General features: G+C 43.4%; 5 protein-coding genes across 6 annotated transcripts in view; 3 read left to right on the top strand and 2 right to left on the bottom strand.

Moving 5' to 3' along the window:
* LOC138667046 (oocyte zinc finger protein XlCOF8.4-like) overlaps positions 1–3,715 on the top strand; it is a 13,603-nt gene extending 9,888 nt beyond the window's left edge. For both annotated transcript variants that reach the window (XM_069755301.1, XM_069755300.1), the window contains one exon: positions 3,512–3,715. In XM_069755301.1, coding sequence (XP_069611402.1) covers positions 3,512–3,714 — 203 coding nt within the window. In that variant the 3' untranslated portion in view covers position 3,715. The remainder of the gene's footprint in view (positions 1–3,511) is intronic.
* On the top strand, positions 3,715–4,665 carry LOC138667049 (zinc finger protein OZF-like; the record flags this gene model as incomplete). The annotated part of the gene is made up of 1 exon (XM_069755304.1): positions 3,715–4,665. A coding segment is annotated over one exon (951 nt), but the record flags the coding sequence as incomplete, so codon positions are not given.
* Positions 4,666–33,248: 28,583 nt separating this feature from the next.
* On the bottom strand, positions 33,249–45,482 carry LOC138666663 (zinc finger protein 547-like). Its single transcript, XM_069754852.1, has 8 exons — positions 45,297–45,482; positions 41,597–41,647; positions 41,223–41,372; positions 40,914–41,093; positions 40,708–40,831; positions 40,527–40,624; positions 38,953–39,040; positions 33,249–34,436 (listed from the first exon to the last, which is right to left on the bottom strand). The coding sequence occupies exons 1-8, from the start codon at positions 45,480–45,482 to the stop codon at positions 33,604–33,606; spliced, it is 1,710 nt and encodes a 569-aa protein (XP_069610953.1). The 3' UTR covers positions 33,249–33,603.
* A 6,564-nt stretch (positions 45,483–52,046) lies between these two features.
* Positions 52,047–64,811, bottom strand: LOC138666662 (zinc finger protein 260-like). Its single transcript, XM_069754851.1, has 2 exons — positions 64,661–64,811; positions 52,047–53,612 (listed from the first exon to the last, which is right to left on the bottom strand). The coding sequence occupies exons 1-2, from the start codon at positions 64,809–64,811 to the stop codon at positions 52,273–52,275; spliced, it is 1,491 nt and encodes a 496-aa protein (XP_069610952.1). The 3' UTR covers positions 52,047–52,272.
* A 13,086-nt stretch (positions 64,812–77,897) lies between these two features.
* LOC138667012 (oocyte zinc finger protein XlCOF22-like) lies at positions 77,898–125,773 on the top strand. The gene is made up of 7 exons (XM_069755242.1): positions 77,898–77,937; positions 99,459–99,603; positions 99,733–99,912; positions 99,998–100,121; positions 100,205–100,317; positions 101,645–101,723; positions 122,189–125,773. Exons 1-7 carry the CDS (start codon positions 77,918–77,920, stop codon positions 123,355–123,357), a joined length of 1,830 nt encoding a protein of 609 aa, XP_069611343.1. The 5' UTR covers positions 77,898–77,917; the 3' UTR covers positions 123,358–125,773.
* Positions 125,774–144,179: the final 18,406 nt, after the last annotated feature.

Raw genomic sequence — 144,179 nt, 5'->3', positions numbered from 1 at the left:
TGTTTTGTTTTGTTTTGTTTTTGTTTTTTTGTTTAACTCAATTTAGCTGCAAACTTTAAATGGCCAAAATTGAGATGGTTCTTTTTTTTATTTTCACACAGGTTGACCTCCATGCATTCTGTTCTAGCCGTATGAGCATGTAATTTCTGCAGCCAATCTCTGGTCACATGAGAGATGCATTAGTCATCGCTGCCCCCAGTGATTGACTGAAGCAGTTACATGGTTGGCTGGAAGAGAAAGCATGTAGATTAACGGGCCACCTGGGCAACATAGGGTGAGGAGCTTCAGATCAACTGTTTGCAAATTACTAAAAATAATATCTCCCACAAAATCCCATATCAACTTTATGATCAATTTATTTTTTATTCCCTTCCATTTTTTTCTTCTAATCTTCCAAGAGCCATGCCTTCTCTTTTCCCGCTTATTTTTGGGGGGGTTACCAGTGGTAGTTTTGAATATCAACATTAATTTTACTATAACAATGATGTCATGGGGTTACCGCGACTTGTGGAGCCAAAAGACCGCAGTAACTGATTGTTCCTACTCCGACACTGAGAAGAAGCGCTTTTCTTTCATTTTAATGGTGTTCATTCCTTCTGGCAGAACAGGAATTTCTGTGCTCGCAGCTGAGCTCGGTTAGGCACTGCTTTCCCCTTTATGATTTGGGCTCTGATACAAATCCTTGTCAGAGCTAGCATTTGCTACTGTGCACCGTAGTACACCAACCGGACAAACAAGGCAACACAAACAAGGGTTAACAGAAAACTCTAGGCATACAAATTATTCACTCATGTATAACAGAGGAATGCACTGGATGTGGAGGTAGGGGAATAAAATAGAGAAGGATAGGGAATTACCACACATTCAAACCAAGCAACAGTCACTGATAACTCCTCCAACTCTCCTTCTCATATGAACTCCTCTCCCTCTGGAAGCCATGCAGCAAATTCTAGCTCTGATGAGGATTTGTATAAGAGCCCAGATTATAAAGGGGAAATGAGTGGCTAAGCGAGCTCATCTGCGAGCACAGAGATTTCCAACATGGCACATGTTCTGCCAGAAGGAATAAAATAAAGGAGCAGTGCTTCTTCACAGCGCCGGAGTATGAGCAATCAGACGCTGTGGTCTTCTGGCTCCACACTGTCGCGGTAACCCTGTGACAATTTGTACCTGGAAAATATAAAAATGTGGTAAAAAAACGATTCTGGCATCATTTTTTGTGAGATAAAAATGACCTGACAACTTGATTTTTAGGGTTAGTTCAATCACAATGATACCAAACATACCGTACTTTTTTTTTGGTGTGTGGAGAAAAAAAATTGTTGTTTTTTTCCTTTATTTGGCTTGTTGCCATCTTTTTCTGAGAACCATAACTTTTTTTTCATCTATGAACCTGTGTGAGGGCCTAAGGCAATCTGACATTTTTACTCATTCCTTTTTTGGGTAAATGAAACATTTTCATCAATTTTTGTTGAAAATTTGCATGGATTTGCGGCAACCAAAAATAAATAATCAAATATTGTGTTACCTCTTTTTTTTCTACTTACAGCATTTACAATATGGGTTAATTACTTTAATATGTTGATGGATCAGACATTTACAGATATGGCGACACTAAATATGCTTATTTTTTATTTCTCCATTAAAAATGGGCAAAGAGGGGGCGATTTTTTACTTTTGTACTGTATGTTTTTGTTACATATTTTTAATAATTTTTTATATTTTTTAGTCCTATTAGTTCACTTGAACCTGCAAGCATTTGATCTCTTATTCTATGTGCTGCAATATAATAGTGTTGCAGTATATAGATGCTCTCATGACAGGTAAAACATAGGAGATCAAAGATGGCAGCCTTGGTTGTCATCAGCAGGCCCTGAGTCCCATGAAAAACCCATTGGCCACTGCAATTGCATTGTGGGGGTGTCAATAGAAGTTGTCACATACGAGGGGAGTTCATTAAAGATTTCACCTGACCCACTTCCTGTGGACTGAGAGCAATTAAACTTGGCACAGTTATTAGTCCTTCTCTACATAGGTGCCACTTAGGGACACACATTTCTCCCATCTCTTTAAGCAACACCTCGCTTGTAGAAGTCGATAGGTTGCTCCAAAAGCCATGTTGTGACTTTGGAAATCTAAGTCTCATCATCTGGAAAATGCTTGCTCTTCATAAACAACTTCATTGTTGGAAAGAGGTGGAAGTCCGATGGTGCAAGTTCGGGTGAATAAGGGAGATGCAATTGAATTTCAAAGCCATGGGAGTGTGCTTCCATTTGGGCAACATATGAGTTGTGAACAGGTGCATTGTATTGCAGAAGGCGGACAACTTTGATGAGCATGCCACTTCTTTTGGTTTTTATGGCCTCCGCAATATTCGCAGCAGTGAAGCATACTATGCCACAGTGATCATGTTACCTTTTGCTAGGAAATCCATCAATACTACTCCGTGCTAGTCCCAAAATACTGTGAGCATGACCTTGCCTGCCGAGGGTTGGGCACATGCCTTCCTTGGAGGCGGTGAGTCATGATGCTTCCATTGCATCGACTGGATCATAGCTTTCATCCTGTGTGATCAGTCTGTTGAACAAGTCCTCCTGGTTTCCATGGCACATTGTCAATAGAGCCTGAGGGCATTTGACTCATTCCTGCCTCTGGTAAGGTGTTAGCAGCTGTGGAATCCAGCGAGCCGATAACTAATGCATGTGAAGATGGTCTTGGAAGATTTTTTCATTGGACCCCATACTATTCTTGACATTTTTGGCTAGGTGGCGAATGGTTATGCGGCGATTTTCCAAAATTGCTGCCTTCATTTACAGAATGGTGCATTCATCAATAGCAAAGTGTAGTCGCCCTGGAATTGGAGCTGTTTGCACCAAAGTCCGACCACATTTGAATTGATGATGCAAGTTCTTGACTACATCATATGATAGGGAATCATCACCATAAAACCTCTTTCATCTCATCGAACGTCTCCTTTGGTGTGTGGCCTTTCAATTAAAGGAACTTGATAACTGATTTGTATTCCACTGGGTCCATTATCAAACCTCACATCACTTCAGTACCTGTAAAAGCAAGACCGCTCTCGGTTCTGAGTTGCAAATTGGCACGTAACCTATAGAGACATATTATTACACATGTTCAGTTTCAGCGTCCTGTGATAAATAGAAGTGGGTCAGGGGAAATCTTTAATGAACGCCCCTCGTGTGAGCATGTAGCTTTCATGAGGAAAGAGATGGACACCACCTAATAGCACTGACTTAGAGGGCCCTTTATGAATCTCTTCTGAATGTAAAGCTAGAAACGATTGATGATATTGACAGTGAAACAGGAGCTTACTAAAAAGTGAAAATTTTAAAACGCACAACCCTGCTTTGTGGTTTACTGGCTTATTCAGTTGATAAATGAATTGTATAACACTTTGTAGGAAAATGTTATTTAATATATAATAATATAAATATAATTTCAATGCAGTGTTATTAAAAAATAATCAAATCACTTTAATTCTTCGCAGATGACTGGACCAGGAGCTCAAACGGACATCTGGTAGTTTCACATATTGCAACAGATGATTATGGTATCACATCAGATATAAGTGAAGAACATGCCATTATGCTAGATACCCATCAAGTTCTCAGAAAAAGTCTGTCGTCTGATCCTTTACAACAAGTCCTATTATCAAAAAACAAAAGTCACATAAGGGTTGATAAACATTAAATAGCTTACATAAGAGAGAAAACATGTTCAGAATGTGGGAAATGTTTTACAAAGAAATCGCATCTTTTTACACATCAGAAAAGTCACACAGGGGAGAAGCCATTTTCATGCTCAGAATGCGGGAAATGCTTTAATCATAAACAAAATTTCGTCACACATCAAAGAATTCACACAGGACAAAAGCCATTTTCATGTTCAGAATGTGGGAAAAGCTTTAATCGTAAAACAAGTTTTGTTACACATCAAAAAAGTCACACAGGGGAGAAGCCATTTTCATGTTCAGAATGTGGGAAATGTTTTATAGAAAAATCATATCTTGCTAAACATCAGAAAATTCATATAGGGGAGAAACCATTTACATGTTCAGAATGTGGGAAATGCTTTTCAGAGAAATCTTATCTTGCTAAACATCAGAAAATTCACACAGGAGGGAAGTCATTTTCATGTTCAGAATGTGGAAAATGTTTTAATCGGAAAATAAATTATGTTACGCATCAGAGAATTCACACTGGGGAAAAGCCATTTTCATGTTCAGAATGTAAAAAATGTTTCATAGAGAAGTCATATCTTGTTAAACATCAGAAAATTCACACAGGAGAGAAGCCATTTTCATGTTCAGAATGTGGGAAATGTTTTAATCGGAAAACAAATTTCATTACACATCAGAAGATTCACACAGGGGAGAAGCCATTTTCATGTTCAGAATGTGGGAATCATTATAGTGAAAAATCCAAGCTTGTTAAACATCTGAGAATTCACACAGGGGAGAAGCCATTTTCATGTTCAGAATGCGGGAAATATTTTAGTCGAAAAACAAATCTTGTTAGACATCAGAGAATCCACACATTGAAAAGGTACTCTCATGTTGACAATGAGGGAAATGATTTACAGAGAAATCACACATTGATAGAAGTCATGGAACATGTACAAGAAAAAATGTCACATCCGTAATGATTATTAGAAAATGTATAACATTCCCAATGACCTTCTGGTTATTGAAAAGCAATTACTAGCCAAATAATGTCCCTAAATATATAAACAGTGCAAATAACATTTGTATATACTGCATAACTTCAACTTAAAAGGTCTGTTGTGTCCTGTTTGATATTGGCAATAAAGAGATGCTGCTATGATCAGTTTGTCTTGGTTAATAGAGTAATCTGTTAATTAGATGAGACCCGGGGCATGCCTAGAAAACATGGAGTTCCATAGAGAAAGTCCTAATTGTCCCCGACTCCCCCAAAAAACCCAAACTTATTTGGTGGGGTATTGGCATGTAGGTGCAGTAAAAAAAAGCATACTTCCCAATTTGTAAAGGTATGGAAGAGGGTATTGAATTTTAGCATATACACAGAAATCCTGCCCCTAGAATAACTCCCAGTACAGTTTATTTTCTGTAGCATCCAAAAAGTATGACTGCCCCTAATCCAGTAAGATGAATTCCCCCAAATATTTAGTATAGTACAACTTGCACAGTATGATGCCTGTTAGGCTACGTTCACATTTGCATTGTGCGCTGCTGTGTCGGCGACGCAACGCACAATGCAAACAAGAACGCATGCAAAACGCATAGTTTTGCGACGCATGCGTCCTTTTTTTGCCGGATTTTGGACGCAAAAAAAATGCATCTTGCTGCGTCCTCTGTGCCCTAACGCTTGCTGCAAAAAAGACGCATGCATCGCAAAACGCTTGCAAACGCATGTCCATGCGACCCCATGTTAAATATAGGGGCGCATGCGTCGCCGCAGCTGCGCCTGACGCAGCCCGGCAGAACGCAAATGTGAACGTAGCCTAACAGTGCATTTCTCCACAATATAATGTTCCCAGTTGAACAGTATGATGGATGCTTACACTGTTCTTCCCAAACACATAATAATCTGCCAACAGAAACTTTCAATGATGTTCCCAGAGTGCCCCCAATAAAGTATGATGCCTCCACAGTACTCTCAGTACAATATGATGCCACCATACTGCCCTTAATAGTGTGAGGCTGTCAAAGTGCCCCATACGGTATAATGCCCCCTTATGGTCCCTATACATTGTGCCACAGTACCACCAATGGAGTATGATGCCCCCCTAAATAAAACTTGATGACTTCATAGTACCTCCCAATACAGTTTGAGGCCATCAATGGGGCCTCTACATATTTTGATTCACCCACACAGTGCGCACAAATACAGTATGAGGATGCCACTGTGCCGCTCAGTACAGTATTATGCTGCCTAAGTGTCCCTGAATACAGTATAAGGCTCCCACAGTGCGCCTCAATACAGTAAGGTGCTCCTCATCTCCTCATAGAAAAATGCACTGACACAATATGAAAAATGCCCAACCCCATTCCCCCAATGTGTTGCTTTGATCTGTGCTGTATGTGGACTAAGGTTATAAATAGGAATCACAATCTAGTGACATAATTTTGGTTGCTGCATAAGAACTCGGATGCACTAGAAAATGTAACAATAGAGATGAGTGAACGTGCTTGGATAAGGTGTTATCCGAGCATACTTGTGTGCTTACCAATTGTCTTCGGCGTGCTTCAAAAATATGTACAACTCTCCCGGCTGCAAGTCTCGCAGCCTTTCGACAGCTGCAATACATGCAGGGATTGCCAAACAAACATGTAATCCCTGCATGTGTTGCGGCTGTCAAACAGCAGTGAGATATTCAGCCGTGGGGAATTGAACATATTTTTCGAGCACGCTGAATACACTGGGTTAGCACACGAGCATGATGTGATTACGCCTTATGCGAGGACGTTCGCTCATCACTATGTAACAGTGATCGTATGGCTTCGCTATTGTATTTATCTGCATCTGTGTCCTTAGAACACAGAAATCATTGAAATTGTGACACACCATACCTCGCCCTGGCTTACAGGCTCCATAATGGCCACATGGTATGCAAATGAATGGCAGTACACAACTATATGAGACAAGATAACAATCAAATAGCTGACTCTGCAACTAACCCTATTATGAACAGTAGTGTCTCTCAATGCCAAATGTGAGATCAAGTGGAAGATAAAGGCAGTAGACCATTCCTTTGAAACCTATTATCCCAATTCCTCACTAATATTAGTCTTCCCCACCTCAATTTAGAACAAATTACTCAGCTAAACTCTTACCACAGATTAAATAAATTCAACACTCCATAAATTAAAGGAAAATAAGTCACCGGGCCCAGATGGGTTACCTAATGAATATTGTAAGATACTTAGTCAACATCTCTCATCTCCATTAACTTCCATGTTCAACCACGCAGTCAAGGAGACTTCTTTTCCCAAAGAATCTCTCCAAACCACTATAGTTGTGATTCAAAAACAAGCCAGTGATCCATGATCAGTATCAAGCTACAGTACAGACCAAAAGGAGTTCCCAGAGATGCTTAGCACTTGTTGGCCCTTTTGCCTTCACTCTGCGGTCCAGCTCACCCCAAACCATCTCAATTGGGTTCAGTCCAGGTCATCTGGCATAGCACCCCATCACTCTTTTTCATGGTCAAATAGCCCTTATACAGCCTGCAGGTGTGTTTGGGGTCATTGTCCTGTTGAAAAATAAGTGATGGTCCAACTAAACGCAAACCGGATGGAATAGCATGCAAGATGCTGTGATAGCCATGCTGGTTCAGTATGCCTTCAATTTTGAATAAATCCCCAACAGTGTCACCAGCAAAGCACCCCCAAACCATCACACCTCCTCCTCTATGCTTCACGGTGGGAACCAGACATGTAGAGTCCATCCGTTCACCTTTTCTGCGTCGCACAAAGACACGGTGGTTGGAACAAAAGATCTCAAATTTGGACTCATCAGACCAAAGCACAGATTTCCACTGGTCTAATATCCATTCCTTGTGTTCTTTAGCCCAAACAAGTCTCTTCTGCTTGTTGCCTGTCCTTAGCAGTGGTTTCCTATCAACTATTTTACCATGAAGGCCTGCTGCACAGAGTCTCCTCTCAACAGTTGTTGTAGAGATGTGTCTGCTGCTAGAACTCTGTGTGGCATTGACCTGGTCTCTAATCTGAGCTGCTGTTAACCTGCGATTTCTGAGGCTGGTGACTCAGATAAACTTATCCTCAGAAGCAGAGGTGACTCTTGGTCTTCCTTTCCTGGGGCGGTCCTCATGTGAGCCAGTTTCTTTGTAGCACTTGATGGTTTTTGCCACTGCACTTGGGGACACTTTCAATGTTTTCCCAATTTTTCGGACTGTCTGACCTTAATTTCTTAAAGTAATGATGGCCACCCATTTTTCTTTACTTAGCTGCTTTTTTTTGCCATAATACAAATTCTAACAGTCTATTCAGTAAGATTATCAGCTGTGTATCCACCAGACTTCTGCACAACACAACTGATGGTCCCAACCCCATTTATAAGACAAGAAATCCCACTTATTAAACCTGACAGGGCACACCTGTGAAGTGAAAACCATTCCCGGTGACTACCTCTTGAAGCTCATCAAGAGAATGCCAAGAGTGTGCAAAGCAGTCATAAAAGCAAAAGATGACTACTTTGAAAAACCTAGAATATAAGACATAATTTCAGTTGTTTCACACTTTTTTGTTAAGTATATAATTCCACATGTGTTAATTCAGTTTTGATGCCTTCAGTGTGAATGTACAATTTTCATAGTCATGAAAATACAGAAAAATCTTTAAATGATAAGGTGTGTCCAAACCTTTGGTCTGTACTGTATAGGCCTATCTTATTGATAAATTCAAATATAAAGATCTATGCTAAAGTGATTGCCCAGAGACTGCTAAAAGTTTTCCCGCGACTTATATATTCAGACCAGGTTGGCTTTGTTAAAGAAAGGCTGGCTTTGATGGAACAAGAAAAATTTTGAATTTGCTATCATCCATAGAGGAGAGAAGAGCCCCCTCAATTCTATTATCACTGGATGTCGGAAAGGCCTTTGACCGTATAAACTGGAATTACACATTTGCAACCCTTGAAAAATGTGTGTTTTAAGGGCAAATTCTCGTTAAAGGGTCGACATTGACTGTTACGATTGCTACTTCCAATAGGTGGCACTAGAGTTCTAGTCCTCTTCCTCTCTGAAGAGACAATTTGCATATTTCCCAGAGGAGTATTGGGGCTTTAAGTCTCACCTTGACATGCTTATCATGTCACTCTCTGCAAGGAGAAACGATACTTCTTGGATCCAGGGCAAATTCTAAGAGCCATCTCTGCTTTATACTCCTTCCCATCTGCGAAAGTATCTGTTAACATTAATTTCTCTAATTACTTCTCCATATCTAACGGTACTCAGCAAGTGTGCCCACTATCCCCATTACTCTTTACCTTGATAATGGAACCTTTTGCTGAATCTATTAGGTTTAATGATTTAATAAGAGGTATTGTTGCAAATTCTAGATAGCATAAAATAGGACTCTTTGCAGATGATACACTAATTAAACTTTCAGATCCTATAAATTCATTACGAGCAGTTTCCTCAGTGATGAAGTCCTTTTCCTTGATATCTCATTATAAAATAAATATAAAGAAATAAAAAGTACTGGGCTTTTTCATAGATTCCAGCCTAAGGAAATTGCTGAAAAAGGAACCTCCTTACTCATGGGAGAAATTTTGTATTCATTATTTGGGGATAAAAATTACTAATCCAAGCTACAAAATCTTAGATGAAAATCTGCGTAATATTCAGAAATCCATACAAGATGACCTTGATAACTTTAATAAATCAAATCAAAGCTGATGACCTCCCTCAAAAAATTAGACCAGTTTCTTTACATATTTTTTTCTGTCATAAAAACTTGTTTTGCATCAAAGTGGAAATCAATGGATATTCCCTCCTATTTCAGACATAATTGATATTATGCTCTCTCATAACTCCTTTGAAATGTCCTTAGAGTTAAGGAATAACCCTCTGCCTAAATATAATTCCATAGCTCACAGGATTCCAAATAGTCCTCTTGGAACGTATTTTTTTCTCCAAGCAAGAAATGCCTATTTATGTGATGTCTTATTACTTTGCTAGAATACTTTTAATCAATCAATACTTTATTTTATGTTGTTTTTGCACTTGGTATGTTAATTGTTGTGGTGCAACTATGTTAAGATCATCTTCATTTCCCTTTATTTTCCTTCTCTCCTCTTCCTCCCTAACGCCTTTCCTCTTTTCCTTTTTTGGGTGCCTTCCTTTCCCTTCATTGCTTTCCTGACCTATTATCTCCTATACTGTAAAAATCACCTAATAAAAAGAATTTGGAGAGTAACTTATTATTAATCATTAGTAAACATCTGAATTGAAAACGTATAAAATCTTTGTGTTTGAATCTCTCTTTCTGTATAGATATTGCTTTACAATTTAAATTGAACCTGTCAGCAGTTTTGGCCAAAATAAGATGCGGCCATCGCCTTTCAGGGCCTATCTACAACATTCTATAATGCTGTAGGTAAGCCCCCAGTCCAACCTGAAAGATAAGAAAAATAAGCTTTATGATACTCACCCGGGGGGTGGTCCATTGTGGTCCGATGGGTGTTGCAGGTCTGGCGCCTCCCATTTTCTTGCGAAGCCGCCCTCCTGCTGCTTCATCGCTCCTCAGCATCGTGCCCCTGCGCAGGCGTACCTATCTGCCCTGTTGAGAGCAGACCAAAGTACTGCAGTGCGCAGGTGCTGGGAAAGATCAGAGAGGCCCAGCGCCTGCACACTGCACTACTTTACTCTGCCCTCAACAGGGCAGATAAGTATGCCTGTGCAGGAGCGTGATGCCGAGGAGCAATGAAGCAGCAGAGGAGTGGAATCACAAGAAGATGGGAGGCGCTGGACCCGGACCTGCGATACCCATCGGACTGGACCGCCCCTCGGGTGAGTACAATAAAATGTATTTTTCTTATCTTTCAGGTCGGATCGGGGGCTTATCTGCAGCATTATATAATGCTGTAGATAAGCCCTGAAAGGCGGTGGCCGTATCCAAAACTGTTGACAGGCTCCCTTTAAGGCATTGAGGCAGAGCTGGTAGGAATTTTGTCTAGAAATAATGGAGTAAGAATTAAATAGTACAGTTGAAAAGTGATAATTTATAATGACCATGTGTTTTCTTTGTACGGTCAGATGCAGAAGACTTGGAAAAATACTTCACCCTCTGAGATAATAGGATGGAAATTTTAATTGTCCGGGGCTCCACCCTTTTGTGTATTGTAAACTTTTATAAGTAGGCTAAGGATATTATAGAGAGGGAGCACTCATCTGTTGAACGGACTGTGAGAAAACAGATGTACATATATCTCACAAAAGTGATGGAAAAGACTGTGCTTCTAAATCCTTCTGTTGTCCTGTTCCATTATAGGAAAAGGTCAAAGTAAAGAGGCTAGAGACAGATTCAATACTAGACTTACACCAGCGGAACATGGCTGCTCCCCCTGACTACAATGAGCTCCATCAACTTTCTTTCAAGATTCCCATCATATTTCACACCTCGGTGCTTGTTCTTATAAGTTCACGACCATTGCTTAGCATTTTTCTCTGGCCTCAGACAGTCTCATAAGCTTTCCTTAATGCGTTGAGGCGGTAGGGCAATCTGAACGAATGAGTTTTTAGGGCACACTTAAAACAGTGGGGATTGGGGATTAATCGTATTAACCTAGGTAGTGCATTCCAAAGAATCGGCGCAGCACCTGTAAAGTCTTGGAGACGGGAGTGGGAGGTTCTGATTATTGAGGATTTGGAAAAAGGTAGGTGGCTTATAAAGTATGAGGGCAGTTTCATAAATTATGGCTAGAAGTTGAAGCTCCAGAAGCTGGCCTTCATAAAGATTTTCCACACCCTATTATAGGCGTTTTCAGTGTCAATACCAAGAAGGTCTTGTGGTATCTTAGATTTCTGTGCTAAGTGTATAGTGTTTAATAGGCACATAGAGCTGTCTTTGTCTTCTCTCCCATTCACAAAACTCCTACTGTTCATCTAAAGGTACCGTCACACTAGACGATATCGCTAGCGATCCGTGACGTTGCAGCGTCCTCACTAGCGATATCGTCCAGTGTGACAGGCAGCAGCGATCAGGCCCCTGCTGTGCTGTCGCTGGTCGGGGAAGAAAGTCCAGAACTTTATTTGGTCGCTGGACTCCCCGCAGACATCGCTGAATCGGCGTGTGTGACACCGATTCAGCGATGTCTTCACTGGTAACCAGGGTAAACATCGGGTAACTAAGCGCAGGGCCGCGCTTAGTAACCCGATGTTTACCCTGGTTACCATCCTAAAAGTAAAAAAAAAACAAACACTACATACTTACCTACAGCCGTCTGTCCTTCAGCGCTGTGCTCTGCACTCCTCCTGTACTGGCTGTGTGAGCGTCGGTCAGCCGGAAAGCAGAGCGGTGACGTCACCGCTCTGCTTTCCGGCCGCTGTGCTCACACAGCCAGTACAGGAGGAGTGCAGAGCACAGCACTGGAGGACAGACGGCTGTAGGTAAGTATGTAGTGTTTGTTTTTTTTTACTTTTAGGATGGTAACCAGGGTAAACATCGGGTTACTAAGCGCGGCCCTGCGCTTAGTTACCCGATGTTTACCCTGGTTACCAGCATCGTTGGTTGCTGGAGAGCGGTCTGTGAAACAGCTCTCCAGCGACCAAACTGCGACGCTGCAGCGATCCGGATCGTTGTCGGTATCGCTGCAGCGTCGCTAAGTGTGACGGTACCTTTAGACTAAAACAGGAATGATTGGGTAACATTTGAAATCCCACACCTGGAGGTCGAAATTTAAAAAGAATGTGACACATACCACTTAATTACATACAGCACACCATTCATGGCAGTGGGATTCTTATTAGCAATGCTCTCTTCAGCAGAACAATAGTCAGTCAGTTATGTTCTGAAGAAAATGACAAAGATCAAGGTGATAAGTTATCTCCAAAATTTCAATCCGATCGATCAATAGTGGGATGTTCTGGGAAAAAAGTACGATCCATGAAGGCCAAACTGAGCAACTTACCACAGTTGAAGGATATGCTGCTAACATCTTAGAGCCAGCTACTATAGGAATCTAGAGGCCATATGCACACGTTCAGTATGCGTTCAGTATTTTACCTCAGTATTTGTAAACCAATACCAGAAGTGGAACAATTCGAGGAAAAGTATAATAGAATCACGTCACCACTTATGTACTTTGCCCACTCCTGATTTTTGCTTACAAATACTAAGGTAAAAAACTCACAAAATACTGAGCGTGTGAATGTGGCCACATAGATCTGATGGTGTCACATACAAACTTATAATGCTTTTCTCGTCTAAAAAGAAAAAGCAGCAGTGGTTCTATGAGACTGCAAAATTGTTAAAGTGCGAATGGGATGAGGTCACTGTCTCAATTCTCCTGCATTCCCTGTGGGAGAGGGCAGTCATATATGTGATTTGCCAAGTACTTTCATCCATATACATTCTACACACACAAAGTGCACAGCTCCGCTCTATACATTTCCTACACACATAACATACAGATCTCCGCTCCGTACATATCCTACACACACAACATGCACAGCTCCGCTCCGTATATATCCTACACACACAACATACAGAGCTCTGCTCCGTTCAAATCCTACACACACAAGAGTACACAGTTCCGCATATATCCTACACACACAAGAAACACAGCTCCGCTCCGTATCCTACACACAAGATACACAGCTCCGCTCCGTATAGAACCTACACACACAAGATACACAGCTCCACGCCACATACTGTATATCCTACACATACAAGATACACAGCTCCGCACATATCCTATACACACACAAGATACACGGCTCCGCTCCGAGCATATCCTACACACACAAGATACACAGCTCCGCTCCGTATTGTGAAGGAGAGAATGGCTAATGAAATCAATTATTAAACCTTATATAAATCAGGTCAGATATGGTGTAGCAAGTTGGAGTCTTTCCTGATCAGCAGCACACTGGAAGGAATTTTTGGAATGTGACTGGACATTGGTCACTGGACTGAATACCATATATGGAAGTGAAGTTGGAAATGAAGTTGGAATGAACCAATCAGAGTGACACTAACTATTCAGAAGTTGTGCAACCCCCCATTTGCTGCTTGTAGTATCTTCCTTTGTTCTGAAAATAAAGTTCAGTTGTGCACCATCTTTGACTGAGAGAGGAAGTTTGTATCTGTCTCTGTGTATCTGATACATTCTTTGCCTCTAAGCTAGCACTCAGCTTATATTTGGTCAGGTACAAGCAATCATATAGGTCTCACTTTAAGAGATCATCCTCACAGTATATATATTAGACACACAAGATACACAGCTCCACTCAATACATCTTCTACACACACAAGATACACAGCTCCACTCCGTACATATTCTACACACACAAGATACACAGCTCCACTCCGTACATATTCTACACATACAAGATACACAGCTCTGCTCCGTATATATTCTACATACAGAACATACAGAGCTTCGCTCCGTAAATATCCTACACAAACAACATACAGAGCTTCGCTCCGTACATATCCTACACACACAAAATACAGAGCTTCGCTTCGTACACATGCTACACACAACATACAGAGCTCCGCTCCATACATATCCTACACACACAACATGCACAGCTCCGCTCCATACATATCCTACACACACAACATACAGATCTCCGCTCTGTACATATCCTACACACATAACATGCACAGCTCTGCACATATCCTATACACACAACATGCACAGCTCCGCTCCGTACATATCCTACACACACAACATGCACAGCTCCGCTCCATACATATCCTACACACACAACATACAGATCTCCGCTCCGTACATATCCTACACACACAACATGCACAGCTCCGCACATATCCTATGCACACAACATGCACAGCTCCGCTCCGTACATATCCTGCACACACAACATGCACGGCTCCGCTCCATACATATCCTACACACACAACATGCACAGCTCCGCTCTGTACATATCCTACACAAACAACATGCACAGCTCCGCTCCGTACATATCCTACACACACAACATACAGATCTCCGCTCTGTACATATCCTACACGCACAACATGCACAGCTCCGCTCCGTACATATCCTACACACACAACATGCACAGCTCCACTCCGTACATATCCTACACACACAACATGCACGGCTCCACTCCGTACATATCCTACACACACAACATGCACAGCTCCGCTCCTTATGTATCCTACACACAACATACAGAGCTCTGCTCCACACATATCCTATACACACAAGATACACAGCTTTGCATACATCCTACACACACAAGAAACACAGCTCCACACATATCCTACACAAACAACATGCACAGATCCACTTCGTACATATCCTACACACACACATGCACAGCTCTGCTCCGTAGATATCCTACACACACAAGATACACAGCTCCGCTCCGTACATATCCTACACACAAAATACAGAGCTCCGCTTCGTACACATCCTACATACACACATGCACAGCTCCGCTCCGTACATATCCTACACACACAAGATACACAGCTCTGTGCCTTACATACAAACAAATATCCAAAAGCATATCTATGCTAGTACTAGGGTTCCTTCACCATGAAGAGAGATCCCAAATAGCGTAAGGGGGTGTGTGCATAAACACTAGACCCAAATACCAGGTATAAAGAATACCTTAACACACCACTCACAAAGAGAAGGTAAAGGGATAACAACATTTTTATTACCGTATATACTCGAGTATAAGCCGAGATTTTCAGCCCAAATTTTTGGGCTGAAAGTGCCCCCCTCGGCTTATACTCGAGTCACGGTAGCAGTGGGGTCGGCAGGTGAGGGGCTGAGGGCGCTGGGGTATACTTACCTAGTCCCAGCGATCCTCGCGCTGTCCCTGCCGTCCCACGGGCTTCGGCGCTGCAGTTTCTTCCTCTCTTCAGCGGTCACGTGGGACCGCTCATTACAGAAATGAATAAGCGGCTCCACCTCCCATAGGGGCGGAGCCGCCTATTCATTCCTCTAATCAGCGGTGCCGGTGACCGCTGACAGAGAAAGAAGCTGCGGCACCGAAGACAGGAGGGGACAGCGCGAGGATCGCCAGGACTAGGTAAGTATAGCATATTCACCTGTCCTCGTTCCAGCCGCCGGGCGCCGATCCATCTTCCCGGCCGGCGCCTCCATCTTCCCGTCGTCTCTGCTCTCTGACTGTTCAGGCAGAGGGCGCGATGACGCATACAGTGTGCGCGGCGCCCTCTGCCTGATCAGTCAGAGCAGAGACGCCGGGAAGATGGAGGCGCCGGAACGAGACGCCGGGAGCTGCAATCAAGGGAGGTGAGTATGTGTTTTTTTTTCTTTATTGCGGCGGCACAAATTTATGTGGAACATCTATGGGGCACAGTGAACGGTGCAGAGCACCGTATATGGCACAGCACAGCTATGGGGCACAGTGAACGGTGCAGAGCACCGTATATGGCACAGCACAGCTATGGGGCACAGTGAACGGTGCAGAGCACCGTATATGGCACAGCTATGGGGCACAGTGAACGGTGCAGAGCACCGTATATGGCACAGCACAGCTATGGGGCACAGTGAACGGTGCAGAGCACCGTATATGGCACAGCACAGCTATGGGGCACAGTGAACGGTGCAGAGCACCGTATATGGCACAGCTATGGGGCACAGTGAACGGTGCAGAGCACCGTATATGGCACAGCTATGGGGCACAGTGAACGGTGCAGAGCACCGTATATGGCACAGCTATGGGGCACAGTGAACGGTGCAGAGCACCGTATATGGCACACCTATGGGGCACAGTGAACGGTGCAGAGCACTGTATATGGCACATCTATGGGGCACAGTGAACGGTGCAGAGCACTGTATATGGCACATCTATGGGGCACAGTGAACGGTGCAGGGCACTGTATATGGCACATCTATGGGGTACAGTGAACGGTGCAGGGCACCGTATATGGCACATCTATGGGGCACAATGAACGGTGCAGAGCACTGTATATGGCACATCTATGGGGCACAATGAACGGTGCAGAGCACTATATGGTTCACACCTATGGGGAAATATGAACGGTGCAGAGCACTATATGGCACATCTATGGGGAAATAATGATCTATTTTTATTTTTGAAATTCACCGGTAAATGCTGCATTTCCACCCTAGGCTTATACTCGAGTCAATAAGTTTTCCCAGTTTTTTGTGGCAAAATTAGGGGGGTCGGCTTATACTCGGGTCGGCTTATTCTCGAGTATATACGGTAAGTTACAAATCATACAAATATTATAGTTAAAAACACAAATATCCGAGGAAAGGTGTTTACTCAAGCCAAATGCACAGACAGGACAGAGGAAAAGTATTCAGGTTCTAGAGTCATGTGTAAAGTGTATACCTATTGGTGAATACAACAGGTACAGCCAACTATAAATGGCCCAACAAGTGCAGCGTGCATAGTGCAAAAGATCCATGCAATACATAGGTCAGATGGTCACTGAACACATACCCATATCGTCTGCCCGTCCTCCGTCACTGAGGCCCCGACGCGTGTTTCGCTGATCGCTTTATCAAGGGGAAAGGTGTGCCTGTCATGTCTCTAAAAGTCCGGGTTTAAATAGGCGTCCAAGCTTACACATTACCCAGTGACGCGTCGCGTATGGCACCGCACGCCCCGGCTCCAGGTGCATCTGTTTCCGGCGTTCCTAATCAAAGTGCGGGGAGGAAATCCTCCATGACGTCACATCCGCACTGTTGATCATATGGGAAGCCTTCAACAAAATGCCGGATATCGGGTGCAGTGCGCATGCGCGTCGCCATATTGGGGGAGCCTGATAACGATAATGAATGAAACCGCATCCAACCAGTGGCATATAGGCAGACGGCATACCGCCGTCAGTCAAACCACAAAGACGCCAAGATTTACATCACAAAACAGGTGGTAATGTATACAGAATCATATATAATTTTTCATACTCTGGGCACCATATAGTTAAAACATATGATGCATACAGATTACATAAACATATCCAGCCAAATAAGGAGTCCCTTATATATGGTCCACATTTTCAAACGATGTCAAATAAGGGACTTCTGGATAGACATCACCAATCTTCAAAAATATGGAGTCCTTGCATGGTTCTCCCACATTGCCAGTGAATAGAGAGATATCATTCGATACAGAAGGATAGTACGGATGGCATCATAAACCAGGACAGTTATTGACGATGGTTCTTTCATAATCAGTACTAGAGTAAAGAAATTTAATTACAGAAGAAACAATTTAAAAATCACGAAAACACGAAAAAACACGACAGAAATAACACAATATAGAAATTAGGAATTAAAAAATAAAGATTAAAAAGCAGAGATCTTATAAAAATGGAACAAAACTTAACTTTTCATTGAGCCCAGCAGGGGACATGGTACCCAATTCCACAATCCATTTGGTTTCTGATTGTGCCAGTAGTTGTTTTAAATTCCCCCCTCTAACACCTCCATGTATCCTATCAATGCCAAAGACCTTAAAGCCACGTGGATCAGAATTGTGGCATAAATGAAAATGCTTTGGTATGGTCTTTAGCATGGATGGGTCTTCCTCCCCTCTCGCCGCCGAGATGTCCCTCACGTGCTCCCTCACCCTGACCCGTAATTCTCTTGAAGTTAACCCAATGTATACTTTGGGACAGGGGCATTGGGCAAAGTAGATGACATAGGTAGTGGTGCATGAAATATAGTGAACAATATTATATTCACGAGCACCATCAATGGTCTTGAAGGTCTTAGCCCTAACAACATTACCCAAATTACATGCCATGCATTTCCCACATGGGTAACAGCCCCATCTTTGCTTTGAATCACCAAAAGGGCTCCTATGGGGGGCCACATAGTGGCTTCTTACCAATTGGTCTTTAAGATTCTTGCCCCTCCTTGCAGTGATTAGGGGTCTCTCAGAGATTTGTTTACTAAGTACAGGGTCTGTATGAAGGACAGGCCAGTGTTTCGTTAGGACCTGACGCATAAGATCCCACTGACAGTTAAATGTAGAGATAAATCTAATTTGCGCATCGTTTTTATCCTTGCGTGTACTAGAACTACATAATAATCTCTGTCGAGGGGTATATTTTGCGCGGTGATAGCCATGTTTGATATTTCTCTGGCTATACCCTCTTTCCATAAAGCGATTTCTCAGGTCCTTTGCCTGTTCCTCAAATTTATCTGCCGTGGAGCACGTACGTTTTGCTCTAAGGAATTGACCAGTGGGGATAGCTTTAATGGTAGAATAAGTATGTCCCGAGGAGGCGTGGAGAACTGAGTTAACGGAAGTCTTCTTCCGGTGAATGTCAGTCTGGATGAATCCAACACTATCAACTGATAGAGCAATGTCTAAAAAATCAATCTTGTGTTCATGCCAGATGTATGACAATTTAATATTATAACTATTCTCGTTTAAGGAAGACATGAACCTTTCCAAATCAGAGACCGGCCCCTGCCAAATTATCAGAAGGTCGTCAATATAACGAAACCAGCACTGCACATGGTCGGCGGCGCATGCCCCATCCCCGCGAAACACCTCCCTCTCCCAAAAGCCGAGGAAGAGATTCGCGTAGGCTGGCGCACACGCCGCCCCCATGGCAGTGCCGCGTTTCTGTAAGTAGAACCGGTCCCTGAATGTAAAGAAGTTATGATACAGCACGAACTGTAACAGTTCGAGTAGAAGATCAACAAGTGATCCATCCAGACTGCTCATCTCCAGAAAGAAACGCACCGCTTGCAGACCTTGTTGGTGATCGATACACGTATACAGGGACTCGACGTCCGCGGTGACCAAGAGCATGTCAGATTCCAAACAAAGACCGTCGACCCGTACCAAGACGTCCACAGAGTCCCTGACATAGAAGGGCAATGTCTCGACCAAAGGTTTAAGGTAATGATCTATGAATTTACATACTGGGTCGGACAGCCCTCCGATGCCAGAGACTATGGGACGCCCCGGGGGGTCGACGGGATCCTTGTGGATTTTAGGCAGGAGGTAGAGGGTGGGGACTTTGGGAAATTTTGTCATTAACCCATCCAATATCTTTTTGGGGATAATCCCCTTCTCCCATGCCTGTATCAAAATCGTATCAAGTAGCAGTGAGAATGTGGTCAAAGGATTTCCAGGGAGTACAGTGTAATAATTTTTATCTCTTAATTGTTTAAGAGCCTCCTTCTCATACTTATCCACCGGCCAGATCACGACATTCCCCCCCTTGTCCGCAGATTTAATAACCACGTCATCTAAAGTTCTTAATTGTTTAAGAGCATGTCTATGTTCAGGACTGAGATTGTCCCTCTTTGTTCTAGTAGGTATGTTTTTAAAATCTTCTGTTACCAAGCGTGCAAAAATATCGATTTGCGGATAGATGGACAGGGGGGGGGAAAGTCATTGATCTGGGCACGATGGACTTAGGAAAGTTGGCCACACTCTCAGAATCCTGCTCATGAAGTAACCCTTCCAATACCTCCAATGCCTCTTGCTCAGACTCACCGCGGACGCCGAAATCCTCCCCTGGTCGATGGTGCAGCCTCCTCAAGACCAACTTGCGGCAAAAAAGATGAAGGTCCTTTACCGCTGTAAAATAATGAAAATTATTAGTGGGGGAAAACGATAGGCCCAAACTAAGAACCTCCTGCTGTGCCTGAGATAAACTATGTGTGGAGAGATTAATTACCTCTAAGTTGTTAGTGGCACTGCGAGTTTTCTTAAAGTACTGGTGCGGCGGAGTGACTCTCCTTCTATTGGTTTTACTGTTCTTTCTAAGGTTTCTGGTATTCACCGCTGCTGATGTGCCCTCAAAGGGGGGATCACCAGTATTGCTTCGTAATTCATCTACAGATGTCGAGGAGGACATTGATCCGGATCTAGACCCACCTGGTCTACTGATTTTATTGGTTCTCCTCCATCTATAGACAGTCTTACTCTGGTAATCAGAATTATCCCTCTGGAATTTCTTAGATTTCATGCTGACAATTTCTTTTTCCCATTTTTGGAAACATAATTCCAGATCCTTATTAAGTACTTCTAGTGCAGTTGCAGAGAGGTCTTTTTTAAGATTACCCTGAATCTCTTCAATATCCTTTTCAATCTCTTTAAGTTTCAAATCATCAATCTGCATCAGGATCTCCATAAACCCTTTAGAGCAATCATCAGCCACTTTTTCCCACTTATCCTTTAAAGATTCATCATTGACCAAAAAAGATGGGAAAATCTGAACCCGCAAGCCACGTGGAGTCAGGTTCTTAGCAATATAGCGTTCCAAGAACGCCCGGTTCCACCACACTTTAGTACGTTTATGAAGGAGGTCTTTAAGACAAGTAGTTTGCTACTGTGTATCTCTGCTATTTAAAACCATGCTTGAGTCATCCTTAAATACCTCATTTAATTTATGGAGCCATGTTTGATCACGGGCTCGATAGTCCATATGTTTTGGATCAAAAGCTGTGAGAAACACAGAAACGATTATATACAAACAAATATCCAAAAGCATATCTATGCTAGTACTAGGGTTCCTTCACCATGAAGAGAGATCCCAAATAGCGTAAGGGGGTGTGTGCATAAACACTAGACCCAAATACCAGGTATAAAGAATACCTTAACACACCACTCACAAAGAGAAGGTAAAGGGATAACAACATTTTTATTAAGTTACAAATCATACAAATATTATAGTTAAAACCACACAAATATCCGAGGAAAGGTGTTTACTCAAGCCAAATGCACAGACAGGACAGAGGAAAAGTATTCAAGTTCTAGAGTCATGTGTAAAGTGTATACCTATTGGTGAATACAACAGGTACAGCCAACTATAAATGGCCCAACAAGTGCAGCGTGCATAGTGCAAAAGATCCATGCAATACATAGGTCAGATGGTCACTGAACACATACCCATATCGTCTGCCCGTCCTCCGTCACTGAGGCCCCGACGCGCGTTTCGCTGATCGCTTTATCAAGGGGAAAGGTGTGCCTGTCATTTCTCTAAAAGTCCGGGTTTAAATAGGCGTCCAAGCTTACACATTACCCAGTGACGCGTCGCGTATGGCACCGCACGCCCCGGCTCCAGGTGCATCTGTTTCCGGCGTTCCTAATCAAAGTGCGGGGAGGAAATCCTCCATGACGTCACATCCGCACTGTTGATCATATGGGAAGCCTTCAACAAAATGCCGGATATCGGGTGCAGTGCGCATGCGCGTCGCCATATTGGGGGAGCCTGATAACGATAATGAATGAAACCGCATCCAACCAGTGGCATATAGGCAGACGGCATACCGCCGTCAGTCAAACCACAAAGACGCCAAGATTTACATCACAAAACAGGTGGTAATGTATACAGAATCATATATAATTTTTCATACTCTGGGCACCATATACCGTAGTTAAAACATATGATGCATACAGATTACATAAACATATCCAGCCAAATAAGGAGTCCCTTATATATGGTCCACATTTCCAAACGATGTCAAATAAGGGACTTCTGGATAGACATCACCAATCTTCAAAAATATGGAGTCCTTGCATGGTTCTCCCACATTGCCAGTGAATAGAGAGATATCATTCGATACAGAAGGATAGTACGGATGGCATCATAAACCAGGACAGTTATTGACGATGGTTCTTTCATAATCAGTACTAGAGTAAAGAAATTTAATTACAGAAGAAACAATTTAAAAATGCACACACCCCCTTACGCTATTTGGGATCTCTCTTCATGGTGAAGGAACCCTAGTACTAGCATAGATATGCTTTTGGATATTTGTTTGTATATAATCGTTTCTGTGTTTCTCACAGCTTTTGATCCAAAACATATGGACTATCGAGCCCGTGATCAAACATGGCTCCATAAATTAAATGAGGTATTTAAGGATGACTCAAGCCTGGTTTTAAATAGCAGAGATACACAGGAGCAAACTACTTGTCTTAAAGACCTCCTTCATAAACGTACTAAAGTGTGGTGGAACCGGGCGTTCTTGGAACGCTATATTGCTAAGAACCTGATTCCACGTGGCTTGCGGGTTCAGATTTTCCCGTCTTTTTTGGTCAATGATGAATCTTTAAAGGATAAGTGGGAAAAAGTGGCTGATGATTGCTCTAAAGGGTTTATGGAGATCCTGATGCAGATTGATGATTTGAAACTTAAAGAGATTGAAAAGGATATTGACGAGATTCAGGGTAATCTTAAAAAAGACCTCTCTGCAACTGCACTAGAAGAACTTAATAAGGATCTGGAATTATGTTTCCAAAAATGGGAAAAAGAAATTGTCAGCATGAAATCTAAGAAATTCCAGAGGGATAATTCTGATTACCAGAGTAAGACTGTCTATAGATGGAGGAGAACCAATAAAATCAGTAGACCAGGTGGGTCTAGATCCGGATCAATGTCCTCCTCGACATCTGTAGATGAATTACGAAGCAATACTGGTGATCCCCCCTTTGAGGGCACATCAGCAGCGGTGAATACCAGAAACCTTAGAAAGAACAGTAAAACCAATAGAAGGAGAGTCACTCCGCCGCACCAGTACTTTAAGAAAACTCGCAGTGCCACTAACAACTTAGAGGTAATTAATCTCTCCACACATAGTTTATCTCAGGCACAGCAGGAGGTTCTTAGTTTGGGCCTATCATTTTCCCCCACTAATAATTTTCATTATTTTACAGCGGTAAAGGACCTTCATCTTTTTTGCCGCAAGTTGGTCTTGAGGAGGCTGCACCATCGACCAGGGGAGGATTTCGGCGTCCGCGGTGAGTCTGAGCAAGAGGCATTGGAGGTATTGGAAGGGTTACTTCATGAGCAGGATTCTGAGAGTGTGGCCAACTTTCCTAAGTCCATCGTGCCCAGATCAATGACTTTCCCCCCCCTGTCCATCTATCCGCAAATCGATATTTTTGCACGCTTGGTAACAGAAGATTTTAAAAACATACCTACTAGAACAAAGAGGGACAATCTCAGTCCTGAACATAGACGTGCTCTTAAACAATTAAGAACTTTAGATGACGTGGTTATTAAATCTGCGGACAAGGGGGGGAATGTCGTGATCTGGCCGGTGGATAAGTATGAGAAGGAGGCTCTTAAACAATTAAGAGATAAAAATTATTACACTGTACTCCCTGGAAATCCTTTGACCACATTCTCACTGCTACTTGATACGATTTTGATACAGGCATGGGAGAAGGGGATTATCCCCAAAAAGATATTGGATGGGTTAATGACAAAATTTCCCAAAGTCCCCACCCTCTACCTCCTGCCTAAAATCCACAAGGATCCCGTCGACCCCCCGGGGCGTCCCATAGTCTCTGGCATCGGAGGGCTGTCCGACCCAGTATGTAAATTCATAGATCATTACCTTAAACCTTTGGTCGAGACATTGCCCTCCTATGTCAGGGACTCTGTGGACGTCTTGGTACGGGTCGACGGTCTTTGTTTGGAATCTGACATGCTCTTGGTCACCGCGGACGTCGAGTCCCTGTATACGTGCATCGATCACCAACATGGTCTGCAAGCGGTGCGTTTCTTTCTGGAGATGAGCAGTCTGGATGGATCACTTGTTGATCTTCTACTCGAACTGTTACAGTTCGTGCTGTATCATAACTTCTTTACATTCAGGGACCGGTTCTACTTACAGAAACGCGGCACTGCCATGGGGGCGGCGTGTGCGCCAGCCTATGCAAATCTCTTCCTCGGCTTTTGGGAGAGGGAGGTGTTTCGCGGGGATGGGGCATGCGCCGCCGACCATGTGCAGTGCTGGTTTCGTTATATTGATGACCTTCTGATAATTTGGCAGGGGCCGGTCTCTGATTTGGAAAGGTTCATGTCTTCCTTAAACGAGAATAGTTATAATATTAAATTGTCATACATCTGGCATGAACACAAGATTGATTTTTTAGACATTGCTCTATCAGTTGATAGTGTTGGATTCATCCAGACTGACATTCACCGGAAGAAGACTTCCGTTAACTCAGTTCTCCACGCCTCCTCGGGACATACTTATTCTACCATTAAAGCTATCCCCACTGGTCAATTCCTTAGAGCAAAACGTACGTGCTCCACGGCAGATAAATTTGAGGAACAGGCAAAGGACCTGAGAAATCGCTTTATGGAAAGAGGGTATAGCCAGAGAAATATCAAACATGGCTATCACCGCGCAAAATATACCCCTCGACAGAGATTATTATGTAGTTCTAGTACACGCAAGGATAAAAACGATGCGCAAATTAGATTTATCTCTACATTTAACTGTCAGTGGGATCTTATGCGTCAGGTCCTAACGAAACACTGGCCTGTCCTTCATACAGACCCTGTACTTAGTAAACAAATCTCTGAGAGACCCCTAATCACTGCAAGGAGGGGCAAGAATCTTAAAGACCAATTGGTAAGAAGCCACTATGTGGCCCCCCATAGGAGCCCTTTTGGTGATTCAAAGCAAAGATGGGGCTGTTACCCATGTGGGAAATGCATGGCATGTAATTTGGGTAATGTTGTTAGGGCTAAGACCTTCAAGACCATTGATGGTGCTCGTGAATATAATATTGTTCACTATATTTCATGCACCACTACCTATGTCATCTACTTTGCCCAATGCCCCTGTCCCAAAGTATACATTGGGTTAACTTCAAGAGAATTACGGGTCAGGGTGAGGGAGCACGTGAGGGACATCTCGGCGGCGAGAGGGGAGGAAGACCCATCCATGCTAAAGACCATACCAAAGCATTTTCATTTATGCCACAATTCTGATCCACGTGGCTTTAAGGTCTTTGGCATTGATAGGATACATGGAGGTGTTAGAGGGGGGAATTTAAAACAACTACTGGCACAATCAGAAACCAAATGGATTGTGGAATTGGGTACCATGTCCCCTGCTGGGCTCAATGAAAAGTTAAGTTTTGTTCCATTTTTATAAGATCTCTGCTTTTTAATCTTTATTTTTTAATTCCTAATTTCTATATTGTGTTATTTCTGTCGTGTTTTTTCGTGTTTTCGTGATTTTTAAATTGTTTCTTCTGTAATTAAATTTCTTTACTCTAGTACTGATTATGAAAGAACCATCGTCAATAACTGTCCTGGTTTATGATGCCATCCGTACTATCCTTCTGTATCGAATGATATCTCTCTATTCACTGGCAATGTGGGAGAACCATGCAAGGACTCCATATTTTTGAAGATTGGTGATGTCTATCCAGAAGTCCCTTATTTGACATCGTTTGGAAATGTGGACCATATATAAGGGACTCCTTATTTGGCTGGATATGTTTATGTAATCTGTATGCATCATATGTTTTAACTATATGGTGCCCAGAGTATGAAAAATTATATATGATTCTGTATACATTACCACCTGTTTTGTGATGTAAATCTTGGCGTCTTTGTGGTTTGACTGACGGCGGTATGCCGTCTGCCTATATGCCACTGGTTGGATGCGGTTTCATTCATTATCGTTATCAGGCTCCCCCAATATGGCGACGCGCATGCGCACTGCACCCGATATCCGGCATTTTGTTGAAGGCTTCCCATATGATCAACAGTGCGGATGTGACGTCATGGAGGATTTCCTCCCCGCACTTTGATTAGGAACGCCGGAAACAGATGCACCTGGAGCCGGGGCGTGCGGTGCCATACGCGACGCGTCACTGGGTAATGTTTAAGCTTGGACGCCTATTTAAACCCGGACTTTTAGAGAAATGACAGGCACACCTTTCCCCTTGATAAAGCGATCAGCGAAACGCGCGTCGGGGCCTCAGTGACGGAGGACGGGCAGACGATATGGGTATGTGTTCAGTGACCATCTGACCTATGTATTGCATGGATCTTTTGCACTATGCACGCTGCACTTGTTGGGCCATTTATAGTTGGCTGTACCTGTTGTATTCACCAATAGGTATACACTTTACACATGAGTCTAGAACCTGAATACTTTTCCTCTGTCCTGTCTGTGCATTTGGCTTGAGTAAACACCTTTCCTCGGATATTTGTGTGTTTTTAACTATAATATTTGTATGATTTGTAACTTAATAAAAATTTTGTTATCCCTTTACCTTCTCTTTGTGAGTGGTGTGTTAAGGTATTCTTTATACCTGGTATTTGGGTCTGTGCCTTACATATCCTACACACACAAGATACAGGGCTCCACTCCGTACATATCCTACACACACAAGATATACAGCTCCGCTCCATACATATCCTACACACACAACATGCACAGCTCTGCTCCGTACATATCCTACACACACAACATGCACAATACTGCTCAGCGCATATCTTAAACATTCGGCTCTGCTACATATAAAATGGTACACAAACAACATGCACAGCTTGGCTCCGTACATATCCTACACACACAAGATACACAGCTCCGCTCCATACATATCCTACACACACAACATGCACAGCTCTGCTCCGTACATATCCTACACACACAACATGCATAATACTGCTCAGCACATATCTTAAACATTCGGCTCTGCTACATATAAAATGGTCATGTGAACATAGCCATACACAGCATGCACATCGCACACACGATTCTGCTCTGCACACATTATACACACAAGGCTCCGCTCCGTACATCTCGTATACACATGGCTCTGCTGCGTACACCTCGTGCAAACACAGCTCCGCTCTGTACACCTGGTACAAAGACAGCTCCGCTCTGTACACCTCATACACACATGGCTCCGCTCTGTACACCTTGTACACATATGGCTCTGCTTCGTACAACTTGTGCACACACGGCTCTGCTCCATACATGTCGTACACAGACGGCTCGGCTCCGTACACCAGGTCATATGAGGACATCTGTTGTGAATTCTGTTGTCGAACTCCCTCCTGTGGTCGTGAATGGTACTTCGGCGAGTTCTGTCTATGGGCTCCCTCTGGTGGCTTTGAGTGAAGCTGCTGCTTCTAAGGTTCCTTACACAGGTGACGTGGTTTATCCTTTGGTTGGCTGCTCTATTTAACTCCTCTCAGATCGTTACTCCATGCCAGCTGTCAATGTTTTTGCATTCGTTCAGTTCGCTCCTGGATCTCTCTGGTGACCTGCCTTCTCCTGCAGAAGCTAAGTTCCTTATAGTCTTATTTTGTTCTCTGTTTTCTTGTCCAGCTGGTTTTCATGATTTTGTCTTGCTAGCTGGAAGCTCTGGGATGCAGAGTGGCCCCTCCGCACCATGAGTCGGTGCGGAGGTCTTTTTTTTGCACACTCTGCGTGGTCTTTGTAGGTTTTTGTGCTGATCGCAAAGTTACCTTTCCTATCCTCTGTCTATTTAGTAAGTCTGGCCTCCCTTTGCTGAAACCTGTTTCATTCCTGCGTTTGTGACTTTCATCTTACTCACAGTCAATATATGTGGGGGGCTTCCTTTACCTTTGGGGAATTTCTCTGAGGCAAGGTAGGCTTTATTTTCTATCTCTAGGGCTAGATAGTTCTTAGGCTGTGACGAGGCGCCTAGGTCTGGTCAGGAGCGCTCCACGGCTATTTCTAGTGTGTGTGATAGGATTAGGGCTTGCGGTCAGCAGAGCTCCCACATCCCAGAGCTCGTCCTGTATGAGGTTTAATTATCGGGTCATTCCGGGTGCTCCTAACCACCAGGTCATAACAGACATCCAGCAGAGGGCGCATCACCACGACTGAAGGTAACTATAGGTCATTGACCTACATTACCTTCATTGCCCGGGGTTTTACAGGCACGAGCACATCTGGATTATAGCAGAGCTCCTGCCTGTAAAATATTTTAACCCCTTCAGATGGATTTACATCGTGGGACGTTACAGATCTACGGAAGGTATGTATATTTTTGGTTTATTATTTTTAATTTGTTACAGGTGGAGGTTCTTCAGGTGGATTGAGAGAGCAATAAAATATTACAACAACCTGTGTGTTTATTTCATTAAAATACTTTGCAATATTGTGTGTGCTTATTTTAACCATTTGATACAATTGGATTAATAATGGATAGGTGTCATAATTGACACCTCTCCATTATTAATCTGGCTTTACCCCATATCCCACCGCTACACGGGAATGGGAAGAGAGTGGCCAAGTGCCAGAATAGGCGCATCTTCCAAATGTGCCTTTTCTGGGGTGGCTGGGGGCAGATGTTTTTAGCCAGGGGGGGCCAATAACCGTGGACCCTCTCCAGGCTATTAATATCTGCCCTTAACCCTTAAATGTAATAGCTACAGCGCCGAAATTTTGCACATACACACTACTAACATTAGTAGTGTGGAATATGCAAAAAAAAGGGGGATATGACATGGTTTACTGTATATAAACCATGTCTCATATCATGTCGGGTTTAGGCAGGAGAAATGAAAAGCAGGCAATTGAATTACCGGCTTTTCTGCTATATCGCGCTGAAGTAAATGTAAATATAAATAAATAAATATATATATATATATATATATGTGTGTGTCTCAATAACATAAATATATATATATATATAAAACTAAACCCGACTTAGGAGCGAAGATCGCCGACCGCCAACCCGATCCCACAGTGAGATCGGGTCGGGTTTCACGAAACCCGACTTTGCCAAAAGTCGGTGACTTTTGAAATTGACCGATCTGTTTCGCTCAACCCTAATCCCCAGATCATCACAGATCATCCACTACATTTCACAATGGGTGCAAGACACTGTGGCTTGTATGCCTCTCCAGGTCTCTGTCTAAATATTATACGACCGGGTGTTGATCTGGGTATATAAACTCCCAGGTTGGAGACCCCAGGTTATCTGAGAACAGAATCATGACAGTCATATCTTCAGTGTTGTCCCATGAAAAGATCTAATAAAACATTTACAAAAATGTGAGGAGTGTATTCACTTTTGTGAGATACTGTACATGTCACAGACACCTTCACCCATTAGATAAGTCACATACAAATTACACATTAGATACATGCCAATCACACATCACTCATTAGATTCATGTTACTTACACATCAGATACATGTCAGTCCCACACTCACTAGATACATGTCACACACATTAATCACTCATTAGATACATGTTGTTAGGGTTGACGGATTGCACTAAATGAAATTAAACTATAAAGTGCAATCGCAACACCATGCAGAGATGAATAACTGCTGCTAGTGTGAATAATTACGGATAAAAAAAACTAAAACACACTGAGTTAACTCCACGCAGTGTGAATAGAACACAGAAAACCAAACCCTAATTCAACTCAGAGGTGTACAGGGAGAGGAGTATCTACTCAGCTAACCACCGAGAGGTACAGGAACAGTAAGTACCAACTCAGCTAACCACCAAGGGGTACAGGGAAGGTAAGTACCAGCTCAGCTAACCACCGAGGGGTACAGGGAAAGTAAGTACTGGCTCAGCGAACCACCAAGGGGTACAGGAGCAATAGGAAGTGTGTAATACCCCATTAAAACCACTGCTAAAGAACACATAGGTGGAACTTGCTCTGTGGTGCAATAGCCTGTTAACACCACATGAAAGTATAGCATACACACGGGACGAAAAAACACGCAGCATACCTCCTCTCCAGAGGAGTCGGAATTCTAATGGCTTGATGCCAGCCCTGAACTAATACAGCGAATCTCCTCTCCGGAGGTGTTGGAATTCTAATGACACAGGGCCATCCCTGAACACTTGCAGGCAGAGATCACTGATGTCCCACTGGTAACTGATACTATGCAAAACGCACAGACAGAATGATAGCAAATCCACACACACCAAACACAAGTGACACTAGCAGGGAGCTACCCTGAAAGCCCTTTATGCACCAGGCTCCACCCCAAACATTCACACCCAGTCGGATGGGGTGACGCCCATGGGCCATTCCGGAGCTGCCACATAACCAGAGCAGAAAGCATCCGAGCACCAATGACCAGGCGCCACATCAAGGACATGTTCAGTAAGGTAATTTCTGGACTTAGACTCCAGAAAGTGGGGCTGCCTCTGAATACCACTGGTTACCATAGACTTTAGCTGGAGAGCCAGCAGTAACCACACGTATAACAGGAGCCTGAGCAAGATGCCGGGACCAACATCTGTGCTAAGCAGCAGACCAAGCAGCTGGACCTAAATGGGAGACCAGAGCAACAAACAGTGCCTGCCATACATCCCACCTGGCTTGGAAGTCCTAGCGTTTAACACATTACATACACATCACTCACTCATTAGATACATGCCACTCACACATCAGATACATATGACATACACATCACTCACTAATTAGATGCATGTCACTCCCATATTAATTACTTTGCACTTACACTTCAAATGTCTTGGCAGATAATATATTGACATCCCTACTGTGATAATTACTGTACTATCTATTATAATTGTTAGGCTCCATCTGCAAGATGTGTCAATAGGAAAACCTATAATAAAACATCTCTACATGTTTATCTGATCCATCGTACAGAATTGTCCCCTTTTTTCTGTGCCCCTGCCCACAACAATAACAATATAGCGTCAGTGCCCACTCCTCATTCAATACCCATTCTGTTGGACCACTAGGTCTCTCTTTCCTGCTCCGTTCTCATGTCCCTTCCTATACAGCTGTTTCTCCTATATGCTTCACCCCTTTACTTGCTTCCTTACCACACCTGACTCCTGTTTCCTTCCCTTCACCTGCAGGGCCAGCTCATTTGAATCCACATCTGCTCCTGCAGCAGCCTGTTCACCAAAATAGGCAAAAGAAAGTGGTGGAGCCATTGATCAACTTTGTGTAGGAAATCATATCACATCATTGGGAGACTGGAGAGGCTGACTGCGCAAGTGCCAGAATAGCCTCCAGAATTTGCATGGAGGGAGGAGAGCAGCCAGGAGGCGGGTCAGCTGAAGTCTAGCAGTGACATCAATTGTGACGTTATGACTTCTTTCCAGACAAGAAAAGACTATTCGGTATGTGACCAGATCCTCCAAAATCAGGAGTGAGGCTGGTCACATACAGAAGTGTGGTATGTAGACAACAGTGCAGAATGCGAACATTGAGTACATTACAAACTTTCAGCATTCTGGAGTCTCGTTACACACACCAAATACTTAAAAAGCCCAGATTACCCCTTTAAAAATCATTCTGAGGAACAGGAAATGCACATTCAAGAAATTTTTTTAAAAATTGCAGCCAAACACATCACTAATGCTCCAACTACTATACTAAAAAAAAAAAATTAATCGGTCCTTACCACAAACAAGCTATAACAGGAAATGAGCAGTGTCATTGTTGTGTAAGGAAAAAAATAAATTACTCCAGTCGATAGTAGTAGTGGAGCGCCCCCAGACACAGGGCCGCGGGTTACTCGGTACCGGTCCTCTCAGTCTCGATGCTGGGGTTGTCAAGGTGGCTGGACCTGGTCCGTGACCCTGCTAAGGGGCGTCCAATGAAAGGGGTGATGATAGTTTGTCAAGGGTTCGTGACGCCACCTGTGGCATTCGGTTAGGGTGACCAACGCTGCTTAGGGGTCCGCTGGGGTGATGGAATGGCAGCTAGATGGTATACCTTCCCACAGGTGAAGTATATCCCCAGGGCTTCCCAGTAGTGTAGGTGGCGATGATGTGAGGTGCAGTTAATAACGAGGACACAGGGTTGCAGTCTCTTTACCTTTTACTGAAGACTTCGGGATCCGCAATCCAGAGCACTGTTAACTGGGCTGGCTGAGTCCGACCGGTCCAAAGGCACATCCAGAGTTCCCTTTGCAGGTGGAAATCAGTGCCTACCAACTGGCACCTGTGTGTTGTAGTTCTTCCCTGCTGAGCATTCGGGATAGTCCTCACAACTTTCGTATCTGTTCTTTCTCTTTCTCTCCGTCCCCCAAGTTATTGTCTGGAAAGGATGCACCCGTTTGACGGGAAGGCTCAGAGCTATTCTGGGACCCTAGAGACGCCCCTCTCCAACTTTGCCCCTATGTCTGCTTAGGTGATGTAAGGTAGACAGCCAACCTAAAATCAACTGTCCTGCCGCTGTTTTAAGTAATGCTTGGAGTCTGTTACTTCCTCGGCGTTCCGGCCACCGGCAACGCGCCTCAGTAGGATGTTGCCGATCACGGGGCACGACTCCTACTGGATATTTCCTTGTGCTGCGATTTCATTTCTCACTTCTCCACAATATCCTTCGCTTCGTGTCCTTCCTTAGGATGCCGCCGCAAGGTAGTGCAGGCGCGGCTCCGTCCTTCTGCTAGACACCTGCCAGGAACCCACCCCTGACAGGTCCTCCCTGGAGCTCTCCCAGGCTGCGTTCTCACTAACTTCCTATCCAACCTCCAGTTTTACCAGAGTGTGAGGAGTGGCCTAATACATAGTGCCTTTTGCTCCCCCTGGTGGCCGGAGTGTGAAGTGTAATGTGTGACTGTGATACCTGGTCAGGTGAACTCCTTTAGTGCAATCAGACATAACATCACTCCCCTTTAGTGGCAGAGCGACATTACTGCAACGACCAAGACTCTGGGGTGCTGCAAGTAGCATTTTCGCAGCATCTGCAACAAGTGATCCTGTTTGCATGGGCCAATATTACTGCATTTCAAATCATGCAAAGTTGCTGTGGTTCATAAAGCCAAAGAAGGTCCAACACACTACAAGATGGGTGACAAAAGTTGCCCATTCAGTGTATACATGAGTTATTTAGATTCTATTTGCTTTTTGATAACAAATGTTTATTGCTAATTTAATATACAGTATTTCTTAATCATCATTAAGAGCTTTATGTTTCTTTCCATTTTTCTACTATGACATGTGATTTTACTTTGCCTGTAACCAATTTTTGTAAGTTGCATATCTTGTCAATAAAATCATTTAACCCCTTAATGCCATTAAAAAGCGGCGCTGTGGTTTAAGTACCCTTAACTGCTGCCGTGAAAAGGTGTATTGGTGGTCGTTAAGGGAAATTTTCTGATGCGCAACAAAAAATGATTTTTGGTTAAATCATTTCCCACATTATAAACAAGAAAATGGTTACTCTTTAGTGTGAATTCTCTGATGTCTAAAAATACTTGATTTAGATGTAAAATATTTTCCACATTTTGAACATGAAAATGACTTCTGCCCTGTGTGAATTCTCTGATGCTTAACAAGATTTGATTTAGATGTAAAACATTTCTCACATACTGAACATGAATATGGCTTCTCACCTGTGTGACTTCTTTGATGAATAACAAGATTTGATTTATTTGGAAAATATTTCCCACATTCTGAACATGAAAATGCATTCTCTCCTGTGTGAATTCTCATATGTGCAACAAGATTTGTTTTCTGATAAAAACATTTCTCACATTCTGAACATGCAAATGGCTTCTTCCCTGTGTGTGTTTTCTGATGTCTAGCAAGATGATATTTGTGAAAAAATTTCCCACATTCTGGACAAGACAATAAATTCTCCCCTGTGTGAATAATTTGATGTTTAGCAAGATTTGATTTGTCTGCAAAGCATTTTCCACATTCTGCACATAAAAATGGCTTCTCTCCTGTGTGAGTTCTCTGGTGTTTAGCAAGATCAGATTTCCGAGAACAACATTTCCCACATTCTAAACATGAAAATGCCTTTTTTCTTGTTTTAGCTTTTTGATGTTGACTAACTCTTTTGATATTTTTCTTTTTCTTAACTGTCGGTGATAAATCGGTAGAAAGAACCTGTTGAAAAAGATCACATGAAAAATCTTCGTTGTGAAGGGCTGGAGCTATGTCTTGGATAAAGGCAGACTCTTCAATTATATCTGGTATGATACTATGGTCATTTGCTTTAACATCTGAAAATGTCATATGTTCCTCTGAGGTCCTCACACAGTCATCTGCCAAAAATAAAAATATTATTATAGCATTTTTTTCTTTACAGTTTTAAAATAATGTTAAATTCTGAAACATTTGACTTTTACAGATGCAGAGATATTAAATCTGCTTAGTTTGAATTTGATTTATATTTCTTTATTTACATTTTGAGAAGGATAATTTAGAATGAAAAATGTAATATAATTTTTTTTCAGTCCAGCATAGATTGAAAAAATAAAAAATAAGGCATACTTGCTTTATAGATTTATTGATGCTTCTCTTCCAATGTTGCCCACGTACCGCTCCAGGTTCCATAGTTCCACTTCCGGCCAAACATGCGACCGCCTCAGCCAATCATTGATGCTTGCTGTGATCAGTGATTGGCTGCAGCAATCATATTTCTGTACGGCCAGAACACAGATTCTTTAAGACTGGCGTTTTATACACAAGTGTTAATGAAGGTGAAAAGAAATTCGGCACTCTTTGAGTGGACTCAAATTTAAAAATTTATTGCAGGAACATAAATATGAACAAGACAACCCAGTCAGTAAAACCAACGCGTTTTGACCAGAAGGTCTTTATCATGTTTTATGTATAATGCCTTCTGGTTGAAACGCGTTGGTATTGCTGATCGAGTTGTCTTATCCATATTTATGTACCTGCAATGCATTTGAAGATTGTACTCTGCTCACAGAGTGCCAGATATCTTTTCAATGCTAATGTTTGACAAGCTCATGTGCCCGTGCGTCTATAAGAGGATTGCACTGCAAGACTGGTGAGCTGGAATCCCTGGTGGGTATTGGGACCATAAGATATCACAAAAAGAGGCCAAGTTCATTTACCAGAAGGGGATTTGAGGCCTGCGGTCTGAATAATCAGCTTCAATTTAGTTGTTTCATTTTGCCCCCACTGTGACACTTTCTCTCTAAGGCTACTTTCACACTAGCATGGTTTGATGCATGTCACAATGCGTCACAATGCGTCGTTTTGAAGAAAAAACGCATCCTGCAAAGTTGCCTGCAGGATGCGTTTTTTCTCCATAGACTTTCATTAGCGACGCATTGCGACGGATTGCCACACATTGCATCCGTCGTGCGACGGATGCGACGTGTTTTTGCAGTCCGTCGGGTCCGCTTTTTCCGATCGCGCATGTGCGGCCGGAACTCCGCCCCCTCCTCCCCGACCTTACAATGGGGCAGCGGATGCGCTGTAAAACTGCATCCGCTGCCCCCGTTGTGCTTTTACTTCACAGCATGCGTCGGTACGTCGGCCCGACACACTGCGACGGGCCCATACAGACGCTAGTGTGAAAGTAGCCTAACCCTGATACCCTGTGTTTGTTCTTTTGTTAACAAGACCCGCCATGGGACCATAATATGTGATGGCCAAAATCGATTTTTCAATCGTACCAGTATAATATTTAATAATGAGAACATGGCTCTCTTAAGTACTGAATTATTTCTTACCTGCATAGTAGTATAAGGAGTCTAGCTGGTAACCAAAAAAGACTTAACCCCTTAAGATACATTATGATCCAATGTAAAAGATCTGATTAAAGGGAACCTGTCACCCCCAAAATCGAAGGTGAGCTAAGCCCACAGGCATCAGGGGCTTATCTACAGCATCCTCTTCTTGTCTTCACGCTGCGGCTCTGGCTCCGGCGTACTTTGTCTGCCCTGTTGAGGACAGAGCAAAGTACTGCAGTGCGCAGGCACCGGGAAAGGTCAGAGAGGCCAACAGCGTGAAGAAAAGAAGAGAACGTCATCGTAAGAAGATAGGAGGCCCCGGACCGGACTGCGACACCCATTGGACCAGAACCGCAGCGGGACCACCCCTGGGTGAGTATAATCTAACCTCTTTTTCTCATCTTTCAGGATACATCGGGGGCTTATCTACAGCATTACAGAATGCTGTAGATAAGCCCATGATGCCGGTGGGCTCAGCTCACCTTCGATTTTGGGGGTGGCAGGTTCCATTTAATAAATGGAAGACCTGTGGTGAATAATGAAGGACTTGGGGACACATCTGCTAGCAGGATAAGAGTTAATGTCTGTAATGGCTGAAGAAAAACCAATGTGCAGGTGCAGGATGGAATGCATCCACAACTCACCACTGAAAGAACTGCTCACGCGCGTGCACGATGACATTCTACAGCCCGAATCAGGGATTTATCGACTGCTACGAGGGTGCATTTCCAAGGTGGAACTCAATGCGTTCCACAAAAAGATAATGAGCACGTGTGCGGGAGAATCACTTCTAGACTCTGACCCAGAGGTGTAATTATAGGAAAAAGAAAAGGTGTATATATAGAACATTGGTTACAACATGCAGACAACATTTGAGGGGATATCGTTCTGGCTGGCAAGCATGGATGTACACCACTCCCCTGACCGCAACCTGACTCTCTAAAGGACTGATACATCTGCTAAGTTATACATTGGTTTTGCATACTGCTCTTCTTCTAATGAAAATAAAGTATGTTCTCCTGATGAACCAATTGAGGGAAAATGGGTCGAGAATTGTACATACTTGGGACATTTTACCAATACAAACCTGAAAATTATTTGAGATCAATAATAACAATCACTTTCACGACACAGGGATTTATAGGGACAGATAGAGAGCGCTGACTGTGAGCAGAGGTGCCATTTGCTATACTATAGAGTGCAAACCTTCACGACAAGGTAGGGACACTATAGCTGTTCATTAGGGCAAGCATAGTCCCGATGTTTCTTGGTTGTGTCCAGAAGAACATTTTTTGTTTTTATATTCACTTTTAAAGATTTTAAATACTGTGTCTTTAATATACGGTAAGTGATGTTTTATATATATTTTTTATGATGTAGTGCCAAGTCAGTGAATTGGCCATTGAAACTGCCCATAATCATGTGTTAATAAAACCATATACAATCATGGCTGAATTTGTTGGCCACCTTGATATTTTTCCAGAAAAGGAATTATATTTCCCAGAAAATTATTAAATAATTGCAATTACACACGTTTTGTTATACACCTGTTTATTTCCTTTGTGTGTATTGGAACAATACAGAAAAAAAAACAAAGTAAAAAAAAAGGCAAATTGGACATAATTTCACACAAAACTCCAAAAATGGGCCAGATAAAATTGTTGGCCCCCTCAACTTAATATTTGGTTACGCACCCTCTGGAATAAATAACTACAAAAAAAATCACTTCTTATAACCATCAACAAACTTCTTACATCTCTGAACAGGAATTTTGGACCACTCTTCTTTTAGAAACTGCTCCATGCTTTTCATATATGAAGGGTGCCCTTCTCTCAACAGCAATTTTAAGATCTGTTCACAGGTCTTCAATGGGGTTTAGACCCAGACTCATTGCTGACCACTTCGGAAGTCTTGTTTCCATTCATTTCTGGATGCTTCTTGAAGTATGTTTGGGGTCATGTCCTGCTGGAAGACCCAGGACCTAGGACACAAACCCAGCTTTATGAAACTTGACACTACATTGCTACCCAAAATAGAATGCCTTGCACATAGTCAATGCACTCGGTAAAAGAGGCAGCAGTTCAACCCCAAAACATCTTTGAATCTCCACTATATTTGACTGTAGGTGCTGTGATATTTTCTTTGCAAGCCTCATTACGTTTTTGGTAACAGTAGAATGACGTCCTTTACAAAAAGCTCTATCTTGGTCTTATCTGTCCACAAGACGCTTTCAGAGAAAGATTTTGTTTTACTCACATACATTTTGGCAAACCGCAGTCTTGCTATTGTATATCTCTGTGTCAGCAGTGGGTCCTCCTGGGTCTCCTGCCATAGCATTTCATTCAAATGTATAAATCACGCTAACGCTGATGCACCCTGAGCCTGTATCACAGCTTGAATTTCTTTGGAACTTGAATGGGGCTATTTATCCACTATCCGGACTATCTTGCGTTGCACCCTTTCATCAAGTTTTATTTGCCATCCAAGTCCAGGGAGATTAGGGGTTGTAAACTTTTAAATTATGTTGCGTACTGTGGATAAAGGATCATCAAGATCTCTGGAGATGGACTTGTAACCTTGAGATTGTTGATATCTTTCAACAATTTTGGTTTTCAAGTCTTCAGACAGTTCTCTTCTGCTGTTTCTGTTCTCCATGCTTAGTGTGGTACACAAGCAAAGATTCAGTCAACTTCTTTCCATTTTATCTGGCTTCAAGTGTGATTTTCATATTGCCCATACCTGTTACTTCCGACAGGTGAGTTTGAACGAGCATCACATGTTTGAAACAAAGTCGTTTACCCACAATTTTGTCCTGCCCACTTTTGGGGTTTTGTGTGAAATTATGTTCAATTTGCCTTTTTTGTCTGTTTGTTTGAGTTGTTCCAATACCCACAAAGGAAATAAACATGTGTACTTGCAATAATTTTGTGAGAGAAATATTACATTTTCTGGAACAGTTTCAAGAGTGCCAACACTTTCAACCATGACTGTATATAATATATACCACATAATTAAACAAGTAAGTGACTGATTAGAATCTGTGACTTCTCTGCATTTAGTGGTCACTACTCACCTTTGTGGTTATCTGTAGGAATCTCTTTACACCGCTCATCATCCCTCACATGTGTCTCTGTAGTATTAATATGGGGCAGATCTTTAATCTAAAACACATTGTAATAGTCAAAGTCACATGGGGAAATCACAAGAAATACTATTAAAGAACAGGAAAAAATTCAATAGTTAGAGTGACAACCTAAAATAGTTAGTTATCACATAGCTGCTGGTCTTCTGTATAAATCCAACCTATCTGGTCCTAATTCTAACCAGCAGTTTCCATAACCAGAAAATTGTGAGAAGATCCAGACAACATCTAATGTCTTCCTGTCATCTCCACCAAGTATAAAACATGCAGTGAATGGCTATCTTATTACAAACGCCATATAATACTTGCAGCATCGCATCTGTGCACGTTGCCTCTCTCCCCACGCAGTTACGCCAACTCACTCTCCGCCGCGGACCCTGTCCCGCTCTTCTTCCTCCATTGCTGCTGCCCAAGGTGCCCCGATGGCTAAAAGATCCCCGCGCACTGTGCTTAGGACCTGCCAGCACCAGCTGTGTCGATCTGTATATCAGCCAGATCCACCAGCACTTGCCGTGCTATCTGTACCAGTCCGCACTTGCTCGTGCCTGCCTATTTCAGCTATTTTTCCCTCCGGGCTGTTCCAGCTGCCAGTCCTTTTGGGGGTCAGCTGCCGTGCGTCCGTTGTCTGTCCTGGAGTAGCACCTGGTGTTCATCGGGAGCCAAGCCTAATCCCACCATCAAGGACTCTGGTGAAAATTCAGGTGCTCATCCTGCATGCTCTCCTCGGACCACGGTACAGTGTTTCCACCACTCAAGTTACAATTCTTAGATAATATCTACTGTCCAAACATCAATCCACATGAATCTGAGGACCCAGGTTGTGCCAAAAAAACATCCCCCACATCATTACTCTTTTTCCCCAGCCTGAAACGTCGACAACTGACAGAAAAGTTCCATCAATTCTTACTGCTCTTGCCAAATTCTCCGGTAAGTTGCACTAGAAATCTAAATTCATCAGACCAGGTAATGTTTTGATCAGCAACACAGTTTTTGCACTCTTTGAACTTGCTAAAGATTTTCAATTTCATCTCTGTTAGATAATAATGGTCTTCTTCTGTTCTATCAAGAGTTAATCAAAAAGATTTTCACTGACTAGGTCCAGTCCTTCAGTGCAGCAAGATGAGGGCAGTCTTTACTTAGGCAGTGGGCATCCTTGTCCCAGCATCCTGCACATCTCTAGTGTTTGCTAGGCCCTGATACTTCATGATGTCACAGCATGACGCATCTCATGATATATTGATCAGATTAATCGCCATTTGAGCTACAGACAGCAGAAGTGGACATCTCAAATCTTTTTTCTCAACCACATTATATCCCACCTGTGTTAAGGAAAGACAAATGCTTTGGGCATGTTATTCAGACACTAGTGCTGAATTCAGCTGCCATTTATGCGACTGCACAAAGCGTGACAATTCCTGACATCCTTCGACATGAGTGGTTTAAAACAAGACCTTAACAGCCTTCTACACATTATAGGGGAGATATCATGACATCTCTCCATCTACCTGGTGATCCTGAGGAATATTGGAATCTTCTGGTTTACTGTCCTGTGGAAGAAGAGGACGGGGACATCTCTCTGGTGTTGTCCTCTTACTGGATAGAACTGGAGGAAACACATACAGGGACTGAATTCATTCTTTACATACAGATAATTATAGGCCGTGTGTATTTAGTCCTGTCTATTACCTGGTGATGTGAGGGGCTGGGGAACCTCCATCATGACGTCCTTGTACAGATCTTTGTGTCCTTCTAAATACTCCCACTCCTCCATGGAGAAATAGACGGTGACATCCTGACACCTTATAGGAACCTGACACATAGAATGATACTGTCATCCCCCGATCCCTCCATAGCGTTACTGTATAATGTCCCAGCATTCCCAGCAGTGTCACCTCTCCAGTCAGCAGCTCAATCATCTTGTAGGTGAGTTCTAGGATCTTCTGGTCATTGATGTCCTCATGTATCAGGGGGTGAGGTGGGGTCCTCATGATTGGGCTCAGGGGTCTTCCCCATCCCTCAGACACAGGGGTCTGACAGCGCTCATTAGAGGTCTTCTTCACTACTGTGTAATCCTGGTTATGGAGAGACACATTAATAAACCTCACTAAAGACATTTCCAGAGTCCTCACCTCTCCAGTTCTGTCCATCTGTTATTCCCATAGATAAGAATGATGTAATGTGACGTCATCAGAATCTCTCACCTCTCCAGTAAGCCGGAAGAGGATCTCTAGGGTGAGGTGTAATATCCTCTCCGCCATCTTGTCCCTCTCCCTATCCATCCTTGTAGGGTCACTCAGGAGAATTCTCTTATACAGAAGATCTCCACTGAGAGGATCCGATATTGTAGGGACCTGAATGGGGAGAAGATGACGATGTAACATCATAAAGATCCCATGTAAGAAATCTCCGGAGCTGTTACCGGCGTCACATGATCACTACATCCAGTCATGGCCCCGTCCTGCCCCCAGTATAACACACAGTCCCATTATAGACACATACAGAGATTTATCACAGGCTCAGCACTGAGGGGGTTAATGTCCCCTGCGCCCAGTAATGGGGAATCTCCAGCACCTACCTCCACCTGCAGAGCCGCACACCACATATATGGCTGTTCTGTGCACAGGACCTGGGATGAGGTCACAGGAGGGGAGGAGTCAGGGGTCACATGATCAGGGGTCCCAGCGTATGGGTCAGGAGCAGGGTCTGCTCCAGGTTTACGTTGGCCCCTTGAACACATACCACAAGTCATAATGCACAGATACAGCAGAGAAATATAGGTATAGTACAATGCCAAAGATTTCACTTCTTACATTACATGAGTGATATCTATTGTAAATTCTACAATAGCTCAGAAACGGGACAGTATGCTCCTCCATAAGGCATAATGAGCCGCATATACTGCTCCATACAGAATAATGAGCCCCATATATTGATCAATACATAATGGGCCCCATATAATGCTCCTTGTCAGTCTGGAACTAGACATCCTTCCTCGGGAAACAAGTACACAGTGAGGGGACCAAGATCTCTGGAAATCCCTATCTAGAGAGTAAAAAGACTGAGCAGCTCCCTACAACTATCATTCAGTGCCTTACACATACCCGCTGTATACAGTATATGGCCACATATAATGCTCCATACGGTGAGAGCCCCATATATTGCTCCAAACATAAAAAAAGAAATCCCTCTCCTCGCTGGACGCAGGTCCTGACTCCTAAGCATCGCCGTCTTGCTACCATCTGCACTGTGAATGTTCTGAGCAGAGGGCACTCAGTAGTGACATCATCACGCCCTCTGACCTGAAATGTCAGAGTCAGAAGACGCCGCAACTGTGAAAGAATGGGGAGAGGAAGGTATTTCAAGTACCAGGGCCCTGAGCAAGCAGAGGGGAGCCCACTCGCGAGCGCTGGCATCGGGCTCCCATGGCATGCCTGTGTCCCCAACGGCGAGTGCCTCTCCCCACCTGCTCAGAGCCCCAGCACTTGCCTGATACGCCGGGTGCTGATTGTGGCCCTGGTCAGGAGGGATTTATGGTGTGTATGTAGCAACGCTGTCTGTGTTTGATGTGTCTGGAGCAGAGCCATGTGTGTACGACATGTACAGAACCATGTGCGATGTATACCATCTATACTGCTTTATACTGGGCTGGGATATTACTCAGCAAAACAGTGGTGTGTTTCTGTGCTGTGGATAATCCTGTGTACATCGGCCTTCATCATCACAATTCACCATGTTGGACACTCACACAGGATGGGGCTCACTCATTGCTCCGGTAAAATGAAAGCGATAGTCTGATATGTTGTATTTGGCAGAGAAGACAGTTTTGCTGTATGACAATAAGTATCAGTCTGTACAAACCAAAAATGGAAAAGTCTACTTTTTAGGCCATGTTCACACAGTGCGTTTTTTTCTGCGGAACCGCAGCGTTTTTGCCGCTGCGGTTCCGCAGCTGTTTTCCATGCAGGGTACAGTACACTGTACCCTATGGAAAACAGGAACCACTGTGCACATGATGCGGGAATCGGGAAAAAAAGCCGCGCTGAATAGCCACGGTAAAAAAGAAGTACCATGTCACTTCTTTTTTTCGGAGCCGCAGCGGTTCTGCACCCATAGACCTCCATTGTGAGGTCAAACCCGCAGTAAAACCCGCAGATCAAAAATATATCTGCGGGTTTTATTGCGGTTTGTGGTGCCGAACCGCTGCAGCAGGAAGTGCGGGGAAGCGGGCCGAAGTGCGTGGGCGGAGTGTGGCTGCCCCGATCCCACCCCCCCATGCTCCGATGCCACCCCCGTACTCCGATGCCCCCCCCGTGCTCCGATGCCCCCCCGTGCCCTAATCTCCCCCCCTTATACTTACCCGGCCTCCCGGTGTCCGTCCGGCCGTCTTCTCCCTGGGCGCCGCCATCTTGCAAAATGGCGGGCGCATGCGCAGTGCGCCCGCCGAATCTGCCGGCCGGCAGATTCGTTCCAAAGTGCATTTTGATCACTGAGATATAGCCTATCTCAGTGATCAAAATAAAAAAATAGTAAATGAAACCCCCCTTTCCTTTGTCACCCCCATAGGTAGGGACAATAAAAAAATTTATAATTTTTTTTTTTTTCCACTAAGGTTAGAATAGGGTTAGGGGTAGGGTTAGGGGTAGGGTTAGGGGTAGGGTTAGGGTTAGGGGTAGGGTTAGGGTTAGGGGTAGGGTTAGGGGTAGGGTTAGGGTTAGGGGTAGGGTTAGGGGTAGGGTTAGGGGTAGGGTTAGGGTTAGGGTATTTTCAGCCATTTAACTTCCTAGAAAACACACAGACTCTGCATAGAAAACTGCATAAAAAAAAGGATCAAAAAACGCATCAAAAAACGAACCAAAAAAGCACAAAAAAAGGACCAAAAAAAGGACCTGCATTTTCTGCCAAGAGCTGCGGTTTCAGTCCTGAAAAAAAAAAGGATGGAAATCAGGAACGTGTGAACATACCCTTATAGTCTTAATATATTGGATCCTCTTATGCTCTGATATTGGAGATCCCTCCATGTCTCTCTACTGTCTCATCTTCAGGACAGAATGATTCTTAACTTTATCGTGTGGATGTGTAACCAACATTATCTAAAATCCTAGAATCCTTGTATATTCAGGGGCGCATTGTAGGATATATTTGTGTTCAGTGGACAAGGTTGGCGTTACGCACTTCAGTATAAGCTGGCCATCTATCTCGTGTCCACATGGAAAGTTGAACATGATATCACCTCCGATGCACAGGGGCATACAGGCACACTTTGATGATGTCAGATGTGCTTACAACTAACAAGGGAGTATGATTAGGAAGTGGAAGATTGGAGAATGGAAGTTTCGGGGAGGTGCGTGATAGCGACTCTTTGCAAGCTGTTCTACTCAAAGTGACGTTGAGTGGCATAGTTTATCATTGCTATGCCCCAGTGTTTATTGTCCCATCCAGAACAAAATTACCTCCTAAAAATTTGGAGTGAGGGCGCCATGATAACCCTCTATAAATTATGAGTGAGGATCGGTTGATGACCCTTTAAAAATTTTGAGTGAGGTCCACCTGATGACCCTGTAAACATTATGAGTGAGAGCCACAAATGACCCTATAAATATTTGAAGTGAGGGCCACATGATAACCTTCTAAAAATTTGGAGCAAGGGCAAAGGAAAAGGAGTAGGACAAGAAACCATGATCCGTATACCTTTTTTGGGCAGAAAGGGGTATATGGAAATACACCAGGAGAAAAAAGGAACATTTGAATTAGCTTTAATTTTCCGCTGCTCTCATCCAGTTGAGTTGAGAAGTCTGGGCCAATCCAAGCCTTGTTCGCTTTGATAAGAGTAATCCTGTCAGCATTTTCAATTGACAGGCGGATGCGTCTATCAGTTATTATGCCCCCCGGGGCACTAAAGACCAGCACCTCCAATACGTAGAGGGACAATTATGCCATGTATCCAGCTTGACACCCAATAGTTGTACGGCACAGAGGACGATGGCATGGTCAGCTAGTGCCTTCTGGTTCAGACAGGTCAATGCTGTTATGGGTAGTACCCTCGGTAGCACAGTCAACCATCTCCTGTTCCTCCTCCTCAGCCTCCTTCTCATTATTACCCAATCCGCACTATGAAGATCAGATGAGGCTGTGCTGGATAGTATCACCCTGTGTACTTTCTTCCTCCATCTTCATCTGCTCCACATGCAAAGCTTCCTCTTTAATTGTGAACAGTGAGCGTTTGAGTGGACACATAAGCTGAATGGCTACACTGATTATGGCGTATCACCGCTCACCATCTTAGTTGATTTCTCAAGGTTTTGTAGATCCTCACAAATGTCAGACATCCATACCCACTCGTTGGTTGTTATGTGCAGAGGCTGACTGGAATATCGATGGGCATGTTGTAGCTGGTATTCAACTACTGGCCTCTGCTGCTCACAGTGACTTGCCAACATGTGCAATGTGGAGTTCCAGTGCATGGTCACATTGCACAACAGTGGGTGAGCTGGCACTTGCAAGCGCTGCTGCAGCATTGCCAGACCGAAAGCAGTTGTAGCTGACTTACAGAAATGGGGATACGTTCACAAGTAACTCAGGTAAATCTGGGTAGGTTTTTATAAACCGCTGAACCACTAAATTGAGCACGCTGGCCAAACTTCAGAGTAGTCACCAAGGTACAGCCATTATCTCACATAACCATGCCTGGTTGTAGGTTTAGTGGCAAGAGCCACAGATGTCTGGTCTGTTATACCTTTCCACAATTCTGCGGCAGTGAGCTGTTAGTCACCTAAACAAATTAGTTTCAGCAGAGCCTGTTGCCGCTTCACCGAGGCAGTGTTGCAGTGCTTCTAGCTTGTGACTGATATGGACAATGTGCTCCGAGATGACAATTTGGAGACGGAGGAGAAAGAGGGGGTGAACTGGTGTAGGAGGTGGGGGAAATGCTGAGGGATCTAGGGTCCACAATCTTCAGCATTGGAGGCATATGTGCCGCCTCAGTCTCCACAAGGTTCACCCAGTGTGCCGTCAGGGAAATGTAGTGTCCCTGTCCACAAGTACTTATCCACGTGTCAGTCATTAAGTTATCTTCCCAGTAACTGCATTGTTCAGGGCAGGGGATGTTGTGGGGTACAAACTGGTGTAAGGGACAGCACACTTGGAAAAATAGTGGCTGCTGGGGACCGAATACCAAGAGACGGCTGCTGCCATGTGATTGAGGAAAGCATCTGTATCCGCAAGCCTAATTTTCAACATTTCCAGGGCAAACAGTCTGGAAATGTGCCTGTTTAGTGTTTGGGCCTGTGTGTGTTGTTTGCGTTTTAAGGCCAGGGTTAAAGGACAGCTGTACGCTGCACTGGGACAAGGAATTGGAATTGGTTGCTAATTGTGCTTGTGAATGTGCAATGAAAGGTGAGGGCAGGAGGCATCCACACCTGCATCCTGGACAGGGAAATGGCAAGTACGTAACAGTGGTAGAGGCTGTGGTGTTGCCCACAGACACTGATTGTGGACCGAGGCGTTCAATCCGCCTAGTTGGGAGTTTTGCTGTCATGAGCCTGAGTATGCTGGAAGTGGTCAGGCTGGTAGTGATCAGGTCGCTGCTTATCTTGGTATGGCACAGGTTTATCTTCCGCACTTTGTTTATAAAAGCGCCAGACTGGGGAACACCTAAACCTTGGAATGGAAACTTGCCAAGGGGAAGTTTCCCGCCTTCTCCCTCTGGCCACCCCACTGCCTCTTCCTGCTGGTTGCGGTGCTGTGGATCCCTTACCCTCTGAGCTGCTGTTCTTGCTCTGCATGACACCTTCCCAGGTTGGGTCAGTGACTTCATTGTCCACCACTTCATCTTCCACTTCCACACTCTGGTCCTCAAAGATCGTCAAAGATCGTAAGAGGGTTAAGGAAAAAAGCACACATATTTGGTATTGATGCATCCGGAACGAAACAGTCTTTAAAACTGTCATATTATTTAACCTTTGTGGTGCACATTGTAAAAAAACATTACAAAAATCTAGTTGCTTCGTCATGCTAACACATAAAACAGAATAAAAAGTGATTTAAAAAAATCACATATAAAAAGAAAAATAGTATCTATAAAAACGTCATCTTGTCCCCCAAAAAACAAGCCTTTCTATAGCTTCACGTTACAGCTATCAGAGTATGATGATGGAAAAACAAATTACTATTTGTAAAAAAATGCATTTTAATGTGCAAAAGACCCAAAACATAAAAGACATATATAAATCTGGTATCACTGCAATCGTAATGACCCAAAGAATAAACTTGCCTGATGACTGTTACGGCAAAGTGAATGGCATGAAAAAAATAATAAAAACCATTTATGAACTTCTCAATTTTGTTTACTCTGCCACCCAAAAATAGAAAAAAAGTGAACAAAAAATGTTATTAGGTCCAAAATAGTAAAAATAAAAACGTCAACTCATCCCAAAAGAATACAGTCCCCCACATAACTCGTTAAGCAGAAATATAAAAAAGTTATAGCTCTCAGATTTTTTTTTGGTTTAGTGTGCAAAAATACTAAACAACCCTGGTGTTGCTTAATCATGCTAACCTGAAGTATAAAGTTGTCTTATCACGTAAACCACATAGTGAAAAGCGTAAAAAATGAAGACAATTCCTACTTATTCATTCTGTTTCTCAAAAATTGGAATAAAAAAATCCAATAAAAAATGTTATGTACCCCCAAATAGCACCAACAAAAGCTTTATCTCATCCCACAAAAAAACAAGCCCCTTCTCATGTCTGTCGTCTCTCAATAGAAGCTGTACATGTTCCTAGGAGTTCATAGGCGTTGTAGAAGTAACATGGCTCCCAAAAAAACAAGCTGGTAAAATCCAAGCTCAGAAAACAAAATTTCCCCCTTTTCTGAGCCCCGCAGCATGCTTAAACCACATTTAACCTAAAGATGTATGCAGAGGGAAGAATGCAAATAAAGGGTTTCTCACGGTCTAATTACTGATTATCAAATGAATAGTTCTTCAATATGAGATTGAAGGGGGGTCCAACACTAGCACACTGACCTATCAGCTGAAAACTGTTCTGACAGCGGCTGGATTTAAGTAATGTATGGGTGGAACACTGCAGCCCTGCATATTGATTAATAGACAAGTAATGAGCTTTAGCTCTCATTAAAGTGAATGTACTACTACAATATTCAGGCAGCGGCAACCAATCAATGTACGGGTTGCTGTATATAGCCCATACATCGCTTAGGCTAGGTGCACACTAATCTACAGTATACAACTGGAAACTTTTCCAGACATATACCGTAATGACACTATGGCTGACCATTCACCAGACGCACGCTGAAAGTGGGTTCTTTCAGCCTCCGTCTGGCCAGCATGCACTTATGTCACTATATAGGAATGCACAGCAGATTGCACTTTCTTATGCAGTGGGACACTGCAAAGAGATGTATACCATGCGATATATGTCTCTTTACAGTGGGTCCCTATGGTGGACAAATACTTCAGTATCCATCCTGACAGTGCACCTTGATGGGCACATGCCTCCTGAGTGTATGCACCCAACAAGTGTCCACAAGCACACTGTGAACCTAGCCTTAAGGTACCGTCACACTAAGCGACGCTGCAGCGATACCGACAACGATGTCGATCGCTGCAGCGTCGCTGTTTGGTCGCTGGAGAGCTGTCACACAGACCGCTCTCCAGCGACCAACGATGCCGGTAACCAGGGTAAACATCGGGTTACTAAGCGCAGGGCCGCACTTAGTAACCCGATGTTTACCCTGCTTACCATTGTAAAAGTAAAAAAAACACTACATACTTACCTCCGCTGTCTGTCCCCCGCCGCTGTGCTTTCCTGCACTGACTGTGAGCACAGCGGCCGGAAAGCAGAGCGGTGACGTCACCGCTGTGCTTTCCGGCTGGCCGGCGCTCACAGCCAGTGCAGAGAAGCACAGCGCCGGGGACAGACACCGGAATGTAAGTATGTAGTGTTTTTTTTTTTTTACTTTTACGCTGGTAACCAGGATAAACATCGGGTTACTAAGCGCGGCCCTGCGCTTAGTAACCCGATGTTTACCCTGGTTACCAGTGAAGACATCGCTGAATCGGCATCACACACGCCGATTCAGCGATGTCTGCAGGAGGTCCAGCGACGAAATAAAGTGCTGGACTTTCTGCAGCGACCAACGACATCACAGCAGGATCCTGATCGCTGCTGCATGTCAAACTGAACGATATCGCTAGCCAGGACGCTGCAACGTCACGGATCGCTAGCGATATCGTTCAGTGTGACGGTACCTTTAGTTTCAGCTGATCGTGAGAGTGTCAAACCCTAACCTGTCTTATATTGAGATGAGTCATCAATTTTTTAGGTCCTGGACAACCATTTTAATAATCTATGGAGAACATATCTCTGGAAGCACAAGCCAGACACTATGCATTGGACACTAAAATGGCATATTTTCACTCTGTAACATCCATAGCGTACTAATTTTTGGAGAACTTCAGTGGGGTCAAAACCGTCACTACACCCCTGCATGATTTCCCTGAGTGTAATTTGCAAAATTAGGAGATTTCTGCTGTTTTGAAAGAATAGGTCATCTGCAGATGGTGCCCACCAACTACTCCCGGAAGCTCTGCTCAAATAGAGCTCTCTCTTCTGAGCCCTGCCGTATGCCTAAACAAAAGTATATGACCACATATGTGTTATTGCTTAATTCAGAAGATATTACTGTAAATGTTTGGGTTCTCTTCCCCTTATTATTCTTTGTGAGAATGAAATTATAATAAATAATAAAATGTAAAAAAAAAATAAAATGGGGAGTTTCCACTGTTTAGTCACATCAGGGGCTCTGGAAATGCGACAAGGCATCCTGCAAACCATACAAACAAAGTCTGATTTCCAAAATGGCACTCCTTTCTTTTGGAAACTCTTCTGTGTGCCAGAACAGTTATTTTTCCCAACATATGGGGCATTTGTGTAGTCAAGAGATATTACGCAACAAATTGGGTGGTCCATTTTCTCTTGTTACTCTTATGAAAATGATAAAATTGGAGCTAAAAGTACATTTTTGGGGAAAAAAAACATAATTTTAAATTTTCATGGTCCAATATTTTAAAATTATGCGAAGCACCTGTGGGTTCAAGATGCTCATCACACCTCTAGATACATTTTTTGAGTATAGCTTCTAAAATGGGTTAACTTGTGGGAGGTTTCCAATATTTTGGCACATCAAAGGTTCTCCAAACGCGAAATTACTCCATCAGACCATTCCATCAAAGTCTGCGTTCCAAAATGTCACTCTTCAAATGCAACATGGCATCTATTACAGCAATTTTGTGCTCCAAAAGTCAAATGATGCTCCTTCCCTTCCAAGCCCTGCCATGAGCCCAAAAGTGAGTTTTCCGCAACATATGCCGTATTGATGTACTCAGGAGAAATTGCACAACAAATTGAATGGTCCATTTTCTCTTGTTACTCTTGTGAAATTAAAAATATGGGGCTAAAGGGTTAATAAATTATGTGGTTCCTAAAAAATTTAAAAAAATTTTGTTGGAAAAATGAAAAACAACTGATAAACTTTTAACCCTTCTAACTCCCTAGCCAAAAAAAAAATGTTTCAAAAAATAATATAAGGAAGACGTGTGGAAAATTTTATTTATTAACTATTTTGGGTGGTTTAACTATCTGATTTAAGGGCATAAAATTTGGAAAAATTTAACATTTTAGATATTTTTATAAATAAACACAAATCATATCAACTAAAATTTACTATTAACATGAAGAGCAATATGTCACGAAAAATTAGTCTTAGAATTACAGTGATACGTTGAAGCCTTTCAGAGTTATTACTGGTTAGACTTGCAAAATTTGGCCTGGTCGGGAAGGTGAAAACAGCCTTTGTGGTGAAGGGATTAAAAGTGCCTACCTCCTTATAGAATATCTCTGATAAGTAAAGATTTCAGTATCTAATACAGTGGCCATTCATTTTATAGGTGTGATATTTGGATTTTATTTGCTTATTGATGATAGAGGTTTATTGTCAATTGCATATATTTTTTATCATCATTTAGAGCTTTTATTTATGTTACTCGCTTATATAGAGCCATTAATTCCATTAAGTCATCAGCACTGTCCTTATTGAGGCTCACAATCTAAATTCCCTATCGATATGTTTTTGAAGTGTGGGAGGAAGCTGGAGAATCCAGAGGAATCATATACAAACATGGGGAGAACATACAAACTTCTTACAGATATCCTTGGTGGAATATGAAATCAAGACTCCGATGATGCAATGCTGCAGCAAGACAGCGTGCTGCTCAAATTTTTATCTCTTTCTCTTGTATGATGTAACTGTACTTTTTCTGCACTGTACCTTTTTTTTATTCAATTGGTCAATTACCGTATTTTTCAGACTATAAGACGCAACGGACCAAAAGACGCACCAAAAAATTGGGGGTGAGAATTGCAGAAAAAAAGATTGTTTATAAGATGGGGGTCCGTCTTATTGTCCGAATTTACAGTATCTTACCTGAGGGCTGGCGGTGGTAGAGCAGGATCACAGGAGGCATGGTGTCGGCAGAGGTGGGGTGATGTGGAACGGCGTGCACCTGAGCAGGGTCCCTTCCTGCTTAGGTGGGCGATGCCACGGCCTGGTGTCCATGGAGGGGTTGCAGCAGTGGTGTGGCGACGGCAGAGGTGCGGGGATGATGAGCGGTATGGCGTGAGCAGGGTCCCTTCCACAGCCGAGATCTAAATTGGCTTCAGGAAAATGGCTGCCGCGATCTCCATCTGCGCACACGCGGCCTCCCGCGGCCATTTTCCTGAAGCTTTGGGAAGCAGAGTACTCCATCTGCGCACGCGCGGCCTCAGGAAGATGGCCGCCGCCACCGAGACACCGGTAATTAACCCGGCTCTGCTGCTCACATTGGATCCCGGGCCGCTGCATCACCTCACCTGTGGAAGGGACCCTGCTCACGCCATACCGCTCATCATCCCCGCACCTCTGCCGCCGCCGCACCTCTGCCGGTAAGCCTGCATTACGACTATAAGACGCACCCCCCATTTTCCTCACTTTTTTTGGAGGAAAAAGTGCGTCTTGTAGTCCAAAAAATACGGTAAATGAAAATGAATAATGTGAATTCTCTGATGTTTAGCAAAATCAGGGTCCTTAAAACAGCATTTCATATATTCTAAACATGAAGACTGCATTTTCTCTGTGTGAATTCTTAGATTTGGGGCAAAAATTATCTGATTAAAATATTTTCCACTTTCTGCACATTAAAATTGATTCTCTGTGTGAACTTTCTGATGTCTACCAAGATTTGATTTATCCTTAAAACATTTCCCACATTCTGAACATGAAAATGGTTTCTCCCCTGTGTGAGTTCTCTGATGTCTACCAAGATTTGATTTATGCTTAAAACATTTCCCACATTCTGAACATGAAAATGGTTTCTCCCCTGTGTGAGTTCTCTGATGTGTAGCAAGATTTGATTTATCCTTAAAACACTTCCTGCATTCTGAACATGAATATGGTTTATCCCCTGTATGAATTCTTTTATGTGAAACTAAACCTGATTTTTGTTTAAAACATTTTCCACATACTGAACATGAAAATGGCTCCTCTCCTGTGTGAATTCTATGATGCCTAACAAGATTAGCTTTTAGGTTAAAACATTTCCCACATTCTGAACATGAAAATGATTTCTCTCCTCTGTGAAATCGCTGATGTCTAATAAGATTTGATTTATTGGTATAACATTTTCCACATTCTGAACATGAAAATCGCTTCTTCCCTGTGTGAATTATTTTATGTGTAACCAAACCTGATTTCTGCTTAAAACATTTTCCACATTCTGAACATGAAAAAGGCTCCTCTCCCGTGTGAACTCTGTGATGCCTAACAAGATTTACTTTTAGGTTAAAACATTTCCCACATACTGAACATGAAAATAACGGTTCTCCTTTGTGAAATCGCTGATGCCTAATAAGATATGATCTATCTACATAACATTTCCCACATTCTGAACAAGCAAATGGCTTCTCCCCTGTGTGAAATCGCTGATGTGCAACAAGAAAGTATTTCAGTGTAAAATATTTACCACATTCTGAACATGAATATGGTTTCTCCTTTCTGTGATTTTTTTTATGTGTAACTAAAAGTGTTTGCTGCCTAAAACATTTCCCGCATTCTGAACATGAAAATGGCTTCTCCCCTTTGTGAGTTCTCTGATGTATGACAAAATGTTTATTCTGGATAAAAAACTTCCCACATTCTGAACATGAAAACGATTTTTCCCCTGTGTGACTGCTCACATGTGATACCAGATTTGATTTTTTTGTAAAACATGTCCCACATTTTGAACATTCATATGGCTTCTTTCTTTTGTGAGCTCTTTGATGTTCACCATCCCTTCTGCTATTTTTGTTTTGCTGAACAGTCTGTGATGAAGGTAGGACTTGTTGAAAAGAATCAGATGATAGACTTTTTCTGTGTATGGTTGTTGTGTTATCTGCGATAATTGCATCCTCGTTGTATGAATCTACTTTGATACCGTAATTATTAGCTTTAAAATCTGAAAATATCCCATGTTTCTGTGAACTTCTGGTACAGTCATCTGCCAAAAATAAAATCAATTTAATTATTTTTAAATAACTTAATAGAATAGAATAAATATACTTTCAATTATGTATTTTATAACATTTCTGTATACAAAAAGTTTTAACATTTTTAGTAAAATACATTTTTCATTTAATTAGTACAATGTTTTGTTTGCAACAGATCACCTCATACTACTAATATTGACCATGATTTCCTCCTGACCTGCATCTTGCCTCTTCCCCTACTTAGACATCCAACTGCCTGAGTTTTGTGTATGACATAATTCAATACTTAGTAATTATCAGGCTGAAAACAATATCTGAATAATAGCACCAGAGGAGTTAATATATACAAGAGATTTTATTGACATATTTCTGGAGCATGCCAGTTTTCCTTGAGGTCATAATACAACAGTCATAAAACAGTCAACTGTCATCTTAAGGGTATGTTCACACGTTCCTGATTTCCATCCTTTTTTTTTCAGGACTGAAACCGCAGCTCTTGGCAGAAAACGCAGGTCCTTTTTTTGGTGCTTTTTTGGTGCTTTTTTGATGCGTTTTTTGATGCGTTTTTTGATGCATTTTTTGATGCAGTTTTCTAGCCAGAGTCTGTGTGTTTTCTAGGAAGTTTTTTAGGGTTAAAATGGCTGAAAATACCCTAACCCTACCCATAACCCTAACCCTACCCCTAACCCTACCCCTAACCCTAACCCTACCCCTAACCCTACCCCTAACCCTACCCCTAACCCTACCCCTACCCCTAACCCTACCCCTAACCCTAACCCTATTCTAACCTTAGTGGGAAAAAAAAAAATTCTTTATTTTTTTATTGTCCCTACCTATGGGGGTGACAAAGGGGGGGGGTCATTTACTATTTTTTTTTATTTTGATCACTGAGATAGGTTATAGCTCAGTGATCAAAATGCACTTTGGAACGAATCTGCCGGCCGGCAGATTCGGCGGGCGCACTGCGCATGCGCCCGCCATTTTGCAAGATGGCGGCGCCCAGGGAGAAGACGGCCGGACGGACAACGGGACCGGGTAAGTATAAGGGGGGGAGATGGGGGCACGGGGGGGGGGCGTCGGAGCACGGGGGGGTGGCATCGGAGCATGGGGGGTGGGATTGGGGCACGGGGGGGCAGCCACACTGCAGCGGTTCTGCACCACAAACCGCAGTAAAACCCGCAGATATTTTTTTCATCTGCGGGTTTTACTGCGGCTTTCACCTCACAATGGAGGTCAATGGGTGCAGAACCGCTGCTGTTTTACAAAAAGAAGTGACATGGTACTTCTTTTTTACCGCAGCTAATCAGTGCGTTTTTTTTTTTTAATTCAGGATCATGTGCACAGTGGGTCCTGTTTTCCATAGGGTACATTGTACTGCACCCTGCATGGAAAACAGCTGCGGAACCGCAGCGGCAAAACCGCTGCGTTTCCGTGGTAAAAAACGCACTGTGTGAACATGGCCTAAAACATATAACATACAAAAAAAGCGCAAATCCCCAAAGGGTAAGTCCGCCTAGAACACAAATAACATTTTATTCTAACATGCTAAAGTAATAATGATTCTTTAATGCATAAATAATTACAAACATTAGTCACAAGTCATGTAAATCTAAAATAGGATAAAATAGCAGAAATTCATAAACATATCCAGACATACCTCAATTGAAAAATACATTTTTCAATAGCAAATATTTAATATGTATAACACATATAATACATCCAGAGTTAAATAATATTTGTACAAAAACTATACCTTAAAAGTATAAAAATAATATGACTCTGAATTATATCACAAGGTTCATAAAATACTCCACAGAGCGCCTTTGGCACTAAGGTACTAATACATATGCAAGATTACTACAGAAGCCAAGAAGGTTCAGAAATCCTGCATCTGTGAATGGTTTGCAAATACAAGATGAAGAATCTTTCCTATTTGTCAGAACAACAGAATATTTTTGATACAGGGGGTCAGACGAAGTTACACACTGAAACGTGCGTCGGGGTGAGCGCCACCCTCTCTGCAGGACCTCTTCCTACCAAAGTATGATTACGCTATTCATTCTAGCAATGATAGATTTATGCATTATATACCAACATTGGTGATGAGCTGTGCAATACTTCATATGGAGATGTGCAATATATAGTGGAAAAAAAAAACATTGCCCAACTATCTACTACACGTTATTACAGTGAAGATCCTTTGTTCAAAAGATAAGAGACAATATCCTTAGAAAGATTATATCAATCAGAATGTGCCAATTAATTTGAGACTAAATGTTTTTCCTGATTAAGATCTAAAGGGTAAAGTGTCTCCTTTTGCAGAGTGACATGCTTAGCATGCCACTGTATGGAGGCTTACAAGTCATGCAATTCTCCTATTGCAAATCAAATAAGCAAATTGCCTCTTCAGAGAGAAAGATGACTTGAATTCTAGTGCCACCCATTGGAAGTCAATATCGACCCTTTAATGAGCCTTGCCATATGACATAGGATAAATCCAAAGCAGACATGTCACACTCCATAAGCAAAAATGTTACCCCTTAGATCCCAGTCATAAGCCTCTTATACAGCCAAATTAGATATCATGCTTTGCAATGACAAGGGGCCACACCCCTCCTGAATAAGAGACACAGTTACGAGAGGGCTAAGAAAAAGCTTAAACAGGCCAGGATACATTTTCTGTAATACAGTATATCTGTCCAAATTGAGACTGATCTAATTTTTAATTCCTCCAAAAAGATTTGCTCATGGTTAGACTCTAGAGGTTTTAGAAGGCCACTATCTAGAGGTTTGATTTTACTCCTAATAGGCTTCATCTGGATATCAATTATATCAGGTTATAGACTGGAGAGATACATTACTGGGTTTTGGAGATGATACCGCTATGGAGGGCTACAACTGTGATAGTAGGGAAATGACCAATCAGTGTAGGGAAGAGTGGGTGATGGAAAGTGATGAATGTTAGTGTTAGGGGTCGAGTTCCCGCTTCTGCACAGGGGGAATCTCGGGCCGCTTCTGCTGCGGTCTCCCATTCTTCTCCTGCCACAGGTAAACCTGCTCAGCGGAGACGTCGGTCCTTGCGTCTGGCTCAGTCTCACTCTGTGCTTAGGCTTGCTGTTGCTTCTCCAGCTTTTGCCATTAAAGCCAGTGCTGGGCAGCAGTGAGCGGACGCTTTAGGGACTAAGTCCTCCTTTTTCCCTTCTGAGCATGCCCAGGGTGAGATCTCCCGTTGGAGATCAAGGGTCACATGCTCAGATGCTGCAGTGGTTCCCATTGGTCCTCCTGGCAGGTCCTGAAAGGGCTAACTTCTGTGGCAGCTGCCCATTGGTCCTTTATTGGAAGGTCCTGAAAGTACTACAGCTATATAAGCTTCGCATGACCGCACGGCCATGCGCTAGTGTACAATTGTATACGTGTGTTTGTTGTGAGTGCAAGTCGTTCATTAAATACCCCTACCCTATTGTATGACTGTTCGCGTATGGAGTATGGCTGCTATCTAGCGCCCGACTAACCACTCAACGTGTCACACACGTATCAGCGTCTATTGCTGTGTCCGCCAGTACGGCGCCACGCGCCAGTAGTGCGCTTCCTGACCCACGTCTGGGTGCTTAGTGGTGTCTGCCAGCACGGCACAGTTCGCACTTCGGTGCTCTAATTATAATAGTTACCTAACACACCCAGTTGCGGTGTTGTGTCAGCAAGCGGTCTAATCGGACTTCAGTCCTGAGTCTTGGGGTTGTGTTCGCTGACTCCTTGCTTGCACTCTTTAGTGCGGTATTGCGGACCTGTGGCTTTACCGGGTTCGCTTCCACAGCCATATTACGCTGCCATTTACTAGCAGCAGGTTTTCACCTGCACGGTGGACCCCGGACTGCGAACGCATCTATTACATCTTTCTTGGTGCGTTCCGCCAGTCCTAACAGTTAGAGTGGGTGGACATCCTTCTGTGGGGTTTTATCTTCTCTACATTCTCTACTCTGCAAGAATAAAATATGGATATAAAAGGAAGATACAAAAATCTTCACATGGAATGTTGGGGGATCAAATAGCGCTCAAATAGTGTTTGATCAGGTGAACAAGCTGGCCAGTGGGCGAGGCCTCACTTCAGTGGCGTATCCAGGGGGGGCAGCCAGGGCATGTGCCCCGGGCGCAGCCGACAGGGGGGCGCCAGCGGGCCGCCTGATGATGTGGCGGTCCAAGGAGGCTCCCCGTCGGCGGCATTCTGCTGCCCCCACAGTCTGAGATAATCCCGTTCTCTGAGCCGGCTGTCAAATTGACAGCCGGCTCAGAGAAAGTGCTGGGCGCCGTAGTCAAATCCCAAGGTGTACAGCGACGCCGCGGCTGTGCCGCCGCTGTCGCTAGTACCCTTGACTTGCCTGGCTGTTGTGAACTGTGATCCCTTCTGACGACCGCTGAGGTGCCGCTGACCGCTGCTGGCACTTCCGCATCAGTGAAGCGCCAGCAGCGGTGACGTCACTCTCTCTTCACACAGACACAGCAGGGCAGGCGAAGCATAGGCTGCTGCTTTGCGGTGTTGGACGGTGGTAAGTGTGCTCCAGCTCCAGACCGCGGGGACCGGTTGGGTAATGGAGCTGAAGACACCTACCGTCCGAACCTAGATTAGAATCTGATAACATTTGATATTTAAGGGGGCTGGTTGGGTTGGGGGGTTGGTCGGCTATATGGAGCCTGCAGCCAGGATAGGGAGGGAGCAGGGGCAATGGTCGGTAGTAAATTGTGTGTGTGTATATAGAGGTGAGAGGTGCTGTGTGTGTGTTGTGCGTGTGTGTGTTGTGCGTGTGTGTATATAAGTGAGAGGTGCTGTGTGTGTGTTGTGCGTGTGTGTATATAGAGGTGAGAGGTGCTGTGTGTGTGTTGTGCGTGTGTGTGTTGTGCGTGTGTGTATATAAGTGAGAGGTGCTGTGTGTGTGTTGTGCGTGTGTGTATATAAGTGAGAGGTGATGTGTGTGTGTTGTGCGTGTGTGTATATAAGTGAGAGGTGCTGTGTGTGTGTTGTGTGTGTGTGTATATAGGTGAGAGGTGCTCTGTGAGTTTTGTGTGTGCGTGCATGCGTAGCAGAGATGTAAATGGTTTTGTGTGTGCGTATGGGGAGGAGAGGTGAGGGTAATGATGGGGAGAGGGCAATAATTGGGATGGAGGGGGAGGAGGAGATGATGGATGTGGTGGAATCGGCAATGATGGAGGTGGAATGGGCAATGATGGGGTTAGGGGGAGGAAATGATGGAGGTGGTGGAATGGGCAATGATGGGGAGAGGCAATGATGGAGGGGGAAATTGGAATGGGCAAAGATGGTGGTGGGGGAGAAGGAAATCATGGAGGTGGTGGAAAGGGCAATAATGGGGGGGGGAGAAATGATGGAGGTGGTAGAATGGACAAGGATGGTGGTGGTGGAAAGCACACTGATGATATTGGAGGGGGGGGAAATGATGGAGGTGGTCGAATGGGCAAGTATGGTGATGTGGTGATGGCGGCGGAAAGGACAATGATGATGGTGGTGGAAAGGGCCAAGATGGGGATGGTGGGGGAAGAGAAAATGATGGGGATGGTGGGGGAAGAGAAAATGATGGGTATGGTGGAATAGGCAAAGGAGGAAATGATGGGGGTGGTGGAATGAGAGGGGAAGGAATGGGAGGTTGTGGAATGAGAAGGAAGGGGAATAGTGTGATGAGATAGTATGGGGGGAGAAAAATGAGTGGGCACAGAATAGAAACTGAGCAGTGGGCGCATAGCATGGGGGGACAGTGTAAGGGCACAGCCAGGAGGGGACAGTATACCAAGGAGGGGGAGTGTGATGAGAGAGTACAGTATAAATACTGGGCCCTATAGGGGGACACAGTATGAGAGGACAGTGTGAAGAGGGCCGGTATGGAAAGGAGAGGTCAGTGTGAAGAGGGGGCCGGTATGGAAAGGAGAGGTCAGTGTGAAGAGCATGTACCATAAGAGGGACAGTGTGGGGGTCATATTTTGTGCAGACAATATAGTGAGGGGCAATGTTTTATACAGGAGCATTATAATGACACTTGTATCTTTAAGGGCGTCTTGTGGAGACTTTCTGCAAAAGAGCGGAGAAGATGGAAGTCTGCAGAGACGGCTGTGGATGAGAAAACTCATCATGGGGTCTGGACAAGATGAAGAAAGGAAGGAGAACGGCTCCAGAGACGACGTCATCTATAAGGTTCCTGGATGTAAATGTTATTTGTGATACTAATTCTCATGTTTTTATTTATGTTAGGAGCATTAAAGGGAATGTCCAGGTTTGTGATGAGTCTGCAGTCATTCTTTTTGACTACAGACTTCTGACTTCTCACAGTGCGCACTGCACGCTGTCAGGATTCTCTCATGTTGGGGATTTACATGCATGCGGTCACATGCTGACTAGACATGTGTGGCCCCACTCTATGAAAATGAACTGAGCGAGGCTGGGCACATCTAGTTGGAATGTGATCAGAAGTATACAAATCACATACTTGTGCTGACATGACTGTCCACCGGCAAGGGAGAATCCTAAAAGTGTGCAGTGCATTTGTTGTGAGAATTCAGTAGCTGCGATGTCAGGATTCAGCTCTGCAGGTTCCAGTATTCGTCAGATGGACACTTCACTCACATGCGACTTTCACACTTATGGTCTGGTGACATCGAGCTCCTCTTCCTGCTTCTGTTTTTCACTGAACATTGGGAGCATTAGGGAGAGGAGCTCGTCGGTACATGACTGAGTGTGCAAATCGCATATGTCCTGGGGGTGGGGGGGGGGGGGTGCCAAAATGAATTCTTGCCCCGGGTGCCAGAAAACCTAGATACGCCTCTGCCTCACTTCCATACACTTGTATAAAGAGAGCCTAGGACCTCTAGTTGGCCATGCTCATTGCACTGCCACAGCACTAGATGGGGTGCAGCCTTGCTCAATAATAGTGTATGGAGCGAGGCCACCCACACTAGACGTCCCTGGCTGGGAGTATGTATAATGCATACGTACCCTCTGGTCCCGGGTTAGAAATTCGCGATTCCCAGCAGCCCACAGAGCGTGACTGCAGACTTATTGATTTGGACCGGACAACCACTTTAATGCATATCACATAAAATTTATTTATTTTCAAGGCTTTTACTTTTTGGTAGTTTTTTTCTCATCTTCTATATATCCCTTTGTGGTTTGTTACTCCCAAGAGGCTAAGCTACTGGCTGGGCTTCATAGGAGGTGGCGAGTTACACTGTATGCTGAAATCCTCTGGTTTTGCAGTGTATAATAAAAGTGATCAAACAATTGCACGTTCAAGTATCCGAAGGGGACTGAAAGGATGAAGTAAAAAAAAATGTATTCATATTTTTCAAAACTTTTAACATGGAAAAAAAGGACCATTTCCGTTTTGGCCATTTAAAATTTGCAGCTCAAATGTGTTAATTAACCCCTTTCTGACATGTGACGTCCTATCCCGTCGAGGTGGGGTGGGCCCGTATGCACACCGATGGGATAGTACGTCATAGCGATCGGCCGCGCTCACGGGGGGAGCGCGGCCGATGGCGGCCTGGTGTCAGCTGACTATCGCAGCTGACATCCGGCACTATGTGCCAGGAGTGGTCATGGACCGCTCCTGGCACATTAACCCCCGAAACACTGCGATCAAAATCAAACATGATCGAAGTCTTCCGGGGGCATAGGGAAGCATCACACAGGGAGGGGGCTCCCTGCGGGCTTCCCTGAGACCCTCGGTGCAACGCGATGTGCTCATGTTGTACCGACCGTCCCCTCCCTGCAGGCCCCAGATCCAAAATGGCCACGGGGCTGCATCCATGTCCTGCAGGGAGGTGGCTGAGAGCAGGCGCCGGGAAGCCTCTCTGCAGTGCACGTCAGATCACTGATCTGACACAGTGCTCTGCAAAGTGTCAGATCAGCGGTCTTACACTATAACATGATGCCCTCCCCCCCCCCACGGGGCAATGTTATAGTGTAAAAAAAAATTCACAAAAAATAAAAAACAAATTCCTAAAAAAAAACAAATATTGTTCCCATAAATACATTTCTTCATCTAAATAAAAAAAAAAAACAATAAAAGTACACATATTTAGTACCGCTGTGTCCGTAACGACCCGACCTATAAAACTGTCTCACTAGTTAACCTCTTCAGTGAACACCGAAAAAAAATGAGGCAAAAAACAACACTTTACTATCATACCGCCGAACAAAAAGTGGAATAACACGCGATCAAAAAGACAGATATAAATAACCATGGTACCGCTGAAAACATCATCTTGTCCCGCAAAAAACGAGCCACCATACAGCATCATCAGCAAAAAAATAAAAAAGTTATAGTCCTCAGAATAAAGCGATGCAAAAATAATTACCGTATTTTCCGGCGTATGGGACGACTGGGCGTATAAGACGACCCCCAACTTTTCCAGTTAAAATATATAATCTTCTCAAAAGTCGGGGGTTGTCTTATATGCCGGGTGTCGTCTTATAGGGTGGGTGCGGAGCAATCTGCGGTCGACGTATGTAGTGGGGGGGAGTGATCCCGATGACGAGGTGAGGGAGCGCCTCACCAGGAAGGTGTAAGTGAAGCTAACTGTCAGCGTCTGGGATGCCAGAGGTATGCAAAAAAGAGAGAGAGCGGTGCTGTGCCTAGAAAAACACTCCTCTTTCACTCATCTGGCTCGCCCTTGTATCCTATTATCTCCTTCTCTGCCTCTGCTTCACTTACACCTTCCTGGTGAGGCGCCCCCTCACCTCGTCATTGGGACCGCTCCCCCCACAATATGCGGCGACCGAAGATTACTCCGCATCTGCCCTATAAGACGACACCTGGCGTATAAGACGACACCCGACTTTTGAGAGAATTTTCAGGGGTTAAAAAGTAGTCTTATACGCCAGAAAATACAGTATTTTTTCTATAAAATAGTTTTTATCGTATAAAAGCACCAAAACATAAAAAAATTATATAAATGAGGTATCGCTGTAATCGTACTGACCCGAAGAATAAAACTGCTTTATCCATTTTACCAAACGCAGAACGGTATAAACGCCCCCCCAAAAGAAATTCATGAATAGCTGTGTTTTGGTCATTCTGCCTCACAAAAATCGGAATAAAAAGCAATCAAAATATGTCACGTGCCCGAAAATGTTACCACTAAAAACGTCAACTCGTCCCCCAAAAAAGAAGACCTCACATGACTCTGTGGACCAAAATATGGAAAAATTATAGCTCTCAAAATGTGGTAACGCAAAAAAATATTTTTTGCAATAAAAAGCGTCTTTTAGGGTGTGACGGCTGCCAATAATAAAAATCCGCTAGAAAACCCGCTATAAATAGTAAATCAACCCCCCCTTCATCACCCCCTTAGTTAGGGAAAAATAAAAAAAAAATTATTTATTTCCATTTTCCCATTAGGGTTAGGGCTAGGGTTAGGTTTAGGGCTAGGGTTAGGGTTGGGGCTAGGGTTAGGGTTGCAGCTAGGGTTACATTTACGGTTGGGATTAGTGTTAGGGGTGTGCCAGGGTTAGGGGTGTGGTTACGGTTATGGTTGGGATTAGGGTTAGGGGTGTGGTTAGGGTTGGGATTAGGGTTAGGGGTGTGTTGGGGTTAGGGGTGTGGTTAGGATTAGGGTTGGGGTGTGTTTGGGTTAGGGTTTCAGTTAGAATTGGGGGTTTCCACTGTTTAGGCACATCAGGGGCTCTCCAAACGCAACATGGTGTCCCATCTCAATTCCAGTCAATTTTGCACTGAAAAGTCAAACGGCGCTCCATCCCTTCTGAGCTCTGCCATGCGCCCAAACAGTGGTTTACCCCCATATATGGGGCATCAGCGTACTCAGGACAAATTGCAAAACAACTTTTGGGGACCAATTTCTTCTCTTACCCTTGGGAAAACAAAAAATTGGGGGCGAAAAAAATCATTTTTGTGAAAAAATATGATTTTTTATTTTTACGGCTCTGCATCATAAACTTCTGTGAAGCACTTGGTGGGTCAAAGTGCTCACCACACATCTAGATAAGTTCCTTAAGGGTCTATTTTCCAAAATGGTGTCACTTGTGTGGGGTTTCCATGTTTAGGCACATCAGGGGCTCGCCAAACGCAAAATGGCGTCCCATCTCAATTCCAGTCAATGTTGTATTGAAAAAGTCAAATGGCGCTCCTTCCCTTCCGAGCTCTGCCATGCGCCCAAACAGTGGTTTACCCCCACATATGGGGTATCGGCGTACTCAGGACAAATTGTACAACAACTTTTGGGGTCCAATTTCTCCTGTTACTGTCATTAAAAAACAAAACAAATTGGAGCTGAAGTAAATTTTTTGTGAAAAAAAGTGAAATGTTCATTTTTTTTAAACATTCCAAAAATTCCTGTGAAACACCTGAAGGGTTAATAAACTTCTTGAATGTGGTTTTGAGCACCTTGAGGGGTGCAGTTTTTAGAATGGTGTCACACTTGGTCATTTTCTATCATATAGACCTCTCAAAATGACTTCAAATGTGATGTGGTCCCTAAAAAAAAAATGGTGTTGCAAAAATGAGAAATTGCTGGTCCACTTTTAACCCTTATAACTCCCTAACAAAAAAAAATGTGGTTCCAAAATTGTGCTGATGTAAAGTAGACATGTGGAAATGTTACTTATTAAGTATTTTGTGTGACATATTTCTGTGATTTAAGGGCATAAAAATTCAAATTTGGAAAATTGCAAAATTTTCAAAATTTTCGCCATATTTCCGTTTTTTCACAAATAAACGCAGGTAATATCAAAGAAATTTTACCACTGTCATGAAGCACAATATGTCACGAGAAAACAGTGTCAGAATCACCGGGATCCGTTGAAGTGTTCCAGAGTTATAACCTCATAAAGAGACAGTGGTCAGAAATGTAAAAATTGGCCCGGTCATTAACGTGCAAACCACCCTTAGGGTTAAAGGGGTCAAAGCGAACCTGTCACCATGTTTCGCTGATATGAGATGTGGCCACCGCCTTTCAGGTCTGATATACAGTATTCTATAATGCTGTATTTAGGCCCCCACCCAGACTAGAAGAACTGAAAAATAACTTTTATTATACTCACCTGCGGGGAGGTCCTTTCCGAGGGATGTCGCTCTTCTTGGTCCGGTGCCTCCCTTCTTCTTGTGATGCCGTCCTCCTGCTTGCTTCACGTGGATGATGCGTCCCTGCATCATCCACATTGTCTGCTCAACATCTCGCTTCTTCACAGGCATACTTATCTGCCCTGTTGAGGGCAGAGCAAAGTCCTGCAGTGCGCATCCACTGGGCCTCTCTGACCTTTCCCGGCACCTTCACACTGCAGGATTTTGCTCTGCCCCCAACAAGGCAGAAAAGTACGCCTGCGCAGCAGCGCGATGCCAAGCAGACTCTGTGGATGATGCAGGGACGTATCATCCACACGGTCCAAGAAGGAGGACGGCGACGGGAAGCGTCGGACTAAAAAGAGCGACACCCCTTGGACTGGAGCGCCCCACACGTGAGTATAATAACAGTTATTTTTCAGTGCTTCTAGGTCTGGTTGGGGCTTACCAACAGCATTATAGAATGCTGTATATCAGCCCTGAAAGGCGGTGGCCGTAACTCGTATCGGCCAAACCTGGTGACTTTTTTTCACATCAAAACTTTTCAACAAATTCCACATCAAAATTCTGTGTAAGACACATACAGGTGCATCTCACAAATTAGAATATCATCAAAAAGTTAATTTGTTTCAGTTCTTCAATACAAAAAGTGAAACTCAAATATTAGAGTCATTACAAACAGAGTGATGTATTTCCATTGTTTATTTCTGTTAATGTTGATGATTATGGCTTACAGCTAATGAAAACCCAAAAGTCATTATCTCAGTTGTGATGCAGTGACCCCTGTAACAGGTAGGGGGCGCTGCATGGTCTCCCCAGTATGCGCACGGAGGCGTAGTGAGGCCATGAGAGTGCGTGGCAGTTGTGTGCGTGGATGTGATGGTGAGACAGTGTCTGGCATTGTGGTTAATGGGAGGTATGTGTCACAGGGATGGATGCTCCCTGCGATGCAACCCGGAGTATCTTGTCTTTAGAGCGCGTGAGCACTGAAGATGTCATTTAGTGCACCTGGGTCCGGGTTGCGGGTAGCTATGAGAGATGGGAGGGTCTGGCTACCCACATACCTCACTCTGAGTGGGGGTGCTCACTGTATCTTTTTCCCTGCAGGAGTTTGAGGACCTGCAGTGATGTCATGATCATGTGACCAGTGCATGTGATGTTACCTCACCTGTGGGTGTGGTTACAGGCTACCTAAAGGAGGTGTGTTAGCACATGGTAGTGAGTGTTTGTGAGTCTGTCAGGATGGACAGACTTCCATGTGTCCAGGCAGGACACTACAGAGCATTCCTGTATGCTCTCTGAGTGTATGTCCCCGTGAGGCAGCCTTCCCAAGAGAGAGGACTGATAAGGAGTCAGCAGGTGGGGCAGGAGCTCCCAGAAGGTACCATAGTCTACTGGTGCTAATTGTTTCTATGAACTGTGTGGTAACCCACGGCAACTGGGCAGAAGAGGACCAGCGTGTTTAGTTGCTACCAATGGATAATGTGTGGCTAATGAGTTAAAGCCATAACCTGTAAAGTTCTATGGCCTATGTGATATCCTGTTGGTGATGTAACATGGCTCACGGTACGGTTTATGAGGCTGTAAAAAACCGTATGGACTGTTTTGTTTTGGAAAAACCGTGCCCGTGTGCTTGAATCCCGTGCCAAGCGAGTAATCTCCAACCCGTAAGTAAGTGCAATCTTACACAGTAAATTAGAATACTTTATAACACCAGCTTGAAAACATGATTTTAAAATCCGAAATGTTGGCCTACTGAAATGTATGTTCAGTAAATGCACTAAATACTTGGTCGGGGCTGCTTTTGCATCAATTACTGCATCAATATGGCATACCATGGAGGCGATTAGTCTGTGGCACTGCTGAGGTGTTATGGAAGCCCAGGTTGCTTTGATAACATTATTCAGCTTGTTTACATTGTTGGGTCTGGTGCCTCTCATCTTCCTCTTGACAATACCCCATAGATTCTCTATGGGGTTAAGGTCAGGTGAGTTTGCTGGCCAATCAATCACAGTGATACTGTTGTTTATAAACCAGGTATTGGTACTTTTGGTAGTGTGGGCAGGTGCCAATTCCTGCTGTAGAATGAAATTTCCACCTCCAAAAAGTTTGTCAGCAGAGGGAATCATGAAGTGCTCTAAAATTTCCTGGTAGACGGCTGCGCTGACTTTGGCCTTGATAAAACACAGTGGACCTATACCAGCAAATGACATGGCTCCCCAAACCATCACTGATTGTGGAAACTGTTAGAAAACATTTTTTTAAACATATTTACAGTATAAGATAGTCCTGGAACAGAGAGTTCAATTTCCTTTAATATGGGTCCGACTGACCCCGGTCCCGTGACTCCTGGGACCCATACACACAAGATGCTCAATAACAACAGTTCAGGGCCAGTCCGTTTCCTGCTCTGGGTAGCCAAACACAGGAAGTCACTTTTAACACATGGCCCAATGGCCAACTCAGCATCAGTCTATTTAGTCCTGACCCGGCTTGCTCCTCTGGTCCTCCTGCACAAGTTTCTCCCCCTCCCTTCTTTTAGTGGATCACGGGGTTCTTACACACACGTGGGCAGCTTTGTCAAGGAACAGTTCAAGGTTAAGACAGGTAAAATTTAGGGAAAATACAGGTGAGATGCAGGATTAAAACAACACAGTCCTTAAAGCAACCGCACACACGGTCCATGGCAATTAACCCTTTTAGGGTTCCAGTCCCGTAATCCAGCAGGGGATGTGCAAATGGAACTTGGATGAGGAAGGGGGAAAACAAAAATACAGTCCTTTATTCGTGACCAATCGGGTCACCCATGACACTCAATCCTGATGTCGTCCAGGGCTTCCAGCCCTTCCAGAGACGCGGAACAGTCTCTTCACATTTTCCATTTCGGTGCAACCGGCACAACTCTTTTAAAGGGACCACATCAGTCAATACAGGGCTGCTGAGTAGCGTAGTGGGCTGCATTCAGACCCTGGATAACAATAAAAGTATAGCCCGAAGACCCTCTGGAGGATGACTTACCACTGTTCCTCCGACTTCTCTCCTCCAGCAGCGGCTGACTTTTGGTACCTCCAGCCTCCTGCTCCCGTGATCCCACTGCAGTCACAGTTTTCTTTAAAGGGAATCTGTCATCTCATTTTTCGCATATAAGCTGTGGCCACCGCCATTAGGGGCTTATCTACAGCATTCTATAATGCTGTAGATAAGCCCACGATGTAGCCTGAAAAATAAGAAAAACAAGTTAGATTTTGCTCACCCAGGGGCTATCCGGTGTGGTCCAGGTCCGGCGCCTCCCATCTTCATGCGATGATGTCCTGTTCATTGCTTCTGTCACGACTCCTGCACAAGTGAAATTCTCTGCCCTGTTGAGGGCAGAGCTAAGTACTGCAGTGCGCAGGCGCCGGGGAAGGTTAGAGAGGCCCGATGCCTGCACACTGCAGAACTTTACGCTGCCCTCAACAGGGCAAACTAGTACGCCTGCCCCGGAGCTGCGACAGAAGCAAGGAAGAGGATGAGTATAATGGGTGAGTATAATTTAACTTATTTTTCTTATCTTTTAGGTTACATTGGGGGCTTATCTACAACATTACAGAATGCTGTAGATAAGCCCCTAATGGCGGTGGTCGCAGCCTATATGTGAAAAATGAGGTGACAGATTCCCTTTAAGGGTGCCTCTGCCAGGTGGCCGCACACAAGACTGCTCCTCCCGCGCCTGTCTCTCCTCAATGCTAGAGACCATCTTTCCTACCACTGCATAGGGTCCCCGGGGCCCTTATTCTTTAATGAATGTCACCCGGTCTCACTCCTGTAAAGGACCATCAAAATGAATAGACCTGGCATTCACATACACTCTGTCTCTGGTCGAGACCACACAGATAAATACATACCCTCGGGTGGGATCAAAGTATTTGATAAGGCCGCGGGTCATCCAGCCTGACATACTTCGCCTCTACATGTTGTCAGGCAATGGCGTCTCTTCGCCCGACGCACTGTCTCATTCTTCTGGGCTCCTCCCATTCGTGGGCAGTGTCATTCCTGGCTGCTCCACCCGTTTCCTCACACTGTGCTGCACAGGTTGAAGCTTCTTCGCCCACACTCATTTCGGGCGGGCAATAAACACAGTGGGATGTGGCCTTCTTCCTTTGGATGCCAATTTCCTTCCATGATGCCCACAAAAGGCGGCACCGCCCTCCATCTTTGCACCACTGACCACTGTCTCTTTGTCGGTGCCATCTTAAAGTCACTATCAGCCGCCATCTTTAATTCGTTCACGGCTGTCACCATTCCACAAGTCCCGGAAATCTTCTCCACCAGTTCTGTAGCAGCAGGGCTTCTGGATTCAATCCTGCCAACTACGCCAAATGTAACAATTTGGCACGGGGTGATAGTCATGGGCGAGTCTACTAAGTCGCCGTCAGTGAGCACCCGGGCACCTTGCACATGGAGGGTGCAGTGGGGTACTCACTTCTGCTGCTGGGATTCCCTCAGTCTCTGTCACTCCAGCCTCTGGCTCCCAGGTTCCATGAAACACCACAAAGTCACAGTTCTTTTTCAACAGTTGAACTTTACTAAACGGCAAGGCATCCATCACATCAACAGCACAGTTCACACAGGGCAACGTTTCCTGTACTTTCCTATATCTCCCTGATCTGTGCTGCTCTGCTCTGTGCCCCTCCCATCTACTTAACTCCTTACTGCCTGTGCCTAAACATATACCCAATACATGGCAAAAACCTGACAGTACATAAACATTACATCACACATAAATTACAATGAGGTGCCGCAGGTAATCATGTGAACAGTGTCCAGGGCAGAGGAGGCACGTGAGGTTCCCCACCACCTCCTTACAACTACTCACCTGTGCAGTTATCTGTAGGAATCTCCTCTTTACACCGCTCATCACCTCTCACATATGTCTCTGTAGTATTAATATGGGGCAGATCTTCACCCTGAAAGAAATATTGTAAAAGTCACTTACAGATGGGAATATGATTTTGAAGAACAGAAAATATTATAAATTAACATGAAAAACAAAAATGACAGCAGTAGTCATCACATAGCTGCAGGCCTCCTGTATAAATCCAACTTAATTATAACCGGCAGTTTCCATTAGCAGAAATTGTGAGAAGAAAAATTGTGAGAAGATCCAGACAACATCAAATGTCTATGGGCAGCATTATCCTGTCATCTCCACCACGTATACAGTGGCATGTAAAAGTTTGTGCACCCCTGGTCAAAATTACTGTTATTGGCAACAGATAAGCAAGTTGAAGATTAAATGATCTTTAAAGGGCCAGGAGTGAAAGATAACACATTTCCTTTGTATTGCAGTCAAAAAAAATATATTGTAATTTTTTAACATTTTACATAAAAACTACAAAATGGAAAATAGGCAGAAAAGCTTGGGGACCCTACATGGTTAGTACTTAGTAGCACCCCCTTTTGAAAGTATCACAATTTTTGTAGCCCAAGAGCCTTTCAATTCTTGTTTGAGGGATTTTCATCCATTCCTCCTTGGAAAATTCTTCCAGTTCGGTGAGATTCCTAGGTCGTCTTTCATCCAATGCTATTTTGAGGTCTAGCCACATATTTTCAATGATGTTCAGACCAGGGGACCGTGAGGGCCATTGTGAAAACTTCCTTTTGAAGTAGTCTATTGTGGATTTTGACATGTGTTTAGGATCATTATCCATTTGCAGAAGCCATCCTCTTTTCAACGTCACCTATTTTACAGATGGTGATGTGTTTGCACCAAGAATTTGTTGAAATTTCATTGAAACCATTCTTCTTTCTACCTGTGAACTGTTTCCCTTGCCATTGGCTGCAATAGAACCCCAAAGCATGATTTTTTCCACCCCCATGTTCAATGTTTGGCGAGATGTTCTTTTCCTGAAATTCTGTGCCCTTTTTTTTCTCCACAAATACCTAAGATCATTGTGGCCAAAGAGTTCTATTTTAACCTCATCGGTCAACAGGACTTGTTTCCAAAATGCATCAAGTTTATTTAGATGTTCCTTTGTATACTTCTGATGCTGAATTTTATTGTGAGAACTCAGGAGAGGTTTTATTCTGATGACTATTCCATGAAGGCGATATTTGTGCAGGTGTCTCTGAACAGTAGAACAATGTACCACAACTCCAGAGTCTGATAAATCTTTCTGAAGGTCTTTTTCAGTCAAGCAGAAGTTCTGATTTGCATCTCTAGCAATCCTATGAGCAGCTCTCACGGAAATTTTGCTTGGTCTTCCAGATCTTATCTTGACCTCCAGTGCTCCTGTTAACTACAATTTCCTAATTACATTTCGACTTTGAGAGAAGAACAACTTGAAAACGCTTTGCTATCGTCTTATAGCCTTCTCCTGCTTTGTGGGGCTCCACCATTATCAGAGTGCAATGCAGTTGCTTAGAAGAACCCATGACTGCTGTTTTTTGGCAGAAAGTTAAAGGAGTCTGGGTTTTTATAAAGCTGGGAAGTTTGCATCACCTGGCCTTTCCTAATGATGAAGTGAACAAGTCCTAACTCCAACAGGCTAATTAAGGTCTGACACCTTGGTCAAAGTTATCTGAACACACAAATCTACAAGGGTGCCCAAACTTTTGCATTGGCCCACTTTCCTTTTTGTAATTTTTAAAATGTAAAAAATTACTATATATATATATATATATATATATATATATGTATATATATATATATATATATACATATATATATATATATATATATATATATAATTAATTTTTTTTTGTTTTTATTTATTTTTTCCTACAATGCAAAGGAAATGTGTCTTCTTTAACTTTGGGTCTTTTAGAGATCATTTCATCTTCAACTTGCTTAACTGTTCAAAATACCAGTAATTTTGATCAGGGGTGCCCAAACTTTTACATGCCACTGTAAAACATACACTGAATGAACACTTTATCCATTCAATGTTGTGTTGGACTACGCCCTATAGGACCTCAGAAATTCATTGTGTCATAGACTCCACTAGTTATTGATTGTTCTGCAGTAATATAGACCCATGAAGACAAGATAGCTAATTGCAGTTGCCACAAATTGGATGGAGGTTCGGATAAGCTCTGAACAACCCAGAGATGCTTTATAGGACTGAGACCTGGGGAGGACTGAGATAGCAAGAAAAACCTCCCTGCAATGTTTCTGGAAGCAACCCATGATTATACAACTATTGTGCCCTAGGCATTGTCTTTCTACCATTAACAGGTGTCATGGAGGGATGATCTTTGTTGACCACAAAACTTAGGTAACTCACAGTGTCCGAACCTCAATCCACAGATAACATAGGACCCAGGATGTGCCAAGAATACATTTTCCCCCGCATTGTTACTCTACCTCTACCAGCCGGAAAGGTAAGTTTGTTGATTCATGATATTGGTGCCAAATTCGGACACCCCTATCATGATGGTACCACAGAAATCTGTATTCATCTGTCCAGATAACATTTCTCCACCAATCAGTGTTCTCTTTCATACATTAGATATGCTTTTCTATTTTCCCTTTGATAGCGATAGCACTGGAATTGGTCATCTTCCAGTATAGCCTATATGTGCTAAAGAAAATCAAGTTGTGCGTTTGAACTAGAGATGAGCAACGTTGGTAGGCTTCTCCTTTATGCCAATCTTGGGGGGACTATGGACACTGGGTATGACCTATGGTCGGTAGATATGAGGTCATTGATGGTTCATAGTCACCATAAAAAAAATGCTGCCATTTTACGAGAGAAGAGGCCAGAACAGAGACATAGTGCACAGTCACATTGTGAGGTGGATTGCCTTCACAGACTCCTATCATCAATGAGTTGTAGAAGTGAGTGAATTCGATTCAAGTTCATCTTGAATTTAAAAAAAAAATCACCAGAATCCCAATTTTTATTTTATTTGATTCGGGTGAATACAGAATAAAAGACGACAGTCTTCATTTTTCTGGATTATAGATGGATAAAAATATGTTTTAATAAATTGTTATACTCACCTCTCCTCTCCACATACCTGTCCCTGCACCTGATGTCCACTGATCAGCTCTTCTATCTTCCCTTCCGGCTGTTTCGTCCATTCACAATGACATGCATTTTTCCTCATTTCATGACATGGGGCCTAGCAAATGGAAGATAGAAGAGGTGATCAGAGGTCCAGAGACTGCAAAATAGGTTTGTGGAAGGCAGAGTAGAGGTGAGGAGAAGATTTGATTTTAACCCCTTCTTAACCGATTCAATTTGTTCACATACAGTTAGGGCCAGAAATATTTGGACAGTGACACAAGTTTTGTTATTTTAGCTGTTTACAAAAACATGTTCAGAAATACAATTATATATATAATATGGGCTGAAAGTGCACACTCCCAGCTGCAATATGATAGTTTCCACATCCAAATCGGAGAAAGGGTTTAGAAATCATAGCTCTGTAATGCATAGCGTCCTCTTTTTCCAGGGACCAAAAGTAATTGGACAATGGACTCTAAGGGCTGCAATTAACTCTGAAGGCGTCTCCCTCGTTAACCTGTAATCAATGAAGTAGTTAAAAGGTCAGGGGTGGATTCCAGGTGTGTGGTTTTGCATTTGGAAGCTGTTGCTGTGAGCAGACAACATGCGGTCAAAGGAACTCTCAATTGAGGTGAAGCAGAACATCCTGAGGCTGAAAAAAAAGAAAAAATCCATCAGAGAGATAGCAGACATGCTTGGAGTAGCAAAATCAACAGTTGGGTACATTCTGAGGAAAAAGGAATTGACTGGTGAGCTTGGGAACTCAAAAAGGCCTGGGCGTCCACGGATGACAACAGTGGTGGATGATCGCCGCATACTTAATTTGGTGAAGAAGAACCCGTTCACAACATCAACTGAAGTCCAGAACACTCTCAGTGAAGTAGGTGTATCTGTCTCTAAGTCAACAGTAAAGAGAAGACTCCATGACAGTAAATACAAAGGGTTCACATCTAGATGCAAACCATTCATCAATACCAAAAATAGACAGGCCAGAGTTAAATTTGCAGAAAAACACCTCAAGAAGCCAGCTCAGTTCTGGAAAAGTATTCTATGGACAGATGAGACAAAGATCAACCTGTACCAGAATGATGGGAAGAAAAAAGTTTGGAGAAGAAAGGGAACGGCACATGATCCAAGGCACACCACATCCTCTGTAAAACATGGTGGAGGCAACGTGATGGCATGGGCATGCATGGCTTTCAATGGCACTGGGTCACTTGTTTATTGATGACATAAGAGCAGACAAGAGTAGCCGGATGAATTCTGAAGTTTACCGGGATATACTTTCAGCCCAGATTCAGCCAAATGCTGCAAAGTTGATTGGACGGCGCTTCATAGTACAGATGGACAATGACCCCAAGCATACAGCCAAAGCTACCCAGGAGTTCATGAGTGCCAAAAAGTGGAACATTCTGCAATGGCCAAGTCAATCTCCAGATCTAAACCCAACTGAGCATGCATTTCACTTGCTCAAATCCAGACTTAAGACGGAAAGACCCACAAACAAGCAAGACCTGAAGGCTGCGGCTGTAAAGGCCTGGCAAAGCATTAAGAAGGAGGAAACCCAGCGTTTGGTGATGTCCATGGGTTCCAGACTTAAGGCAGTGATTGCCTCCAAAGGATTTGCAACAAAATATTGAAAATAAAAATATTTTGTTTGGGTTATGTTTATTTGTCCAATTACTTTTGACCTCCTAAAATGTGGAGTGTTTGTAAAGAAATGTGTACAATTCCTACATTTTCTATCAGATATTTTTGTTCAACCCTTCAAATTAAACGTTACAATCTGCACTTGAATTCTGTTGTAGAGGTTTCATTTCAAATCCAATGTGGTGGCATGCAGAGCCCAACTTGCGAAAATTGTGTCACTGTCCAAATATTTCTGGCCCTAACTGTATATATAATGCAAAACATCTTTTCGCCTGAATTAAACAAATCTAACAGAACTGAGAATCGCAAGATTCACTTAAAGCTAATGAAATTGCTTACATCCACAAAATTCCTTTTTATTGGATGTTTTTCCAAGATCAGAACATTCCCAGTATACTTTTGATGTAATTGATTGAAAAAAATTCACGAGGTTGGTATTTTTAAAAAATATTGGCCCCATCTAATATACACTGGGTTTTGATAGATGTCTTTCAGATTGTCTGATATTGCTATTTTAATTTAGATTTACCGAAATTGGTCCATGGAAAAACTGATCATTTCATTTTATGCTGCACTGAGGTGTTAAAGGTTACTTTCCATACATTGAAGCTCCAGTCAAGAAAGTGCTGGCGTCTCTAACAAATTGGCTATTCGAGTGTATAATACTGGTGTTTTAAATTAAACTGAACACAAGACCTTCACAGCCTTCTACACATCATAGGAGAGATCTCATGACACCTTCTCTCCATCTACCTGATGATCCTGAGGAACATCCAGATCTTCTTGCTTACAGTTCTGTGGAAGAAGAGGACGGGGACATCTCTCTGGTGTTATTCTCTCACTGGATAGAACTGGAGGAAACACATACAGGGACTGAATTCATTCTTTACATACAGATAATTATAGGCCGTGTGTATTTAGTCCTATTACCTGGTGATGTGAGGGGCTGGGGAACCTCCATCATGACGTCCTTGTACTGATCTTTGTGTCCTTCTAAATACTCCCACTCCTCCATGGAGAAATAGACGGTGACATCCTGACACCTTATAGGAACCTGACACATACAATGATATCATCATCTCTTCATAGCGTTACTGTATAATGTCCCAGCATTCCCAGCAGTGTCACCTCTCCAGTCAGCAGCTCAATCATCTTGTAGATGAGATCTAGGATCTTCTGGTCATTGATGTCCTCATGTATCAGGGGGTGAGGTGGAGACCCTGTGATTGGGCTCAGGGGTCTTCCCCATCCCTCAGACACAGGGTCCTGACAGCGATCACTAGAGGTCTTCTTCACTACTGTGTAATCCTGGTTATGGAGAGACACATTAATAAACCTCATTACAGACATTTCCAGAGTCCTCACCTCTCCAGTTCTGTCCATCTGTTATTCCCATAGATAAGAATGATGTAATGTGACGTCATCAGAATCTCTCACCTCTCCAGTAAGCCGGAAGAGGATCTCTAGGGTGAGGTGTAATATCCTCTCCGCCATCTTGTCCCTGTCCCTATCCATCCTTGTAGGGTCACTCCGGAGAATTCTCTTATATAGAAGATCTCCACTGAGAGGATCCGATATTGTAGGGACCTGAATGGGGAGAAGATGACGATGTAACATCATAAAGATCCCATGTAAGAAATCTCCGGAGCTGTTACCGGCGTCACATGATCACTACATCCAGTCATGGCCCCGTCCTGCCCCCAATATAACACACAGTCCCATTATAGTTACATACAGAGGTTTATCACAGGCTCAGCACTGAGGGGGTTAATGTCCCCTGCGCCCATTAATGGGGAATCTCCAGCACCTACCTCCACCTGCAGAGCCGCACACCACATACAGTGGGGCAAAAAAGTATTTAGTCAGTCAGCAATAGTGCTAGTTCCACCACTTAAAAAGATGAGAGGCATCTGTAATTTACATCATAGGTAGACCTCAACTATGGGAGACAAACTGAGAAAAAAAAATCCAGAAAATCACATTGTCTGTTTTTTTAACATTTTATTTGCATATTATGGTGGAAAATAAGTATTTGGTCAGAAACAAAATTTCATCTCAATACTTTGTAATATATCCTTTGTTGGCAATGACAGAGGTCAAACGTTTTCTGTAAGTCTTCACAAGGTTGCCACACACTGTTGTTGGTATGTTGGCCCATTCCTCCATGCAGATCTCCTCTAGAGCAGTGATGTTTTTGGCTTTTCGCTTGGCAACACGGACTTTCAACTCCCTCCAAAGGTTTTCTATAGGGTTGAGATCTGGAGACTGGCTAGGCCACTCCAGGACCTTGAAATGCTTCTTACGAAGCCACTCCTTTGTTGCCCTGGCGGTGTGCTTTGGATCATTGTCATGTTGAAAGACCCAGCCACGTTTCATCTTCAATGCCCTTGCTGATGGAAGGAGGTTTGCACTCAAAATCTCACGATACATGGCCCCATTCATTCTTTCATGTACCTGGATCAGTCGTCCTGGTCCCTTTGCAGAGAAACAGCCCCAAAGCATGATGTTTCCACCACCATGCTTTACAGTAGGTATGGTGTTTGATGGATGCAACTCAGTATTCTTTTTCCTCCAAACACGACAAGTTGTGTTTCTACCAAACAGTTCCAGTTTGGTTTCATCAGACCATAGGACATTCTCCCAAAACTCCTCTGGATCAACCAAATGCTCTCTAGCAAACTTCAGACGGGCCCGGACATGTACTGGCTTAAGCAGTGGGACACGTCTGGCACTGCAGGATCTGAGTCCATGGTGGCGTAGTGTGTTACTTATGTTAGGCCTTGTTACATTGGTCCCAGCTCTCTGCAGTTCATTCACTAGGTCCCCCCGCGTGGTTCTGGGATTTTTGCTCACCGTTCTTGTGATCATTCTGACCCCACGGGGTAGGATTTTGCGTGGAGCCCCAGATCGAGGGAGATTATCAGTGGTCTTGTATGTCTTCCATTTTCTAGTTATTGCTCCCACTGTTGATTTCTTCACTCCAAGCTGGTTGGCTATTGCAGATTCAGTCTTCCCAGCCTGGTGCAGGGCTACAATTTTGTTTCTGGTGTCCTTTGACAGCTCTTTGGTCTTCACCATAGTGGAGTTTGGAGTCAGACTGTTTGAGGGTGTGCACAGGTGTCTTTTTATACTGATAACAAGTTTAAACAGGTGCCATTACTACAGGTAGTGAGTGGAGGAAAGAGGAGACTCTTAAAGAAGAAGTTACAGGTCTGTGAGAGCCAGAAATCTTGATTGTTTGTTTCTGACCAAATACTTATTTTCCACCATAATATGCAAAAAAAATGATAAAAAAACAGACAATGTGATTTTCTGGATTTTTTTCCCTCAGTTTGTCTCCCATAGTTGAGGTCTACCTATGGTGTAAATTACAGACGCCTCTCATCTTTTTAAGCGGTGGAACTTGCACTATTGCTGACTGACCAAATACTTTTTTGCCCCACTGTATATATAGATCACATTTACTGCCTGTTATCTGGAAATAGATCTAATTTACTACAAACTCTAGGATGACTCCTCCCCACCATGTGACCCCTGACTCCTCCCCTCCTGTGACCTCATCACAGGTCCTGTGCACAGAACAGCCATTTATGTGGCATGCGGCTCTGCAGGTGGAGGTAGGTGCTGGAGATTCTGTTGACTTTACTCTTATGTGTTGGACACCTTTAGTGTAACCTCTAGAATTATCTGTACTGCAGTTAAAATTGATCAGTCATTATGAAAATTCTCAATTCTGAGGTAAAACCTGTATTTAGTGAAGACGGACTCTCCCATTGCTGAGATAGGAGATGGCAGATGCTATGAATACAATTCTATGTAGATAACAAGAGCTATAACCAGAGCTCCCCCCTAGGCATCCCTTCTATCGTTGGTGCCGCCTGGATGACTGCACAGGGACCCAAGAGGTAAGGGAGCCATTTTAACCTCCAAAGCAGGTGCAATTTTGCATTTTTAGGAGCTCTTGTCTACAAAGGGCCCATATAATGTTCTTGCACAGGGGCCCTTTTCTGTCTTTGTCCGCCAGTGACCTAGGCAGAGGTCATAGACTTCGTAGAAATCATTCACATCTACAAGCACGTGAAGACAGCGGCAACCTCTGAGAAGTTCTAATAGATGGTTACAAATATAAGTTTTCAAAAGCTCCAGGTTCTTGATGAACGGTACGTTGGTGTCTGCTGAATTTTACTGAATTTCAGGTTAATTGGAACTAGATAAAAATGCAATAAGGTATTATCCAGGTAAAGAGGTTAAAAGGAAAGGTAGAACTGCACACCTTAAAGGGTTGTGTAAGATACAACGCCTATAATCCGGATGCTGCAGCTTCTACGAGATTGTCAGAGTTAAATGTCGGGAAAATGGAAGTAATTCGCCGGTTTCTGGAGTTAAGACAATGCAATAATAAAAGTGATATGTAGGTTTATTGTCAATGCGTTTCAGAGTCACACCGACTCATTCTTCAGGACAACCATACATAAAAACGTAAAGGTGAACCCTGTTCGAGGGTATAGGGCAGGGGTGAGGAACCTCAGGGCCATTTACGGCCCTCAATGACCTTTTATCAGACCCCCGAGCAGATTCTCAGGGATGCATTCTTGGGCAGGGAGGTGTATTTTGATTTCCACCAGCTCATTAATTTCTTCTAGCTTTGTTAGCACACACATGCAGTGATCACTACTGAACACCGAAGGGCATGCAATGAAAGATTACGTCCTGAAACCAGTGCCAGAGTCAGGATGTACTTTGTGGGCGGAGTTTGTACGACCCCCGAAGGATGGTATAAATATTCAAAGGGCCCTTGGCAGAAAAAAGATTCCCCACCCCTGGTATAGGGGAACCTCAGCAGAAGACCGCGCTGTTATTGAAAATAAATCTCTTTCTCTTTCAGGAAAGCATCCACTACATAAAAACCAACACTGATATTACCGCAATATGGTGACCAGATAGTGGTAGATACCATACCTGCAGACCATACAAGTAATTACAGTACAGTTATATATAGTAACTTACAGCTGACGTTCTTTCTGGTGGAAAAGATTATTTTCCTGTCTTTTCCATCCGGTCCAGACCAACATGTCAACTTCTTCCCGTCACGAGTCATCTGTAGAGATGGGATTTCCATCACCGTCCCCATCTATTCCCAATTTGCACAAACTTCTCATCCTGCTGATAGCAGAATACTAAGCCATTGCTGCCAAGTATGTGTCCCTATTGCTGCACCTGCAGTGTGGTACAAAAACAGCTCCTCTTTCTGCCCCACATAACAATGCCACCACTGTGCCCAATACAAAGTTATAATGCCTCACTTGTGCTCTCTAGATGGTAAAATTGCTCCCTTGAAATTATTAATTCCCTGTGCAAATGCCCTAGAAAGTGTCCACATTTTGCTCCTTTGATGGTTACAATCATCTAAGTGCCCCTATAACACTAATGCTTCTTAAGTGCCCACTTAACATTAAATAATGTCCACTGGGTCCCCCAATATACAGCTCCTCTATACACAGTATAGTGGACCCACATCTCCCTTCAATAGAGTATGATGACCCCACAGCTTCCCTATATACTGTATGATAGGCCCTTAGCTTCTGAATTCACAATATAATGCATACAGCTTCCATATACACAGTATTGAGGGCCCACAGCTCCCCTATACCCAGTACCAACGTCAGTAAATGAATGCTGCACGAAAACCACAGTCAGTACACAAATGTAGAACTAGAACCACTATTGGTAAATGTATGCAGTGCCATTCTATTAAATTATTGATGTTATTGCATGCCACAAGATCGCCCTACATGGAGAAGTATTGGACAAGATTTTTATCCCAGTTGCGGAACAAAGAAATCTGATTATCGCTCACTAGGAGATTCCTCTGCTGTAGCCTGGAATCTGAGAGCTCAGGCTAAAGGTACCGTTACACTAAGCGACGCTGCAGCGATACCGACAACGATGCCGATCGCTGCAGCGTCGCTGTTTGGTCGCTGGAGAGCTGTCACACAGACCGCTCTCCAGCGACCAACGATGCCGGTAACCAGGGTAAACATCAGGTTACTAAGCGCAGGGCCGTGCTTAGTAACCCGATGTTTACCCTGGTTACCATCGTTAAAGTAAAAAAAACAACCACTACATACTTACCTTCCGCTGTCTGTCCCCGGCGCTGTGCTTCTCTGCTCTGGCTGTGAGCGCCGGTCAGCCGGAAAGCAGAGCGGTGACGTCACCGCTCTGCTTTCCGGCCGCTGGGCTCACAGCCAGTACAGGAGGAGTGCAGAGAAGCAGAGCGCCGGGGACAGACAGCGGTAGGTAAGTATGTAGTGGTTGTTTTTTTTACTTTAACGATGGTAACCAGGGTAAACATCGGGTTACTAAGCGTGGCCCTGCGCTTAGTAACCCGATGTTTACCCTGGTTACCAGCGAAGACATCGCTGAATCGGTGTCACACACGCCGATTCAGCGATGTCAGCGGGTGATCCAGCGACGAAACAAAGTTCTGGACTTTCTTCCCCGACCAGCGACATCACAGCAGGGGCCTGATCGCTGCTGCCTGTCACACTGGACGATATCGCTAGCCAGGACGCTGCAACGTCACAGATCGCTAGCGATATCGTCTAGTGTGACGGTACCTTAACTCTTGGGCAGATCAAAATCTATAGTAAGATAATTCAGTTCACTTTGTGTTATAAGTAGTGATGATCAAACAGTAAAAAGCTTGAATGCTCTGTACTCGAATCGAGCAGGTCGGGGTTTGGATGCTCAGACGGGCTGGACTCAAGTAACGAGTGTAATAGAAGGCAATAGGAAACTCAAGCGTTTTACGCAACTTTTACGGATTGTCAATAAAACATATAAAACCAAAGCTAAAATGGATTTTACAAAAAAAAGGAAACATTATTTCTAGGGTTGATAAAATAGCTTTGGATAAGTGCTTATCCGAACAGCTATAGTGCTTTCCGAATAGCTGCCTTGGTAACCTGGATACCTGTAGCGCTCCGGATAAACAGCTGTTCGACGCCGCAGCTGCATGTGTCGCAGCTGTGTGACAGTCACAACCCATGCAAGGAGAGTCCAACAAACAGGCTATTCATACATGTGTTGTGACTGTCACACAGCTGCGATCAACCCGAATTATTTCCTGCATAATGACTTGTATATAAGGCAAAATTAAAAAAAGACTGCCTCCTCCACCCCTTAATAGCCGGGCGATCTCTTATCCTATTTCGACGTTGCCTATGACTACAGTAGATGACATAGACCGGGAAATAAAACTACATCCCCCAGAAGATAAGCATAAAGATAAAGCAGTTATTCCATGGCAGTTAGGGTAGGAGTCAGGTAACCCACACTTTGCTCTCCCTTCTATCCATGTGCTCTATTCCTATCCTCCTACGTTCCCTTGCCATCCACATTCACAGCCCCATCTCTCCTACATCACGACTCACATACATCAGCTCCTCTCTCCTTCCCTCTCCCATGTACACTGTGTGCAAAATTATTAGGCAAGTTGTATTTTAGAGGATTATTTTTATTATCGATGAACAACTATGTTCTCGATCAACCCAAAAGACTCATAAATATCAAAGCTTAATGTTTCTGGAAGTTGGAGTGTTTTTTTTTTTTAGATTTGGCTATCTTAGGAGGATATCTGTTTGTGCAGGTAGCTATTACTGTGCAGAATTATTAGGCAACTTAATAAAAACCAAATATATTCCCATCTCACTTGTTTATTTTCACCAGGTAAACCAATATAACTGCACAAAATTTAGAAATAAACATTTCTGACATGCAAAAACAAAACCCCAAAAAATTAGTGACCAATATAGCCACCTTTCTTTATGATGACACTCAACAGCCTTCCATCCATAGATTCTGTCAGTTGCTTGATCTTTTTACAATGTAACATTGCGTGCAGCAGCCACCACAGCCTCCCAGACACTGTTCCGAGAGGTGTACTGTTTTCCCTCCCTGCAGATCTCACATTTTATTAGGGACCACGGGTTCTCTATGGGGTTCAGATCAGGGGAACAAGGGGGCCATGTCATTATTTTTTCTTCTTTGAGACCTTTACTGGCCAACCACGCTGTGGAATAGTTGGAGGCATGTGATGGAGCATTGTCCTGCATGAAAATCATGTTTTTCTTGAACGATACTGACTTTTTCCTGTACCACTGCTTGAAGAAGTTGTCTTCCAGAAACTGGCAGTAGGTCTGGGAGTTGAGCTTCACTCCATCCTCAACCCGATAAGGTCCCACAAGTTCATCTTTGATGATACCAGCCCATACAGTACCCCACCTCCATCTTGCTGGCGTCTGAGTTGGAGTGGAGCTCGCTGCCCTTTACTGATCCAGCCTCTGGCCCATCAAGAGTCACTCTCATTTCATCAGTCCATGAAACCTTTGAAAAGTCAGTCTTAAGATATTTCTTGGCCCAGTCTTGACGTTTTATCTTATGTTTCTTGTTCAAATGTGGTCGTTTTTCAGCTTTCCTTACCTTGGCCATGTCCCTGAGTATCGCACACCTTGTGCTTTTTGTTACTCCAGTAACGTTGCAGCTCTGAAATATGGCAAAACTGGTGGCAAATGGCATCTTGGCAGCTAGATTTTCCTCAATTCATGGGCAGTTATTTTGCGCCTTTTTTGTCCAACATGCTTTTTGCGACCCTGTTGGCTATTTGCCATGAAACGATTGATTGTTCAGTGATCACGCTTCAAAGGTTTGGCAATTTCGAGACTGCTGCATCCCTCTGCAAGACATCTCACAATTTTGGACTTTTCAGAGCCTGTCAAATCTCTCTTCTGACCCATTTTGCCAAAGGAAAGGAAGTTGCCTAATAATTAATCACACCTTATATAGGGTTTTGACAACACCCCTCCTCATAACAGGGATGCACATCACCAAATTTACTTAACTGGTAGTTGGCTCTCAAGCCTGAACAGCTTGGAGTAGGACAACATGTATAAAACGTATCATCAAAATACAACTTGCCTAATAATTCTGCACACAGTGCAAAGCTCCCATGTACTTCTCCCCTTCCTGAAAAACCTCAGCCCATCTTGCCCAAACACACTGCACAAAAAAACTTCGTACAGTTTCTACTTGCTCTTTATCTTCCTACTCCTACTGATTTCAGGGGACATCTCCCCCAACCCTGGTCCACCATCCACCAACCTCAACCCCTACCCTACCTCACACCGAAACCTTACTAACTTTACTAATATTAGTTGCCCTCGTTCATCTCCTTTTAATTGTGCCCTTTGGAATCCACGGTCTGTATGTAACAAGCTTTCTTTCCTACACAATTACTTTCTGAAAAACTCTCTTAATCTGTTGGCCCTCACGGAAACCTGGATTCAGGATTCTGACACTTTCTCCTGCTGCCATTTCCCATGGTGGCTTACAATTCTCACATTCCCCGAGACCCACAAACAGACATGGTGGTGGAATCGGCATACTCCTGTCCCCACGATGCACTTTCCAGGTCATCCCCCCAGTTCAATCACTCTCATTCCCTTCTTTTGAGGTCCACATCATCAGGCTCTTCCATCCCCTCTCCCTCTGAGTAGCGGTCATATACCGGCCCCAGGCTCGCCCACCCACTTCCTGGACCATTTCTCTGCCTTGCTGCTGCACTTCATGCCCTCAGAACTACCAACCCTTATTCTGGGAGACTTCAACATCCCCATAAACAGCCCCACTTCCACATCTGCATCCCAGCTTCTATCACTAACCACTTCTCTAGGCCTCTCACAGCTCTCAACCTCTGAAACTCACAAAGACGATAACACCCTTGACCTGGTCTTTGTCTGGCTCTGTTCAATCTCCTGCCTAGATAACTCACCACTTCCCCTCTCTGACCACAACATTCTCTCCTTCACGCTCACAATTCCTTGCCCACCCCAGCACACTTCTACCTACCACACATTCTAAAATCTACATGCTATTAACCCTCATACACTTTCAGACACCCTATACTCATCATTGTCTCCAATATCATCTTTTTCCTGACCTGATATGGCTGTACATCACTACAATGACACACTTAAAAGCATTCTTGACCAAGTAGCTCCCCTCACCCTCAGAACCTCCAAACACAGAGTAAAACAACCCTGGCTCACATCGCAAACCCGATCTCTCCAGTGATCCTCTAGGTGTGCTGAACGCTTATGGAGGAAAACTCGCACACCAGAAGACTTCATACACTTCAAATTTATGTTAAGAACCTATAACTCTGCCCTTCACCTCGCCAAACAGACCTACTTCACAACCCTGATCTCACTATCCAACAACCCCAAGAAACTTTTTGACACCTTTCTCTCCCTCCTCAGGCCAATAGCACAACTCCCTATCACAGACATTTGTGCTGATGACCTGGCCTCTCACTTTATAGATAAAATAGATAATATCCGTCAGGAATTCAGCTCCCAGCCACCAAGTGCAGTGACTCCCATCCCTCCCTACATTTCCCCTGGCTCACTCTCTACATTCGATCCCATCACAGAAGAAGAAGTCTCCAGGCTCCTCTCTTCTTCTCGTCCAACTACATGCACTACTGACCCCTTTCCCTCTCATCTCCTCCAGTCGTCACAACTCACCTAACTACAATCTTTAATCTCTCCCTCTCCTCTGGCATTTTCCCCTCCTCCTTCAAACACTCTATCATTACTCCATTACTAAAGAAACCCATCCTACACAAACTGCTACAGACCAGTCTAATCTCCCCTTCATCTCTAAACTCTTGGACTGCCTGATCTACTCTTGCCTTACCCGTTACCTCTCCACTCATTCCCTCCTAGACCCTTCACAGTCCGGTTTCTCCCCCTACATTTGACAGAAACTGCACTCATCAAGGTGACCAACGACCTTCTGACAGCAAAATTTAACGGTGACCACTCTCTGCTCATTCTTCTCAACCCTTTTTGCAGCTTTCGACACTGTTGACCACCCTCTCCTACTCTCTAGGCTCTAGTCACTAGGCATTAAGGACACTGCTCTCTCCTGGTTCCCTTCCTATCTTTCTGACCGCTCCTTCAGTGTTCTGTTCGCTGGCTCCACTTCATCTTTTCCTCTCACTGTTGGTGTACCTCAGAGCTCAGTCCTTGGCCCCCTTCTTATGTCCCTGTACACGGCCCCAATTGGACAGACCATCAGCAGATTTGGCTTTCAGTACCATCTTTATCCTGATGACACACAACTGTACATGTCATCCCCTGACCTTACCCCCGCAGTACTACAGAACGCCAGTGACTGTCTGTCCACAGTCTCCAACATCATGTCTGCTCTCTATCTGAAACTCAACCTCTCCAAGACTGAACTTCTGCTCCCGCCATCTACTAACCTGCCTAAATCTGACATTTCCCTCTCCGTGGGTGGAACCATAATAACATCCCGGCAGCAGGCTTGCTGTCTGGGTGTTATGTTTGACTCCGATCTCTCCTTCACATCCTATCTACAATCTCTTTCTCGCTCTTGCCACTTACACCTAACTAACATCTCTAGAATTTTCCCTTTTCTCACCATGGAAACAACAAAAACCCTCTCTGTCGCCTTGATCAACTCCCGACTGGACTACTGCAATTCTCTATTAATTGCCCTCCCCCTTACTGGACTTTCCCCTCTCCAGTCTATCCTTAATGCAGCAGCCAGGTTTGTCCATCTATCTAATCGGTATTCAGACGTATCCGCTCTTCGCCAGTCATTACACTGGCTGCCCATTCATTATAGAATCCAATTCAAAGTACTTGTTCTCACCCACAAAGTTCTTCACAGTGTGGCACCCCCTTACATTTCCTCCTTCATTTCGGCCTATTGGCCTAACCGATCACTGCACTCTGCAAATGACTTTTGCCTAACCTCTGCACAAATCCGTACCTCCCACTCCCAACTCCAAGACTTCTCCCGTGCTGCGCCAATCCTCTGGAATGCTCTACCCCAAGATATTAGTATTTTTTAGTGCTCGGAGATTTAGTTTTCATCGCCGCAGCTGAATGATTTACAACTGTTAGCCAGCATAAGTACATGTGGGGGTTGCCTGGTTGCTAGGGAATCCCCCACATGTAATAAAGCTGGCTAAGAGATGTAAATCATTCAGCTGCAGCGATGAAAACTAAATCTCTGAGCACTAAAAAATACTCGGAGGTCACCCGAGCGTGCTCGGGAAATCTCGAGTAACGAGTATATTCGCTCATCACTAATTAAGACCATCCACAATTTGCATAGTTTTAGGCACCCTGCTCAAAACACATTTGTTCATAGCGGCCTATCACATTCACTAATCAAAGTCATTTTATGTTTTTGTGTGTAGCCCATTCACTACTTCCATCCATCCTCCACCCCCTGAAGATGGCTGGACCATCATTGTAAATACATCATTGTAAATCCACACCTGTACTTTGTATCTCCCCCACCTCATTGTAGATTGTAAGCTCTCACAAGCAGAGTTGTCTTATTTTGCTTTAATTATTGTATTGTTAACGTTGTTACTTATGATTGTTGTGTTCGAAACTGTTAAACTGTATAGCGCTGTGAACTATGTTGGTGCTATATAAATAAAGATTATTATATATAGCTGGTTATTATTATTATTATTACATCCACAGGTAGTCACCAGTAAAATTAGAAATAAATACACCCTGGAAGACAAAAATTTTGAACGAGTGCCGCATGATTACCCTCTACTAATTTGGAGGAAGTGACCCATAATGATCTTCTAAAAATTTGGAAAAAGTCACTATAATTACCCTTTTACCCCTTAACCCCATGAGCTTTTTTGGTTTTGCATTTTCGTTTTTCACTTCCCTTCTTCCTAGAGCCATTACTTTATGTTATGTGCAGAGGCTGACCGGAATGCACATGGGCATGTTGTTGCTGGTATTCAACTACTGCCGTCTCCTGCTCATAAAGCCTTGCCAATGTTCACAATGTGGAGTTTCAGCTCGTGGTCATATGGCACACTAGTCGGTGAGCTGGCACTTGCAAGCGCTGCTGCAGCACTGCCAGACTTTCGTCAGCTATAGCTGAACTGCGGATATGGGCTCACAAGTATCTCAGGCAAATCTTGGTACATTTTCAGAAAACACTGAACCACTAAGTTGATCGCACGTGGGCCAGGCATGGTTTGTATGCAAGCTTGCCAAGCTTCAGAGCTGCCACCAAGTTACAGCCATTATCACGCACAATCATGCCTGCTTGTAGGTTCAGTGGCAAGAGCCACAGATCTGGCTGGTCTTTTATACTTTTCAAAAACTTTGCGTTTCTCATCTAAGCAAATTATTTTCAGCAGATCCTGTTGCCGCTTCACCGAGGCCGTGCTGCAGTGCTTACAGCTTGCAACTGATATGGTTGACAATCAGAGATGGAGGAGGTGGAGGAAACTCTGATGGAAATAGGGCCTGCAATCCTCGGCGTTGGTAGCAGATGTGCCATCCCAGGGTCCAACCCAGTCCCAGCTTCCACTAAGTTCACCCAGTGTGCCATCAGGGAAATATAGCATCCTTGGCCACAAGCACTTGTCCACATATTGGTCATTAAGTGGACCTTCCCTCTAACTGTGTTGGTCAAGGCATGGGTGATATGGGACACGTGATGGTGATAGGCGAGGACAGCACACCGGGAAAAATAGTGGAAGCTGAGTACCGAAGGACAGCGGCAGCCATGAGTTTGCGGAAAGCTTCAGTGTCCATGAGCCTAAAATGCAACATTTCCAGGGCAAGCAGTCTGGAAATTTGCCCATTTAGTATTTGTGCCTGTAGGTGGGTGGCTGGGTATTTACACTTACATTCCAAGGCCTGGGGTATGGACAGCTGAATGCTGCAGTAAGATAAGGAATTGGAAGTGGTTGCTGATGGTGTCTGCGAATGTGCAATGACAGGTGCTGGGCTGGAGGCATTCGCACCTGCTTCCTGGACAGGGGATTGGCAAGCACATGGCACAAGGGAAGAGGGAGTGTCACTCACAGACACTGATTGTGGACCCAGGCGTTCAGTCCACCTAGTCAGGTGCTTTGTTGACATGTGCCTGAGCATTCTTAATGGTGGTCAGGACCCTGCTGATCTTAGCATGGCGCAGGTTGCAAATGACCATTCGTTTATCGTCTGCACTTTATTTAAAAAGATTGGGGAACACCTAACCCTTGGCCTGCGAACTTGATGTGTGTGGGTGCCCTGGGGAACAGTTGCCCGGTTTCTTTTTCTGGGTCAGTGACTTCATCGTTCATAACCTAATCATAGTTACATAGTTATTAAGGTTGAAGGAAGACTATAAGTCCATCTAGTTCAACCCATAGCCTAACCTAACATGCCCTAACATGTTGATCCAGAGGAAGGCAAAAAAAAAACCCATGTGGCAAAGAGTAAGCTCCACCTTGGGGAAAAAAATTCCTTCCCGACTCCACATACGGCAATCAGACTAGTTCCCTGGATCAACGCCGTATCAAGGAATCTAGTGTATATACCCTGTAACATTATACTTTTCCAGAAATATATCCAGTCCCCTCTTAAATTTAAGTAATGAATCACTCATTACAACATCATACGGCAGAGAGTTCCATAGTCTCACTTCTCTTACAGTAAAGAATCCGCGTCTGTTATTATGCTTAAACCTTTTTTCCTCCAAACGTAGAGGATGCCTCCTTGTCCCTGTTTCAGGTCTAGGATTAAAAAGATCATCAGAAAGGTCTTTGTACTGTCCCCTCATATATTTATACATTAAAATAAGATCCTCCCTTAGTCTTAGTTTTTCCAAACTATATAGCCCCAAGTGTAATAACCTATCTTGATATTGCAGACCCCCTAGTCCTCTAATAACCTTGGTCGCTCTTCTCTGCACCCGCTCCAGTTCAGCTATGTCTTTCTTATACACCGGAGACCAGAACTGTGCACAGTATTCTAAGTGTGGTCGAACTAGTGACTTGTATAATATAATTTTACTTATGTTCTCCTCATGAGCATCTGTTGTGAATTCTGCTTTTGGGCTCCCTCCGGTGGTTGTAGAGGGTAATGCAGTTGTGCCTGGATTGCAGGAGTGGACATGTGTATCTACTAATTGCAGGACTGACTGGGGTATATAGCTTTGCAGGATCCTATAGTCAGTGCCAGTTGTTCATTGTTCTTGCAGGATTCACTTCCCTGCTGGTCTCTCCAGTTTGCTGTGCTTTTCTACAAAGATAAGTCCTGGTTTTGTTTTTGCTGTCCACCTGCTGTGGACCTTAATAGTTCTGTGCATGTTCATGTTTTTGCCTTGTCCAGTTTTGTCTGTGAAGGATTTTTTGCAGCCTGGCTATTTCTCTGGAGATGCAGATATACCCCCCATGTCTTTAGTCAGATCTGGTGATTCGTATCTTCTGTGGTGGATATTTTCTATCGTTTTTATACTGACCGCATAGTACTCTGTTCTATTCTTTCTTTTTAGCTAGTATGGCCTCCTATGCTAAAATCTGATTTCATATCTGAGTATGTTATTTTCCTCTCCTCTCACAGTCAATATTTGTGGGGGGCTATCTATCCTTTGGGGATTTTCTCTGAGGCAAGATAGGTTTCCTGTTTCTGTCTTTAGGGGTAGTTAGATCTTAGGCTGTGCCGAGGGGTCTAGGGAGTGTTAGGTACCCCCCACGGCTACTTCTAGTTGCGCTGCTAGGTTCAGGGTTTGCGGTCAGTACAGGGACCACCTTCTCCAGAGTCCGTCTCATGCTGCTCCTAGGCCACCGGATCATAACAAGCATCTATGCCTCTTTTAATTCATCCCATTATTTTATTTGCCTTTGTAGCAGCTGCCTGACACTGGCCACTGAATATGAGTTTGTCATCCACCCATACACCCAGGTCTTTTTCATTGACGGTTTTGCCCAGAGTTTTAGAATTATGCACATAATTATACATCTTATTACTTCTACCCAAGTGCATGACCTTACGTTTATCCCCATTAAAGCTCATTTGCCATTTATCAGCCCAAGCTTCTAGTTTACATAAATCATCCTGTAATATAAAATTGTCCTCCTCTGTATTGATTACCCTGCAGAGTTTAGTGTCATCTGCAAATATTGAAATTCTACTCTGAATGCCCCCTACAAGGTCATTAATAAATATGTTAAAAAGAGGGCCCAATACTGACCCCTGTGGTATCCCACTGCTAACCGCGACCCAGTCCGAGTGTGCTCCATTAATAACCACACTTTGTTTCCTATCCCTGAGCCAGCTCTTAACCCACTTACACATATTTTCCCCTATCCCCATTATTCTCATTTTATGTATCAACCTTTTGTGTGGCACCGTATCAAAAGCTTTTGAAAAGTCCATATACACTACATCCACTGGGTTCCCTTGGTCCAGTCCGGAACTTACCTCTTCATAGAAACTGATCAAATTAGTCTGACATGAACGGTCCCTAGTAAACCCATGCTGATACTGGGTCATGAGGTTATTCCTCTTCAGATACTCCAGTATAGCATCCCTTAGATGCTTCCACACTCTGGTCCTCCTAACTTGTTGAATTAACAACATAACTTGTTGGCAAATGTGTCTCCTCATCATTTACCTCTTGAGACACGAATTTCCTTGCCTCACCATCGTCTTTCTGACTGTGGCTGCTCAAATATTTGTGCATCACTACATCCTGCTTCTCATGTACCACTTGAAATGTGCAGGGCGAGAGGCCAGAATCAATAAATGGAAATGTAAAGAGCTTCTCGGAGTGTCCAAGTGTGTGATCACTTGTATCCTGGGACTCACTATGGTGGGAGGAAAGAGGATCAAGGTGAGGATTATGTGGTCCAGACTCGTGGCTAGTGAGACTGGACTGTGTGGGAGACAGGGTGGTGCTGGGAAACATACTGGAGGCATTATCTGCCATCCAAACAACCACTTGTTTGCATTGTTCTGGCTTCAAAAGTAGTTTCCTGTGTCCCCAGGGAAAGTGGAACAGAAAGCTAGGTCTCATGGATGAGAATATTTGTTGTGCTTCTGCAGCAGGCACAGTTTCCACTGGCCCATGGCATTGGCCTCAACGTACACTATCAGCAACATGTCCACTTCCCCGTCCCTTACCGCAAGCACCAATCGTTGGCATTTAACCCCTCTGATTTCGCTGTCAGTAGTGACAGTAGCATAGAGAAGCATCGCGCAGGGGGCTCCCTGCGCTCTTCCATCAGAATAACACGATGACCGCACCAAGATGATCGCGGGGTCCTTCCTGGTCCTGCAGGGAAGGTGGCTTGTGAGCACCTGCTGAGAGCAGGCACCGGCATGCCTCCTTCCCTGCCTGTTTGATCCTGCAGTGCAGAGTATCAGATCAGTGATCTCCTGTGAAATAGTAATGTCCCATACTGGAACAATGTAATAAAGTAAAAAAAATATATAATGTGTAAAAATATATATTTTTTAAAAAAATCCCCAAATAAAGAGAAAATAAATAAAATAAATATTTAGCAATAAATACATTTATTTATGTACATAAAAAAGTACACATATTTGGTATCACTGCGTCTGTAACTACCCACTCTATAAAACTGTCCCACTAGTTAATCCCTTCAGTGAAAATTGTAAAAAATAAAAAATGATGCAAAAACAATGCTTTATTATCATACCGCCAAACAAAAAGTGCAATATAACGCAATCAAAAAGACGTATGTAAATAAACATGGTACTGCTGAAAACATCATCTTGTCCCACAAAAATCAAGCTGCCATACAGATCCATCAGCAGAAAAGTAAAAAAGTTATAGCTCTCAGAATAAAGCGATGCAAAATAATTATTTTTACTATAAAAGTTTTTATTGTGTAAAAGTGGCAAAACATTAAAAAAATATATATAAATGAGGTATCACTGTAATGTAACTAACCCAAATTAAAGCTGCCTTATCAATTTTACCACACGCAGAACGGTATGAAAAAAAAAAAGCCGTTCCTGAATTGCTGTTTTTTGTTCATTCTGACTCACAAAAATCGGAATAGAAGGTGATCAAAAAATGTAATGTGCCCGAATGGAACCTATAGAAACGTCAGCTTGTTCCGCAAAAAACAAGACCTCACATGACTCTGTCGGCCGAAATATGAAAAAATTATTGCTCTCAAAATATGGTGATGCAAAAACTAGTTTTTGCCAAAAAAAGCGTCTTTTAGTGTGTGACAGCTATCAAATGTAAAAACCCAATATAAATCTGCTATTGCTGTAATCGCACCGACCCAAAGATTAAAGTCGACTAATCACTTATACTGCATGAGGAACAGCGGAAAAAATAAATTAAACCAATTCTTCACATGCTGTTGATTTTTTTCATTCTGCCTCCCAAAGATCGCAGTATGCCTCTGAGCCCCAGTATGTCTAAACAACATTTAGCACCCACATGTCTGGCATTTCTGTAGTGATGAGAGCCCACCTAATTTACAGGTGCGTGTCTCCAGAAGCGCAGGCTGGGCATAATTTACTAGTCACTACAACGGCAGTTTGCAATTTTCACTCAGCAACATCCACTGCTGCTTGTTTCTGGAAAACACCCATGGAGTCAAAATCGGCACTACATCTGTAGATAAATTCCCAAAGGGTTATAGTTTCCAAAATGGGGTCACTTGATGGGGATTCTGCTTTTCTAGCACTTAGGGGATCATTAAAAGGAATCCACAAACTGTTCTAGGAAAATCTGTTTTCCAAGAGGCAAATAGCGCTCTGTCCCTCCCGAGACTCTCCGTATGGCAAAGTAGTACTGTACAGCCACATATGGGGTATTTCTACATTCAGCAGAAATTGTGGGAGAAATTCTGGTGCCATTTTTACCCATTTCCCAGTGTGAAAATGTAAAACTTGGGGCTAACACATAATCTTGGTGGTAGAATGTAAATTATTTTTTCTTCACTGCCCAATGGTATAAAAGTTTGTGACACACTTGTGGTGTCAATACAATCACTGCACCCCTAGATGAATACATTGAGAGGTTTAATTGGTAAAATGGGGTCATTTATGGGGGATTATGCTATTCTGGCACCTCAGAAGCTCTGTCAATGTAACATGACACCGTCAAACAAGTGGAGCAAAATCTGCCCTGTAATATGGCGCTACTTCCCGTCTGAGCTTTGCACTTTGCCTCAAAAGTAGTTTTCTGTTCAAATAATTTTTATTATAACTTTGAAATTTAATATTAGCATGTGGAAATAATCATATAGTCAGCTCGCAAGGGAATAAGGGTAAGGAGAGGGAGGGAGGTAGGGGAGATGGGTTTGGGGAATGGTAACCTGTGATCATACTTATTCAAATAATTTTATTATATCTTTGAAATTTAATATTAGCATGTGGAGTCAGCTCACAAGGGAATAGGGGAAGGAGAGGGAAGGAGGTGAGGGGGGGGGGTTTGGGGAAAGGTAAGAACAACATTGTGGACACACTGTCCATTTTAAACAAAATTTGATAATGATTAACAATTTTTAACAGATTAACATATAGTAACATATAATAGCATATAATAATAGCAAAGAGCATATAATAAGTCGTAATAACCTCACAGGTATGTAGAAGCCATCATCTTTCCTTTAATGCGATAGATTGGAGTTTACCTCAACCCATTTCTTCCATTTCCTATCATGTTTCGTATAGTAATTATTTACTATTGCGAAGTTTTCTTCGTATGTCTTGTGTAAGTTAATTTGGTCTATAATTTCAGTAAAAGCCGGTAAAGTCGGATTCTTCCAATGGAAAGCTATGATTTGTTTGACCACAAGGCAGATATGGATGATAAGAGATCTCACATTTGTGTCTATTTTTTCCCAGTTCAGGGACAACAAGGCCATTGCAGGGGTAACTATAATATTACCTGTTAATAATTTGTTAATTAATTTTATGGCTTGCCTCCATAAGGGTTTTACCCGGGGGCATGACCAAAACACATGTAGCAAACTTCCACGCTCTCCACATTCTCTCCAGCATAATGGAGATCCTCCTGACGGCAGATGAGAAAGGCGAGCCGGAGTATAGTACCATCTTGTTATTATTTTATAATAGGCCTCTTTCAGTGTCATGCAGATGTTTGATGCATAAGTAAAGTGGATTGCATTTTCCCACTGTTCTGGAGTGAACGTTACATTCAGATCCCCTTCCCATTTTATCATATGAGCTAACTTATTGAATTGTATGTCATTGTTAAACCACTTGTTATTCCAAAATAAATTGTGTGTGGGATTTTTTAGTAAATTAATAGTTGCTTCAGATATTTTTGGTTTGTTTGTAATGAATTTTTGAACTTGGTCCTTTAGTACCATGTAAGGGAAAAAGGCTGAGGAGGGTATTTTAAATTTTTGTTTAATAGAGCTGAAGGTGAGAAATTTAACCCCATCATGAATATCATTTAATTTTTGAATCCCATTGTCTCTCCATATGGGGGAGGGGTTAATATTTTGGGTAAGCATGATAATCTCTATAGGGGTATTTTGGAGGAGGATTTTCCTGTTGGAGCCTCTCTTTCGTTTGGACAATTTATTCCAGGCATATATAATGGGAGAAAAGATAGGGTGATGGGCGTAGGCCTTATAAGGTCTGTTGAGAATATGGTCAAAAACCAATTCTTTGGGAGATTTCCTATGGTTAAGTTCAATTTCAAGGTCAAGCCAATTCGGAGGATCTTCTTTCATGAACCAATACTGGCTTTGTTTTATTAAATTCGATAGATATAAAGCTGTAATGTTTGGTAAGCCTATGCCCCCAAATTCCTTGCATTTATATAGAATGTTTGTGGAAATGCGGGCCCTTTTTTTATTCCAAATAAACGTATTTATTGTTGATTGGAAGCTAGTCAGGTAGGAAGTGTTGATTTTTAGGGGAAGTGTTCTCAGTATATAAGAGATTTTTGGGACAATAAAAATTTTAGTTGCCAATACTCTGCCCCACCATGAGAGGTCTTTTGTACCGAGGAAACCCAGGTCTTTGTTCATATTTTCCAAGAGTTTGTTCAAGTTTTTCTTCATTAATGTGTCTAAGTTTTTTGAAATGATTATACCTAGATAGTCTAGGTCTCCTTCCGACCAACTGAATGAAACTATATCTTTTATTTTCTTTGTTTGTAATTCCGTCAAGTAAAATGGCAATATTTTGGATTTATTTTCGTTTATCTTAAAAAGGGTAAAGGTACGTCACACTTAGCGACGCTGCAGCGATACCGACAACGATCCGGATCGCTGCAGCGTCGCTGTTTGGTCGCTGGAGAGCTGTCAGACAGACCGCTCTCCAGCGACCAATGATGCCGGTAACCAGGGTAAACATCGGGTAACTAAGCGCAGGGCCGCGCTTAGTAACCCGATGTTTACCCTGGTTACCATCCTAAAAGTAAAAAAAAAAACACTACATACTTACCTACAGCCGTCTGTCCTCCAGCGCTGTGCTCTGCACTCCTCCTGTACTGTCTGTGTGAGCACAGCGGCCGGAAAGCAGAGCGGTGACGTCACCGCTCTGCTTTCCGGCTGACCGACGCTCACAGCCAGTGCAGGAGGAGAGCAGAGCACAGCGCTGGAGGACAGACGGCTGTAGGTAAGTATGTAGTGTTTGTTTTTTTTACTTTTAGGATGGTAACCAGGGTAAACATCGGGTTACTAAGCGCGGCCCTGCGCTTAGTTACCCGATGTTTACCCTGGTTACCAGTGAAGACATCGCTGAATCGGTGTCACACACGCCGATTCAGCGATGTCTGCGGGGAGTCCAGCGACCAAATAAAGTTCTGGACTTTCTTCCCCGACCAGCGACAGCACAGCAGGGGCCTGATCGCTGCTGCCTGTCACACTGGACGATATCGCTAGCCAGGACGCTGCAATGTCATGGATCGCTAGCGATATCGTCTAGTGTGACGGTACCTTAATAGTTGAAAAAAATTGAAGGGCTTTTTGTAGCTCCGAAACTGATTCATAGGGGTCCGTCAGGGTAAACATCATGTCGTCGGCAAAGAGCCCTATCCTATAATGGCGTGTTCGCGTTTGTAGACCTTTTATGGAATTATTTTGCCTAATTGATTGCGCTAGTGGTTCCATTGATAAAATAAAAAGCAGCGGAGATAAAGGGCACCCTTGTCTTGTACCATTTGAAATGTTAAATGGTGTAGAGGAGTAGTTGTTTGCATAAATTTTGGCTGTTGGTTTTGAATAGAGTGCCATTACGCTGTTGATATATTTTTCATTAAACCCAAATTTTTGAAGTACTGATGTTAAATAAAGCCAGTTTAATCGGTCAAAAGCCTTTTCGGCGTCTAGAGTAATAATTACAGATGGCACTTTAGAGGAATGAATCAATTTAATTGAGTTGATAAGTCTTCTAGTACCATCTGACGCTTGACGACCTGTTATAAAACCCATTTGGTCCCCATGAACCAATAACGGCAAATAGGATTTGAGCCTATTTGCAATTAGCTTGGAGTAAATTTTCAGATCTGTATTGATTAAGGAAATTGGCCTGTAATTATTAACAAGGGTTAAGTCCGAATTGTGTTTGGGAATTAAAATAATTGTCAATTCTAACATTTCTGCTGGGAATTTACCTGAGGAACTAGCTATATTAAAAAGGTTTTGTAGATGTGGGGAGAGTAATTTGGTGAAGGTTTTATAATATTCGTTTCCAAAACTATCAGGGCCTGGCGATTTAAAGTCCTTGAGTTGAAGAATGGTTCTTTCTATTTCTTCTAGGGAAAAAGGGGAGGTTAGGTTTTCTAAATCATCAAGGGTCAATTTTGGAAGGCTAATTGAGGTCAAGAATTTTTCAGTGTCAGAAACATTTGGAAGTGGGGTGGAGGGCTGGGAATGTAAATTATATAATTTGCTGTAATAATCTGCGAAGGAGTTGGCTATATCTTGGGGATGAGATACCGTTGTACCATTTTTTGTTTGTATTTTGGTGATCCTGTTTGCTTGTCTTATTTTTTTCATTCTATTAATCATGTAACGCGTTGGCTTATTAATTGAGGAATATTGCTTCATTTTGGAAATTTTGACCATGGTGTGGAATGATGAAAATATGATTTTCTTAAGCTCCTCAAAAGTAGTTTTCAACCACATATCAGGTATCGGCGAACTCAAGAGAAATTGGACAAACTTTGGGGTCCATGTTCTCCTTTTGCCCTTGTGAAAATAAAAGTTGTAGCTAAAAAACATTTTTGTGGGAAAAATATGATTTTTTTTTTTAAATTTTCACAGCTTAACGTAATAAACTTCTGTGAAGCACTTTGGGGTTCAAGGTGCTCAATACACATCTAGAAAAGGTTCCAAAGGGGTCTAGTTTCCAAAATGGTGTCACTTATGAGGGATTTCACTGTTTAGGCATATCGGGCTCTCCAAACGCGACATGGCAACCGCTAATTATTCCAGCATATTTTATATTCAAAAAGTCAAATGACGCTCCTTCCCTTCCAAGCCCTGCCGTGTGCCCAAACAGTAGAGTTCCCCCACATATGGAGTATCGGCGTACTCAGGGGAAATGGCACAACAAAATGTATGGTCCATTTTCTCCTGTTACCTTTGCAAAAGTAAAAAAATTAGGTCTAAGTGAACATTTTTGTGAAAGAAAATTACCGTAAATGTTTATTTTTTCCTTCCACCTTCCAAAAATTCCTGTGAAGCACCTGAAGGGTTAATAAACTTCTTGAATGTGGTTTTGAGTACATTGAGGATTGCAGTTTTTAGAATGGTGTCATTTTTGGGTATTTTCTGTCATATTGGCCCCTCAAAGTCACTTCAAGTGTGAGGTGGTCCCTAAAAAAATGGTTTTGCAAATTTTGTTGTAAAAATTAGAAATCGCTGGTTAACTTTTACCCCTTATAACTTCTAACAAAAAAAATGATGATTGGATCGCAGCTAGATACCTATAGCTACTACTGCGCAGGCTCGGCAGGCACCATTTTCATATACTTTCTTTTTCCTAGCTTTTCCTGTTTTTGTACATAATACATTAATAATTAATAATAATAATTAATTAATAATACATTATTAAACCCTGCCTAGGTGCCTCTAAGGCCTCTTTCACATTTCCGTCGGTACGTACCGATGGACGTTGTGAATTCTTTGCACGACGTGGGCAGCGGATGCAGTTTTTCGCCACATCCGCTGCCCATTCTGAAGACCGGGGAGGAGGGGGCGGAGTTTCGGCCGCGCTTGCACAGTCGAAAATGGCGGACGCAACGCACTAAAAAAGTAACATTGAACTTTTTTTGTGACAATGGTCCGCCAAAACACAACGGATCCGTCGCACGACGGACACGACATGTGGCAATCCGTCGCGATCCGTCGCTAATACAAGTCTATGGGCAAAAAACGCATCCTGCCAGCACATTTGCAGGATCTGTTTTTTGCCCAAACCGACGGATTACGACGAATTGCAAAAAAACGGAAGTGTGAAAGAGGCCTAATCCTAAACTTTCCCTCCGCCGAATGCAGGTAACAGCAGTTTTACTACAGAAAGGAAAATATTTAGCGCTGAAAAGGCCTGTTGTTTTAATATTGCAGGACCAGTATATAATTACTCCTATAGCAATCCTATTAAATCCTGACTAAATCCCTGCTCTAATCTAAGCTCTCCCTGAACTGTTTCCTGAATTCCTGAATACAATGTGCCGAGCATCGCATCACTGGCTCTTATATTAGACCCCATAACGCCATGTGGCTGGCCAATCACAGTAATGCCACTACCACGATGTCTACGGCACTACAGTGACTGGCAGGTAATCCCCACATGTTTATTGGCTGTGGAACATGCGCCATACATGCGAGGCGGGGATTTGAGCATTCAGTCTGAGCACCCAGATACTCAAGTGATATCTGAGTTTCACTGATTAAATTTGCACATCACTAGTTATATCCCGACCACTCTAATGCTGATGCCCCCATTTTGATGCCATTATGTATGTGATGTGACTGTTCTACTCCATGATAGTTTACAGAGATTATGTGCCTTACATGCCGCCATCACCGTTGCTGCCAGTGAAAAACTGTAATGTTCATGTGAAGGTGTGATGTCGCTTTGACCTCAAGCATGGAGTCGCTTCCTTCATAAGATACCGTACTAAATCTTCCAGTCCAAATTAACAGACAAAATTTGTAGATGTATTCTCTCTCCTCATTTGTTTCTGCTAATTATTTGCAGTAATTGCATTATTACTTGGGATTTTTATGATGTGACATCATCATCTTCTCCCCATTCAGGTTCCTACAATATCATCTCAGTGGAGCTCATTTAAATAAAAGAATTTTCCTGATTGATCCATCAAGGATGGATATGGACAGGGACAAGATGGCGGAGAGGATATTACACCTCACCCTAGAGATCCTCTTCCGGCTTACTGGAGAGGTGAGAGATTCTTATGATGTCACTTTACATTATTCTTATCTATGGGAATAACAGAAGGATGGAACTGGAGAGGTGAGGACTCTGGAAATGTCTGTAGTGAGATTTATTAATGTGTCTCTCCATAACCAGGATTACACAGTAGTGAAGAAGACCTCTAGTGAGCGCTGTCAGGCTCCTGTGTCTGAGGGATGGGGAAGTACCCTGAGCCCAATCACAGGGCCTCCACCTCACCCACTGATACATGAGGACATCAATGACCAGAAGATCCTAGAACTCACCTACAAGATGATTGAGCTGTTGACTGGAGAGGTGACACTGCTGGGAATGCTGGGACAATATACAGTAATGCTATGGTGGGATCGGGAAATGATGATGATATCATTGTATGTATCAGGTTCCTTTAAGGTGTCAGGATGTCGCTGTCTATTTCTCCATGGAGGAGTGGGAGTATTTAGAAGGACACAAAGATCTGTACAAGGATGTCATGATGGAGGTTCCCCAGCCCCTCACATCACCAGGTAGTAGACAGGACTAAATACACACGGCCTATAATTATCTGTATGTAAAGAATGAATTCAGTCCCTGTATGTGTTTCCTCCAGTTCTATCAAGTGAGAGCACAACACCAGAGAGATGTCCCCGTCCTCTTCTTCCTCAGGACTGTAAACAAGAAGATCCCAATGTTCCTCAGGATCCTCAGGCAGATGGAGAGAAGGTATCATGAAATCTCCCCTATGAAGTGTAGAAGGCTGTGGAGGTCTTGTATTCAGTCTTGTGATATCCACCAGAATTATATACTGACCTACCAATTTATTAAAGGCACCGGCCCTTTCAAAATTGAAGCATTAATGTTTGGAAGTAAACCAGTGACCTCAATGTGCTGCATAAAATAAATTGACTAAATTTTTCGGGGATCATTTCAATGTGGAATAACAAGGAATTAATCTATAAACGAGGTGTGTTCATCGATGCTAGAACAGCTGGGCATGTATTTCAGAGACTGTCAATTGTGTTCAAAGAGAATAGTTCTGATAAATAGGTAGTACACAGACAATTGCAGCAGATTAAAATGCTGGTGAATGACCATTTAAAGCATCTGATTGCATAATACATTATTCTTCAGCACGGATGGACTATAATAGCAGAAGACCAGTGCCAGTGTTATTCGAGAGAAACAGTAAGGCAAAAATTTGATCAGAGAGCAGGGTAAAAATTTTGCGTAGTCAGATAAATCCAGATACCTAAGGCACCAAGTGGCCGAAAGGGTCAGAATTTGACAAACAGCATGAATCCATTACTCTTTACTGTCATGCAGCTAGAGATGGAGAAATGATGCAGGGAGTATTTTCTTGGCCTATCTGAGCACTCTGATATCTGTGGATGACTGTTTCTACACTAGAGCTTACCTAAGAATCGTGACCAACGAACCTCATTACTTCATGGTAGCTTTTTACTCTATGGCTAAAGGAAACTGTACCATGTCACATGGGTTATATAGTGTTGAATTTCTTCCAGGAACATGACAGTAAGTTTTCAATGTTTCTTCGAGTTTCCAGAAGATCATTCTTTAGAGCATTTACAAGCTCGGTAGTATAGACTGTTCATAGAATGTTGGTGCCTCTATCTAATTTACAAAAACTGTAAGAGGCTATCCTATTGGTATGGGCAAATATTCCTGAAGAGTGATCTTAACATAGAATGGAATCTATTACACGATAAATGGCTGAGGTCCTGAAGACCAGAGAAGATCGAAAGTGCTACTAGATAGGTGTCTCTAATAAAGTGGCCTTTCAGTCTATGTTTTATACTTGGTGGAGATGACTGGGTAACGCTGATCATAGACATTAGATGTAGTCTGGATCTTCTCTTAATCTTTCTGATTAGAATTAGGAGCCAACAGGTTGGATTTATAACAGAGACCTGCAGCTGTGATAACATCTGCTGTCATTTTTGATCATCATGTTTATGATCTTTTCTCCTCTTGGGAAATCATCTCATGCGACTTCCACGTCTTTCTGTGACTTTTACAAAATTTGTTTCAGGATGAAGATGTGACCGATCTTAATATTATAGAGACATATGTGAGGGGTGATGAGCTGTGTAAAGAGGAGATTCTTACAGGTGAGTATTAACCACTGAATGCAGGGAAGTCACAGATTCTACTCAGTTATTTCCTGGTACAATTAAATGGTGAATATTGCAGGGTACATTGCACAAAGTAAATTTACTTTTCAGGTGTTTTTTGCCACTAAAATCAAAGTAATCCACATGAAAAAACGTTTTCTATTTACTCAGTTTTGTGGCACAATTTCAAGGGGCAACATTTAACGGATAGAACCAAATACAGCTCTGATGTCTACATTCTATACTGGTCATAGAAACACTGAAAACTATATAATTACCAGGTCTGGGAAGAGTTACCCATATATATTCGAGTATAAGCCGACACGAGTATAAGCAGAGAACAAAAATTTGGCCAGAAAAAACAGGGAATACTTATTGACTCGAGTATAAGCCTCAGGTGGGAAATGCAGCAGCTACCGGTAAATTTCAAAAATAAAAATAGATACCAATAAAAGTAAAATTAATTGAGACATCAGTATATTAAGTGTTTTTGAATATTCATATTGAATCAGGAGACCCATATAATGCTCTATAAAGTTCATGATGGGCCCCATAAGATGCTCCATACAAAATACGCCCCATATAATGCTCCATAAAGTTCATGATGGTCCCCATAAGATGCTCCATATTAAAATATGCCCCATAGAATGCTGCATAAAGGTGGATGGCCATATAAGATGTTCCATAGAATCTTATGCCCCATATAATGCTGCACAAAGGTTGATGGCCCCATAAGATGCTCCATAGAATATTATACCCCATATGCTGCTGCGATTAAAAAACATACTCACCTCTTGTCGCTGGGGGTCTGGTGCTGGTGTCCTGAGCAGGAGGGGACACCGGCGCGCTATGGAGGCCAGGTGCGGGAGGCACTTGCGATATTCACCTGTCCCCGTTCCACCGCCGCACGCCGCTGTGTCTTCCAGGTGTCTGTAGTGACTTTTCAGGCAGGGGGCATGCACTAAACACATCATTGCGCCCTCTGCCTGAACGTCACAGCCAGAGGACGCGGAAGACAGAGAGCGGCGGTGGAACAGGGACAGGTGAATATCACATGGCTCACCCTCCCCTGTTATACTCACCCTCTTGGTGCGGTCCCTGCTTCTACGATGGTCTCTGGCATCGGCAGCTTGTTCCTGTGTTCAGCGGTCACATGGTACCGCTCATTAAAGTGATGAATATGCGCTCCACACCTATGGTAGTGGAGTCACGTCCATGTTCATTACTTTAATGAGCGGTACCACGTGACCGCTGAACACAGGAAGATCTGCGGGCGCCGGAGAACATTGGAGAAGCAGGGAAGTGCAGAGACCGCACCGGGAGCAGGTGAATATGATGTGACAGCCGCCGCTCCCACTCTCCCGCCGACCCCCTGGGACAATGACTTGAGTATAAGCCGAGAGGGGCACTTTTAGCCTAAAAAATGGGCTGAAAATCTCGGCTTATACGCGAGTATATACGGTATATAAATTACTGTGATCATTTAAACCAGAAAGGCATCTTCCTGAGCCAATTTATTCAATAATTGCGTATTTCTTGTAGCACATATCCATATACCCGTCAATTTCTGGAGCCTAGGATGTTTTCAGTGATTCGATAGCTTTGGTGATTTCAGGAACATCAGTGCTGAAGGACATTCTTGCAAGATACAGTTGTGGCCAAAAGTATTGACACCCCTGCAATTCTGTCAGATAATACTCAGTTTCATCCTAAAAATGATTGCAAACACAAATTCTTTGTTATTATTATCTTCATTTAATTTTGTCTTAAATGAAAAAACACAAAAAGAATTGTCCTAAAGCCAAATTGGATATAATTCCACACCAAACATAGAAAAGGGGGTGGACAAAAGTATTGGCACGGTTCGAAAAATCATGTGATTCTTCTCTAATTTGTGTTATTAACAGCACCTGTAACTTACCTGTGGCACCTAACAGGTGTTGGCAATAACTAAATCACACTTGCAGCCAGTTGGCATGGATTAAAGTTGACTCAACCTCTGTCCTGTGTCCTTGTGTGTACCACATTGAGCATGGAGGAAAGAAAGAAGACCAAAGAACTGTCTGAGGACTTGAGAAACCAAATTGTGAGGAAGCATGATCAATCTCAAGGCTACAAGTCCATCTCCAAAGACCTGAATGTTCCTGTGTCTACCGTGCGCAGTGTCATCAAGAAGTTTAAAGCCCATGGCACTGTGGCTAACCTCCCTAGATGTGGACGGAAAAGAAAAATTGACAAGAGATTTCAACGCAAGATTGTGCAGATGTTGGATAAAGAACCTCGACTAACATCCAAACAAGTTCAAGCTGCCCTGCAGTCCGAGGGTACAACAGTGTCAACCCGTACTATCCATCGGCGTCTGAATGAAAAGGGACTGTATGGAAGGAGACCCAGGAAGACCCCACTTCTTACCCCGAGACATAAAAAAGCCAGGCTGGAGTTTGCCAAAACTTACCTGAAAAAGCCTAAAACGTTATAGAAGAATGTTCTCTGGTCAGATGAGACAAAAGTAGAGCTTTTTGGGCAAAGGCATCAACATAGAGTTTACCGGAGAAAAAAAAGAGGCATTCAAAGAAAAGAACACGGTCTCTACAGTCAAACATGGCGGAGGTTCTCTGATGTTTTGGGGTTGCTTTGCTGCCTCTGGCACTGGACTGCTTGACCGTGTGCATGGCATTATGAAGTCTGAAGACTACCAACAAATTTTGCAGCATAATGTAGGGCCCAGGGTGAGAAAGCTGGGTCTCCCTCAGAGGTCATGGGTCTTCCAGCAGGACAATGACCCAAAACACACTTCAAAAAGCACTAGAAAATGGTTTGAGAGAAAGCACTGGAGACTTCTAAGGTGGCCAGCAATGAGTCCAGACCTGAATCACATAGAACACCGGTGGAGAGATCTAAAAATGGCAGTTTGGAGAAGGCACCCTTCAAATATCAGGGACCTGGAGCAGTTTGCCAAAGAAGAATGGTCTAAAATTCCAGCAGAGCATTGTTAGAAACTCATTGATGGTTACCGGAAGCGGTTGGTCGCAGTTATTTTGGCTAAAGGTTGTGCAGCCAAGTATTAGGCTGAGGGTGCCAATACTTTTGTCTGGCCCATTTTTGGAGTTTTGTGTGAAATGATCAATGATTTGCTTTTTGCTTCATTCTCTTTTGTGTTTTTTCATTTAAGCCAAATTAAATGAAGATAATAATACCAAAGAATTTGTGATTGCAATCATTTTCAGGAAGAAACTGAGTATTATCTGACAGAATTGCAGGGGTGTCAATACTTTTGGCCACAACTGTATTTTGATCTGATGTTGGGATGCTTTATAGATTTAGAATGTCATACATTTCTTGATGAGTAGGTTGATACGTCGGGGGGTCAGAAGCCAGGTTAAACCATGATTCCTAATAAGAGCAAAATTGATCAGCAATCATTCTAGGCTCTATAATTTTTCCCCCTTCTATTTCTATTAAATGCGCTTTTATGTCTTTGATTAGTTTAATTAATTTTATAGCTAACAAAAGTCCAGCTTTATTATTGTGAATATACAAATTAAGTTGATTTTTTTTTTTTTTTACAAAAGATCAAACTTTAACAAAAGAATAGACTGAAGATTTAAGTGGATGAATCAGAGTTTCAACCTATCTACAAAGAGAGAGAGACGTTTTGTGTATAGTTACCAATTGGGAAATTTTTTTTTAAGGATATCTGGGGCTTCCTTATTTCAACCACTTTTTGCTTTAGCACATGCTTAACATTCCTCATATGAAAGATTTGTGTGCAGTCCATAGAGAAAGGGGAATAAATTATATTTAGGCCTCGCTCATACAATGTTTTATCAGACAGTACATAGACCAATGTTATACTATGGGGTGGTGCTGATTAACTTTTTTTTCATGCCGATTCGACATAAGAAAAAAATTTACAATTTACAGTGCAAATCGGATGGTACTCATCAATCCAAGTCTATGGGTGCGTGGAAAATATTGAACTGCACTTGGGTGTCACAGAATGGAGAAAATAGGGAAATTTTGTTCTCTGACTACTCCTCACCTGTGCTGCACTAAGCCAGCACTCTACGAAAACTTGGATAAGAGTTTGATCAGAGTGTCATTAACATAATCGATCTGATTCTCACATGAGAAAATCTACGCTCTTGTGATCCCAGTCTTAATGCGGAGACTAAAGTCTGGATGAGAAAGTTTAGAATTGTTACATTTACATTTAGATGGGTGAAGAGAATTAAAGTCAGGGATATAAGAGAGTGGTCCAACCACAAGATAATATAGATTATGGAACTTATTGTGAGGAAAAGTGAATTTTTTTTTTATCTACCATGCAAAAATCTTTATCTACTTATATCTATATACCTCCACTGTCAAGTGTCATCAAAATTTGCCTGCAATTTTATTGCCAATGTTATTATATTCAGAAGATCAAGGATGAGCTGAGAGCAAGTTATGTTCCCTTAGTGAGGAGAAGCTAGGGAATTGCCACTTGATTCTGGTAAATCTGTAATATTATCCACAGGTTCTGATAGCTCTGCTGTATGCTGTGAGTTTCCTTGGAACAGTTGAATTATAACTTTTTTTTACCCCATTGTGCAGTATGACATAAATGTGTAACTAAGCACCAAGTGTCAGTGCTACTCTGAGAAATGGTTATCCCCCACAGCTAGACAATATTAATGTTACAATTAATGCACTATATTGAGTACAGTGTTATTTTTGTGGCGCTCACTAGTATATAGGTATGACAAATTCTTTTCCTGCATTTGTTAGTGCAGCTTTCCTCACAAATATCACAGTTCTACAGGCCATACAATGGATACTGATGAAGGAACGTGTGACCAGATCTTTCCACCAGCCTTCTCAAATTGACAAACATGTCATATGGGAAACCTGCTTTTCCATTGGAGGAAGCTGATGGACTGACAGGTCACATGCTCCAGCAGCCATTTTTGTGGACTGGTGCAGACATACAGACCTGCAGCGGCATGTTCAAGAAAAAAAACTGTCATACCTACAACCCTTGGCAAAAATTATGGAATCACCGGCCTTGGAGGATGTCCATTCAGTTGTTTAATTTTGTAGGAAAAAAGCAGATCACAGACATGGCACAAAACTAAAGTCATTTCAAATGGCAACTTTGTGGCTTAGAAACAAGCTAAGAAACAATAAAAGAAATTAAGAACAAAAAATGTGGTAGTCAGTACTGGTTACTTTTTATAACCAAGCATAGGGGAAAAATTATGGAATCACTCAATTCTGAGGAAAAAATTATGGAATCACCCTGTAAATTTTCATACCAAAAAATAACACCTGCATCAAAAAAGGAGTGATCACACCTTGTAGAGCTTTTGCATCAAGTGGACTGACATGAATCATGGCTCAAACATGAGAGATGTCAATTGAAACAAAGGAGAGGATTATCTAGCTCTTAAAAGAGGGTAAATCATCACGCAATGTTGCAAAAGATGTTGGTTGTTCACAGTCAGCTGTGTCTAAAATCTGGACCAAATACAAACAACATGGGAAGGTTGTTAACGGCAAACATACTGGTAGACCAAGGAAGACATCAAAGCGTTAAGACCGGAAACTTAAAGCAATATGTCTCCAAAACAGGAAATGCACAACAAAACAAATGAGGAACGAATGGGTGGAAACTGGAGTCAACGTCTGTGACCGAACTTTAAGAAACCGCCTAAAGGAAATGGGATTTACATACAGAAAAGCTAAATGAAAGCCATCATTAACACCTAAACAGAAAAAAACAAGGTTACAATGGGCTAAGGAAAAGCAATCGTGGACTGTGGATGACTGGATGAAAGTCATATTCAGTGATGATTCGCGAATCTGCATTGGGCAAGGTGATGATGCTGGAACTTTTGTTTGGTGCCGTTCCAATGAGATTTATAAAGATGACTGCCTGAAGAGAACATGCAAATTTCCAGAGTCATTGATGATATGGGGCTGCATGTCTGGTAAAGGCACTGGGGAAATGGCTGTCATTACCTCTTCAATAGATGCACAAAGTTATGTTGATATTTTGGAGACTTTTCTTATCTCATCAATTGAAAGGATGTTTGGGGATCATGAAATCATTTTTCAAGATGATGATATATCCTGCCATAGAGCAAAAACTGTGAAAACATTCCTTGAAAAAAGACACATAAGGTCAATGTCATGGCCTGAAAACAGTCCGGATCTCAATCCAATTGAAAATCTTTGGTGGAAGTTGAAGAAAATGGTCCATGACAAGGCTCCAACCTGCAAAGCTGATCTGGCAACAGCAATCAGAGAAAGTAGGAAAGTAGGAGCCATATTGATGAAGAGTACTGTGTGACACTCATTAAGTCCATGCCTCAGAGACTGCAAGCTGTTATAAAAGCCAGAGGTGGTGCAACAAAATACTAGTGATGTTTTGGAGTGTTTTTTGTTTTTCATGATTCCATAATTTTTTCCTCAGAATTGAGTGATTCCATAATTTTCCCCCTATGCTTGGTTAAAAAAAAGTAACCATTACTGACTACCACGTTTTTTGTTCTTGATTTCTTTTAGTGTTTCTTAAAGCCAGAAAGTTGCCTTTTGAAATGACTTTAGTTTTGTGCCATGTCTGTGATCTGCTTTTTTTCTACAAAATTAAACAACTGAATGAACATCCTCCAAGGCCGGTGATTCCATAATTTTTGCGGGGGGTTGTATACAGTAGTAAATAAACACAAAATCAAGATACAGCCCCACCCCCCAACACACCTGTTAAAATAATTATAATGTTGCCAACTCCTTTAAGTGCCATGGATAAAATGTACTGTATATACTCGAGTATAAGCCGAGATTTTCAGCCCATTTTTTGGGGGCTGAAAGTCCCTCTCTCAGCTTATACTCGAGTCATACCCGGGGGTCGGCAGGTGAGGGGGGGCGGGGGCAGTGTAATTATACTTACCTGCTCCCGGCGCAGTCCCTGGACGTCCCTGCTTCTTCCCCGGCGCTGCAGCTTCTTCCTGTATTGAGCGGTCACATGGCACCGCTCATTACAGAAATGAATATGCGGCTCCACCTCTCATAGAGGTGGAGCCGCATATTCATTACTGTATATGAGCGGTAACGCTGCCCGCTCAATACAGGAAGAAGATGCAGCGCCGGGGAAGAAGCAGGGACGCAGCGCCAGGACCAGGTAAGTATACGGGGAGGGGGAGCGGAGCGCTGTGCGATAGTCACCTGCTCCTCGGTCCGGGTGTCGCTCTGTCTCCAGCAGTGACGCTCAGGTGAGAGGGCGCGGTGACTTAGTCAGTGCGCACCCTCTGCTGAGCGTCAGTGCCGAAGATGGAGCCGCACAAGAAGCAGGTAAAAGTGCCGGGGTCCTGAGCGAAGAGAGGTGAGTATGTGATTTTTTTTTTTATGGCAGCAAAAGCAAATGGGGCAAGTGTCTGTGCAGAGCATCTTATGGGGCCATAAGACTTGTGCAGCATTATAAGGGGCAAGTGACTGTGCAGACCATCTTATGGGGCCATACTTGTGCGGCATTATAAGGGGCAAGTGGCTGTGCGGAGCATTTTATGGGGCCATAACACTTGTGCAGCATTATAAGGGGCAAGTGACTGTGCAGACAATTTCATGGGGCCATACTTGTGCGGCATTATAAGGGGCAAGTGGCTGTGCGGAGCATCTTATGGGGCCATACTTGTGCAGCATTATAAGGGGCAAGTGGCTGTGCAGACCATCTTATGGGGCCATACTTGTGCAGCATTATAAGGGGCAAGTGGCTGTGCGGAGCATCTTATGGGGCCATACTTGTGCAGCATTATAAGGGGCAAGTGGCTGTGCGGAGCATCTTATGGGACCATACTTGTGCAGCATTATAAGGGGCAAGTGGCTGTGCAGAGCATCTTATGGGGCCATACTTGTGCAGCATTATAAGGGGCAAGTGGCTGTGCAGAGCATCTTATGGGGCCATACTTGTGCAGCATTATAAGGGGCAAGTGACTGTGCAGAGCATGTTATGGGGCCATAACACTTGTGCAGCATTATAAGGGGCAAGTGGCTGTGCGGAGCATCTTATGGGGCCATACTTGTGCAGCATTATAAGGGGTAAGTGGCTGTGCGGAGCATCTTATGGGGCCATACTTGTGCAGCATTATAAGGGGCAAGTGGCTGTGCGGAGCATCTTATGGGGCCATACTTGTGCAGCATTATAAGGGGCAAGTGGCTGTGCGGAGCATCTTATGGGGCCATACTTGTGCAGCATTATAAGGGGCAAGTGGCTGTGCGGAGCATCTTATGGGGCCATACTTGTGCAGCATTATATGGGGCAAGTGGCTGTACGGAGCATCTTATGGGGCCATAACACTTGTGCAGCACTATATGGGGCAAGTGGCTGTGCGGAGCATCTATATGGGGCCATAACACTTGTTCAGCACCATATGGGGCAAGTGGCTGTGCGGAGAATTCTGTATGGGGCCATAACACTTGTGCAGCACTATATGGGGCAAGTGGCTGTATGGAGCATCTTATGGGGCCATACTTGTGCAGCATTATAAGGGGTAAGTGGCTGTGCGGAGCATCTTATGGGGCCATACTTGTGCAGCATTATAAGGGGCAAGTGGCTGTGTGGAGCATCTTATGGGGCCATACTTGTGCAGCATTATAAGGGGCAAGTGGCTGTGCGGAGCATCTTATGGGGCCATACTTGTGCAGCATTATAAGGGGCAAGTGGCTGTACGGAGCATCTTATGGGGCCATAACACTTGTGCAGCACTATATGGGGCAAGTGGCTGTGCGGAGCATCTGTATGGGGCCATAACACTTGTGCAGCATTATATGGGGCAAGTGGCTGTGCGGAGCATCTATATGGGGCCATAACACTTGTTCAGCACCATATGGGGCAAGTGGCTGTGCGGAGAATTCTGTATGGGGCCATAACACTTGTGCAGCACTATATGGGGCAAGTGGCTGTGCGGAGCATCTGTATGGGGCCATAACACTTGTGCAGCATTATATGGGGCAAGTGGCTGTGCGGAGCATCTATATGGGGCCATAACACTTGTTCAGCACCATATGGGGCAAGTGGCTGTGCGGAGAATTCTGTATGGGGCCATAACACTTGTGCAGCACTATATGGGGCAAGTGGCTGTACGGAGCATCTTATGGGGCCATAACGCTTGTGCAGCACTATACAGGGCAAATATCTCTATGGAGCATCTTATGAGGCCCTTATTACCCTTTATGCAGCATTTTATGGGGCATATTTTAATATGGAGCATCTTATGGGCCCATCATGAACTGTATGGAGCATTATATGGGGCTCCTGATTCAATATGGATATTCAAAAACACTTAACCTACTGATGTCTCAATTAATTTTACTTTTATTGGTATCTATTTTTATTTTTGACATTTACCAGTAGCTGCTGCATTTTCCACCCTAAGCTTATACTCGAGTCATTAAGTTTTCCCAGTTTTTTGTGGCAAAATTAGGGGGGTCGGCTTATACTCGGGTCGGCTTATACTCGAGTATATACGGTATGTTAATTCACTTGGAACAATGCCACCTTTGCAGATAATTATGGAGATTGAAGAGGTATACTTGGTCCAAGAATTTTTCCTTTACCGCTGGAGTGGTGTTAAACACAAGTCCCCTGCCCCTGGTCATATGTTCACACTCCGGCGCCTTCACCTTTTCTCGCTGCTGCTCCAATCCTGCGAGGATATCTTGTGAGTGCAGCTTCTGACTGGCCAGAAGTCAGAAGCTATATTTCAAGTAGAGATGGGCGGACCCCTGGATGGGTCCAGCGGGTTCTGCTTAACAGTTAAAAAAATGTGGGTTCAGGTACGAGAACAGTACCCGAACCCGGACCCTATTTACTTGAATGAGGGGCCCCAACATCCAGTGTTTGCCATGCTGTCATGTGCATGACACCGTGGAAAACACCTCTTCTGATCATTACGATTGGTCAGACAGCAGCGGTTCCCACACTGTCCAATGACAGCGTGAGCACGTAGTTTACCTCCGGTCACTGGTGTTGGCTGATAGACTACTGCTTGCATCAGCTAATAACAGTGAGAGCAGGCGCTGGCTGATGGGAGTATTCATCACCCATCACCTACTCTCTAAAGAAATCTACTATATAATTGTCTATGGGTCACTTCCGTCTTTCTGTCTGTCTGTCTGTCACAGATATTCATTGGTCGTGGCCTCTGTCATTGAAATCTAAGTCGCTGATTGGTCGCGGCAAAACAGCCACGACCAATCAGCGACGGGCACAGTCCGGCGGAAAAATGGCCGCTCCTTCCTCCCCGCAGTCAGTGCCGCTCCATATACTCCCCTCCGGTCAGCATTCACACAGGGTTAATGGCAGCATTACACCATGTTATGCCGCGGTGTAGCGCACTCCGTTAAAGCTGCTATTAACCCTGTGTGACCAACTTTTTACTATTGATGGTGCCTATGCAGCATCAATAGTAAAAAGATCTAATGTTAAAAATAATTAAAAAAAATAAAAAATCATTATATACTCAGCCCAGGCCTATCCCGCTGCTCGCGACACTCGGATCCATGCATTGCGGTCTTGCGAGATGATGACGTGGCGGTCTCGCGAGACCACTACATCATCATCTCGCGAGACCGCAATGCATAGACCCAAGCGTCGCGAGCAGCCACATTGGCGCGGCATTTAAATCCCGCTTCGCTGATTGGTCGCGCCCAGCAGGCGCACGCAACCAATCAGCGACATTGGCGCGGGATTTAAATCCCGCTTCGATGATTGCTCGTGCCCAGCCGGCGCGACAAATCGGCGACATTGGCGCAGGATTTAAATCCCGCTTCGCTGATTGGGCGCTACAAATCAGCGAAGCGGGATTTAAATCTTGCGCCAATATCGCTGATTGGTCGCGCGTGCCGGCTGGGCGTGACCAATCAGCCAAGCGGGATTCAAATCCCCCGCCAATGTCGCTGATTGGTCGCGCTCAGCCGGCGCGACTAATCAGTGAAGCTGGATTTAAACCACGCTGCTATTAACCCTGAGTGACCAACTTTTTACTATTGATGCTGCCTATGCAGCATCAATAGTAAAAAGATCTAATGTTAAGAATAATAAAAAAAATAAAAAATCATTATACACTCACCTTCTCAGGCCTTTCCCGTTCCTCGCGATGCACGGGTCCATGCATTGCGGTCTCGCTTCGTTGATTGGTAGCGCCCAGCCGGCGAGCGGGACCAATCAGCGACATTGGCGCGGGATTTACATCCCGCTTCGCTGATTGCTCGCGCCCATCTGGCGCGACGAATCAGCGACATTGGCACGGGATTTAAATCCCGCGCCAATGTCGCTGATTGGTCGTGCGCGCCGGCTGGGCGTGACCAATCAGCGAAGCGGGATTCAAATCCCGCGCCAATGTCGCTGATTGGTCGCGCGTGCCAGCTGGGCGCGAGCAATCAGCAAAGCGGGATTTAAATCCCGCGCCAATGTCGCTGATTAGTCACGCGCGCCTGCTGGGCGCTACCAATCAGCAAAGCGGGATTTGAATCCCACGTCAATTTCGCTGGTTGGTCGCACTCAGCTGGCGCGACTAATCAGTGAAGCGGGATTTAAATCCCGCGCCAATGTCGCTGATTGGTCGCGCGCGCCTGCTTTTGTTTGATATAAAACAAAACACCCTTTACCTTTTATATTAAAAAATAACAAACACAGTTATATTCAGCGCCCATTCCATTGAATCCCTCGTCTCCTGTAATAAAACAAAAATAAAAATCAACAATATCCCTCACCTGCATGACGTTCTGTCCCACGCTGTGATCCATGTCTGGGGATTAATAGTTTTTAACCTGGATGGTGCCAAGATGCGCCCATCCAAGCTAAGATCCACTGATGAATGAGCTGATGGGAACCGCAGTTCACCGGGAGAATTTCACTGCCCTGAATTTGAACTGCAGTGAACTCACTTCTGCACCGTGAGGTTTTTTCTCACTGTGCTAGTGGTGATCTCATCTGAGAGAGGTCACTACAGTTCATTGGCCCAGCTGGGAACGCAGCCTCAGTGACTGGAGGCAACCTCGATGAAGTCACGGCTGCTCACTGGTGCTGTGCTTGCAGCAGCTGATTCATCAGTGGTTCTCAGCCCGGACGGTCACATCTTGGCACCATCCAGGTTGAAAACTATTAATCCCCAGACATGGATTATGGTGTGGTATAGAAAGACGGACAGGTGAGGGATAATGTTGTTTTTTATTTTTGTTTTATTACATGAGACAAGGGATTCAATGGAATGGGCGTTAGGTGAGTCTCTCACAGTATATACTATAAATGCTTAGGGTAGCTTGAAACTCTACTCACAGAAAAATACCCAAAAGGCAATTCAAAAATAGCCATAAAATATAGCTTTTATTTGATATATTAAAAACATACGTGTGCACTTGACAAATACCATCACCAATAAATAAGCGTACTATAGGAAAGGCCGGAATAGTGCCAAGCCCTACGTTCACTATGTGTTTCCTACCTGCCTGCGGAGGTTGGCACCCTATTTACCTACGCCTTGGCGCCCCCGCTCCACGCCGGCTATCCCTACTAATCCCTACAACACCCTAATGGGTTAGGGGGAGAGACATATCACACATACAATGAAAAATGTGAATAGCTTGAAGGGACAAAAATATGTCAGTATGGCTAACTAGCTATATCTAGGGTTCTAAACTAGCTTGGTAATCTGTGTCCCTTTACTCACATATGTACCATTTCTAGCCAGCTTAAATATTGTCACGGCAGATAGGAGCTCAAAATCTAGGGCTGAAAACTTATGCACTTTTGGTCTGTTACAGCATGTCATATGCACTGGGGAAATGTATGTGTTGTAGTATCAGACATACCCCATGCCACCTTCTGATATCTCATTACCACGCTGCAGCATCAGATACACAATATGTGCCTAGACAGCCATAGTTTACCATATTTATTAGTGACATCATTAATATTTTAGATCCAGATACAGACCAAAAGTTCAAATCTCACAATACCTTTATACAGAATATTCCTCTAAACTCTCTTTATACAGAGTATCCCTTTAAACTCAACGCGTTTCTCCCCTTCTAATTCTAAGAGGTTCATCAGGAGTATATTCTGATAGCAAAGGGTTACTTAGCTCATATCCAAATTCAGCATGTCAGATGTAGATAGCTGCACCACCGGGCCGATCCCCTATCCTTGTAGCGCTTACAGACAAGTGCTAAATGCTGTGCATTATATAGGCTCTAAATCATCACTGCACTCATCTCACCTGGGTGTTTGGGACGCCATAGCCCTTTCCGGCGTTACTGAATCCACGCATCTATAACGTCATCTAATAGCGATGCACCCGCGTCATACCAATGCGCTGCCGCCAAAACAGGCCGATTGCACTGCGCAGGCGACGTCTTTTTCTCAGCTGCGAATGCGCAACAGCGTTATGTTTAGTTACGGCGCTCCTTATTACTATGACGCTTACAAAACAGGGACGCTCAAGCGTCATCACAATGCGCCACCGCTGAAATAACGCAAGCGCCGGCTTCTTCTAAGTAGCGCATGCGCCCCAGCGTACCAGACATGGATCCACTGATCTATATCAAAAATACCAAACGCCCCCATGTTCTTCAGCATAGTGCTAACGCGCAAGCTGGTCTAAAAGCTGTTGATTTCTTTCTAAGATCTAGAGGGATCCAATTTAACGAACACAATTGATTTATTAACCGCCTCCTACTTTTCATCTTGACTCACAACTATTTTTTGTTTGAGGGGAGGTTCTACCACCAGCTCAGGGGCACTGCTATGGGGAGCCCATGTGCCCCCACATATGCAAATTTGCTCCTGGGCTGGTGGCAGGATACGATTATGTTCGGGGAAGAAAAGCTGGCACTATGGGGCTCCCAGATATTATTCTGGGGGCGCTTCATAGATGACATTCTAATTCTATGGACGGGGGATGTTGCCTCATTCCATGCTTTCGTTCAGGATCTCAATATAAATGACATAGGTCTTACATTTACATCTGAAATTGATAAAGACAAAATCAACTTTTTAGACATTACAATAAGTAAGGATAATGAGGGTCATCTTGCAACCACGATATATAGGAAGCCCACCTCGACTAATAATCTATTGAACTGGAGCAGTCATCACCCCTATGGCCTTAAAAAAGGGATTCCAAAAGGACAATACATGAGGGTGAGGAGAAATTGTTCCTCGGATTCTTCCTTCTATGCTGAATCACGTGAACTAAGGGATAGATTCCTGATGAAAGGATACCCAAATAACATTCTGCAGAATACATTCAAACAGATAGAGAAGATCCCTAGATCTAATCTACTGCGGCCAAGGGACAGAGACGATTCAGAGGCCCTGGTGAGGCTCATCAGGAGTTTTGATGACTGCTCTCAGGAGGTTAGGAAGATCATCAGTAGATACTGGGGTATACTACGTGCAGACACGGACATTAAGGAGTACCTATCTGAGACACCCATGATTACTTATAGAAGAGGGAGATCTCTAAAGGACCAACTAGTGCATAGCACCTTTACTCCCCCCTTAACTACGGGTACATGGCTTGAAAAGAGACAATTAGGTACTTTTCGTTGTGGCGGGTGCTCTTTTTGTGGCTATGTGGCTACAGGTAATCATTTTTCAAGTGCCAGTACGGGACGGACTTTTGAAACTAGACATTTTGCAAATTGCAAAACTAGCGGAGTTATCTATCTCTTCAGTTGCACTTGCCCAATCAATTATGTTGGAAAAACGAGAAGGGAATTCCGTAGGAGAATAGGTGATCATGTGGGGGACATAAAACATGCGAGGGATACCCCAATCTCTCGACATGTACGGTCTGTACATCAGGGGGATTTAAAATCTTTTTCGTTCTGTGCCGTTGAGGTGGTCACCCCCTCTATTCGAGGAGGTGATTGGGATCATAGAATCTTACAAAAAGAACTCAAGTGGATCCATAGATTGGACACGGTATCTCCGGCAGGACTAAACGAACAAATGAACTTTGGCTGTTATCTATGACTCTTTATGCATAAAGGTTGAGAGATAAGTGGTTAGGGAAAACCTGTCGTATTGACCCGAATGGGTCAGATATAATAGCTATCGGTCCATATTGTGGACAAAGGATTTTGTTGATACCTATCATATTATGATGGTTATGTAAAATATTTTTTTTTTTAGTAGTGCATTATATAGATATGGGTCTCAGAGAAATATTGGTGAAGGGTTAGTGGATTATTCTATCGATAAAAATAAAAATGAAAATAAATTTGCAGATTGCTGTTAGGCGAACCATTAATATATACAGCATATTTATGCTTGGCTTAAGAAGTAATGAATAATGCTTGATTTATTCTTGTAGCTATTGTTGCCTTTTGAAAATTAGTTCGATAAAGTTTTGCTTGTGAATATAGGACACTAATGACTTCGTTATCTCATGTATACCACTATAGGATCTGAGTCCCAGCATCACTGCACCAGGGTGTAGATGTGTAGATGCATATAGCATTTGGTTATATGAGATGGCCTGTAAAAAATGGATATAGGCGGAATTATGGTCTATCCGACATACGTGACGCATTGTATTATTGCGCATGAGCTCTGTAGTATTATTGCGCGTTAGCACTATGCTGAAGAACATGGGGGCGTTTGGTATTTTTGATATAGATCAGTGGATCCATGTCTGGTACGCTGGGGCGCATGCGCTACTTAGAAGAAGCCGGCGCTTGCGTTATTTCAGCGGTGGCGCATTGTGATGACGCTTGAGCGTCCCTGTTTTGTAAGCGTCATAGTAATAAGGAGCGCCGTAACTAAACATAACGCTGTTGCGCATTCGCAGCTGAGAAAAAGACGGCGCCTGCGCAGTGCAATCGGCCTGTTTTGGCGGCAGCGCATTGGTATGACGCGGGTGCATCGCTATTAGATGACGTTATAGATGCGTGGATTCAGTAACGCCGGAAAGGGATATGGCGTCCCAAACACCCAGGTGAGATGAGTGCAGTGATGATTTAGAGCCTATATAATGCACAGCATTTAGCACTTGTCTGTAAGCGCTACAAGGATAGGGGATCGGCCCGGTGATGCAGCTATCTACATCTGACATGCTGAATTTGGATATGAGCTAAGTAACCCTTTGCTATCAGAATATACTCCTGATGAACCTCTTAGAATTAGAAGGGGAGAAACGCGTTGAGTTTAAAGGGATACTCTGTATAAAGAAAGTTTAGAGGAATATTCTGTATAAAGGTATTGTGAGATTTGAACTTTTGGTCTGTATCTGGATCTAAAATATTAATGATGTCACTAATAAATATGGTAAACTATGGCTGTCTAGGCACATATTGTGTATCTGATGCTGCAGCGTGGTAATGAGATATCAGAAGGTGGCATGGGGTATGTCTGACACTACAACACATACATTTCCCCAGTGCATATGACATGCTGTAACAGACCAAAAGTGCATAAGTTTTCAGCCCTAGATTTTGAGCTCCTATCTGCCGTGACAATATTTAAGCTGGCTAGAAATGGTACATATGTGAGTAAAGGGACACAGATTACCAAACTAGTTTAGAACCCTAGATATAGCTAGTTAGCCATACTGACATATTTTTGTCCCTTCAAGCTATTCACATTTATCATTGTATGTGTGATATGTCTCTCCCCCTAACCCATTAGGGTGTTGTAGGGATTAGTAGGGATAGCCGGCGTGGAGCGGGGGCGCCAAGGCGTAGGTAAATAGGGTGCCAACCTCCGCAGGCAGGTAGGAAACACATAGTGAACGTAGGGCTTGGCACTATTCCGGCCTTTCCTATAGTACGCTTATTTATTGGTGATGGTATTTGTCAAGTGCACACGTATGTTTTTAATATATCAAATAAAAGCTATATTTTATGGTTATTTTTGAATTGCCTTTTGGGTATTTTTCTGTGAGTAGCGTTAGGTGAGTAAAACTGTGTTTGTTATTTTTAAATAAAAAAAGGAAAAGGGTATGTGCACACGATGCAGATTTAGTGCAGAAAAATCTGCTGCAGTTCTGCACTAAATCTGCATCTCCTGGCAGAATCTGCAGGTGTGTTTTTTATGCGTTTTTGATGCGTTTTTGATGCGTTTTTTGAGCACAAATCTGCACAAAAAACGCATGAAAAACGCATGAAAACCGCATCAAAAACGCACCTGCAGATTTCTATTATGGAGGGGTGCAGAAATGCTGCAGAACTGCACAAAAGAAGTGACAGGCACTTCTTTGAAAACTGCAGCGTTTCTGCGCAGATTTTTCTGCACCATGTGCACAGCTTTTTTTTTTCCCCATTGATTTACATTGTACTGTGATCACAGTGCAGTTCTGCAGCGTTTCTGCTGCAGAAAAATCTGCAGCAGTTCTGCACTAAATCTGCATCGTGTGCACATACCCAAAGTGTGTTTTGTTTTTATTTCAAATAAAATACTTATGCTGGCTGTGTGTTTATTTACAATATAACTATAGGATTAGTAATGGACAGGTGTCTCATAGGCAGCACTTCATTACTAATCTGTGTTAGCAAGTATTCAAAATTTAAGCTAATGGGACCACTTTTAAATCTTCTTGGACCAAAGCCCTTAACTTAGAAAAATGACCTTCTATGGCTCTCTCGTGCCGTATTTATTTGACGCGGTCCAGTCCAAATTACGTTTGCCTTTTCCTGGTGTTTCCTCTATCCTCGCATTTGTGTCCTACTGATTGGCTGATGTGGATGAGGCATCCTTCGTCATCCACATATTATTGCAAATCTCCAGCCTTCACAGGCCGCTGCAGGCGCACTTTGATCTGTCTTACTAGAGGGCAGCCCAAAGTCATGTAATGCGCATGTGCCTGAAGCAGCAGAGGAACGTGCTCCTGCGCAGGCCTGTGCTTCAACTGCACAAGAATTACAGCACTGTCTGGATGACGTATCACAATAGTCTCATAGGAAAATGTAATGCTAGACACTTCACTACATATTCCACCCAAAAAACTGAGAAAAATAAATTCCTACCCCAGTATATGAAGAGATTCAAGCAGCAATATGTTAAAAAAACACATATTTTTATTGAATTAATACATGAAATAGAATGCTGAGTAAAATGACAGGGAAAAACCTTCAACAAGGACACAGAAATTCTTCAAGAGCTAGCGATATGTTATATAGAGATCCAGCTATTAGAGGAAGCCAAGAGTATAGATTTCTAAAGTCCCAGTGCTGTGTTAAATAGAATGGTAAATTTATCCCCACCTCAATAGCTAACCATACAGTGATCCTAAATATCCTTCTGCGTCAAGGTAGCACACATCTAGAATAAATGTGTGAGAGGTACATTACCTATATCAGATGCTCCATCTAAGAAGTTTCAGGCTCCATGTCCCACTACTCCAGCGCTGTTTCGCCTATCTTCTTCTGGGGGCATCTGGATGATGTAGGGTGTGTCATCCACATGAATGAAGGCAGGAAAATGTAATTGCGGGGATAGAGGAGGCAATTGGCAAATAGCAGCAACACCCATCAGACTGCACCGCACAAGTTAGCATACGCGTGAGAAACTTATAGAAAAGTATTTTTTTAATCTGTAGGGGAGTTTGGGGGCTTAATTACAGATTGCTGTACTGTAAAACAAGAGAAGTTAATGGCTTTAGTTTATATTGGGAAAAACTGCTGACAGGTTCCCTTCTTACGTTTTGTTAAATCTTTGTTCAGGTCAGGCAAAAGAGCTTCATAATGACATTGTTGTTTCCATGCAGGTTTGAAATCATGTAAATCACTCAGTAACTGTGCTCCACCCACGCTGTACACCATTTAAGGCCGGAGGCACACTAGCGTATTGCATCCGATGCGAGAGCATCGGATGCGATATGCTAATGACCCTCGGCTGCTGCGAGCAGGAGCCAAGTGTCATGTGTCTGTGCTGCGAGCCTCTCGCACAGAGCGGATCGGAGCACAGCTGCAGAGGAGGCAGAGAAACTAATTTCCCCATCGCCTCCATCAGATGATATCCGAGTGATGTTCGCTGTCTCACTCACACCCACATGCTTATATGGGTGCGAGTGAGCCGAGAGTCGGCCGATTGTCCGTGACAATCGCAGCATGCTACGATTGTCTCTGACCGAGGAAAACGGCCGACAAAAAAATCGGCTGCTGGGAGCTGCCCCATAGTGTAACATTGGTCCGAGTGCAATGTGATTTTTTATCGCATTGCACTTGTCCGTTTAAGTCGCCAGTGTGACGCCGACCTAATATTGAAATTCTGTTCCATATGATATTTTTTATTAAATAATTATGAAAAAATAAAACAATCTTGATCAGAAATAGCCAAAGTTGTACGTATAGAATATATTTTTATTTAGGTTAAGCTAGATGTTCTAAAGCAGTGTTCCCCAAGTTCGGTCCTCAAGAGCCACCAACACGTCATGTTTTGAGGATTTCCTTAGTATTGCACAGGTCATTGAATGCTTGCCTTGCTGCAAAGGCTTTGCAAGGCTTTGCTGCAAAGCCTTGGCTTGTACATTAGTCTACTGCTTTACATCTTTGCTCTGCACGGTGCTAGACTGCATTTAGCTGTTAGGAAGAGTATGAGACAGACACCACCTAACAGCACTGACTTATTGTCCTCATTGTCTTAAGGCCCCTTCACATTAAGCGACGCTGCAGCGATACCGACAACGATCCGGATCGCTGCAGCGTCGCTGTTTGGTCGCTGGAGAGCTGTCACACAGACCGCTCTCCAGCGACCAACGATGCCGGTAACCAGGGTAAACATCGGGTAACTAAGCGCAGGGCCGCGCTTAGTAACCCGATGTTTACCCTGGTTACCATGCTAAAAGTAAAAAAAAACAAACACTAGATACTTACCTACCGCTGTCTGTCCTCCAGCGCTGCGCTCTGCTTCTCTGCACTCCTCCTGTACTGTCTGTGAGCCGGAAAGCAGAGCGGTGACGTCACCGCTCTGCTTTCCGGCTCACAGACAGTACAGGAGGAGTGCAGAGCACAGCGCTGGAGGACAGACAGCGGTAGGTAAGTATCTAGTGTTTGTTTTTTTTTACTTTTAGGATGGTAACCAGGGTAAACATCGGGTTACTAAGCGCGGTCCTGCGCTTAGTTACCCGATGTTTACCCTGGTTACCAGTGAAGACATCGCTGGATCGGTGTCACACACGCCGATCCAGCGATGTCTCCAGGGAGTCCAGCGACGAAATAAAGTTCTGGACTTTGTTCAGCGACCAACGATCTCCCAGCAGGGGCCTGATCGTTGGTCGCTGTCACACATAACGATTTCATTAACGATATCGTTGCTACGTCACAAATAGCAACGATATCGTTAACAATATCGTTATGTGTGAAGGTACCTTTAGTCAGTTGATAACCGAAGGTTAATGCAATTTGTATAAAAGTGTTATAAAATGTAATATATTATAATTTTTTATTGAAAAGAGTAAAATCAGTTTTATTGTTGGCAGATGACTGGACCGAATGTTCAGAGGAACTTCTGATATTGTCAGATTTTAAAGAAGAAGATCATGATTTCATACCAGACATATATGAAGAGAATGCTACATTCCCAAATATACCTCCAGCCATTCTCAGCAAAACTCCATCACCAAATACTGTTCAACAAATCATATCTTCTGATTCATCTCAGGTTTTTATTCAGAATAAAGATAAAAGTAGGGAGATTGAACATCAAAAGACTCACACAGTAGAGGAACGATTTTTATGTTCAGAATGTGGCAAATGTTTTACAGGGAAATGCTACCTTGATGCACATAAGAGAAGTCACACAGGGAAGAAGCCATTTTCATGCTCAGAATGTGGGAAATGTTTTGGCTATAAATCAGGTTTACTTAGACATCATAAAATTCACACAGGGGAGAAGCCATTTTTATGTTCAGAATGTGGGAAATGTTTTAGTGTTAAATCAAAACTTGTTACACATCAAAGAATTCATACTGGGGAAAAGCCATATTCATGTTCAGAATGTGGGAAATGCTTTTCTCAGAAATCTGATCTTGCTAAACATGAGAGAATTCACACAGGGGAGAAGCCATTTTTATGTTCAGAATGTGGGAAATGTTTTAAAGAGACATCAGAACTTGTTGCACATCTCAGAACCCACACAGGGGAGAAGCCATATACATGTCTAGTATGTAGGAAATGTTTTTTCCGGGCATCAGATTTTGCTAGACATAAGAGAATTCACACAAGGCAAAAATCATTGTCACACTCAGAATGTGGGAAAAATTACAAGCAGAATTCAGATCATGTTAGACGTCAGAGAATTCATGTAGAGAAGAAACCATTTTTATGTACAGAATGTGGGAGATGCTATCCTAAGAGATCTGATTTTATTAGACATCAGAGAATTCACACAGGGGAGAAACCATTTTCATGTTTAGAATGTGGCAAAAGTTTTAACCAGAAATCGGCTTTAGTTAGACATCAGAGACATCACCCAGGAGAGAAGCCATTTTCATGTCCCGTATGTGGAAAGTGTTTTGCTGAAAACTCATCTCTTATTGGACATCAAAGAGCTCATGTAGGAAAAACATTTTCATGTTCAGAATGTGGTAAAATGTTTTCCTACAAACCAAATCTTGTTAAACATCAGAAAAATCACACACGGAAGTAGATTATTTATATTTTAGAAGCGCTAAAAAACAATTGAGCAATTACAGTCGAATTTAAGTGACATGTCAATTGATAGAAAATGAAAGCAGCACTAAATGATGATTAAGAAAAAGTATACAATTACCAATAAACTGTTGTTACTGAATTCCAAATAACACCTTATAGAGGCACCTAAAAGAAGAGAACACTGGACCTCCTATCTCTTTCAGAACTGCAGCAGTTTGCCATATCAGACGTCACTAGATGTTAAAATCATTATGCAAGACTATCAGTCCATGCAGACAGGATAGCTTCTCACAGTTACTGCAAAACTGTATTATTGCCTACTGGAATCTTTATTGTTTGTGTACCGTAAGCACCTATGGTCATGGAACTGGCACTAGATCAACCTTGAGCAAAGAATATTACTTTTGATCTTTAAGAGGTTGAATAGAATAGAATCTCGTGGTAGATGTGCTGGTTTGAATATTTTTTTTTGTCTCTCCCCCACCTCATTTTTCTTCTCAACCTTTCTCTTTCCACCCTCCTTTCTTGTTTACATTCCTCTAACACACACAGAATTATTTGGCTCATGTAAGAGCTTATATTAATACTTCAGCAAGCTGATTATACTTATACTAGATGGTGGCCCGATTCTAAAGCATCGGGTATTCTAGAATATGCATGTCCACGTAGTATATTGCACAGCCCACGTAGTATATTGTCCAGCCACGTAGTATATTGCCCTGTCACGTGGTATATTGCCCAACCATGTAGTATATTGCCCAGCCACGTAGTATATTGCCCAAACACGTAGTATATTGCCCAGTCACGTAGTATATTGCCCAGCCACGTAGTATATTGCCCAGCCACGTAGTATATTGCCCAGCCACGTAGTATATTGCCCAGCCACGTAGTATATTGCCCAGCCACGTAGTCTCTTGCCCAGTCATGTAGTATATTGCCCAGCCACGTAGTATATTGCCCAGTCACGTAGTATATTGCCCAGCCACGTAGTATATTGCCCAGCCACGTAGTATATTGCCCAGCCACGTAGTATATTGCCCAGCCCTGTAGTATATTGCCCAGTTACGTAGTATATTGCCCAGCCACGTAGTATATTGCCCAGTCACGTAGTATATTGCCCAGCCACGTAGTATATTGCCCAGTTACGTAGTATATTGCCCAGTGACGTAGTATACAGCGCAGAGCCACATAGTATATTGCACAGCGACGTAGTATACAGCACAGAGCCACGTAGTATATTGCCCAGCCACGTAGTATATTGCCCAGTTACGTAGTATATTGCCCAGCCACGTAGTATATTGCCCAGTCACGTAGTATATTGCCCAGCCACGTAGTATATTGCCCAGCCACGTAGTGTATTGCCCAGTCACGTATGTCACAGGTTAAAAAATAAGGCCCCTTGTAGTTCGGTCACATGACCGTGATGTCATGGCAGGTCCTTCTCGCGCAGGCGTGCAGGACCTGTGATGACGTCATGGCAGGTCCTTCTCGTTCAGGCGTGCAGGGCCTGTGATGATGTCGCGGTCACATGACCATGACGTCATGGCACGTCCTTCTCCCATACACTCCTTGCCACCGGAACTTGCCGCTTGCATGGAGCGGTTACCGGAGCGTAGCGAGGAGCGGGAAAGGCGGCGGAAGGTGAGTATGTAATGATTTTTTATTTTTTTTATTATTTTTAACATTAGATGTTTTTACTATTGACGCTGCATAGGCAGCATCAATAGTAAAAACTTAGTCACACAGGGTTAATAGCGGCGGTAACGGAGTGAGTTACCCACGGCATAACGTGGTCCGTTAACGCTGGCATTAACCCTGTGTGAGTGGTGACTGTGGGGAGTATGGAGCGGGCGCCGACTGCAGGGGAGTATGGAGCGGGCGCTGACTGCAGGGGAGTAGGGAGGGACTAATCGGACTGTGGCCATCGCTGATTGGTCGTGGCAGCCATGACAGGCAGCAGACGAGACCAATCAGCGACTTGGATTCCATGACAGACAGAGGCCGCGACCAATGAATATCCGTGACAGACAGAAGGACAGACAGACAGACGGAAGTGATCCTTAGACAATTATATAGTAGATTCTAATGTTTAATAACAACTTGATATTAACAACCGTCAACTTTTCTGTTGTTATCATTGAACGTAATTGGAATTTTCGGTTTTCATATCAATGTTAAAACCCAGTAAAAAAAAGAAATTGTGAAAGAAGCACTACACTATAAACAGCCTCATTGATAGAATAGCAGTGCAAATAAGTGCGTGTATTTCTGTGTGTAGCACTCATACTCAAAATTGAATAAATCGAGATGTTGTAAAATTTTGTGTCCCTATATTCATAATTTGAAGCTCTGAAACAATCACACCGCAATATTATGCAAATCGAGGTACCATTAAGACAGAAAACGTAAAAATACATTGCAGGGAAGAAGCTTTTTCACATCATCTAGATCACATGCTTTGTTTGTTATATGAGCAATAATACAACAAATAATCAAATATATATATATATATCTGGCAAAAATTAAGAGACCACCACATCAAAACTCTGTCATGGGCAGCCCAATCTCCAGACCTGAGCTACATTGAAAACCTCTGGAATGTAATCAAGAGGATGCTGGATAGTCACAAGCCATCAAACAAAGAAGAACTGCTTACATTTTTGCGCCAGAAACATTGTGAAAAACTGGTGGAAAGCATGCCAAGACGCATGAAAGCTGTGATTAAAAATCATGGTTATTCCACAAAATATTGATTTCTGAACTCTTCCTGATTTAAAACATTAGTATTGTTGTTTCTAAATGATTATGAACTTGTTTTCTTTGCATTATTTGAGGTCTGAATGCACTGGTTTTTTTTTTAATTTTGTCCATTTCTCCTTTTCAGAAAAAAAAAAAAAAATTTATTGCTTGGAAATTTGGAGACATGTTGTCAGTAGTTTATAGGATAAATTACCAATTTACATTTTACTAAAAAATATACCTATAAAGACAAAAATCGGACAAACTGAGCATTTTGCAGTGGTCTCTTTAATTTTTGCGAGAGCTATACTGGTGATATCAACTACCTGTTTGTGGCACAGTATATGGGAGGGGGAAAACTTTTCAAGATGGGTGGTGACCATAGTGGCCATTTTGAAGTTGGCCATTTTGGATCCAACTTTATTTTTTCCTATGGGAAGAGGGTCATGTGACACATCAACCTTATTGAGAATTTCACAAGAAAAATAATGGTGTGCTTGGTTTTAACGAAACTTTATTTCATGAGTTATTTACAAGTTTCTCTTTGTTTACAGCCATTGACATGTTGCAGAGGTTAACACGTGAGGAGCGGATAAAATTTGTGTTGATGTCTGGTGAACACAGTACCTGGGTCATTGCAGCAGATTTCAATGCAAGACACCCTACGCAAGAAAACTGTCACCATTCCCATGTTATTTAGGTGTATCCATATAAATGGCCCACCCAAAAAAGTTTGCCTCATCCCTGAACATAATGTTCTGTGTAAAATGAAGGTCCTGTTCCAATATTTGTTTTGCCCATTCTGCAAATTCAGCGCATCAATCTGGGTCATCCTCGTTGAGATGCTGCAGCAGCTGGATTTTGTAAGGGTGCCATTTATGAGTAGCTAATATCCGCCGAAGGGATGTTCGCCTGATGCCAGATTGGTGGAGCACCATCTTGGATGTCAGGTCTGAACAGTTTCCTGGAAAGTGGATTGGTCGTTGTGGGCCAGTTGAATGGCCACCAAGGTCTCCTGATCTGACCCCCTTAGACTTTTATCTTTGGGGTCATCTGAAGGCAATTGTCTATGCTGTAAAGATACAAGATGTGCAGCACCTGAAACAACCCATATTGGAAACCTGTGCTAGCATTTCTTCTGCAGTGTTGCTATCAGTGTGTCAAGAGTGGGAGAAGAGGGTTGCATTGACAATCCAACCCAATGGGCAGCACTTTGAACACATTTTATAAGTGGTCATAAACTTGTAAATAACTCATGAAAGAATAAAGTTACGTTAAAACCAAGCACACCATTGTTTTTCTTGTGAAAGTCTCAATAAATTTGATGTGTCACACGACCCTCTTCCCATTGAAAAAAATAAAGATGGATCCAAAATGGTCACCACCCATCTTGAAAAAAGTCATCCCCCTCCCATAAACTAATGTGCCACAAACAGGAAGTTGATATCACCAACCATTCCCATTTTATTTAGGTGTATCCATATAAATGGCCCACCCTGTGTATATACAGTGGGGCAAAAAAGTATTTAGTCAGTCAGCAATAGTGCAAGTTCCACCACTTAAAAAGATGAGAGGCGTCTGTAATTTACATCATAGGTAGATCTCAACTATGGGAGACAAACTGAGAAAAAAAAATCCAGAAAATCACATTGTCTGTTTTCTTAACATTTTATTTGCATATTATGGTGGAAAATAAGTATTTGGTCAGAAACAAAATTTAATCTCAATACTTTGTAATATATCCTTTGTTGGCAATGACAGAGGTCAAACGTTTTCTGTAAGTCTTCACAAGGTTGCCACACACTGTTGTTGGTATGTTGGCCCATTCCTCCATGCAGATTTCCTCTAGAGCAGTGATGTTTTTGGCTTTTCGCTTGGCAACACGGACTTTCAACTCCCTCCAAAGGTTTTCTATAGGGTTGAGATCTGGAGACTGGCTAGGCCACTCCAGGACCTTGAAATGCTTCTTACGAAGCCACTCCTTCGTTGCCCTGGCGGTGTGCTTTGGATCATTGTCATGTTGAAAGACCCAGCCACGTTTCATCTTCAATGCCCTTGCTGATGGAAGGAGGTTTGCACTCAAAATCTCACGATACATGGCCCCATTCATTCTTTCATGTACCCGGATCAGTCGTCCTGGCCCCTTTGCAGAGAAACAGCCCCAAAGCATGATGTTTCCACCACCATGCTTTACAGTAGGTATGGTGTTTGATGGATGCAACTCAGTATTCTTTTTCCTCCAAACACGACAAGTTGTGTTTCTACCAAACAGTTCCAGTTAGGTTTCATCAGACCATAGGACATTCTCCCAAAACTCCTCTGGATCATCCAAATGCTCTCTAGCAAACTTCAGACGGGCCCGGACATGTACTGGCTTAAGCAGTGGGACACATCTGGCACTGCAGGATCTGAGTCCATGGTGGCGTAGTGTGTTACTTATGGTAGGCCTTGTTACATTGGTCCCAGCTCTCTGCAGTTCATTTACTAGGTCCCCCCGCGTGGTTCTGGGATTTTTGCTCACCGTTCTTGTGGTCATTCTGACCCCACGGGGTGGGATTTTGGGTGGAGCCCCAGATCGAGGGAGATTATCAGTGGTCTTGTATGTCTTCCATTTTCTAATTATTGCTCCCACTGTTGATTTCTTCACTCCAAGCTGGTTGGCTATTGCAGATTCAGTCTTCCCAGCCTGGTGCAGGGCTACAATTTTGTTTCTGGTGTCCTTTGACAGCTCTTTGGTCTTCACCATAGTGGAGTTTGGAGTCAGACTGTTTGAGGGTGTGCACAGGTGTCTTTTTATACGGATAACAAGTTTAAACAGGTGCCATTACTACAGGTAATGAGTGGAGGAAAGAGGAGACTCTTAAAGAAGAAGTTACAGGTCTGTGAGAGCCAGAAATCTTGATTGTTTGTTTCTGACCAAATACTTATTTTCCACCATAATATGCAAAAAAAATGTTAAAAAAACAGACAATGTGATTTTCTGGATTTTTTTTTTCTCAGTTTGTCTCCCATAGTTGAGGTCTACCTATGATGTAAATTACAGACGCCTCTCATCTTTTTAAGTGGTGGAACTTGCACTATTGCTGACTGACTAAATACTTTTTTGCCCCACTGTATATATATATATATATATATATATATATATATATATACACACACATAACAAATGATGTTTTCTATGGGCTGTGATTCATTAAAGCAGTTTCATGAGAATTCTGAAGTAAATTACAATTTTTGTGCAATGCAAAATTCTGCAAATGTTTTGTGACCTTTATTGCATTTTCACACCAGTTTTGCCCTGTTCCGCCAAAATGGACAGGGCTTAGACTGGGAGTGGTGCCACAGCTCGTCTAATTCATGATGAGCGGTGGCATCCCTTATGCCAGAAATGTCATTTTTACAGTATTGTGACTGATAAAAAGATTTAAACCCCCATAAAAAATCATTTATCAATCATGATATGGTTGGCTTTGTAAATTATCCATGAATATTTAATAAAGTTTGTTTTAATTATATGTATGGAGAGCACACAATTTGGTTTTGGCTTTTTATGGTTCTTATAACAAGGCTAGTGTACTGTGGTGTACATGTGTTCATTTTTTTTGTTCATGTTCTTACAGTAGAGATGTGTGAATCAGGCAAAATTCGAAATCGGATGTTCACACGATTATTGGCTTTACGATAGTTTTTTGCAAAATAATAGCAGTCCAATACGACTAACCAGATTAATCACTAAGAAAATACAAAGCTGCACTCTGGAATGTTAAGAATGGTAAACCTACAAAATTGGAACTGCATTACTGCCCTTGAAAATAAGTAACTGCTATATTATGTACATATCAAATTTTAGAAAATTGGAACTGCAATAATGCTATAGGAAAATTAACAGTAAAAAGAAGGTACTTCGCACATAAATTGGCCAATATATATGAGCCCAACTGCCACCGTTAAAGCGTATCCTATAGTTGGGTTCCTGTCCTGATAAGACACCTCTCTTGGACTATAAAACCTAGAATTTATGGGGTAGGAAGGAACCAGCTAATTAAAACCACCTGAAGCTGGTGGGAGTAGGAGTGCACATGTCACTGGAGTTTGCTACAGATTAATCACTGTTTTTGGTATAAATATTACCACATGTTAAACAATTCATCAGTTGGTCCAGTAGATTGTAAGAAAACCAACAGACTCATCATTCATGATCTGCATGTTTTTGAGTCTGTGTATCAGAATAATTAATTGAAAGGGGGGTGTTCACAATAACAGCAGTGTGTAGTTCAATTAGTGAGGTCAATCATTCTGTGAAGAAACAGGTGTGAATAAGGTGGCCTTTATTTAAGGCTGAAACCAGGACATGTTGTACATGCATTTCTCCTTGAAAGCCTGAGAAATATGGGTCATTCGAGACATTGTTCAGAAGAACAGCATACTTTGATTAAAAAGTTGATTGGAGAGGGTAAAATTTACAAAGAAGTACAGACAATGATAGGCGGTTCAGCTAAAATGCTTTAAAATAGAAAGCCAAACCAGAGAGACGTGGAAGAAAACGGAAGACTACCATTCGAGTGGATGGAAGAACAGCCAGAATGCAAAAGGCTCAGTGTCACGCTCACGCCCTGACTGGTGGGCGTGAGCTCGGGGGGGTTTGTGGCCCCACTGTGCCACAAACCAGACTACCCTGGAAGGGGCGTGACTATGACAGCTGCCTGGGTTTTCACTGGAGCCTCTGATGGTGAGGTCAGGCTTGTGCAGCAGGCAGCTGCCAGGTGCTACTCCAGGGTGGTGTCTGGCTGTGGCTGCTGATCCCACTTGGGAGACAGGAACACCTGGATTGGTGCGGGCATTAGGCAGGACTGGCAGAAGAGCACGGCTGGAACTCAGACGAGTAGGCTGGCAGAGACACGGCAGAGAACTCAGGGCTGGCAGAGACACGGCAGGAAACAGGACTGGCTAGGACAGCAGGAACACAGGACTGGAAGGCAGGGCAGGACTGGCAGGAACACAGGATACACAGGACTGGTTGATGTGGTGTATGAATCAGGCTGCACTCAGATGACACCCGAGTGCAGTCCTATTGAGAGTGTGATGAAGGAACAGGTAGGGACCTGTACACACAGAAAATGCAGGTATGGAAACAAGCCAGGAAAGGAGAATGAAGGAACAGGTAGGGACCTGTTCACACAGGAGGACCAAGTAACAAGTACATACATAGTTATTAAGGTTGAAGGAAGACTATATGTCCATCTAGTTCAACCCATAGCCTAACCTAAGTAGAAGGTGGAATTAAGAAAAGAGAAGTAGAAGGCAGAGCCAAGGGCGGAGACGCTGGAGGCGGAGCCAAGAGCGGAGACGCTGGAGGCGGAGCCAAGAGCGGAGACACTGGAGGCGGAGCCAAGAGCAAAGACGCTAGAGGCGGAGCCAAGAGCGGAGACGCTGGAGGCGGAGCCAAGAGCGGAGATGCTGGAGGTGGAGCCAAGAGCGGAGACGCTGGAGGCGGAGCCAAGAGCGGAGACGCTGGAGGTAACGCCAAGAGCGGAGACGCTGGAGGCGGAGCCAAGTGCAGAAACACAGGAGGCGGAGCCAGATAGTACCGCAAAGAGCGGAGCCAGATAGAACCGCAAAGAGCGGAGCCACAGAGCAAAGCCAGAGAGTGTGAAGCACGGTCTGAGTGCAGAGCCGCAAGAGTGCGGAGTGAAAGCAGACAGAAAGCACAAGGAAAGAAAGCAGGGAAGGAAGCCACAGACAAGGAGACCGAGAAAAGACAAAGTACAGACAAGGCAATGGAACAAGACACAGGGATCAGGATACTCTGCCTCCTGGAGGGCGGACTACAAGAACAAGGCAAAAGCACAGAGAAAAGCTCAGAGGGAGTAACTCAGAGCAAGGCCAGGCAAACTCAGCAGCTAAACACTAACTGAGCTAACACATTGCACAGGCCCAGACCACAGGGTGGAGCTGCACTATATACAGGAGGCCTCTTGGTAATTGGTCAGGAACTGATTAGACAGATGCACCTGATTCCTATAAGAACCAGAGAGTTCAGGCGCCGGCCCCCTATACACATAGCCATGAGGCATGCACAGAGCAGAGACACAGAACATGGAGCTGGCATGAAACAGAAACCACATCATGGCCTGGAGCAGTGGGTAAGATTGTGTGAGAGATGTGAGGCCATGCTGTGATGCCAGCAGAGTTGTTACACTCAGACAGGGATCATCAAACATAGTGTCAAGTTACCTGTGAGTACTGTGAGAGTTAGAAGACACCTGTGTGAAGCTAATCTCTTAGCAGGAAGTCCCCGAAAAGTCCCACTGCTTAAAAAAAAAGACATGTACCGAAACGGATACAATTTGCTAAAGAGCACATCAACTGGCCTAAAGGGAAATGGAGAAACATTTTATGGACTGATGAAAGTAAAATTGTTCTTTTAGGGTCAAAGGGCCATAGCCAGTTTGCCAGGCCACTCCCCAACTCTGCATTCCAGCCACAGTACACTCTGAAGACAGTGATATGGGCATGTTTTATTACTATGGTGCCGGACCCATCTACTGCATACCAGGGCTCATGGACCAGTTTGCATATATTAAAATACTTGAGATCATGTTGCCTTACGCTGAAGAGGATATGCCCTTGAAATGGACGTTTCAACAAGACAATGACCCTAAACACACCAGTAAACAAGCAAGATCTTGGTTCCAGTCCAACAAAATTGAGGTTATGGAGTGGCTAGCCCAATACCCGGACTTTAATCCGATATGAGATTTGTGGAGTGACATTAATACTCCTGTTTCTGAGGCAAAGCCAACAAATGCCAAAAATTGTGGGATGTAGTCCAAGCATCCTGGGCTGAAATAACAGTTGACAGGTGCCAGAAGTTTGTTGACTCTATGCAACATACTGTAGATGTGAAGCAGTTCTAAAAAAAACTGTGGGTGTACAACTAAATATTAGGTTAGTGATTAATAGGAATGCGAATCGTCATAAAAAAATAGTACATACACTGTGTGCAGAATTATTAGGCAAGTTATATTTTAGAGGATTATTTTTATTATTGATCAACAACTATGTTTTCAATCAACCCAAAAGACTCATGAATATCAAAGCTTAATATTTTTGGAAGTTGGAGTGGTTTTTTTTAGATTTGGCTATCTTAGGAGGATATCTGTTTGTGCAGGTAACTATTACTGTGCAGAATTATTAGGCAACTTAATAAAAACCAAATATATTCCCATCTTACTTGTTTATTTTCACCAAGTAAACCAATATCACTGCACAAAATTTAGAAATAAACATTTCTGACATGCAAAAACAAAACCTAAAAAAATTAGTGACCAATATAGCCACCTTAATTATGATGACACTCAACAGCCTTCCATCCATAGATTCTGTCAGTTGCTTGATCTGTTTACGATCAACATTGCGTGCAGCAGCCACCACAGCCTCCCAGACACTGTTCCGAGAGGTGTACTGTTTTCCCTCCCTGTAGATCTCACATTTTATGAGGGACCACAGGTTTTCTATGGGGTTCAGATCAGGGGAACAAGGGGGCCGTATCATTATTTTTTCTTCTTTGACACCTTTACTGGCCAGCCACGCTGTGGAGTAGTTGGAGGCATGTGATGGAGCATTGTCCTGCATGAAAATCTTGTTTTTCTTGAATGATACCGACTTCTTCCTTTACCACTGCTTGAAGAAGTTGTCTTCCGGAAACTGGCAGTAGGTCTGGGAGTTGAGCTTCACTCCATCCTTAACCCGAAAAGGTCCCAGAAGTTCATCTTTGATGATACCAGCCCATACCAGTACCCCACCTCCACCTTGCTGGGGTCTGAGTCGGAGTGGAGCTCGCTGCCCTTTACTGATCCAGCCTCTGGCCCAGCCATCTGGCCCATTCAGAGTATGGCTGCCGTCACACTAGCAGTATTTGGTCAGTATTTTACATCAGTATTTATAAGCAAAAAGCAGGAGTGGAACAATTAGAGGAAAAGTATAATAGAAACATATGCACCACTTCTGCATTTATCACCCACTCCTGGTTTTGGCTTACAAATACTGATGTAAAATACTGACCAAATACTGATAGTGTGACGGCAGCCTTACTCTCATTTCATCAGTCCATAAAACTTTTGAAAAGTTAGTCTTAAGATATTTCTTGGCCCAGTCTTGACATTTTATCTTATGTTTCTTGTTCAGAGGTGGTTGTTTTTCTTCAGCTTTCCTTACCTTGGCCGTGTCCCTGAGTATCGCACACCTTGTGCTTTTTGTTACTCCACTAACGTTGCAGCTCTGAAATATGGCAAAACTGGTGGCAAATGGCATCTTGGCAGTGTCACGCTTGATTTTCCCCAATTCATGGGCAGTTATTTTGCGCCTTTTTTGCCCAACACGCTTCTTGCGACTCTGTTGGCTATTTGCCATGAAACACTTGATTGTTCAGTGATCACGCTTCAAAAGCTTGCTGCATTCCTCTGCAAGACATCTCACAATTTTGGACTTTTCAGAGCTTGTCAAATCTCTCTTCTGACCCATTTTGCCAAAGGAAAGGAAGTTGCCTAATAATTAAAGAAGTTGTCCACTACAATAAACATTTTTTTTTCATAAATCTTGCTATTATGTGCCACTGAAAACATCCACTGTGTTTATTTTATCAATACTACCTTTTATCATGCTGTGGCAGCACATCTTCAGTGCTGGATCCAGCTCTGATGGGGTTAATCGACAACTTCCTTTCTCCTGAGTTATTGTGCAATACTACAAGTTCCATGATGCATTGCACTGGCCACTAAGCCCGAACCTACCACACCCCCTCCAAAACACACCCAAACCGCTCCCTCCTCTCTCTTCAAAAAGATTTGTGATGTCATTTCTGTCCAACTCCTCTTTTACATTTGTCCAATCCACACTCCATTACACACAGAGATAGATAGATAGATAGATATGGGATAGATAGATGGAATTAGATAGATAGATGGAATTAGATAGATATGGGATGGATAGATGATAGAGATAGATAGATAGATAGATATGGGATAGATAGATGGAATTAGATAGATGGAATTAGATAGATATGGGATGGATAGATGATAGATATAGATAGATATGTATCTGTCACGATATGGTATGAAATATCATATAAGTAGCTTCTCTTGCTCAAGGCTTTGTTTAGTTTTTGTAAGATATTAGGCAAACGATTTAAGCTAGAAATAGGAAAAATATATATTCCTTAACGTCACTCGGCGGAGCTGTCAACCGCTGTAAACATGAACTTCTAACTCCATCTGGTAAAGAAGTAGGGATTTCTCTGTAAATATGTATCCCAGATAGGACATATTTGATCTCATTAGAATGCCCACGTTAATCCAAGATGAATGATGGGTTTGTTATGACTATGACATGTTTTGTAGCGAAGTTATAGAAATTAGAGAGAATAGTTTTAGTCAGAATGTAGAGAGAGGAGGGTCTGGATAAACCAGCCTTTCTGTGATGTCACAGCCTTAAGGTTTTAAGTGTCTGGAAGGCTCTGAGGAGTCTCTTTCTTCTTCCTGCTTGCTTGCGTCTTCTTTTCCTGGAAGAGCTGAGCATGTCCCATGAACTGGGATGTATGGAAAACTGCACTAGCCTGGGTGCCTGCCATGCTTTGAACATGTGAGTGTTACTTTTTCTCATTTAATCCCTGTTTATTTCATAATTATCCTTGTACATATTTGCAATTGTCTCATTTGTAACATCTTTATAAAATATTTTTGATAAAGCACTGCCTAATTTTTTATGGGATATACTATTATATGTTAGTTCATTCTCCATGCTCTAACAACCGTACCCTAAGTCTCTGGAAGAGAATTACGCTACTGTGTTGGGTTAGCTTCGGACCCGTTTAATCGAAGCTGGTGGCAGCGATAGTGTACAGACTGTTGAGTGATGCTGTAGCGACTGCGGTGTTGATAATTATTGTTCCTACCTGAGTGGGAGTAGTTTATCGCGTCGCTGCAGCGTGCCCAATAGCCAGTACATAGCAGGCAGCCTTTCTGGCGACTAATTACCCAGGGTGCAGTACCTAATCTGACCTGAGAGTAAGGGGGGCGCCAGAGAGCTGCAAGTTTTAAATGGAACTGTAAGCGGGATATACATAAATCCCTGCAGTTTGTGGTATATTGAAAGCAGTGGGATACCTAGAATAAGCCCCTGCTGTAAACTAAGAGGTCAATAGCCTTGTGTGTTTTTTCTCATCACATTGTTAGCAGTGGAGGGATAACTAAGATAAGCCCCCCTGCACATGTGACAGCCGTCTGTTGGCCTAAAGTCACCCCAACCCGTGACGTAGGGGTGACGGTCACGGTGTGAATCGTGACAAATTGGTGGCAGCGGTCAGGGAAATCCTGACAAATTGGTGGCAGCGGTCAGGGGAATCCTGACAGTATCTATATATCTATGTCTATTTCCATAGATATGTCCATATCCATGTTTCTAAACCCCTTCACCCATGGAGATTTTTTCATTTATCGCTTCCCTTCTTTCCAGAGTCATAATTTTTCCGTCAATATTGCCATGTGAGGGCTTATCTTTTGCGGAACAAATTGTATTTTTGAACGACATCATTGGTTTTACCATGTCGTGCAACAGAAAATGTGAAAAACATTCAAAGTGTGATGAAATTGCAAAAAAGTGCAATCCCACACTTGTTTTTTGCTTGGCTTTTTTGCTAGGTTCACTAAACGCTAAAGCTGTGTGCATATGTTGCGGATTTGATTGCAGATCTGCAGCGTTTTTTGCCGCACAGAATTGCATCAAATCCGCAGAGTAGTGAACAACCAATGTAAGTCTATGGGAGCCGTAGACTTATTGTGCACATGATGCGGAAAAAGCCGCACCACAATGCAACTTTGTTTTTCCGCAGCATGTCACTTCTTTTGTGCCGAACTGCAGCGTCTCTGCACCCTTAGACTTTCATTGAGTCGGGCACATCCTCAGCAAAACCGCAGATGTAAAAAAGATGTGCAGTTTTGCTGCGGATGTGGGTCCGAGAAACGCTGCAGTTCGGGAGGAGGGAAGTGTGTGGGCGGTGACTGTGTGCGTGTATGTGTATGTGGGTGGGGTCTGCGGGCTGTCCGGATGTGTGCGGGACTGTTCCGATGTGTGTGGGACTGTTCGGGTGTGTGCGGGCGGGGTCTGCGGCTGTTCAGATGTGTGTGGCACTGTGCGGGACTGTTCTGGTGTGTGCGGGGGTCTTTTGGGGTGTGTGTGCAGGCATCATCCGATGGGACTACAAGTACGCAGCATCCGATCTGCAGCTAATTCGGATCTAATCCGGACAGAGGACACGCACCCTACACTATCCATACATCTATCAATAGATATATTTATCCAGATATATCTATAAATAGATATATGAATAGATAGATGTATGCATCTATAGATCTATCTATATGTAGATCTGTCTATCCATTTCATCTATGTGTAATTAAGTGTGGGTTGGACAAATGTAAAAGAGGAGGTTGGACAATAATGACATCACAAATCTTTTTTTTGTCCAATAATACATCTTTATTTAGCTTTCAAAAACGCATACAAAAACGCACAAAAACCGTACCAAACATTTTTTAAAAATGCATCAAAACCGCACAAAAAAACGCACCAAAAACTGCATCAAAACCGCACCAAAAACTGCATCAAAACCGCACCAAAAAGTGCATCAAAACTGCACCAAAAAGTGCATCAAAACCGCACCCAAAACTGCACCAAAAACGCATCAAAACTGCATAAAAAAATGCATCAAAACTGCACCAAAAACTGCATCAAAACTGCACCAAAAACTGCATAAAAAAGCATCAAAAACCTGAATCAAAACCACGCAAAAATCCACATCAAATACTGCAGCAAAAACTGAGTCAAAACCGTGCAAAAAATGCCCCAAAAACCACACAAAAACCGTGAAAAAATGCATAAAAAACGCAGCTGTGTTTTCTGCAAGGAGATGCAGATTTTGTGCAGAAAGTTCTGCACCCAAATGTGCAACGTGTGTACACAGCATAAAACTGACCTGCCATTATGATTCTCCAGGTCATTACGAGTTCATAGACACCAAACACGCCTAGGTTATTTTTTATTTAAGTGGTGAAAAAAAAATCCAAACTCTGCTAAAATGAAATAAAATAATTGCGCCATATTCCGATACCCATAGCGTCTATATTTTCTGAGATATCGGGTCGGGTGAGGGCTAATTTTTTGCGTGCCGAGCTGACGTTTTTAATGATACCACTTTTGTGCAGATACATTCTTTTGATCGGCCGTTTTTGCATTTTAATACAATGTCTTGGCGACAAGAAAACATAATTTGGGCTTTTGATCTTTTTTTCTCGCTACGCCGTTTAGCGATCATGTAAATTTTTTTGTTGTATTGAAAGCAGCTGACATGTTGCGGCTTTGAAGTGGGCTCACCACCGAAGCCCACCTCAAAGCGGGGGATACTGCCAGCTGATGTAACAATGTTTCAGTTTAAAAAAAAACACAGAGAAAAAAATGGCGTGGGCTCCCACACAATTTTCTGCGCCAGAGGGGGAAAGCCGACGGCCGGGGGCCAATATTTGTAGCCTGGGAAGGGGGTAATACCCATGGCCTCTCCGAGGCTATGAATATCAGCCCCGCAGGTGTCTGCATAGCCTTTACTGGCTATTAAAATTTTTATAGCCAGAAATGCTACGCAGACAGCTGCGGGCTGATATTCATAGCCTAGAGAGGGGCCATGGATATTGCCCCCACCCCCCTGGCTACAAATACCAGTCCGCAGCCACCCCAGAAATGGCGCATCTGTGAGATGCGCCAATTCCGGCACTTAGCTCCTTTCTTCCCACTCCCGAGTAGCGGTGGGATATGGGGTAATAATGGGCTAATGTCACCTTGCTATTGTAAGGTGACATTAACCCCTTCCCGACCTTTGACGCACCGTATGCATCATGAAAACCTGTGCCATTCCGACCTGTGACGCAGCATATGCATCATGGCTGGATTGGGCTCCTGCAGGCCGGGTGAAAGGGTTAACTGTAATTTCACCCGGCCTGCAGGGACAGGAGGAGTTGTACTTTAGCCCAGGGTGTGTGGCTTCCCCCCCCCCCCCCCCCCCGTGGCTACGATCGCTCTGATTGGCTGTTGAAAGTGAAACTGCCAATCAGAGCGATTTGTAATATTTCACCTAAAAAACTGGTGAAATATTACAATCCCGCCATGGCCGATGCTGCAATATCATCGGCCATGGCTGGAAACACTGTTGTGCCCCCACCCCACCGATCGCACCCCCCAGCCTCCCGATCTGTGGTCCGCTCCCCTCCGTCCGGTGCTCCGCTCCCCCGTCCTCCTGTCCGCTCCCCCCCGTGCTCCAATTCCACCCCACGTGCTCCAATCCCACCCCCCTGCACTCCGATCCACCCCTCCGCACTGCGATCCACCCCCCCGCACTGCGATCCACCCCCCCGCACTGCGATTCACCCCACCGTGCTCCAATCCACCCCCCCGTGCTCCGATCCACCCCTCCCCATGTTCCGATCCACCCCCCCATACTCCGAACCAACCTCCCCCCCCCCCCCCCCGCCATCATACTTACCGAGCCTCCCGGGGTCCGTCCGTCTTCTTTCCTGGGCGCCGCCATCTTCCAAAATGGCGGGCGCATGTGCAGTGCGCCGGCCGAATCTGCCGGCCGGCAGATTCGTTCCAATGTGAATTTTGATCACTGTGATATAACCTCACAGTGATCCAAAAAAAACAAACAGTAAATGACCCCCCCCCCCCTTTGTCACCCCCATAGGTAGGGACAATAATAAAATAAAGATTTTTTTTCTTCCAGTAAGGTTGGAGTTAGAACTAGGGTTAGGGTTTCGGTATGTGTATATGTTCTGGTCCTCTGCGGATTTTTCCGCAGCGGATTTTGATAAATCCGCTGTGCTAAACTGCTGTGGATTTATCGCGGATTTACCGCGGTTTTTTTGCGCATTTCACTGCGGTTTTACAACTGTGATTTTCTATTGGAGCAGTTGTAAAACCGCTGCTGAATCCGCAGAAAGAAGTGACATGCTGCGGAATGTAAACCACTGCGTTTCCGTTCAGTTTTTCTGCAGCATGTGTACAGCGATTTGTTTCCCATAGGTTTACATTGAACTGTAAACTCATGGGAAACTGCTGCGGATCCGCAGCGTGTGCACATACCTTTAGAATTAGGCTATGTGCACACGGTGCGGATTTGGCTACGGATTCGCAGAAGTGTTCCATCAGGTTTACAGTACCATGTAAACATATGGAAAACCAAATCCGCTGTGCCCATGGTGCGGAAAATACCGTGCGGAAACGCTGCGTTGTATTTTTCGCAGTATGCCAATTCTTTGTGCGGATTCCGCAGCCCCGACTTGTGCCCAAACAGTGGTTTACCCCCACACATGGGGTATCAGCGTACTCAGGAGAAACTGGACAACAACTTTTGGGGTCCAATTTCTCCTGTACCCCTTGGGAAAATAAAAAATTCTGGGCTAAAAAATTATTTTTGAGGAAAGAAAACGTATTTATTATTTTCACGGCTCTGCGTTATAAACTTCTGTGAAGCACTAGGGGGTTGAAAGTGCTCACCACAGATCTAGATAAGTTCCTTTCGGGGTCTAGTTTCCAAAATGGGGTCACTTGTGGGGGGTTTCTACTGTTTAGCCACATCAGGGGCTCTGCAAACGCAACGTGACGCCTGTAGAGCATTCTATCAAAGTCTACATTTCAAAACGTCACTACTTTACTTCCGAGCCCCGGCATGTGCCCAAACAGTAGTTTACCCCCACATATGGGGTATCACCGTACTCAGGAGAAACTGGACAACAACTTTTGGGGTCAAATTTCTCCTATTACCCTTGGGAAAATAAAAAATTGCGGGCTAAAAAATCATTTTTGAGAAAAGACATTTTTTTTTTATTTTCATGGCTCTGCGTTATAAACTTCTGTGAAGCACTTGAGGGTTCAAAGTGCTCACCACACATCTAGATTAGTTCCTTTTGGGGTCTAGTTTCCAAAATGGGGTCATTTGTCAGGGATCTCCAATGTTTATGCACACAGGGGCTCTCCAAACGCGACATGGTGTCCGCTAATGATTGGAGCTAATTTTCCATTTAAAAAGCCAAATGGCGTGCCTTCCCTTCTGAGCCCTGCCGTGCGCCCAAACAGTGGTTTACCCCCACATATGGGGTATCTGCGTACTCAGGACAAACTGGACAACAACATTTGGGGTCCAATTTCTCCTATTACCCTTGGCAAAATAGGAAATTCCAGGCAAAAAATAATTTTTGAGGAAAGAAAAATTATTTTTTATTTTCATGGCTCTGCGTTATAAACTTCTGTGAAGCACCTGGGGGTTTAAAGTGCTCAGTATGCATCTAGATAAGTTACTTGGGGGGTCTAGTTTCCAAAATGGGGTCACTTGTGGGGGAGCTCCAATGCTTAGGCACACAGGGGCTCTCCAAACGCGACATGGTGTTAGCTAACAATTGGAGCTAATTTTCCATTCAAAAAGTCAAAAGGCGCGCCTTCCCTTCCGAGCCCTGCCGTGTGCCCAAACAGTGGTTTACCCCCACATGTGAGGTATCGACGTACTCGGGAGAAATTGCCCAACAAATTTTAGGATCCATTTCATCCTATTGCCCATGTGAAAATGAAAAAATTGAGGCGAAAAGCATTTTTTTGTGAAAAAAAGTACTTTTTCATTTTTACGGATCAATTTGTGAAGCACCTGAGGGTTTAAAGTGCTCACTAGGCATCTAGATAAGTTCCTTGGGGGGTCTAGTTTCCAAAATGGGGTCACTTGTGGGGGAGCTCCAATGTTTAGGCACACAGGGTCTCTCCAAACGCGACATGGTGTCCGCTAACGATGGAGATAATTTTTCATTCAAAAAGTCAAATGGCGCTCCTTCCCTTCCAAGCCTTACCATGTGCCCAAACAGTGGTTTACCCCCACATATGAGGGATCAGCGTACTCAGGACAAATTGGACAACAACTTTCGTGGTTCAGTTTCTCCTTTTTCCATTGGGAAAATAAAAAAATTGTTGCTAAAAGATCATTTTTGTGACTAAAAAGTTAAATGTTCATTTTTTCCTTCCATGTTGCTTCTGCTGTTGTGAAGCACCTGAAGGGTTAATAAACTTCCTTTATGTGGTTTTGTGCACCTTGAGGGGTGCAGTTTTTAGAATGGTGTCACTTTTGGGTATTTTCAGCCATATAGGCCCCTCAAACTGACTTCAATTGTGAGGTGGTCCCCCAAAAAAATGGTTTGGTAAATTTCGTTGTAAAAATGAGAAATCGATGGTCAAATTTTAACCCTTATAACTTCCTAGCAAAAAAAAATTTTATTTCCAAAATTGTGCTGATGTAAAGTAGACATGTGTGAAATGTTATTTATTAACTATTTTGTGTCACATAACTCTCTGGTTTAACAGAATAAAAATTCAAAATGTGAAAATTGCGAAATTTTCGCCAAATTTCCGTTTTTATCACAAATAAACACAGAATTTATTGACCTAAATTTACCACTATCATGAAGCCCAATATGTCACGAAAAAAAAAAATCTGAGAACCGCTAGGATCCATTGAAGCGTTCCTGAGTTATTACCTCATAAAGGGACACTGGTCAGAATTGCAAAAAACGGCCAGGTCTTTAAGGTCAAAATAGGCTGGGTCATGAAGGGGTTAAGCCGGGTTAATATTGGAGAGGCGTCAATATGACGCCTATCCATTATTAATCCTATAGTAGTGAAAGAGTTAAAAAAAAAAAGACACAGCCAGAAAAAAGTATTTTAATATTCTTAATTTGACCATACTTACCATACTTCAGCGCCTGCAAACAACGTAAAATAATAAACCGTATACTCCCTGTCCGCTGTAGTCCAATTAATAACGAGTGTCCCACGACGATCTCCCCTATAGAACCGTGACATTGGGTGATGTCACTGCTCTATAGGGCTTCCAGTGACACACTGACAGAAGACAATGGGTCCTGCAGTGCATCACTGAGAGGTTACCTTAGTTCACTGGTCTCACTTTATGGCAAAAGCTGCGTGGGAACTTTCTCACACAGCAGTGCCAGAAGTGAGACTAGGGACTATTTTCTCACAGGGGCATAGGAATACAGTGTGGGGAATGCATTGTGGAAGGATACCTTCCATCATTGTATTCGTGGAGCCTCTGGACAGCGGTCACATCAGCTGATGCTGCTGTTCTCCACGGGAGATCGTCAAGGGACACTCGTTTTAATTGGATTTCTGTGGATCAGGGAGTATAGTGTTTGTTTATTATTTTAATATTTTTTACAGATGACACTAGCTTCGGGGATCAAAGTGACAAGTGATGGTGAGTATGTACTCTGTTTAATGTACTGTATGTCTATATGTATGTATGTACTGTATGTATGTACTGTACGTGGCATGTTATATGTTGCATGGTGCATGCCGCTTGGTTCATGTCGCATGGCGCACGGTACATGTCACATGGTGCATGTCACATGGTTCATGTCGCATGGTTCATGTCGCTATGTGTGTTGTAGTCTGTATGTATGTTGTATGTATGTTGTATGTACTGTATGTGTGTAATGTATGTTTTTTTTAACACATTAGCCGGATGATGGGACTACTACTGTCCCATCATTAGATAATGTGTCACTCACTGTCACTGTAGCAGGCATAGCCCGATGGTACTTGTAGTCCCATGGGACGATGCCTGCACACAGAGACACACACACCAATGACCCCCCCGCTAGCCAGCCAGCCAGAAGCATACCAAAGCACGGCCAGTGGTCCCACCGCACACACCCGCAGATCCCAGCACCGCGCAGCGCCCACACATCTCAGCGCAGCCCCACTGCACGGCACATCACGGCGCATCCCCACTGCACCGCTGGCACATCATGGCGCAGCCCTACCACACTGCACGGCGGCGGCACATCACGGCGCAGCCCTACCGCACCGCCCGGCGCCAGCACATCACGGCACAGCCCTACCGCACCGCCCGGCGCGCAGACCCCCACGCCCGCACATCACATGATCACATCACATCGTGATCGTACACATCCCTGC

This window comes from Ranitomeya imitator, chromosome 2 (assembly GCF_032444005.1).
Source record: "Ranitomeya imitator isolate aRanImi1 chromosome 2, aRanImi1.pri, whole genome shotgun sequence".
NCBI lineage: Eukaryota > Metazoa > Chordata > Amphibia > Anura > Dendrobatidae > Ranitomeya > Ranitomeya imitator.
Note: the sequence above shows the minus strand (reverse complement) of the source record. Positions and strands in the feature narration are given on the sequence as shown.

Coding starts and splice junctions, on each gene's coding strand:
- LOC138666662 (XM_069754851.1), bottom strand. CDS start 64,811: ATGCCTGTGAAGAAGCGAGATGTTGAGCAGACAATGTGGATGATGCAG. Junction 53,613..64,660: donor CGGAAAGGACCTCCCCGCAG/GTGAGTATAATA, acceptor TATTTTTGGCAG/ATGACTGTACCAGAAGTTCA.
- LOC138667012 (XM_069755242.1), top strand. CDS start 77,918: ATGCGGCTCTGCAGGTGGAG. Junction 77,938..99,458: donor ATGCGGCTCTGCAGGTGGAG/GTAGGTGCTGGA, acceptor CTCCCCATTCAG/GTTCCTACAATATCATCTCA. Junction 101,724..122,188: donor TAAAGAGGAGATTCTTACAG/GTGAGTATTAAC, acceptor TATTGTTGGCAG/ATGACTGGACCGAATGTTCA.
- LOC138666663 (XM_069754852.1), bottom strand. CDS start 45,482: ATGCACTGGAACTCCACATTGCACATGTTGGCAAGTCACTGTGAGCAG. Junction 41,094..41,222: donor TCTTCCGGCTTACTGGAGAG/GTGAGAGATTCT, acceptor CTCCATAACCAG/GATTACACAGTAGTGAAGAA. Junction 40,832..40,913: donor TTGAGCTGCTGACTGGAGAG/GTGACACTGCTG, acceptor TCTATGTGTCAG/GTTCCTATAAGGTGTCAGGA.